At 49.8% G+C, this 139431-nt stretch overlaps 5 protein-coding genes across 11 annotated transcripts in view; 3 read left to right on the top strand and 2 right to left on the bottom strand.

Moving 5' to 3' along the window:
- MAST3 (microtubule associated serine/threonine kinase 3) overlaps positions 1-24247 on the top strand; it is a 33314-nt gene extending 9067 nt beyond the window's left edge. For 2 of the 3 annotated variants that reach the window (XM_058040684.1, XM_058040683.1), the window contains 26 exons: positions 7189-7277; positions 7511-7583; positions 7753-7773; positions 9550-9628; positions 10782-10939; positions 12887-12962; positions 13924-14133; positions 14219-14320; positions 14804-14936; positions 15432-15499; positions 15836-15921; positions 16042-16250; positions 16550-16688; positions 16895-17027; positions 17129-17294; positions 17516-17617; positions 17859-17981; positions 18265-18374; positions 18517-18662; positions 19192-19412; positions 20334-20534; positions 20619-20845; positions 20928-21050; positions 21170-21306; positions 21477-21661; positions 21769-24247. In XM_058040684.1, the coding sequence (XP_057896667.1) occupies positions 7189-7277; positions 7511-7583; positions 7753-7773; positions 9550-9628; positions 10782-10939; positions 12887-12962; positions 13924-14133; positions 14219-14320; positions 14804-14936; positions 15432-15499; positions 15836-15921; positions 16042-16250; positions 16550-16688; positions 16895-17027; positions 17129-17294; positions 17516-17617; positions 17859-17981; positions 18265-18374; positions 18517-18662; positions 19192-19412; positions 20334-20534; positions 20619-20845; positions 20928-21050; positions 21170-21306; positions 21477-21661; positions 21769-22784 (4333 nt within the window). In that variant the 3' untranslated portion in view covers positions 22785-24247. The remainder of the gene's footprint in view (positions 1-7188; positions 7278-7510; positions 7584-7752; positions 7774-9549; positions 9629-10781; positions 10940-12886; positions 12963-13923; positions 14134-14218; positions 14321-14803; positions 14937-15431; positions 15500-15835; positions 15922-16041; positions 16251-16549; positions 16689-16894; positions 17028-17128; positions 17295-17515; positions 17618-17858; positions 17982-18264; positions 18375-18516; positions 18663-19191; positions 19413-20333; positions 20535-20618; positions 20846-20927; positions 21051-21169; positions 21307-21476; positions 21662-21768) is intronic. The other variant, XM_058040685.1, reaches the window with a different exon arrangement.
- Positions 24248-25327: 1080 nt separating this feature from the next.
- Positions 25328-46694, top strand: PIK3R2 (phosphoinositide-3-kinase regulatory subunit 2). Its single transcript, XM_058040689.1, has 16 exons — positions 25328-25447; positions 32655-33378; positions 37758-37850; positions 38220-38282; positions 39271-39402; positions 39592-39793; positions 40063-40148; positions 40419-40524; positions 40611-40709; positions 40834-41014; positions 41201-41326; positions 41569-41711; positions 41915-42091; positions 42312-42383; positions 42580-42750; positions 43562-46694. The coding sequence occupies exons 2-16, from the start codon at positions 33039-33041 to the stop codon at positions 43752-43754; spliced, it is 2184 nt and encodes a 727-aa protein (XP_057896672.1). The 5' UTR covers positions 25328-25447; positions 32655-33038; the 3' UTR covers positions 43755-46694.
- A 566-nt stretch (positions 46695-47260) lies between these two features.
- On the top strand, positions 47261-50188 carry IFI30 (IFI30 lysosomal thiol reductase). Its single transcript, XM_058040707.1, has 7 exons — positions 47261-47439; positions 48027-48206; positions 48649-48723; positions 48798-48893; positions 48970-49122; positions 49922-49990; positions 50074-50188. The coding sequence occupies exons 1-7, from the start codon at positions 47296-47298 to the stop codon at positions 50137-50139; spliced, it is 783 nt and encodes a 260-aa protein (XP_057896690.1). The 5' UTR covers positions 47261-47295; the 3' UTR covers positions 50140-50188.
- A 1151-nt stretch (positions 50189-51339) lies between these two features.
- Positions 51340-55395, bottom strand: LOC131093516 (la-related protein 6-like). The gene is made up of 4 exons (XM_058040702.1): positions 55229-55395; positions 53948-54146; positions 52512-52807; positions 51340-52108 (listed from the first exon to the last, which is right to left on the bottom strand). Exons 1-4 carry the CDS (start codon positions 55393-55395, stop codon positions 51547-51549), a joined length of 1224 nt encoding a protein of 407 aa, XP_057896685.1. The 3' UTR covers positions 51340-51546.
- Positions 55396-60962: 5567 nt separating this feature from the next.
- On the bottom strand, positions 60963-137134 carry RFX2 (regulatory factor X2). 5 transcript variants are annotated; one of them, XM_058040690.1, is made up of 18 exons: positions 137077-137134; positions 94412-94524; positions 89208-89297; positions 87471-87550; positions 85463-85739; positions 80006-80080; positions 74436-74617; positions 73102-73221; positions 72545-72660; positions 71338-71456; positions 70950-71062; positions 68463-68614; positions 67295-67392; positions 65185-65334; positions 64036-64244; positions 63178-63331; positions 61665-61707; positions 60963-61115 (listed from the first exon to the last, which is right to left on the bottom strand). In XM_058040690.1, the coding sequence occupies exons 2-18, from the start codon at positions 94514-94516 to the stop codon at positions 61024-61026; spliced, it is 2175 nt and encodes a 724-aa protein (XP_057896673.1). In that variant the 5' UTR covers positions 94517-94524; positions 137077-137134; the 3' UTR covers positions 60963-61023. The 5 variants fall into 5 exon arrangements, with proteins under 5 accessions (XP_057896673.1, XP_057896676.1, XP_057896677.1 ...); XM_058040693.1 differs by having other exon boundaries at positions 74436-74611; XM_058040694.1 differs by having other exon boundaries at positions 85637-85739.
- Positions 137135-139431: the final 2297 nt, after the last annotated feature.

The following is a 139431-nucleotide window of genomic DNA, read 5'->3' as shown; positions in this document are numbered from 1 at the left end:
TGCTTTGGGGGGGTTCATGGGTCCATGGTTTCAGAGAGGGTGATCGGGGTCCATGGTTTGGGGGGGTTTCAGAGGGGGTGATCAGCGTGTGTGCTTTGGGGGGGTTCAGAGGGGCTGCACCGGGATCCATGGTTTGGGGGGTTCAGAGGGGGATGTGCTAGGGTCCGTGGTTTGGAGGATTTCAGAGGGGATGATCGGGGTCCGTGGTTTGGGGGTGTTCAGAGGGGGTGATCGGATCCATGATTCGGTGGGGGTTCAGCAGGGGATGCGCTGGGGTCCGTGGTTTGGGGGGGCTCACTGGGGGATGCACCAGGATCCGTGGTTTGGGGAGGTTCAGAGGAGGTGATTGGGTCTGTGGTTTGGGGGGATTCAGCGGGGGATGCACCAGGATCCATGGTTTGGGGGGGTTCAGAGGGGGTGATTGGGTCTGTGGTTTGGGGGGGTTCAGAGGGAGATGCACCAGGATCCATGGTTTGGGGGGGTTCAGAGGGGGTGATTGGGTCTGTGGTTTGGGGGGGTTCAGAGGGGGTGCACCAGGGGCGTGGTTTTGGGGGTGTGATTGGGCTTCGTGATTTGAGGGGCACAGGACACGCCACGGTGCATGGGGGGTGGGCACCAGTGTTCGTGACTGGGTGGGGGGGATGTGGGGATGAGTCTTTGCACACGTGGTGTGTGGGTTTGGGGGTCCCCACACGGCGGGGGCTGTGGGTTTGGGGGTCCCCACACGGGGGGTGTGTGTTTTTGGGGGATGGAGCAGAGTGTATGGTGTGGAGGAGGCCATGTGTGGGGTTTGGGTGGTGTTTTAGCACCTGGGAGGCACAATGGGGTGTGTGTTTTAGGGGGGTCTGTGTGCATTGTGGGGTGCTTGGTTTGGGAGGGGCAGCAGTTAGGGGGAGGTGGGCACCAGGTTTTGTGATATGGGGGGGGCTGTGTGGTTTTTGGGGGGCTCTCAGCACTGGGGGTTTGGTGGGGCTGTGCACCACACCTGCATCTTTTTGGGGGGTGATGAGCAGTGAGGCAACACCCTCCAGATCCCCAGTGTGGCACGGTGGGTTGGTTGGGACCCCAGTGCCACAGGGAATGTGGGGTTTAGGGTTCCAGGGCGTTAGGGGATGTTTTGGGGTGCTCTGTGCCCATCCTTTGTGTGTGTGGGTTTGGCAGGGGTGTTAGAGGGAGGACAAACCCTTGTGACCCCCTGTGCCAGGGTGGGCACTGCTGATGGGATGGATCCTGTGTGGACATGGCCCCAGCCAGGGTGAGGGGTCTGGAAGAGTGGGAAGGGTCCAGAACCCCCACCCCCTTTGTTATCAGGGCTGAGGGGTGCATTAATGGTGTGCAATGGGGCTGCCCCATCTCCCCAGCTGCAAGGCCAGGCAGGCTGATGGGACACATCCCCAAGGAGGGGGACAGGAGGTGCAGAGCACCCACAGAGCCCCCCAGGTGTGGGTGGTGGAGGCTGCGAGCTCCCCCCAGCAGGTTTGGGGTGCTGCAGGTGGCCCAGGCATCAAACCCTGGCGAGGCTTTGTGTGCTGAGGGGTTTGATGGGTGCGGGGGCAGAGCAGAGAGGTTCCCATTGTTGCTGTCTCTCAGTGTCACCGTGAGCTGGCACAAAGCAGCACGGTTGCTTAGCAAAGGTATCCATCCCATCCCATCCCATCCCATCCCAGGCTCACCTGGGCTGTGGGAATTCCTGCTCCCAGTGCATGAAGACAGCCAAAAAGGGCCTTTAATAATGAAGAAAAGACGTTGGATGGCGTTTTCCAAGCTGGGATGGCCAAGCTGGGGGGGCTCAGGGGGAGATGTGTAATTGGAAAGATGATCTAGGCAGTCATCTGTCTCCAGCTGAGCATGATGAGGCTGTAATTCTCGTGAAGGGCAGAGGATTTGCTCTTCTTTCATTGGTATTCCTAGAATCCACGGTGAGGAGCACTCTGGCCTATTTAACAGAAAGCATATGATGTTATTTAGTGGGATTAAGAGGTTTTGAGGGATCCTAATTTCCCGTGGGGGATGTGGAGATGGCCGGTGCAGGGCAGAGGATGCTGACAGGGTTCTCCTTCTCCATGGATGGCTGTTCTCACCTCAACCAGCACAGGAGCACGGCCCAGCAAAGCTAACAGGTACAATTCCCTCCCCAGCACCAGACAGAGCAGGGACGGGCAGGGATGCACCTCAAGGTGCTGGGCAGGCTCTTGAGGCTTTTTGTGCAGTGCAAAGAAATAAATAATTCTATACCTATAGGAGTGTCAGGGGTAGGATGGCTGGGATGGACAGCAGATCTCTGCAGCCAGGTCTGGAACTTGGGGTTTATTGCAAAGGGCCTGGGTGCAGGGCCCTGCTGGGAGCTGCAGCCACAGCTCAGAGTAGGCCCCAAAGAGGGAGAGAGAGATAAAGAGAGTGGTAAAGAGAGAATGAGAGAGTAAAAGAGAGGATCAGAGGGTGAGGTTCCCGTTACAATACAATAAATCTTCTTCTGGTCTTGGAATTTGAGGTTTATTGCAAAGGGCCTGGGTGCAGGGCCCTGCTGGGAGCTGCAGCCACAGCTCAGAGCAGGGCTGAGAGGAGAGAGTAAAAGGGGTAAGAGCATAGAAAAGTAAGAGAGCAAAGTTCCCGTTCCAATACAATAAATCATCTTCTGTGTTGAATATTCTGATTCTCACTAACCAATTCAGCCGGCCACACCATTGTTTTCTCATTTAGTAACTAAGGGATCTCAAAGCTTGCTTTCATTTCAATCTCGCTTTCAGTTTCCATATTCTCAAAATCTTTTGCCAGGCAATCATATTTATAAGGCTTTCCTGTTTCATCTTCCCCAACATAGACCCCACTTGTTACCCTGTGATTCCCTTTGAAGAATTAGGATTTTGCTCTTGGGTGTTGCTTGGTGCTCCAGGGTGGGTTCATGGGAGCGGCCACAGTGATTTAGGCTGGGGTGGGATGAGGGTGTGGTGGGATCTGTGCCATCCAGCATGTTCCATTTCACTGTCCAGACCCTGGTCCTCATCCCAGCCCCATTCCAGCCCTGTCCCAGCCCCATTCCTGGAGGCAGCAGAGTTCAGCACAGTCACAAGTCATGGAGGACAAATGTCATGAAGAAACTTCGGATGCAGCTGCTTGCTTCAGCGGATTTCAAAGTTAAACATGAATTTATCCCACTGGAAAGCAATTTTTTTTTCCAGGACATGGTGATCCATGGCACTTCCCACTTCCCCAGATCTCCAGCTCCACACTGGAGCTGTTGGGGGATATGGAGCCAGCAGGGAAGGGAGCTGGGAGCACAGACACGTGCACTCAGTCACGCAGCAGGAGCAGAGCCTGCTCTGCCCTTTGAGATTGTGCCTGCTCCCTTATCACCGTCAGACCCCGCCCTGCTCCCTCCACCCCGCACCCACTTTGTCCCAAACTGGTTCTTTTCTGCCTCGGATTCACCTGCCCGCAGTGTCCCCACGGCACTCAGGTGTCCTGGCAAGTTTTAGGGACAGATCCCTTGGGAAATCAGCAGGAACTGCAGCCCCTTTGTGCTTTTCCCTGCCTGGCCCTTGATGTTCCACAGCCCTGGCCCTGAGCCACCCATCCCTGCTCGCCCAGCTCCTGGCAGAGCCTGTGCCAGCTGAGTGTTGTGTGTACAGAGCATCCCAGGAGCTGCTCAGGGTCCCAGCCCCAGCTCAGGGAGTGCTTGGACAGCACTGCTTATCACCATCAGACCCCACCCTGCTCCCTCCACCCTGCACCCACTTTGTCCCAAACCGGCTCTTTTCTACCTCAGATTCCCCTGCCCGCAGTGCCCAGCAGATTTGCCCCATGGCACTCAGGTGTCCTGGCAAGTTTTAGGGACAGATCCCTCGGGAAATCAGCAGGAACTGCAGCCCCTTTGTGCTTTTCCCTGCCTCACCCTCAGTGTTACATAGCCCTGGCCACGAGCCACCCATCCCTGCTCGCCCAGATCCTGTGCCAGCTGAGTGTTGTGTGTGCGGAGCATCCCAGGAGCTGCTCAGGGTACCAACCCCAGCTCAGGGAGAGCTTGGACAGCACCCTCAGGCCCAGAGTATGTCTGTTCAGTGCCAGGAGCTGAGCTGGATGATCCTTGTGGATCTTTCCCACTTCAGGGTATTCTGGAACCCAGAGGAGCTGCCAGGTTCTGCTCCATCCCCTGCCCCTGCACATCCCGTGCCGAGGCCGGGCACTGCTGCCGTGCCAGTTCCTCCTCCTCAATGTCTGACACACGATTTTACCCCAGCCTTTGGGGTCACACAGGCTGTCACACACTTTCCACACCCATTGAAACAACTTCTGGATGGCAGCAGCAGTGCCAGGGCCAAGGCAGCCTCAGCCTGAGCGGTGCTGACAGCGATTTTCCACTCCATTTTTGGTCCCAAACGTGCGGCGAGGTGATGGAGGCAGAGCGGGCAGCAGCCCCAGCAGCTGTCTGTGCCCCGGGGCTGGTTTGTAGGCCGAGGTTTCCCGTGCTGGAGGGATGGGAAGCAGCTGGAGATGGTGTGTCAGGCGCAGGGGGGGTGACAGTGGCGCAGGATGGTTGTGGGAGCGAGGGTGGAGCGCGGAAACAGGAAACGCCGGCCGCGCTCTGTGTCACCCTGACGGGAACTGCCTCCACTAAAGGTTTGTTTTCACTTCCAAAATGAAAGCCAGGCAGGAGAGGTGAGCCCCTCACCCCCCAGGCTGTCCTCTCTGCAGTGTCAGAGCTCTTGGAGCCCTCCTGGCTCCTAAACCTCTTCCTGTGGCCCTGTGGTGCTGGGGCAGGGCTGCTCACCCTGCCTCAGTTTCCCATCCAGCACACGGGGCTGAGGCTGTGGGTTCTGGCTGAGAGTTTGCAGCTCTGCTAGGGGTTCAGGCCTGTGTTTAAGTGAGAAAATGAAACACTGAAAGCAGGAAGGAGAGCAGGGTTAGATGAGGTGTTGGGAAGGAATTGTTCTCTGGGAGGGCAGTGAGGCCCTGGCACAGGGTGCTCAGGGCAGCTGTGGCTGCCCCTGAATCCCTGGCAGTGCCCAAGGCCAGGCTGGACAGGGCTGGGAGCAGCCTGGGATGGTGGCAGGCATCCCTGCCCATGGCAGGATGAAGTGATCCCAAAGTTCCCTCCCAACCCCAACCATTCTGGGATTCTGTGATTCCAGGAAGGGGAAAATGCTTGGGGAAGGGAAGGGAAGGGAAGGGAAGGTTCTGTCTTCCCCCAATATATCAGCTCAGCCCAGGTGCTGAGAGGGAACTTCTGAGCCCTCCATGGTCACTGCAGCTCCAGGTGAGCTCAGAGCAGTCACAGGATGTGTGTCCTGGGGGACACCCAGAGACCCCTCGTGCTGGGGCAGAGGAGGGGTTTGGGGCGTCCCAAGGACCTTCCCTGGTGGCCAAGACCTTCAAAGGAGCTGGGGCTCCTGGGTTTAGCTCCACTAAAGCCAGAGCAGGAGGAGCCCTGCAGGGGAGAGATGCCGGAGGGGGGTGAGAGGTGCTGGATGTTAGGTGTGGAGCCCTGTCCATGTGTCTGGCACTCTGTCCATGTGTGTGCAGCTCTGTCCATGTGTGTGCAGCTCTGTTTATGTGTGTGCAGCTCTTTCCATGCATGTAGAGCTCTGTCCATGTGTGTGCAGCTCTGTCCATGTGTGTGCAGCTCTGTCCATGTGTGTGGAGCTCTGTCCACATGTCTGGAGTTCTGTCCATCTGTGTAGAGCTCTGTCCATGTGTCTGGAGTTTTGTCCATGTGTCTGGAGCTCTGTCCATGTGTCTGGAGCTCTGTCCATCTGTGTGGAGCTCTGTCCATCTGTGTAGAGCTCTGTCCACGTGTCTGGAGTTTTGTCCACATGTGCGGAGCTCTGTCCGTGTGTCTGGAGCTCTGTCCATCTGTGTGGACCTCTGACTATGTATCTGGAGCTCTGTCCATCTGTCTGGAGCTCTGACCATGTATCTGGAGCTCTGTCCATCTGTCTGGAGCTCTGACCATGTATCTGGAGCTCTGTCCATCTGTCTGGAGCTCTGACCACCTTGCCTGTCCATCAGTGTCCTGCACACCCACCTGTTGGTACCTGTTGTGAGTCACTGTCCTTTACACCCTGGCTGCCCCATCTGCCCCTCCCTCCTGTTTTTGGGAGGGTCCAGGGAGGATCCCCTCTGTTCCATCTCACCCCTGGCTGCTGTGACTGTTTGTGGCTGTGGGGTGATGTTAAAAGCTGCCCTTTAATCAGCAGCATCTCTGTGGGTTCCTGTTCCCAGCTGGGTGAGGAAACTCGGTGTCTTTGAGGAGTCTGCAGCCTGAGGAAGCGGAAGGAGGGGAAGGGGAGGCTCCTCCTCGTGCCTGAGCCTCTGCTCTGGGCTGTGGAGATTTGCAGTTTCCTCTTGGCAGAGTGGAGGAGAATTTAAATGAGCCCATAATGCTTTAAATGTGGGAGTGGGGTACAACAGTGGGGAGCAGCAGTGGGAATTTTAGAGGTTGAGCCACTCTTGCAAGGCAGCCTTTCCTTGGAAAGGAAAACCAGAATTCCTGTGAGGATGGAAGCCCTGTGAGCTAGGAAGGTGGGAATGGAGATGGGGATGTGAGGATCCAGCACTTGTGGATGTGGCCTTGCAGGGATGCTGGGCTGTGGTGCCAGGTTGGGATTTTTGGGGAGTTTTGGGGTGCCAGGTGCTGGTGCTGCTTTCCACCTGGTGCTGGTGCTCGTGGCTCCCTCCTGCTGCCAGACAGGGGCAAAATTCCCACAAATTCCTGGTGACCCTGGGGCTGTCCTCTCTGCTGTGACATGGGGGCCACCAAGGGCAGGGGGATTTATGGGAACTGGGGGCATTTCCATGCACTGGAGAGGTCAGGTTGTGGCTGCTGGGCATTTCCACCGCTTCCTCCTTTTACATCCCTTTTTCTATTCCTGCCTGGGGCTCTTGCCTAAGGGCCTCCTTCCTCTGCCCTCCCCAGTGAGCCAAAACCAGAAGTGGGACCTTGTTGGGACAGTTCTTTGTTAAAAAAAGCCCTGTGTGCCCATCTCCAGCAGCAGCACTGGGCCTGGGGTGGATCTTCCCTGTGGCAGGAGATCTGTAATCAGTGGGGTGACAGCAGCAGTGTTCCCTGGCACAGAAATTCATGTGCAAGCAGATATTTATTTATGTGCCTGAGCCCATCCAGCTCTGGCTGTCATGGATTCCCTAAATTTTTTTTATTCCCTAAATAAATTCCCTCTCTTTTTCCCCCAGCTGCCGAAGCAGCAACAGGAAGAGTTTAGTGGTGGGCACCCCCTCTCCGACCCTCTCACGGCCTCTCTCCCCTCTCTCCGTGCCAACAGGTAAGGGATTATCCCAGTGGATGATCCAGCATCTCCCAAAATTACCCAAATATCCTAAAACTAACAAGATGCAGGGCTTCAGCACCTTGTTGGCAGCAGTGGGCTGGCTCCAGGTGCCTTTTCCAGCGTTGGGAAGTGCTTTAAACACTTTCCCCCGAAGGAGCAGCCTGAAGCACTGTGGACATGGTTCTGGGGTGGGTTTTGGGATGAATTTTCTCCCTTTCTCCCTGCAGCAGGGAGCAGCCCCTTGGACAGCCCACGGAACTTCTCTGCCAGCACCTCCATCAACTTCCCCTTCGCTCGCAGGTGAGCTCCCAGCCCCAGAGCAGTGAATATTCACTGTAAAGGTCATTCCCCCTCCAGGGAACTGTCCTGTTGATCTCAACTGACTTGTTTTGCTTTTGTTTTTGCTTTCCTTCTGCCTGCTTTCTGGCCTGGTGCTGTTTCCTCTGCCTGGTTCCTCCCACCACCCCAGCCATGCTCCTCGGACTGACAGGCAAGTACCAGGGATGGGCATGGGCTGCATTTTGGGGTGGTGTCTGCTCCACATCATCAGGGACCTTCTTTTCTAAGTGTTCGAGGCCAAACTGGGCAGGATTTGGAGCAGTCTGGTGGAGTGGAAGGTGTTTCTGCAGATGGCAGGGAGTGGGACTGGTTCTTTGAGGCCCTTTCCAATGCAAGCCCATCTGGGACTCTGTGATTCTTTATTTGCATCCCTGTGTGGGGAATTTTGCACCAGGACTGGGCTCCCTGCAGCTCTGGGAGCAGAAATATCTCTGTTCCCATGGCTGGGTGTTCAGCCTCATCTCAAACTCCTGCTGGATTTTCAGAGAATGTCCAGGGATCTCTCATCCAGATCCCCACAGAGGCAGATCCTGCTGCATACCCTCCCCTGTTTAACTAATTAATTAATTACACATGGAGGGTGGGTGGCTGAGTTTAACCCATCGATTGTCACTGGAAACAAGCCTGAGGCTCTGCTGGTTTGCACACTTGTACCAGAGGGAGCAGCCAGGCTGTGGGGTCAGGAGTTTGCTGGAGCTGCATGTGGCTCCCTGCCAGCTCCTGCTGTCCTTGACCCCACAAGGGAAATGGCAGTGGGAGGTGAAGGGCCTTGTCCTGACCTGGATGTGTCCCCATCCCTTGGAAACCTCTCCAAGAGGAAGCATTTGCCTGCGTATGAGCAGTTCCCTTCCTGTTTATGGGCAGGCTCTGCTCCCCGGCGCCTGCTGTCTCAGGATGAGTCTTTGGGAATCCCAGTTTGTCACTGAGAAAACTCCCAGCAGGCTGAATTTTGCTCTAATTAAAAATCAGACTCTTGCAGGCTTTTATTTATTTATTTTTTCCCTGTGTGAAATGGATTCAATGGAGCCCCAGCTCTGTCTCTTCACAGTGACCCTGCCCTAACCCTGTGCCTGGGGGCCTTATCCACACTATTTGCAGCCACACGCACCCTTACCCAAAACAACATTATAAAGATCATTGCCTTCTCCACTTCAAGCCACCTAGGGTTAATAATAGTTACAATTGGACTAAATCTCCCTGAACTAGCCTTCCTTCACATCTCAACCCTCTTCAAAGCCATGCTCTTCCTATGCTCAGGCTCCATCATTCATGGCCTAAACGGTGAACAAGGTATCTGAAAAATAGGGGGACTCCAAAAGATACTACCCACAACCACTGCATGCCTTACCATGGGCAACCTTGCCCTAGTAGGAACACCATTTCTAGCAGGATTCTACTCAAAAGACTAAATCATCCTACCTAAACACCTGAGCCCTTCTAACCCTTCTAGCCACATCATTCACAGCAGTGCACACAATCTGCATGACCGTATTAGTACAGACCAGCTTCGTTCAAACTCTCAGGATGAGTCTTTGGGAATCCCAGTTTCTCACCAAGAAAACTCCCAGCAGGCTGGATTTTGCTCTAATTACAAATCAGACTCTTGCAGGCTTTCTTTTTTTTTTTGCCCTGTGTGAAATGGATTCAATGGAGCCCCAGCTCTGACCCTGCTGCCTGCCACTGTCCCTGCAATGGCTCCTCTCACCTGCAAACCCCTTATTTCACCCCATCTCAGTCCATTCAGCCCCCCTCACCTGCAAACCCCTTATTTCACCCCATTTCAGTCCAATCTGAAAAGAGATTTCAGGGCTTTTTTCCTCAAGCCACGCCTGTGTCCTGCTCCCCAGGTTTTGGCTCTGATGTTGTTGGTTTGCATTTTGATGCTGGGTTTTTTCCCTGTGGGTGATTGCTGCGTTTGCTCTGGCAGGGCTGATGGCAGAAGGTGGTCACTGGCTTCGTTACCCTCCTCTGGCTATGGGACCAACACCCCCAGCTCCACGGTCTCGGTAACATTTCCTTTCTCATGCTAGCAGATGATAAGATCCTAAACCCCTCTGATTTTTGGTGAAATGCCTCCAAAGCCCCATGGTGCTGGGTTCTAAAGGGCCATGTGCTTTAGCTGCATCCTGCTTCCCAAATGAGCTTTTGAGAAACACATAAGGCTTGGCTGTGGGCTTGCAGCAACCCTGGGGGTTATGGTGTCCCATTAGAGCATCTCTGGCTTAACTTCATCCATGGGGTTACAGCATCTCTGGGTGTTACTCTGTCCTGGGGTTACAGTGTTCCTGGGGTTACAGCATCCCAGGATATCAGAGCATCCCTGGGGTTACAGCATCCCTGGGGTTACAGCATCCCTGGGCATCAGAGTATCCCTGGGAGTTACTGTGTTCTAGGGTTACAGTGTTCCTGTGGTTACAGAATCTCTGGGTTACAGCATCCCAGGATATCAGAGCATCCTTGGGAGTTACTGTGTCCTAGGGTTACAGTGTTCCTGGGGTTACAGCATCCCTGGGAGTTACTGTGTCCTAGGGTTACAGTGTTCCTGGAGTTACAGCATCCCTGGGAGTTACAGCATGCCTGGGAATTACAGCATCCCTGGGAGTTACTGTGTCCTAGGGTTACAGTGTTCCTGGGAATTACAGCATCCCTGGGAGTTACTGTGTCCTAGGGTGACAGTGTTCCTGGGGTTACAGCATCCCTGGGAGTTACAGCATCCCTGGGCATCAGAGCATCCCTGGGCATCAGAGATCCCTGGGAGTTACAGCATCCTAGTGTTACAGTGTTCCTGGGGTTACAGCATCCCAGGATATCGGAGCAATCCTGGGAGTTGGAGCATCCCTGAGCATCAGAGCATCCCTGGGAGTTACAACATCCCTGAAAATTACAGCATCCCTGGGTGTGACAGGACTGAGCTGCCTGGGATGCTGGAGTTACATGGGATGGGGCTCAGTGGAGCTTTGAGTGGGAGAATGGAGGATTTTGGGCTGGCACTGAGCAGTGCAGACCTCCCCAGCCTGCTCCTGTCCCCATTCCACACCCCCAAACCCAACCCATTCTGCCTGTCAGTATCCCAGCCTCCTCAGAGATTTCCCTCACTGTGCCGGGAAGCGCAGCCCCATCACTGATCTCCTTCCTCCCTGTCTCCCTCTCTGTCCCCAGTCATCTTCATCCTCCCAGGAGCGCCTGCACCAGCTGCCGTACCAGCCCACCCCCGACGAGCTGCATTTCCTTTCTAAGCATTTCCGCAGTACAGAGAGCGTCACGGATGAGGAGGGCAGGCACTCGCCCTGCCTGCGCCCACGATCCCGCAGCCTCAGGTGGGACACAGCTCCCAGGGCAAGGCTGGCTTGCTTTGAAACACAGGAGTCTGTTAAGGAAGGCAGGAGCCTCCCCTGAAATGGAAAATGTAAACTGCATCCCTCTGAGTTATCATATCTGAATTGTCATATCAGATATCTGAATTATCTGTGCCCATGATCCCGCAGCCTCAGGTGGGACACAGCTCCCAGGACAAGGCTGGCTTGCTTTGAAAGCCAGGAGTCTGTTAAGCAAAGCAGGAGCCTCCCCTGAAATGGACAATGTAAACCCTGTCCCTCTGAGTTATCATATCTGAATATCTGAATTATCATATCTGAATTATCATATCTGAATTATCTGTGCCCATGATCCCGCAGCCTCAGGTAGGACACAGCTCCCAGGGCAAGGCTGGCTTGCTTTGAAACACAGGAGTCTGTTAAGGAAGGCAGGAGCCCCCCTGAAATGGAAAATGTAAACCCTGTCCCTCTGAGTTATCATATCTGAATTGTCATACCAGATATCTGAATTATCTGTACCCACGGTCCCGCAGCCTCAGGTGGGAGACAGCTCCCAGGGCAAGGCTGGCTTGCTTTGAAAACACAGGAGTCTGTTAAGCAAGGCAGGAGCCTCCCCTGAAATGGAAAATGTAAACCCTGTCCCTCTGAGTTATCATATCTGAATATCTAAATTATCATATCTGAATTATCATATCTGAATTATCATATCTGAATTATCATATCTGAATTATCTGTGCCCACGATCCCGCAGCCTCAGGTGGGAGACAGCTCTCAGGACAAGGCTGGCTTGGTTTGAAACACAGGAGTCTGTTAAGGAAGGCAGGAGCCTCCCCTGAAATGGAAAATGTAAACCCTGTCCCTCTGAGTTATTATGATTTTGAATTTTTTTTTTTGTTAAATTGTTTTTTTTTGTTAAATTTGGTTAAATCCTCTTTTCCCTCTGAAAAATCTCCCGACCCTCTTTGCTACCAGAGGCAGAGCCACAACCCTGCGTGTTGCCGGCTGAAATTTCATTAAAATCAGATTAATTATCTGACAGGGGTTTGTTGGTGGTGAGATTTTCACGCAGGAGATGCCAGTTCTGCAGTTGGCACAGCACAGGCTGGGGCAGGGCTGGGGCTGGTTTTAATCACAACATTGATTATTTTATAGTGGTTAATGAGTTGCTGGCTGTTCCTGTGACTTGCTTTGCATAACGGGATCACCAGGCAGAGCCCTGGGAGGGGCAGTGTTGGGGAAGAAGGAAAACCATGTTTAATGAAGGTTGCTGTGGCCACCATGATGTTTGGTTGGGTTTTTTGTTTGCTGGTGAGCTGCAGAAAGGGCAACGATGGCAAGAAATTGTGGGATCCAGAGGAAGGGAAAGATGAGCTCGTTCTTCAAAGCTGAGGGGATGGTGGAATATCCAGAACCTCTCAGTTCTGAATTTCCAAGTGACTTGTGTTTGGGGAGCTGGTTAAGCTTCCCTAGACCACATCCCAGGGACCTCCAGTGCCTGGGAGTGCTGGCCCAAGGCTGGTGACTCCTCTTGGATGAGTTTTCACCACTTGGAACCAGGATTTAGGAGCAGGGACCAAATTGCTCTCCAGGGGTAGTGACCATTTGCACAGATGTGAATGACCTGACCCTGGTAACGCCGCCCTTCTCCTCCCTCTGCAGCCCTGGACTGACGAGCTCTTCAAAGCTGAGGGGATGATTGAACACCCAGAACCTCTCAGTTCTGGATTTCCAAGTGATTTGTGTTTGGGGACCTGGTTAAGCTTCCCTTGACCACATCCCAGGGACCTCCAGTGTTTGGGACATTGCTGGGAGCACTGGCTCAAGGCTGGTGGCTCCACTTGGATGAGTTTTCACCACTTGGAACCAGGAGTTAGGAGCAGGGACAGTGACTATTTGCACAGATGTGAATGACCTGACCCTGGTAACGCCGCCCTTCTCCTCCCCCTGCAGCCCTGGACGGACGAGTGGAACGTTTGACAATGAGGTGGTGATGATGAACCATGTCTACAAGGAGAGGTTCCCCAAGGTAACAGCCAGGACTTGAGGGATGAGCGTGTTGGTGCCTCCACGGCATCCTGGCAGTGCCTTCTCCTCCCTGTGGGAGTGTGGAATCCATGGGTAGATCATGGGGGTGTTGGGGACACTGGAGACACAACAAACCTGGGGTTTGTTATCCACACAAGCAGGCAGAGGGCTCTGGAGACTTTGGTGGAGCTTTTGCAGTCTGTTGGAAGCTAGTTCCCAGGTGGGGGCCTTGATGTGCATGTGGATATTTGAGCTGCAGGAGGTGGTGGGATGAGATTCTGGATGGCCAAACCCTGTGCAGGAGGTGGGATGACATTCTGGATGGTCAAATCAAATGCAGGAGGTGGTAGGGTGAAATCCTGACTGATAAAACCCAGTGCAGAAGGTGATAGGTTGAGATCCTGGCTTGCCAAACATAGTCCAGGATCTAGGATGAGATCCTCTATAGTCAAATCAACTGCAGGAAGAGGTAGGGTGAGATTCTGATTGATAAAACCCAGTGCAGGAGGTGGTAGGATGAGATCCTGGATGGTCAAGTCAAATGCAGGAGGTGGTAGGATGAGATCCTGACTGATAAAATTCAGCACAGGAGGTGGTGGGTTGAGATCCTGGCTGGCCAAACACAGTCCAGGAAGTAAGATGAAATCCTGGATGGTCAAATCAAATGCAGGGGGTGATAGGATGAGATGCTGACTGATAAAAACCAGTGCATGAGGTGGTGGGATGAGATTCTGGATGGCCAAACCCAGTCCAGGAGGTAGGGTGAGATCCTGGATGGTCAAATCAAATGCAGGAGGTGGTAGGATGAGATCCTGACTGATAAAATCCGGTACAGAAGGTGGAAGGATGAGATCCTGGCTGGCCAAACCAAGTGCAGGAGGTGGTAGGATGAGATCCTGGCCAGAGCCATCATGGCATGGGGACATGTGTTCCTGGCCATCACCATCCACTCTGCCCTGCAGGCCACAGCCCAGATGGAGGAGCGCCTGCAGGACACCATCACAAACTTCTCCCCGAGCAGCACCCTGCCCCTGGCTGATGGGGTGCTGGGCTTCATCCACCACCAGATCATCGAGCTGGCCCGAGACTGCCTGGCCAAGTCCCAGGGAGCTCTCATCACCTCCCGCTACTTCATGGAGCTGCAGGAGAAGCTGGAGAAGATGCTCCGAGACGTGAGTATGGAGGGGCAGTTCCCTGCCTGGTGCCACCTCGTGAGGCCACCAAGAGACTCCTGGATTCTGTCTCCACTCCCAACAGGCTCAGGAGCGTTCTGAGAGCGAGGAGGTGAAGTTCATTGATCAGCTGGTGAGGAAGCTGCTGATCATCATCTCCCGGCCTGCCCGACTTCTGGAGTGCCTGGTAAGACATGGAGGCTCCTGTCTTGTCTTTCATGGTGTGTGCCAGCCTAGAGAGGAGGCAAAGCCTCCAGGATGCCCCTGGATCTCTGGAAGTGTCCAAGGCCAGGTTGGATGGGGCTTGGAGCAACCTGGGATGGTGGAAGGTCTCCCTGATCTTTAAGTTCCCTTCTGACCCAAACCATTCTGTGACTCTGTGGTTTTCAGGTTTTTTGGTTTTTCTTTTTGGTTGATTTGCTCAATTTCTAAAGCAGTGACCTCGTGCTGTGGTTCCTGATGAAATTTTCATCTCCCTTGGTTTTCCTTCCAAGGCCAACTCACTACAGAACTGCATTTTTTTTTTCCATCACCCATGACCTGGAGAATGACAAGGGAATGATGCATCCATGGCCTGTCCCCAGTCACAGGTGTCACCTGCAAGGCTTAGAGTGAAAATGTCACTTTGCAAAATCTCTCTTCTCAACTGTGCTTGGTTTTCCCCATCCAGGAGTTTGACCCGGAGGAGTTTTACCATCTCCTGGAAGCTGCAGAAGGACATGCCAAAGTTGGACAGGGAATAAAGACTGATATTCCCAGATACATCATCAGCCAACTGGGGCTCGTCAAGGACCCACTGGAGGGTAAGGAACCACTCTGAGGTCTGCAGGAGGATGTGGACTCCCAGTTTGTCCACTGGTGATCACAACTGAGCACTGGGGGGTGTCAGGGAGCCATGTAGGGCTGAGCTGGTGTCATGGCAGAGAGGTCACAGCAGGACCAGGACGATGGCCAAGTCCTTCTGGCCAGCCCCACATCCCTTATTATTGCTTCCAACACGTTCAGCAAAGCAGATTAAGCTCAAAAACACTTAATCCGTGGCCCTGGGGGGTGAATCATAATCCCTGGAGAACGCAGGAATGACTATCAAAAAAAAAAAAAAAGAATTATATAAATGTTTAACCTTGTGTTGAACCTCTTAACGTCATGACCTGAATTTCTCCATAGGATAGCTCAAGCAAAGCATGTGGCCAAATCCCCACGGGGTCTCCGGGTTGGGGGGGAGAGTGGTTGGGCAGGGGGTGATTTTGGTGGGTGTTGATCATGAGGAAAGTGAAAACCATCCCTGTGATCTGCAGAAATGGGGCAGCTGGATCACTTCGACAGCGGGAACACCATCACACCGGAGAATGATGACACCTGTGAGGTGAGCGTGGTCCCACTGCCTGTCCCACCTGTTGCCTCCAGCTTCCTCCCACCTCACCCCTCACCAGAGCTCCTGGCAGCTGTCCTAGGCTGGGAGCTATTCATTTTGGATTGTCCCCAGAGGTGGTTGATGTACTCAAGGGGAAGATCTCACAGTCCCTCATTTGGCTTCTTGAGTGGACAGAGCTCAGAGGGGGCTCATGATCTGCAGAGCATCTCAGGCTTCTGCTTTGGGGTTTGACACTAGGGAGGGCTCTGGCAGAAGGAAGCTTTTGGAGGTGGTACATGATGGTGCTGGGTGAATTCCTCCTTCATTAAAAACCTGTGTGTTCCTCAGAGCCAGCCTTCAATCCCTGTGCCACGGAGGAAGCCCTGTGAGGGGGACTTTGAGACCATCAAGCTGATCAGCAACGGGGCTTACGGGTGAGTTGAGGAGCTCCTACCAGTTGTTTCCATCTGTAAACAACTCCAAAGCCTTTCTTTGTCCGTGCCCCATGGTGTGGTGGCTGGAGGATTTGTGTTGAGGTCTGGATGTTCCTCCAGGGCCGTGTACCTGGTGAGGCACAGGGAGACGCGGCAGCGCTTCGCCCTGAAGAAAATCAACAAGCAGAACCTCATCCTGAGGAACCAGATCCAGCAGGTGTTCGTGGAGAGGGACATCCTCACCTTTGCTGAGAACCCCTTCGTGGTCAGCATGTTCTGCTCCTTCGAGACCAAGCGGCACCTCTGCATGGTCATGGAGTACGTGGAAGGTGAGAGCAGAGCTCGGGACTGGACGGTGCAGGGAGGAGGGGAGGATATCAAAGCCTGAGCATCAAGGACACCACCTGGACATCTCCTGCCCTGCTGTGCTCCAGGGAAGCACAAGGAGATGATTTTGTGGTCCTGATCTCCATGATGAAGGTGGTGACTGTGGTCACCTAGGGAAGCATGGTCACCTATGGGAGTATTTGTGCCCCGTGCCGGGGGATCAGCTGCTCGGAGGGGCTGGTGGGAGCCTGCTGGTCCTGCTGACCTTGCTGCATTCCCTGAGCCCCCTGTGTCCCCACAGGGGGGGACTGTGCCACGTTGCTGAAGAACATGGGCCCCCTGCCCGTGGACATGGCCAAGATGTACTTTGCTGAGACCGTTCTTGCCCTGGAGTATCTTCACAACTACGGCATCGTGCACCGGGACCTCAAACCTGACAAGTGAGCCTGTGGGGCAGCTCTGAGCAAGGATGGGGCTTTGAATGGGGAAGGGAAAGCCAAGAGGGAAGGGCAGAATGGGTTTTGTTCCCCAGAGACTGGTTCTGTGCTGTTGCATCAGGACCAGAGGCCCTGGGGTGCGGCTGGTCCATCTCAGGTCTCGCCAGAAGCAACCAGCAGCGTTGTGGGGTGTCTGTCTTCTCCTGCAGTTTGCTCATCACCTCCATGGGCCACATAAAGCTGACAGACTTTGGTCTGTCAAAGATTGGCCTGATGAACATGACCACGAACCTCTACGAAGGGCACATGGAGAAGGACACGCGGGAGTTCATGGACAAGCAGGTACGAGCTCCTGCTCCACGTGGCTGACCTGCCATCCCTGATAACCTCAGGATTTGTTGCAAAGGTCACTGCAGAGGTGTGAGCCCCTGCTTCCCACACAGGTGTGCGGCACTCCGGAGTACATTGCCCCCGAAGTCATCCTCATCCAGGGCTATGGGAAGCCCGTGGACTGGTGGGCCATGGGCATCATCCTCTACGAGTTCCTGGTGGGCTGTGTCCCCTTCTTCGGAGACACCCCCGAGGAGCTCTTCGGGCAGGTCATCAGTGGTGAGTGTCAGTGTTCCTAGCAGCCAAGGCTCCTCCTTTAACACGTGGGAAGCTCCATTCCTTCCTGTCACCCTCGCTGAGCAGTGAGGAGGCTCCTCAAGCTTTGACTCCCCATTTTGGGAGGGCCCTTCCCCTGCTGCAGCTCCTGGGAGACTTTCCTGCTGCCCAGAAGTGTCCAAACCCTTCCAGCCACCCCTTTTCATTTTCCTTTTTCCTTGCAGATGAAATTATGTGGCCAGAAGGGGACGAGGCTCTCCCTGCAGATGCCCAGGACCTGATCACACGGTTGCTGAGGCAGTGCCCCCTCGAGCGCCTGGGCACTGGTAAGCATGGCAGCCCCCTTAGGGGCACCTTGATTCCCATCAAATTTGTGTGGCTTTGAGTCCAAAGCATGTCCTGCCATGCTGAGGGTGCTCAGAGGAAGTGTCCTGCTTCACAGGGCTCCTGTGTATCTTTTTTAAGCTGTTTGCTCTGTGTGGAGGGCAGACTGTGCTGTTTGGGGTGGCAGTGGGAGCCCCCTGGATCCTGCCCCATGCCCCTGATGTGGGTTTCTCTGCCTGGCAGGAGGTGCACACGAGGTGAAGCACCATTCCTTCTTCCTCCATCTGGACTGGAATGGGCTGCTGCGGCAGAAGGCCGAGTTCATCCCCCAGCTGGAGTCAGAGGATGACACCAGCTACTTTGACAGTGAGGCCAAATCCATCCCTCTTCCACCTCTGCCAATCCATTATCCCAGCTGCACTTTGGATGCTCCTATGGGGGATGAAAATCTCCTGGGTGAAGCTGGTCGCTTTACAACCCAAATCACAAAACATATGCAATCCTCTTTGCAGGCTGCTCACCCTTACCTGCTTCCTCCCCCAAAACTCCCCTGGGATTTGGGGCTTGGCTGTCACGCTTTGGGGCCCTGCTGCAGGCAGGATGTGGGGTGCTGCAGGCAGGGTGACATCCCTTCCCCTCTTGCTTTCAGCTCGCTCCGAGAGGTATCGTCACTTGGACTCAGAGGATGAGGAAACCAACGATGAGGAATCATCAGTGGAGATTGGGCAGTTCTCCTCCTGCTCCCACCGCTTCAGCAAGGTGCTCCAGCCCCTCCTGCAGCATCCCAAATGCTGTGGCACCACAAACGGCGTGGCTGTGCTGAGCATCGCCGTCTTGGTGACACCACAGCACCCAAACTCCCAAATTTCTGCTCCTTGCTGATGGTTCCTCTCCCTCTCAGGTGTACAGCAGCTCAGAATTCCTGGCAGTCAACTCCACCCTGAGCCTCTCCTCCTCTGACCGGAGTCACTGCGATGACAAGGAGGAGCGGTGGGACCGGCACTCGGGGGATGAGGACAGGAGCAGGCCAGCGGGCACCGAGCCCCGGTGAGTGACCAGGGGGCTGCACTGCTGGGGTGGGCTCCTGACGGTGCCCAGGGCTTGTGTCAGCACCGAGGGTTTGTGCCAGCATTGGGGGTTTGTGTCAGGACCAAGGGTTTGCACCAACACTGAGGGTATGTGTCAGGATCAAGAGTGTGCACTGACACCATGGGTTTGTGATGGCACTGAAGGCTTTGCGTCAGGACCAAGGGTTTGTGTCAGCACCAAGGGTTTGTGCCAACACTGACCGTTTGTGTCAGGACCAAGGGTTTGTGTCAGCACCAAGGGTTTGTGTCAGCACCAAGGGTTTGTGCCAACACTGACCGTTTGTGTCAGGACCAAGAGTTTGTACCAACACTGAGGGTTTGTGCTGGGATCAAGGGTTTGTGCTGACACCACGGGTTTGTGATGGCACTGAAGGGTTTGGTTATTTCTGAGGGGTCAGTGGGATGTGTCCTGGGGGTGCTGCAGCGGCTCAATGCCATCTGCCTTGCCCACCTTGGCTCATCCTGATCCCTCCTTCTCTTCCCCACAGCCTGCGCTCCTGGACGTCCGGCAGCTCCAGCTCCCGGCACGAGCGGAGCCGCAGCCCCACGGCGCTGCCCAGCACCCTCAGCCTGGACACCATGCCCAAGTTTGCCTTCTCCTCGGAGGATGAGAGCCCTTGTGTGGCGTCCAAGCCAGAGAGACCCAAGTTTGTGGTGGGAGACTCGGACGCGGGGACTGGCGGCGCGGTGAAGCAGTCGGCGTTATCCGGTGAGCAGGCTGCGGGCATTGTGCGGATCTCTGGGGACAACCAGGGTCCTGCAGTATTGGGATTAAATCCCAATATTGCTGGATGGAACGTGCCTGGGCTTGTCTGACCCTTGCTGCTTGACCAAGGATGGCAGCTGTGGTGGTTTGACCTCAGAGACACCTTTGGCTAACTGGATGCTGCAGCAAAAGTGAGGGTGCCACCTCAGGGGTCTCTTCCCTGACTGATCCATCCCCAGGATGGAACTGCCTCACGTTGGGTGCCAATATATTGAAATTAAATCCCAATATAGCCAGATGGGTCGTGCCTGGGCTTGTCTGGCCCTTGCTGTTTGACCAAGGACGGCAGCTGTGGTGGTTTCACCTCAGAGACACCTTTGACTGGCTGGATGTTGCAGCTGGCACTAGAGACAAGTCCAGGCATGCAGGAACTCAGGTTTACCTCTGGCAGAAAGGCTTTAGGTGAAGTGAAGGAAAAAGAGCCTGGTTCTGCTGGAGGGTTTCAATCCAGAGCTTTTTTCCTGGCACACAGGCCTCTGAATGCAGCAACAGCTCCAACAGAACCAAGGCCACATGGTTGCTGTGTCTTTTTAACCCCAGAAAGAGGCGGAGGGAAGGGGGAGGGATCCCATCAACCAGGTATGAAAGGGGAAGTCTCAGAGGACAAATGACACCTGGATAGCCCAATGTCCCCAGGGCTGAGAGGCATCTTTTGAACTCTGCCAATCACACGATGCCCTTGATGGAATGTTAAGATTGATGGACTGCACTTAGCAGAGGCAAGGGAGGGGAAGGGAGGGGTTATTGGCACTCCTGGGTAAAGAACCGGGATACTGACATAGGCTAATGCATCACACTGCAACACTGCAGGGCACGGGGTGGCTTCTCCACATCCCCAAACCTTCCCTCCTCCCCTCCATGCAGCCGATCTGGTGAGCCTGAACCGCATCCGCCTGCGCAGCAACAGCACCGGCACCAAGAACTCGACCCCGCGGAGCCTGGAGCCCAGCGGGGGCCGTCGGCTCAGCACCCAGAAGGATGTGCCGGACAGGCAGAGAGCCTCCCTGGGCAGCCGTGTGCCCAAATCTGCCTCCGTCTCAGCCCTGTCCCTCATCATCACCTCAGGTCTGTGTGCTGGCTGATTCACCCTGCTGGATTGGCCACTGCCGCGTGGGTTTGCCGGACTGAGGTGGCTCCTTCTGCTTGCAGATGACTTTGGTGGCAGCGCCCTGATGAGCCCCATCTCCCCTCACTCCCTCTCATCCAACCCCTCTTCCCGGGACTCCTCCCCGAGCCGAGACTCCTCGCTGGCCATCGCCAGCCTGCGGCCGCCCATCATCATCCACAGCTCGGGGAAGAAGTACGGCTTCACCCTGCGCGCCATCCGCGTCTACATGGGCGACAGCGACGTCTACACCGTCCACCACATGGTCTGGGTACGTGCCCTGGGGTCTAGAGGTGCTTTAAACCCCAGGAGGGAGCTGGGATCCAAATAGAACCGCTCTGTTTGTGTTGCAGAGCGTGGAGGAGGGGAGCCCTGCGCAGGAGGCCGGGCTGAGGGCTGGAGATCTCATCACACACGTGAACGGAGAGTCCGTGCTGGGTTTGGTCCATCGGGACGTGGTGGAGCTGCTGCTGAAGGTGGGTGACCAGAGCCACTCTGCTCTCCCAGGACATGAATTCATCATTGCCTTTGCTGGCAGCTGAGGCAGGAGCTAGCTCAGATCTGTTGCTGCAAAGATTTGTTTTCCATCCCCCAGAGTGGGAATAAAGTGGCCCTGAGGACCACTGCCCTGGAAAACACCTCCATCAAAATCGGTCCTGCAAGGAAAAACAGCTCCAAGACAAGGATGGCACGGAGGAGTAAAAAGAGCAGGAAAAGGGATGGCCAAGACAGGTAGGTAAAACTGGGACAAAATGGCATTTATCCCACTGTGTGGGGTACTGGGAGAATGCTGGGGATCTGCCATACAGGGTGTCCAGTGGGGTCTGGTCCTGCTGCCACAAGGTCAGCACACTTGAGACTGACAGCTTTAAGGAGAAGCCAAATTATTCCTGTCCCCACAGCAGGAGAAAATCCCTTTTCAAGAAGATCTCCAAGCAGTCGTCGGTGCTGCACACCAGCCGCAGCTTCTCCTCTGGTCTCCACCACTCTCTGTCCTCCAGTGAGAGCCTCCCGGAGTCCCCCACGCACAGCCTGTCCCCGGGTCCCACCACGCCGTGCCGCAGCCCCGCTCCTGACCTGCCCTCAGGTACCCCAGGGGGGGATATTGGCTCGGGGCAGGGCAGGATGCTGCGTGTCCCTCGGGGAGGCCGCGTCCCTCCAGCCCTACAGTGACCTTTTCTCTTTGTACGGCAGATGCTGTGTCCCCTCAGAGCACCTCTCCCTCCTCCAGCACCCCAACGTCACCCGCCGGCCACGTGCGCCCCAGCTCCCTGCACGGGCTGGCCCCCAAACTGGGTGGGCCGCGCTACAAAGTGGGACGACGCAAATCCACCAGCAGCATCCCCCCCTCGCCCCTGGCCTGCACCCCTTCCTCGGCCCAGCGCCCGCCTTCCCCGCAGCGCTCCCCGTCTCCGCTCCACGGGTACCCCAAAACGCCCCATTCCTTCCAGGGCAAGACCCTGTCCCCCCCCACCATCGTCCGGCAGAGCTCCCGGCCCCGCAGCGCCGACTGCCCCCGCTCCCCCCTGCTCAAGCGCGTCCAGTCGGCCGAGAAGATCGTCACCATCCTGGCCGAGAAGAAAACCGGCGGCCGCAAGCTGGGCCTGGAGGTGATGTCCTCGCTGGATGGGGAGGCCATCGCCGAGGGGGACGCGCTGTCCTACCCCGGGGAGCACGGGTACCACCCCGGCAGCTCCCGGCTGGCCGAGCGGCACGAGCGGGACCAGGAGATGGTGGTGATGCGGCGGCTGAACCTGTCGGAGCGCAGGGACTCGTTCAAGAAGCAGGAGGCGGTTCAAGAAGTGAGCTTTGACGAGCAGGAGACGGCGGCAGGAGGTGAAGATGGTGGCAAGAGCGAGGAAGGGCAGGGCACGGCCGGTGCGGAGCTGCTGCCGAAGCTGAAGCCCGGCACGGTGCCGCAGATCGCGGTGCAGGGCTCGGAGAGCGACGAGCAGGAGCCGGCGGTGCCCGAGTGGGAGTGCCAGGGCTCCTACCCCATCAGCAGCACGGAGCAGCCCAGCAGCATCATCTCCTTGCCGTGGTGGGATGGGTGTGAGCACCGGGACCGTGGCTCCCAGCAGCAGCAGCAGCAGCGGAACTGTGGGCAGGGCTCACCCGGCCACTGGCAGGTGCCAGCACAGGGCCAGGAGCCAACGGGGGCTCATCTCCCGGCTCCCCGGGGCTTGTGGAGCGGGGCCAAGCACGCCTGAGCCCCATGCAGGCACCAGGGATGGCTCAGGCTCCCTGCAGCATCCCCAGCACCCCGTTCTGTGCGGCAAATCCATGAGAAAAATGTCCCCGGAGCCACTCTGGACCCTGGCCGGGCCGGCTGTGCCCCGGCTCTCCGGCCCCCTGGAAGGCTTTTTGTACTCCCTGAAAGATGCTCATATTTTTATAGAGACGCAGGAGCTTTTCCGGCAGCGGCGTTTCCCCAGCTGGGCCCCAACCTCTGTGTACAGAAAAGGACTCGATGCAAATATTCCTTAATTAATTTATTACTTTTTATAAGCTAAACGGGCAGTGCAGGACTGTCGCAGGGGCCAACCCAGCTCTGGGAGTCCCAGCCTTTCCCGTGCGTCTCCCAGCCCACTGTTTTCTAACCCACCTGCTTTTCCCTACTTTTAAACTCCAATTCTAGCTGGAAACACTCCAAATCTCCTAAGAACCCCATAACTCTAATATTTAAAATTAAAACAAAACCCCAAGTCCACAGTAACATCCCTGAAATGCTGGGATACAGAGGGGAGGATATTCTTTGCATATGGATCATCAGATGATGAGCAAATGGATCATTTTATAAGCTTATAGAAGGTATAAAAAGGGTTTAATTAGTTTATTTGGAGATTTTATAGCCTCCATTTGGCCCTTCTAGGTGGGGAAAACTGAGACATTCCCCAGATGGGAATATCAATGGGACTTTTAGGGTCAGTTTTTGCTCTTTCAAAAATCCCATGATGTTGGTGGGTCAGTGCACATACACTTACAAAATCCCAATTTAATTTATCTTTTTTTTTTTTTTTTTTTTAATTGCCCTAACCCAGTGAGCACCTGTGCTGCTTCACTTGTAATTTGGGAATTTCACCCCCTTCTTTCCCCCCTCGTTGCTCTCTATCCAACAAACAACAGCTCAACCCAGCATTTCTCCCCCGTTTCTACCGTTTCCTGGCCTATAAACGTTTCCATTTGTTGATGCATGTTCTGGCCTCCCCTCCCCTGCCGTGGGTTTGGTGACAGGGGCACATCCCTGGTTTGCCAACCCCGCTGCCATCAGGTGTCACCGTTACCCCGGTGGATTTTTGGGCTGCGTGTTGGATTCTTTTGTGCACGTGTGGTTTGTGCCAGGCTCCGTACCCCGCTTCTCCCGTTCAACTGGTGCTGTTAAACCCCCCCAAAAATGAGCAACCAGAGCTGTTCCGTGTTTCCTTTGCTTCTCCCTCCTCTCTCTGTAGGAAGGTCTTGGGAAGGCAGCGGGGTTTTGGGGAGACACCGGGCACCCCCGGTGGCATGGAGGGGCTTGGCTGCACACTGGTGGCGTGGGTAGGGTGGGAAGAGGAATTTTTTAAAGTGGGAAATGTCTTAAAAGCCGAGGGGACTGTGTGTTCCTGCCCAGTGCCCGGCTCTGTTCGTACCTTCGGGAAGTTTTATGTTGGATTAAAATCGTCCCTTGCGCTGAGTGTGGTGTCCAGTGGCACTGGAGAGTGCAGGGCAGCGAGTGCCCGCTCTGGGGGTGATGGCAGGGGGTGAACGGGGTGCCAGCACAGCTGGGAGGGGAGGGAGGGGGCCCTGCAGTGGCACTGGGAGGCTGGCACCCAGCCTGGCTCTGGTACCGGTCCTGGTGTGCTGGTGCCCGGAGCAGCGTCCCACACCCCAGTGACCTGTGCCCAGGGCAGTGCCCCGTGCTTGGTGCCACACCCCACTCCAGGTATGCCCCATTCCCAAATCCCTGCCCCATTCCCAAAGCCCTGCCCCGTTCCCAAATCCCTGCCTCATTCCTAAATCCATGCCCCACTCCCAAATCCATGCTCCATGCTTTGTCCCTGTGCCGTGCCCGATGCCCCATGCCCAGTGCAGTGCCCTGTGTCCGGTGCTGTGCCCAGTGTCCAATGCCCAGTGCAGGGCCGGTGCTGTGCCCTGTTCCTGGTTCAATCCTGGTTCAATTCCAGTACAATCCCAGTGCAATCCTGGTTCAATTCCGGTACAATCCTAGTTCAATCGTGGTTCAATTCTGGTACAATCCCGGTGCTGTGCCCCATTCCCGGGACAATCCCGGTACAACCCCTGTTCAATCCCGGTTCAATCCTGGTGCTGTGCCCTGTTCCCAGTTCAATCCCAGCTCAATTCCGGCTCAGTCCCGGTGCTGTGCCCCGTTCCCTGTTCAATGCCGGTACAATCCCGGTTCAATGCCCGTTCAATGCCGCTCCAATCCCGGTTCAATGCCGGTACAATCCCCGTTCAATCCTGGTTCAATCCCGGTTCAATGCCAGTGCTGTGCCCCGTTTCCACTTCAATCCCGGTTCAATCCCGGTGCCCGATGCGGTGCCCGCTCCATTCGCCACCAGGGGGCGCCACCGCGCCCTCCCTCCGGGCTCTCTCGGCTCCTTCCGGAGAGTCTCGCGGGAGGGGCGGGGCCCCGATAGCGATCGGGCCAGGGGAGGGGCGGGGCCGGAGCCTTCGGTCAGCTCCGTCCTCTGTCGTCTGCTCTCGGTTATTTCCGGGATAGATTCGGGCAGTTCCGTTCTCTCTCGTCGGCTGTCGGCTGTTTCCGGGGCGGGTTCGGGCCGTTCCGGCGGCGCTCGGGCCTGTCCAAGGCTCCGCCGGGCCGGAGGCAGCAGCGGGCTGGAGGCGAGCGGCGGCGGATGGGGCCAGCGGAGAGGTGCAGCGGGGCCGGGAGCGGCGGGATCGGGATCGGGGCATCGGGATCGGGGACAGCGGGCCCGGATCGGAACCAGGCCCAGGGTGGGCGTCGGGACCCCCTGATCGTGAGGCGCCCCGGGGCTTGGCTCTGTCCCTCAAGGGGCAGCCTCGAGGATGTCCCCGGACCCTTCGGGAGCTGCCGGCGCAGGGTGTCCCGCTGCCAGGACACTGCCACTGCCGTGTGGCTTCGCCGTGATGCCGGGGCTGTGCCCCGCGGTTCCCCCTAGGGCTGATCCTGTGTCCTCCCATTGACGGGGCTGGATCCCCGATCCCTCCTGATCCGTCCCTGTCCCCCCATTGTCGAGGATATGCCCCCCGGTCCGCCGCAGGGCTGTCTCTGTGTCCTCCCATTGCCGGGGCTGTGGCCCCCTATCTCCCCCACCCCGTGCTGTCCCTGTCCCCCCCATTGTCGGGACTGCACCCCCCCATTTCCCCCGAGCTGTCCCTGTCCCCCCCATTGTCGGGACTGCACCCCCCCATTTCCCCCCGAGCTGTCCCTGTCCCCCTCGCTGCCGGGGCTGTACCCCTGACCCCCCCTGAGCTGTCCCTGTCCCCCCATTGTCGAGGATATGCCCCCCGGTCCGCTCCAGGGCTGTCTCTGTGTCCTCCCATTGCCGGGGCTGTACTCCCTGAACCCCCCCCCCGAGCTGTCCCTGTCCCCCCATTTCTGGGGCTATGCCCCCCAATCCCCCTCCGAGCTGTCTCTATCCCCTCCATTGCCGGGGCTGTGCCCCCGATCCTCCCCCCCCCCACCCCCGAGCTGTCCCTGTCCCCCCCATTGTCCAGACTGTACCCCCCCTTTTTCCCCCTGAGCTGTCTCTGTCCCCCCCATTGTCGGGACTGTACCCCCCTATTTCCCCCTGAGCTGTCCCTGTCCCCCCCATCGCCGGGACTGTACCCCCCCTATTTCCCCCCGAGCTGTCCCTGTCCCCTCCATTGCTGGGACTGTACCCCCCATTTCCCCCTGAGCTGTCCCTGTTCCCCCCCATTGCCAGGGCTGTACCCCCTGTCCCCCCCATTTCCCCCCGAGCTGTCCCTGTCCCCCCCATTGCCAGGGCTGTACCCGCTGTCCCCCCCATTTCCCCCCGAGCTGTCCCTGTCCCCCCATTTCCCCCCGAGCTGTCCCTGTCCCCCCCATTTCCCCATGAGCTGTCCCTGTCCCCTCCATTGCTGGGGCCCAGATCCCTCCTGGTTGTCTGCAGCCATCACAGATCCCCTCCCTGTGCCACTGTCCCCACACTGGTGACAGTGCAGGGACCCCCCATCACTGAGGGTCCTGGGGGTCCCAGCTCTGTTCCCCCTGCCCTGGGGCAGTTCACACCCAGCAGTTCCCAGGCTGGAGCTGGTGGCCCAGGGATGTGCCAGGTTCAGCCCAAGGGTGGCTTTGCAGGGCATCCCCAAGCCCTGGCTCTGGCATGAGCCCCCCCAGTGCTTCCCAGGGAGGTTGGCCATTGCATTTCTTCCCTTCCTGGGGATGTTTCTCAGCCCCTTGAGGAGGAAGGCTCCTCAAGGTCTTGTGCCTCCTGAACTGGGGGGTCTGTGATCAATGAGGGGATAAAACCAGGGGGTAAAACTGTGGAGAAAAGTGAGCTGTGAGGAGCTGGAGCAGCCCCAGCGCTGCCTTTCAATGGAGCCGAGGCTGCCTCTCCTCCCATTAATGCAGCTTTGATTTCCCAAGCAGCTCTTGGAGCCGCTGGGGAACTGGCCCTGTGACTTTCTCTGTGAGAGCAGAGAATGGAGACAGCTGAGTAAATATAGCCTAAATCACTGCTTTCCTGGCCATTCCCCCACCCTTCCCCGACATGCCACGGGCTGCTGTGTCCCCGAGGCTGCGCTGGGCTCTGCTCTAGCCTTCCACCCTGTGGGAAAGTCCAGGGCATGGTTTGGTTTCTTTGGTGGCTCTCTTTGACGTGGGCAGCTCGCGCTTCCAGCTTCGTGGCACGGCCTCGTTCCTCCTCAAGCTGATTTCTGCCCCAAACCCCAGCATTCCCAGCTCGCTGGAACAAGGTTTTAGGCACACAGGAAAATCCTCTGTGCCTGCAGTTGGGTCTGGCTTGGACAAAGGCGCTGGGCTGGAAGGGAGAGCGCGGCTCAGCTGGAATGTGGCGAGCAGCAGAGTGGTTTGCGGAGCCAGTTTGGAGCCGTGTCAGAGCTCTGAGTGCCGGGGTGTGTTTACAATGAAAAAGAGTATTTATAATATCGAGGGCTCTTTTAATTCCTCTGGGAATCTCTGGAGCCGCAGCTCGGAGCTAAAGTAGCTGGGTAATGGAAGATGAAAAGCAGACAGAGGAAGGGATGGTGGATTTCTTCTTCTTCCTTCAAGTTGGAAGGTCTTGGCTCTCTCACCAATATCCAAATCATGCTGCTCTATTAACTTGGGTGCTTCTTACCTCGTCGGTTACTTCATGTGATTGCTGAGCTGTGCAGAGCTGCTAATAAATCATATAAATTCCAAATACCCTGGGGAATGTGATTTTAAGCAGATAAGTTAACAAGAGCAGTTGGATTTTTTTTTTTTTCATGTACTCAGGTTTTTTTTAGAACTGTAATTTTTTTGCCAAAATCCAGCTCCTGGGTTTCTATATCCCTAAAGCCAGCTCCATGAATGCTCCTAAAATGGAATTAGTGTGTTCTTGCTGCGTGGGGGATGGTGTAAAAGCAGCTTGGAGTGAGGTGCTGGGGCTGGTGATGGGTGCTGGGTCCTTCTCTGCCCACTGCCAGCAAATAAAAGTCTCTGGCCACATAAAAATGTCTTGTAGGCAGGAGAAGAATTTTTGTGAGGTGGTTAAGAAAGAACAAGCTTCAGCTGGAGCAAGGAAGTTCAGTGTCTCTGGACAGTGTGAGAAGTCTTGGAGTAGGTGTGCAGACTGAGGTGCTCTCATGCTGTCCAGCCTTTGAGCAGGAGGTCTCTGGAACCTCCAGTGGTCTCCCAAAAGTGAGGATGGTGTTGGTCATCTTGTTTTATTCAACTCCTTGAATCCCTGCTAATCATGACATTGACCTTTTCAGTGAAATATTTCAGATATTCCTTCACTTCCTCGGGCTTTGGTGAATAAAGCAAGATATTTAATGAGACTCAGGCGTGAGCAGGAGATGCTCAGTGTCCCTGGCAGAGGTTGGCTTGTGGTTGTGGGCAGGAGCTGCTGCTGGCTGGCTGGGGAAGCATTTTTGGTGAAAAGAAGAGGTGAAAACTGCCTTGGCTGTCCCATGCCTGGCTGGGGCACGGCTCAGGCATAGCTCCCCTCCTCCCCTGCAGCTTTTCCCTGTTTGGAAGGAAATACCAGCTGGCTTGGCAGCGCCGTGGCCAGCCCGGGCTCGGCTCTCCCCGCTCCGCTGGCCGCGTCCCCAGGGGCAGCTGCTGGAGCGCGTCCAGCTCCGCTTCCCGCCCGCCCCAGCTCCCTGCAGGCTCTCCCAGCTCCTTCCCCCACAGCTCCTCGTGGCACTGCTGCCTCTAGCACGGCCTGCCTCACGGCTCCAGCCTCGCCAGACCTTTCTCCAGTCGTTGTTCCTGCCTGGGAGCTCAGGGGTTTGCTGTGCTGTTTGTCCTGGTTATACATCAGGGGTCGCTGAGCTGTTGCCCTCTCTGCCACTCGGTGGGCACAGGATGACCCATGGTGTGCTTGCCATTGCCAGCTCCAGGAGCTGAGGCCATCAGAGCTGCCCTGGCTGCGTGGGTCAGAAGGATGTGATGCAGCAGCAGATGTCACCGTGGCAGGCAATTCCCTGTCCATTTTTATTCCCATCCATCGTTGCATTGTTCTGTTTTCTCTTTTTATTAAAGGAAAAGGTTGTTCTTTTTTGTCTGTAGCTTGCAGTTCAAACTCGATATGGTGTCTGTTTTGCTCACTGAGGATCTGATGTAACTTGGAAAGGTTGGAGCTGTGTATACTGGTGTGAGCATATTCTTCTTTTAAATGTTTTTATGCATTCTTTCCTCTCTCTGCAAGGAAAGTAACTCAGTCTTGCTTCAAGTCAAGCTGCACTTTGAACTTCATTTGGAACTGGGTTAAAAAGCACAGGAACCACATTTAAAATGTTAAGATGCTTTTATTTATGTGCTGGGCACAGACAAAAAGACTTGTAATGTGTTTTTTGTTTCAAACCGATGTATTAAACAAAGAAAGTATTGACAGCAGTTAATGAATCGAGGGATTGTTTCTGGGCACTGAGATAGATTTACCAAAGGTATTTAGCTGTCTGATGCATGGGATTTTCAGAGCAGCCTAAGCAAGTGCTCGCCAGCACAGACACACGAGGTTCCTCTCTGAGAGCTGAGCAGAGCTGGAGCTGGGCCCAGCAGAAATCTTTTGGCGAGGTGCTGCTCTCTCCTGCTCCGAGGTGCGCTTCCAGCCGACAGGCTCATGCGTGTCCCGGCCTCTCAGCACTGCCTTCCCTCCAAAGAGCTGTTCCAGGGCTTGGGAAGTGTGTGTTCCCAATCCCCAGACCTCTGCCAGCTGCTCTCCAAGGGTGCAGCTCAGCCAGGGAAGCCTCTGCAGGACAGAGGACAGCTGTTGCCCCGGAGAAGACGGTCCTGGCACTAGCCATGAGGATTTGGGTCTCATGGAGGGCTCCTCACTCATGTTCATGAGCACTCAGTGCCCACCTGGGCTGAGTGTGAGGAAAGCAGGTGAGGCTTCTCCAGGAATAGCCTGGCTCTGAGTTGTCTGGATTTTTTCATGTGCCCAGTGACCTGCTGGGACGTGGAGAGCATGGTGGCACAGAGCTGTGCCTGCATTCCCACCCCAGGGAAGAAGGCTGTGAAGGAGTCAGTTGGAAGAAGCTGTGGGACCTGCTCTTTGGAGACACTCGGTGCTCCAGAGTCACTCTCCTCTTCCCAGCCCTCCACGCAGATCTGCTTTTAAAAGCTACTGAACGAGTTTGCCAGGCCTGAGCGTTTTGTCCTTCCAGCCTCTTCAGCTGCACCGGCTTGTCGGAGACGCCTGCAGTCGGGGCTGGGATCCGCGGGTGGAAGCTGGGGGGAGCCTGTGGGGGAGCCTCGACCCTTGCTGCCTCTGGGTGCTCTCTGGAGTCTGTCCTCTCTGAGAGGAGCCACTCTGGGGTCCGGGAGGAGCTGGAGCTGCCCACGCCGTGCCCAGCGGCCACTCAGGCCCTTGGCATCCAGACAGTGCCCCCGGCACGGCGACTCCGCTCTGGGGGACCCTGACAGGCAGCACTCAGAGGGGCAGCCAGTCAGCCTGGTCATAAATCTCTCTTTATGCTCTGGATTATGAAGTAATATTTTCCTGGCTAGGGCTGGTTGGATTGGGGAAATGCAGGCTCTGCTGCGAGTTCCTTGCAGCCACTATCCCAGCACGATGGGAGCTTTCACAGCGGCCATGCTGGGCTGTGCTGCTTCCCCCGTGAACACCAGAAACCTCTGTAGGTTCTCTCCATGAATTCTACAGTCTGGTGTTGCTCCTGGAGCTCTGGAGAAGCTCTCCAGCAAGTTGGATCAGGCTCAATCCTGTTCCCCACCCGCCTCTGGCCGCAAGTGCCTCACCTCCCCGCGGGCAGTGCCTGTTCATTCATGGCAAAGACAGCCCGGCTGGGACGCCTGCCCGAGCTCAGGCAGGCGGTGCGGGCTCTGGCTGCTGCACAGGTTTCCTGTGCCATGGCCTCTTTGTGCCTTTTGTCCTTGTCAAGGGAAGGAGCCCTGGTGCCGAGCTGGAGAGCCTGGCTGTGAGAGGTGGGGCTGGCTCCTCTCTCGGGGGACTCACCCCCGATCCCAGACTTTGTGGCAGCACGTGCAGATGTGGTGACACGTGCAGGGGTGATATACCACGTGCAGGAGGAAAAGGGATTTGTAGCTGATATGAACTGTAAAGTATAACTGGCCCGGAAGGGTTATTTTGAAATCCTGCAGATCACCACCGTTGGTGCCTGTCACAGAGTCCAACCAGCAGTCAGAGCAGCCCTGGCTTTGTGCCATGCTTGGTTGTTCATGACCCCTCTGGGAAGGGTGTCCTGGCTCCCTTTGCCTCCTCACCTCCCTCTGCCCAGGCTCCCACAGCCCTGAGAAGCACCTTCCTGCTCGCTAATAGTTTTCAGATGAGGCTCAAGAGTTTGAGCTGGGTTTGATGTTTTCTGAGCCAAAACAGCTCCAGTCTTTAACAGGATTTTAGCAGCATTTGAGCAGGCCCAGGGTGTCCCTGGGAAGGCTGGGTTCTGGCTGCCCCGGTGCCTTGCAGGTCCGGTCCTCGGCCGCACGCCATTTCTGCGGGAAGCAGAACTCTGGGATTTGCCTGAGGGAAGTGGAAAACTGGCCTGTGCAGCCAGGAGGGGATGGGAAAAGAGGACGTGCCTGGCTGGTGGGAATGTCCCGGCTCGTACATCTCTTCAGCAACATGTTATAACCCAGGTTTATTCTTTTTGGTGGATTTCTGGGCAGGGCAGGCAGCATATTCAATTTCTCTCTGAATAGCTGAAAGGCAGTTAGGAGCTCTAAGTAGACTTGAAGGCATCTAAAGATTATTTTAACTCCTTTTGCCTCCATCTCTGCAAAGAGAACCTGTGCCTGCACTTGATGCTGCTGCTGCTTTTGAAAAGTTCAAAAATTGACTTTTTGCTCAGAGCAAAGCTTTGAAGTGCTGTTCTGTGGGAATGGCAGCGCATCTCAAAAGCCTTTTGCTGAAAGCGTGGTTAACCTACATTTGTGGGCAGCTCCCTTCAGAAGATGCCTTTGTGGGGGATTGCATGGCAAGATGTAAAGGTGAACAGTGGAATTTAATCGATTTAACAAGGGAAGGTTAAATCTGTTTGTTCTGCTCCCATTCAGGGCCTGCAGCTGGTGGGTGCAGGGTCACCCTTTTCTGTATGCAAAAGTTATCCTGCATAAAGGCTGTTTTGTCCCACTTGTTGTCTCCTTGTTTGCATAAGTGCTGCGAGGAGGGTAAGCTGAAGAAGCAGGGGTGAACCTCTTTAAGATGCAGAGCTGGTGCCTGGCTGTAGCAGAGAGGAGGCAGCGTTCCTGCCCGCAGCCCCTGGCTCCTCTCTTGCTTTTGGGAGTGTAAATCGGGATTAGCATGCCCTGCTTGGATCCAGGGCTCTGCTAGGTAGGAGAGAAACGAGTCCTGCCTCTCTCAGGTGAACCCCTGGTTTGAATGTTGGCGTGTCAGGAGGGCGTGGGGTGCCTGGCTGTGCAGTGACAATTCTTCTTCTCTTTGCAGGCACTGGGAAGGGGAACGTAGCGTGCCACGCTGTTCCAGGCTGGGAGCCTACTGTGCTTTTCCTCCCCAGACTCCAAGAGACTGGTTTTTTTGGTGAAACAGACCCTGATCTCGGGTTTCTTTGCTGCATGCCCGCTCACCAGTGCTGGATTATGTTCGTCTCCTTCTCCCTTTGCTCCATAATTTGGCTGAATCGTGGTTTCAAGCTGAGGAAAAGGGGCTGCACCTAAGCGCTCCTGGGCACCCACACCAGGCTCCTGGGGTGCTGCTTCACACAGAGACAGTTCAGAGTGCTGATGGGGCAGAGCTGCCTCTGAGGGCTCTCCTCTCCCACCTGGAACGTGCTGCCTCGCCCTTCAGAGCCCTTCTCCCCCGGCAGAGAGGATGGGCAGCACCGACGGCTTCCAGTACCGCGCGCTCTACCCCTACCGCAAGGAGCGCGAGGAGGACATTGACCTGCTGCCCGGGGACATCCTGGTCGTGAGCAAGGGGGCCCTGCAAGCCTTGGGCTTCAAGGATGGAGATGAGCAGACCCCCAATCAGATCGGGTGGATCCTGGGCGTCAACGAGCGCACCAAGCAGAAGGGGGACTTCCCTGGCACCTACGTGGAGTACGTGGGGCCGGTGAAAATCGCTGTCCCCTCACACCGGCCCCGTGTGCAGAGACCCCTGCCTGCCACACCCGGGGCCACTGGTGGCCGTCTGCCCGAGGCTCTGGAGCAAGGTAAGCCCTGCTGTGTGCCCTGTTGCTCCGGGGCACCTCCACAGTCTTGCTGTGTGACTGGCTTCATAGGACAGCAGTGAAACCCTCAGCTCAGCAGCACTGGGTTGCCCCACTAGCAGCAGTACAGTTGAGTCACAACCAAAAGCCAGCCTCTCTCAGTGCTGGCCCAGAGGAAAGCACTTTGTTCCTCCAGCTTGTCAATCTGCTCAGCAGAGCTTCCTGGGGTGAGCTTTGTCCCACTCTTACATCTCCAAGATCCTTCTCCCCCTCTGTTCTGCAACCAGCCAGGATCCCCACGGTCCCTCTCCCTGCTCCACTGAGTTTTGCCAGGCTCCCTCCCTTCAGGATAAGTCCTGACCTCTCCCAACCAGCACCTCCCCGCCCCTGCAGCGCCTGGGGCAGTGCTCCCTGCCAAGAGCTGCTCAGCCCTGCTGAGAGACACAATTACTTGTCTCTGGGCAAGAGGAGAAAAGTCAGGGTCTAAAAGAGTTCTTCTGAGAACTGGAGCTAATTGCTTGTCTGCCTGGCAGCCTGCCCACCCCGCGGGTCGCAGAGCCCTCGCTGGGGCCAGGCAGCCACCCTGGGGCTGGGCATGGGCTGTCCTGCACCTGCAGCTGCCTCCAGCCTGCCTGGCCTTGGCACAGACCCGGCCTGGGAGAGCCAACGTGCCTCAGCCCTGCCTGTGGAGCTGTGGCAGCTGCCTGCTCTCAGCCTGTTTGTTTGGCTCCCAGGCACACAAACCCCGTGGCCAGGGCTCAGCAGCCCCCAGGGTTTCCCCCTTCTACTCTTCCTTTGTGAGACCCCCACCTGCAGTGCTGAGTCTGGGTCTGGACAAGGCAAGAAAAATGTGAGCCTGTTAGAGTGAGTCCAGGGGAGGCCACAGAAATGCTCCTAGGGCTGGAGCCAGGCTGGGAGAGCTGGGGGTGTTCACCTGGAGAAGAAAAGGCTCTAGGAGACCTTACTGTGGCCTTCCAGTGCTTATGTAAAAGAGGGAGAGAGGCTTCTTATACAGACAGATAGTGATAGGACAAGGGGGAAGTTTTAAATTAAAAGAGGGAGAGATTTAGATTAGATGTTATGAAGACATTCCTGACTGTGAGGGTGGTGAGGCCCTGGCACAGGTTTCCCAGAGCAGCTGTGGCTGCCCCATCCCTGGAAGTGTTCCAGGTCAAGCTGGATGGGGCTTGGAGCAACCTGATCTAGTGGAGGATGTCTCTGCACAAGGCAGGGGGGTTTTAATGGGTGATCTTTTAAGGTCCCTTATAGTCCAAACCATTTTGTGATCCTCTGGGGGGTGACAGCCTCACTTGGCCTTCCCATGCCTGACAGATCTCGTGCTGGTGTCCATGGGAGGAGCGGGGTCAGCAGCAGGAGCTGGAGAGTGCCAGGGAACGCTCCCAGCTGGCAGTGCTGCATCCTCCCCGTCCCTCTGTGCCTGGGAGCCACGGCTACCCCAGCAGATGCTTCTGGCTGTGTGAAAACACCTCTGGGGTCTTACGAAAGCAGGCTTGTGGGGCTGGTGCAGCTCCCTGCAGCTGCCTCCCGCTCCCGGAGCCGGAGGGGCGGCCCCAGGAAACATCTCCGCAGGGTGGGAATGCGGCCGGGCCCTGCTGCGTTTGGCTTGGCAGGAGAGCCTGACCTGAGTCATCCCGCTTGCAACCTGCCTTTCCAAGAAAGCTGCTCCTCTCAGGAGCCTGGGATGTGCTCTGTGCTGCTGCTCTGTGCTGCTGGGATGTGCTCTGTGCTGCTGGGATGTGCTCTGTGCTGCCTGTGCTGCCCTTGCCTGCGTGGTGCTCCCTCGAGGGTTGGATTTCTGCCCTTCTCCTCTCTCCCCTCTTCTCAAGGGGGCTTGGTCTGAGTGGTCAAAGCTGCTGGTGGGGTCTGTGGGAGGTGAAACAAGGTGTGTGCCAAAGTTCCTGAAGCACAGCGAAGACAAATTTGGGAAGGAGAGCAAAAGCCAACCTCTCTGCATCGTGCCCAGGAATGGAGGGTGGGGTACCAGGGTACGTGAGACCAGCTTTGTCCCACTCTTACATCTCCAAGATCCTTCTCCCCCTCTGTTCTGCAACTAGCCAGGATCCCCATGGTTCCTCCCCCTGCTCCACTGAGTTTTGCCTTGTCCCTGTCCCCTGTGGGGCCATCCCCAAAGCCAACCTCCACTCAGGACATAGGCAGGGCCTGCAGGGAGGCAGTTCAAACACCCAGAGCCTGCTGGTTTGATCCCTCTATGAGCCATTCACTTAAGAGCTGGACTTGAAGATCCTTGTGGTTCCCTTCCAGCTCAGGATATTCTGTGATACTTTATTTCTGCATTCTGCTGGAGAGACACATTTTTGCAATGGAAAAACCGTATTTGAGCCAAGCCTGTGTTATTTCTTCACGGTGTGCACTTTAGGAGGTGCAGAACCATCTCCTGGCAGCTCCTTCCTTGCTTCTCAGCTCCTGCCCTGGCTGGCAGGGACCCCTGAGCCCCTCAGTGTCCCTCGTGGAGCAGGGCCAGCCCCACAGCTGTCCCGGGAGCAGCGTTGTGCCGCTGGATTTACGAGCTGCTGGTGTTTGCCTTCCGCAGAGAACACGAGCGGAAAATGCGGCTCGGGAATATTTCCGCAGCTGCCCGGGCCGTGCTGTGAGCAGCCTTGTTCACCACGGCAGCCCAGCCCGGAGGCCCGGCAGGCTCAGGAGTTGCTGCTGGCTCCCCGCTCTGTGCCTGACAAAAAAAGACAAGCTGCTGCCTGCTGAAGCAGCACATTCCCGGCCGGGCCACGTGGGCAGCACCAGTATTTACTCTCCTTTCAGTTCTTCCCAAGGGTCAGGCAGGGAGCTGCCAGCCTGGAAGTTTGCCTGCAGCTTCCCCGCACCAACACCGTGCCCAGGAGCTCGCTCCATTGTGGGATTGTCCCCCCTTCCAGCAGCACAGGCCTTTGCAGAGCTGCTGGGTGCCTGATCCCTTTCCTTTCCTTTCCTTTCCTTTCCTTTCCTTTCCTTTCCTTTCCTTTCCTTTCCTTTCCTTTCCTTTCCTTTCCTTTCCTTTCCTTTCCTTTCCTTTCCTTTCCTTTCCTTTCCTTTCCTTTCCTTTCCTTTCCTTTCCTTCCCTTCCCTTCCCTTCCCTTCCCTTCCCTTCCCTTCCCTTCCCTTCCCTTCCCTTCCCTTCCCTTCCCTTCCCTTCCCTTCCCTTCCCTTCCCTTCCCTTCCCTTCCCTTCCCTTCCCTTCCCTTCCCTTCCCTTCCCTTCCCTTCCCTTCCCTTCCCTTCCCTTCCCTTCCCTTCCCTTCCCTTCCCTTCCCTTCCCTTCCCTTCCCTTCCCTTCCCTTCCCTTCCCTTCCCTTCCCTTCCCTTCCCCTGGCTGTTGTGTCTCCCCTCGAGGCCCTGGGTGCAGGAGGCTGAGCTGGGTGCTCAGTTCCAGCTTGCTGCGCCTTGTGGTGAGACCACACCAGGCGAGCTCGGGTCAGATCCATGACAACGGAGCTGTTTCGCAACGGGGAGCAGCCTCTTGGCTCTGCCTCTGCACAGTGGAGTGTGCTGGGTGTCCTCACCCACTGCGGGCTCCCCAGGGTCTGCCAGGTGCTCTGGACCAGCCTGGAGGAAGCTCCTGCTCGGGCTGGTGCTGCTTTGGAAGGGGATGGAGCCTGGCACCGCTCATCCCTCAGCAAACCTCCTGCTGGCAGCTCCTCAGCCAGGCCTGCGTGCTCCTGCCCCGGCATGCACAGGGGAGGGGGTGCCTGCAGCCAGAACCTCAAGATTTTCTGGAAGTGGCAGTGAAACACCACCTGACACGGGGCTGCAGATCCCCCAGGAATGGGGGGATGCTGGTCCCGTGCCACGGGCTGGCTGTGCCCTGTAGCAGCTTGCACAGAGGCTGTGGGCTCACGGGGAGGGGGAGGCACAGGGCCGGTTTCCATGTTAAACGAGCAATCAAGGGCAGGAATTTGCTGACACGGCGTTCTGTCTGAATCGCTGGATTAATCACAGCTCACCACGACGAGCAGAGCGAGCTCCCTGGCCCCGCTCCCCTGCCAGCCCTACGCAGCCCCTGTGCTGGGCAGGGACCCAGCCCTGAGCTCCAGGAGCCCTGGTAACCCCTGTGCTGCCTGCCCGGGGGGGTACAGGTCCCCAGGGGGGTGGGCTCTGTCTCCAGGCCTCAGCACAGAGCAGCAGATATCTCCCTGTGCACACCCAGTCAGGGCTGGAGCTCAACAAGTGCTGGCTCCTGGGCAGGTTGCTTGCAGGCTGCGTGCTGTGTTTGCCTGGGCCACAGCCTCACAGCAGGGGCCACGGCTTTCCTTGCTCCTGTTGGGAGTTGCCTGGGTTGTGCCCTGACCCAGCTCTGCTGCTGAGGGCTGAGCTGGTGCTGAGCCCTTCTCTCCCTCCCTCTCCCCCCAGGGTCTCCTCTCCCGGACTTGCAGGAGCAGTTCAGCCCTCCCGAGATTGCTCCGCCGCTCCTGGTGAAGCTGGTGGAAGCTATTGAGAAGAAAGGTAAGGGGGTGATGCTGATACACCCCAAAACCCCACAATGAAACCTGAGCTCTGTGGGACACACAGGACACAGCTGCTCTCATCTTCCTCCCTGGGCTGAGCTGCTGAGGCCCATGAGGGTGTTTGGGTTGAACACCTACACGCACTGGGTGGGTGCTGGGGTTTGGGAAGTGTTTCCCAGATCCCAGCCTGGATCTGTGACATGGTGGAGAAATGGGGCCACTGAACCGGGTGTCCTGGGGGCCAAGGGGGCTGCAGCAGGGGGTTGGCTTGGACACCATCCAGGCCTGGCCATGCCACAACCACGGCCCAGCTGGCACCGAAACAGTGCCTGAGCTGGAGCTGACAGCAGTGTCCCCCCTTCCGCAGGGTTGGACAGCGAGATGTTGTACAGGACATCTGGCTCCGAACTGAGGCAGGCGCTGAGAACCGGTAAGAACCAGCTCGGCGCGGTGGAGGCGAATCGGCTCAGATGGAGGAGATTAGTGGATGTGACAGTGCCAGCAGTAATGCAATCCAGGCCAGGCTCGCCTGTCCCCGGCAGTTCCTGACTCCCAGCACGCTGCCTCTGGGGCTGGGCTGGCCCCATCCCAGCACGGCCTTGTCCTGCGTGGAAGGGATGGGACAGGGGGGATCCCTGGCTCCATCTGTGGGGGGCTGGCTCAGAGACTCGCAGGCAAACAGCAGAACCCCTGTGTTTGTCCCCTGCTGTCTTTGGGGTGCTCTCCTGATGGGCTGGTGGAGGTTTCTCTGGCTCTGTCATGGCACTAATAAGCAGGGGAGGATCTTTGAGCTCAGTTTGGTGGCTGGAGCTGATGTCTGTGCTCCCAGGGAGCCCTGGGAGCTGTCTGCCTCTCGGCTGGGCTGGGGCCTCATCCGGCACCACGCTGGCGACTCCCCTCCCGCAGACGTTCCTGCAAACCCCAAGCACACAGTGCTGCCAGGCTGGGCTCTTGGGACAGGCTTTTTGTGCTTCCCAAAATCCAGGCTGAGCTCTTGGGACAGGCTTTTTGTGTTTCCCAAAATCCAGGCTGGGCTCTTGGGACAGGCTTTTTGTGCTTCCCAAAATGCTGTGTTGGAGGGAGGCGTGTGGCTGCTCAGTCTGCAGCAGAGAGCAGAACTCTCACCCAAACTATACCTGCTCAGAATTCTTGTGTTGGGGTTCAGAGCAAAGGTTGTGAGTACCCAGAATGACCTCTGCCCTCTCCCAAGGGGAACTGCTGGGGTTCCCAGAGCTAGCTTATTTATGGGGTGCACATCCTCTGTCACATGAGCTGCCTGAAGGCTGCCTGAGCTCCCTCGTGGTGCTAATGAGCTCTCATGATAGCTGGCTGCTGTGTGATGGTTTCTGGGATGGGTGTTGGCAGTTGGGTGCCCAGTGCCGTGTCCACCCTCCCATGGGAAATCTGTGCCCTGACAGATTGGACCCTGGGTGACCTGGAGCCCCTGGACGTGCACTCCCTGGGCGAGGCACTGCGAGGTTACCTGCAGGACCTGCCCTCCCCCGTGGTGCCAGTGTCAGTGCACGGAGATATCCTTCGCATCCTGCAGGGTAAGGGCCTCCCTGGCTGCCTTGGGAATGGGTGCCTGGGTGGGGTGGGATATTAAAATAAGCCTGTCCCTGTGGGGCCTGGCACACGGCCCCCAGTGCTGACAGTGCCCCTGTGCTGTGACACAGCCGGAGCGTGGAGAGTGGTGCCGGCTGTCCCAGCTCTTCCCTCGTGTCTTGTTCTGTCCCCAGAGATCCCCCAGGCAGAGAATTGCCGGAAGCAGCTGCTGCTGGCCCTGGAGTCGCCTGCGGTGCCGCTCCAGAACACGCTCACCCTGCAGTTCCTGCTCCGGCATCTGGGGAAGGTATCGCAGCAGGCCGAGAGCAACAGCCTCCACCCTCGGGCCCTGGGAGAGATCTTCGGGCCCCTGCTCCTCCGGCTGCCTGGCGCCAGGTACGTCAGGCTCCTGGTCCCAGCAGTGCTCCCAGCTCCGGCCACTGGGCCTGCCAGGACAAGGAGTCCAGTCCCTGCTGGGCTGCACGTGGGATTGAACTGCTGGCAGCGCACAGAGGTGGGGCTCAGAGCTGGGACAGAGCCCTTGCTGCCCTGACAGCCTCAGGTCTGGCAGCTGGGGTGAGCCAGCTGACCCCAGGGGATGTGGGAACAGTGCCATGTTGTACCCCACAACTGCTGTTCTTAACTTGTCTCTTCTCTCCCTGCAGCCCGGAGCTGAGCCCTGACTTCTCCGTGCTGTTTCTGGAGACACTTCTGCAGACAAAGGAGCTGGAGCCAGAGCAGTTGCCTCCAGGTACTGAGATACCCCTTCCCTGGGGCCTGAGGCACTGGCATTTGTGGGTGTGGACTCTCTGCCCCCATGATTGGGTTGCTCAGGGCGTTTTGATAGCCTGGAGGCCGGCTCAAGGTGTTCAGCTGCTGGAGATGTGCCTGGAGCAGCTCTAGGAAATGTGGTGGCCAAGGGACCTTCCTGGGCCAGTCACTCCAGGGAGTGGGACTCAGGGATTGCCAGTGAGGAGCTGGGATTTGGGCTCACCCTGTTTCATCCCTCCTCCTCTCACAGCCCTGCCTCCCAAACCGCCGAAGCCGAAGCCCAGCGCAGCCAGCCTGGCCAACGGGAACAACGCGCCCTTGCAGGACGCCGAGTGGTACTGGGGGGACATCTCCAGGTAAGGCAGCTCACACCTGGGGTGCCCTGTCCATCAGCTGAGCCTTGGGGCCACCTCCCAGGCTGTGACCATCCTGTTCCTCGCAGGGAGGAGGTGAATGAGAAGCTCCGGGACACACCAGATGGGACCTTCTTGGTGCGTGATGCCTCCAGCAAGATCCAGGGGGAGTACACACTCACACTCAGGTAGGGCCTTGGGATCCCCTGGGAGCCTCGGGGATGCAGCTTGTGGGACATGTCCCTGTGCTTCCAGGGATGCTAGAGATGGCTGGGGTGGTGCTAAGTGCCCTCTGCTCTCCCCTGCATACAGGAAGGGAGGCAATAACAAGCTGATCAAGATCTTCCATCGGGAAGGCAAGTACGGCTTCTCGGAGCCGCTGACCTTTGGCTCGGTGGTGGAGCTCATCACCCACTACAGGCACGAGTCACTCGCCCAGTACAACGCCAAGCTGGACACCAGGCTGCTCTACCCCATCTCCAAGTACCAGCAGGTGAGGCCTGTGCTGCAGGGACATGGCTGGCAAGCACAGCCTGAACCAGGGGCGTTTGTTCATCCATCCCTGTCCCTTTGGGAGATGATAATGTCCCATCCCTCTCCCTGTGTGCTGGAATGTTTTGTTGTGGGGTTTTGTGGGACCAGCTGGAGTAGATCCTGACTGAGGCTGTGCTTATGGCAGGACCAGGTGGTGAAGGAGGACAGCGTGGAAGCTGTGGGGGAGCAGCTGAAGGTTTATCACCAGCAGTACCAGGACAAGAGCTGGGAGTACGACCTGCTGTATGAGGAGTACACACGTACATCCCAGGTATGTGGGCACTGCTCTGTCACCCCCTGAGTGCTGGCAGCCACCCTGCTGTGCACAGGGGAGACCAGAGATGGGGCACCTGTTGTCTCATTTGTCAGCTCATGGACAGGCACTCCTCAGAGGACGGGCTTTGAAGAGGGGGATATTTTGCCTGCAGCAAGGACAGAGCTGCTTTGGGGAAGGTGAAACATTTCTGCAAATGTGCAGAAATGTTTCTCAGCTTTTCCCTCCCTTGTCCCCAGGAGCTGCAGATGAAGAGGACGGCAATTGAGGCCTTCAATGAGACGATCAAGATCTTTGAGGAGCAGTGTCAGACACAGGAGAAGTGCAGCAAGGAGTACATCGAGCGCTTCCGGAGGGAGGGCAACGAGAAGGAGGTGCAACGGTGAGCATGGGGGTGGTGGGGGCCTGCCCTGCCTGCACAAGGGCCCCAGGGGCTGCAAGGATCCTCCTGGCTCAGCACAGAGCCGAGGCACGTGGACTCCTTGTCTCTCCAGCAGCATGCTGTGGGCTGGAGCTGGCAGGCTGCCTCCTCTGCCTCCCCCACTCTGGCTCACAGCCTAAACCACCCCCCCTTATCTCTCCCAGGATCCTCATGAACTCGGAGAAGCTCAAGTCCCGCATCACAGAGATCCACGACAGCAAGATGAAGCTGGAGCAGGACCTGAAGAAACAAGCCTCGGAGAACCGGGAGATCGACAAGCGCATGAACAGCCTCAAGCCAGACCTGATGCAGCTGCGCAAGCTGCGGGACCAGTACCTGGTGTACGTAGTGCCCCTGCGGCGCTTCCCGGGAGCCATCCGCCTGCCTCCCGCGGGGCTCCGCGGCTCGTCGGACCGGCTCGCAGCCCGCTGTGGGCTGGAGCCGCTCCCGCAGCGCGGCCTCGGGGCTCGGCGCTCCCCGGCAGCGGCGGCTGCTGCCCTCTGGTGATGGCCGCGCCCGGGGCTCGCTGCAGCCGCGCTCAGCTCTGCTCTCCTCCCCCAGGTGGCTGACGCAGAAGGGTGCCCGGCAGAAGAAGATCAACGAGTGGCTGGGTATCAAGAACGAGACAGAGGAGTGAGTGTCCTGCTCGTGTGCTGTTGGGTTTGGGGGATGTGGGAGCACAGGCTGTTCAGCTGTTTCTGCCCATGCTGTGGGCAAATCCCAGGATGTGTTCCCTGCCTGATGGGCGATGGCAGCTAGCAGTGTGGGGAGATGTGGGGGCCACACACTCAAATTTAAGGAATCTGACCCTGCCTGTGCTTGATTACAGCCAGTACTCCATGATGGATGATGAGGAGGAGCTGCCCCACCACGAGGAGAGGACGTGGTACGTGGGGAAGATCAACCGTGTGCAGGCAGAGGAGATGCTGTGTGGGAAACGGGACGGCACCTTCCTGATCCGTGAGAGCAGCCAGAAGGGGTGCTATGCCTGCTCCGTGGTGTGAGTATCCATGTGTGGGTGGGGTGGGATGGGCTGGGATCCATGGGGTGGGATGGGATCCATGGAATGGGATGGGATGGATGGGATGGGATCCATGGGACGGGATCCATGAGACGGGATCCATGGGATGGGATCCATGGGATCCATGGGATGGGATCCATGAGATGGGATCCATGGGATGGGATCCATGGGATGGGATCCATGAGATGGGATCCATGAGATGGGATGGGATGGGATCCATGGAATGGTATGGGATCCATGAGATAAAATGGTATGGGATCCATGGGATGGGATGGGATCCATGGAATGGTGTGGGATCCCTGGGATGAGATGGTATGGGATCCATGGTATGGGATTGGGATGGGATGGGATGGGATCCATGGGGTGGGATGGGATGGGATCCATGGAATGGTATGGGATCCATGGGATTAGATGGGATGGGATCCAGGGGATGAGATGGGATCCATGGGATGGGATGGGATGGGATGGGATGGGATGGGATGGGATGGGATGGGATGGGATGGGATGGGATGGGATGGGATGGGATGGGATCCATGGGATGATATGGGATCCATGGAATGGTATGGGATCCATGGGATGAGGTGGGATGGGATGGGATCAATGGGATGGGATGGGGCTGGCCCAGGTTGTGTTCCCACATTGCTCCACCCTCCCCTTGCTGGATGCTGGAGGTGACAGCTCCCATCTGCCTTGGCTTCTCCAGCCAGGGCCAGGTGTTTACACTGCTTTGGTGGCCCTGCTTGTGCTCCCTGTCCCACTGCTGACCCAGGCTCCTGTGTCTCCCTGGCAGGGTGGATGGTGACACCAAGCACTGCGTGATCTACAAGACGGCGACGGGCTATGGGTTTGCTGAACCCTACAACCTCTACGCCTCCCTCAAGGACCTGGTCTTGCACTACAAGCACACGTCCCTGGTGCAGCACAATGACTCCCTGAATGTCACGCTGGCTCACCCGGTCCTTTCCCAGCCACCAGCCAGATGAGCAGCCCATGCACAACACAACAGCTGCCTTCAGCTTCTCCCCAGGGCGCTGCTTTCTGGCTCTGGACTCTTGCACCCTGTATAGTTGAGTCTCTGTGCTCCTGCTCCTTCAGAGCCTCTGAGATGTCTGTGACCGTTTCTGATGTCCCTCTTGGTCAGTAGCTGAAACCCGTGTTGGCTGATGGGACAGAAAGGCTGGGCTGTAGATTTGCAGTGACCTCCAGCCTCTAGGAGGTGGGATCCAGTTGTGATTGAATTGCTGGGGGTGAGCACAGCCCCCTCCCCTTCCCTGACAAGCAGGTCAGATCCCCTTCTTGCTGGCAGGTCACCCCGCTGCGCATCACTGTAGAGCTTTGGTTCTTGATTCCTCGGTGCTGGGACCGAGGGGTTCCCTGCCTGGACACCCGAGGAGGCAGAGGAGGAGGAGGAGGCTCCACTGAGTGTGTGCATCCTTCACTCTCACTTCTCTGAGTGGCCTCGCAGGCTGTGATGGTGTCTGGTACGAGGGGTGCTGCTCTTGCATGCAGAGACACATTTAGGAAGGAGAAACCTCATCCTCAGTGGGGCTCCCTGGCTGAGATCTTCGCTCCGTGCTGTGCCCCACCTGGCCACCATTCCCTCTTGTCATAACCACCTCTGGAGTGTTGCTGCCTGGGCTGGGAGGATCTGCTTAGCCACAAATCTCCCACCTTAGCTGTGCCAACGAAGCTGTGAAACCCGTGTTGGTACCCGTGTTTTCCTGGCAGGATCTGTGGCACGCACAGCTCGTTGTTTCCGGCCGGTCTCGGTGACTCTGCACACGTAACCCATTGAAGCTGACTGTAGCTCTGTAAATATGGTTCTTTTTGTGACCAGCTGCTCCCCTGGTGCTGGTGTTTTCTGAGCCCCCAGTGCCACCCCCAGTGTGGGCAGCAGCTGCCAGGCTGGCACAGCCCCGGGCCCTGCAGCTGAAGCAGGAGAGGGCTGCAGTCCAACGCACACTACAAGCCCTACCTGCAATGAAGGACCTCTCTGCTGCAGGAGGACACATCTGTGGGGCCCAGGGCATGCTGAAATGTATCTGCATGATGGTGAACTATGTATGCAAAGCACTTAAATCATGGGTACTGTATGGGGCCGGGGCAGGGCTGCCCAGCACAGCTGGCTGCTGCAGGCAGGGCGCTGTGTCCGAGCTCAGAGGGCCCCAGGGCAGCCCAGGTGGGTCTGGAAGAGCTTTAAAAGCTGAGCTGAGAGTTGAAGCCATGATGGCATTTGCTTTCCTGGGTTATCTCAGCTGGCTGGCTGGAGGAGAGCATTCTTGATCCTCTTGATTTCCCAGAGTGGCTCCTTCCCTCTCTGGGGCTCCTCCTTGGGACAGGCAGGTGGATGCTGTGGAGTTTGGCACTTCTGTTTCCCTTTGCAGCTTGGGTTCTGCTGGATCCATGGGGTGCTCTGCTCATGCTGTGCCTGCATCCTGTCCTTGATGTGCCACCTGCACTGTCCCTCCCTCCCTGGCCAGCTCTGCTGCTTTGCCTTGCTCTGGGCTTGTCCCCAGATCCTTCTGGAGCTGGGGCTGCTGGAGCAAACATCCCATTCCTGTTGCTTGTGGCAGCTCTCCTCTGCCCAACTGTACAGCCCCATTCTGTGTTCTGCATGTTCTCTCCAGGCCCTGGGCCCTGGTTTTGGGTCTGGTTTGTCAGTGTTTGGTGCTCAGGTGCAGGCAGTGGGTCAGGAAAGCTGTGCTTGGCTTCGGGGATCACTTGGGAAAAGCTGCCAGGGATGAGTAAGGGAATAATTTGGACTTGGGCACGTGAGAGATGCGGGCACGTGGGCCTGGGGCAGGGAGGCTCAGTCCTCACAGCTCTATCCAGAGTTCTCCTGGGGCCTGTGGAGTGACCAGGGGGCTGCACCAACGCTCCAAAGCTTTGACAGTGTTCCACACCTTTTCAGCCTGGGGCTCTGCTGGTCCTGTGCTTGTCCCTGCACTTCCAGCACATCCCCAGATCCCAGGACAGGCTGCAGGCAGATGAGATCCTCAGCCCCTCATCCCATGGGCTCCACGTTCCACCACCACCCCTAAACGTGAGCTTGGGGCCACTCCTGCCTGGGGGATTGCTCCCTGCTCATGGCAGGACCTGCTGAGCATCTGGAACAGAGTCTCAGCTTGAAGCTGTCACCCGTCAACACTCGCTTGGTGCTCACCTGGCTTTGCTGCCCAGGGAAATTCCAGCTTCACTTTATCCTTTATGTGTTTTTCTCCTTTTGGCTGAATTTCTGTTGTTCTCCCCCTGCTGTCCCTTCCTGCTGTCCAGCCACAGCCCAACGGGGGTCACAGTCACCCCTCCTGCAGCACTGCCTTCCTTCCCTGCCTGCTGGCAGCCTGTCCTTGACAGGGCACTGCTCACAGCGTCCTGTGTACGACGAGGAGGAAGATGCCCTTCCCCAGGGCTGCCTTTCCCTGACGGTGCTTCACCCAGCTTCCCCCTGCTCTCTCTGGGCTGGGCTCCCCCAGCATTAAAAGCTCCTTGTGATTTGTCCTTTTTGCTGCTTTGGCTCGTTCTGAACCCGGCCGTGTTTTGAGGCTGTGCTTTGCTGCTTGTGACGCCCGCGTCCCCCGGCCGAGCCGCACGCCCACATCCCGTGGGTGCCACATGGCTGTCCCTGCTGCCCAGGACACAGTTTGGGGCTTGTCCCTCCGTGTCCCTGCTCTGGGGGGGCTCCCCCGTGTAACCCCCAAGGTGCCAGTGGAGGCTTTGTGCTCAGAGAGGACGTGGTGGCTGCGTGAGGTTTTAGTTTCTAGGTATATGCAATAAAGAATAACCTGCCCCCCCGAGCTGTCCGTTACCAGCAGTAGTGCTCTCTGCTCTTTCTGTTGATGTTTACTAATGTAAACCCAGTATTTGTTACTGTAAGAGGAATTTTTTTTTTTGTACGGTACTTCGAAAAAACCCACAAAAAACAACCCAAAAAAAAAAAAAAAAGGAAAGAAATAAACAAAATAAACAGAGTTAATGAAGCAGGCTGCTGGATTGCTGTGGGAGGTTGTGCGGGGGCAGGAGAGCCGTGGGGCCGTGCCCCAGTTACTGGGTTGGGTGCAGGATGTGACCCATCGCGCCAGGATTGTGCACACCGGCTGTGTAGGGCTGAGAAGGGGCCGGAAACAGCGGCTACAAACGGGGGAACCGCGAGGTTCCCGTGATCGAACTCGGGATATCTCGGGCTGCATCCCCTTCCCGCACCGGAGCGGCTCCGTCCCGCACCCACCGCGGCTGTACCGACCCCCAGCCCCGTTTGCTGCTCGGGGAGCTCCACGCGTGGCTGCTCGGGCCGGGTTTCACTGCCAGAACCCGCGGGGCACCGAGTCCCAGTTCCCTCGGGGGCAGCGGGGCCCGATCCCCGTACTCGGGGGCAGCGGGAGCGGCGGAGCCCACGTGGGGCGGCAGCGTCACGGGAGGCGGCGGCCGGGGCGGCAGGAAGGGCAGGCAGGGCCGGAGGGCGGGCGCTGCCCGGCTTTAAAAGTCCCCGCTGGGACGGGCTCATTTCCGCGTCACCCCGGCGTCCCGATGGCCCCCGCGGTGGCGCTGCCTGTGCTGCTGGCCCTGGTGGCCCTGGTGGCCCTGGTGGCGCCGGGGCTCGGCGCGGCCCCCGGCTGTGATCACCCTGCCCACCGCTGGTGCAGATCTCGGGACGCCGCTGTCGCCTGCCAGGTCAGAGCTGCTGCTGCCGGGGCTGGGGACAAGGGCAGGGTCACCGGGACGCGGGGACAGGGCTGGGGCAGCGATGCCGGGGGCTAATGCCAGCTGCGAGTGTCGCTCAGGCTGTCACATCCACGGGGATGCTCAGAGCCACACGGGCACCACGGCATTCCCCAGATCCCCGGCGAACGGCTGTGGTCCAGCAGAACCCTGCCTGCATCCCCTCCCCAGCTGCCCCTGGCACTTCAGCTTTTTAAGCCTAAAACTGCTTTTTTTGGCTTATTCTGCCCCAAACAGCCGGGTGCTGACAGCGCCCTGTGAGCCCCACGGGGCTGCAGCTTCCCCCTGTCACTGGGTGCTGGGCCATCCCCCCACCCAGGCACATCCTGCTCTAAATTTGTTTTCCCCTGAAATGTTTTGGGGAAGTTCTGGTGGAAAGCCCCAAAAACTCCCGGCCACTCTCACTTCCCTCCAGCCCTGCGCGCCCTCATCTGCCCCTTCTTCCCTGCATCCCGGAGCTTCACCCCATCCCTACAGACACTAGAACGGGGGTGCAGCACCCGTACCCCCCCGTGCACCCCGAAACCCTCTGTGTGCAGGTGGAGAGCAGCTGCCCGAGCCTCCCGCGCCCCGCGGCCGCGCCCGTGGAGCTGAGCCTGTACTACGAGAGCCTGTGCCCGGCCTGCCGCGAGTTCCTGGTGCTGAAACTCTTCCCCACCTGGCTGCTGCTGCCCGAGGAGATGCTGAACATCACCCTGGTGCCCTATGGCAATGCCCAGGTAGGAGCCTGTGACCATGTTCACAGGGCTTTTCAGATGAGGGAAGAGGTGAGGATGCTGACTCCATACTTCAGAAGGCTTGATTTACTACTTTGCGATATATATGTTACATTAAAACTATACTAAAAGAATAGAAGAAAAGTTCTCATCAGAAGGCTAGTTAAGAATAGAAAAGAAAGAATAACAAAGGTTTGTGGCTCGGACCGAGAGAGAGCCAGCTCTGCCATGATTGGCCGTTAATTCCAAACATCTACAAGAGACTAATCATGGATCTACATGCTGCATCCCACAGCAGCAGATAATAATTGTTTACATTTTGTTTCTGAGGCTTCTCAGAAGGAAAAAACCCTAAGGGAAGGATTTTTAATGAAAAGATGTCTGTGACAGGAGCCGGCGCTCTCCCTGGTGGTGCTGGCCCTGCTCATCCCTCTTGGTCCCACAGGAGAGGAACGTCAGCGGCAAGTTGGATTTCCAGTGCCAGCACGGCCCCGAGGAATGCCTGGGCAACATGATGGAGGTGACAGTGCCCGTTCCCACAGGGCTGGCATGGAGGGGTCCAGTGTCCCCTCATCGCCCGCCCTGTTCCCCCAGGCCTGTCTGATGCACGAGGCCAAGAACTTCAGCACCTACTTCCCCGTCATCTTCTGCCTGGAGTCGGGCAGCTCTGTCACCAAGAACCTGGAGGCTGTATGTCCCCTCCCCGCCCCTCACTGCCCCTCATGGGGGATGTCCCTGTCCCCCTGAGTGTCCCCTGTGCCCGCAGTGCCTGCAGATCTATGCCCCTGAGGTGGACAGCGGCCGCATCAGCGCCTGCGTGCAGGGGGACACAGGGGTGGCCCTGATGCACCACAACGCCCAGCTGACCGAGGCACTGGACCCTCCACACCAGTACGTGCCCTGGATCACCATCAATGGGGTAAGGCAGGGGGGCACGGGCTGCCAGGGACACCCTGGGGCTGTAAGCATGGCTGTTCACCCCTCTGAATACAACACTAAAATCTGACCAGACCGACAAGGAGCCCCCAATATTCACCATCCCCTCATCCACCAATAACCCCAACACACCCCCCATGACCAGCCCCACCATCACAACCAGCCCTATCCCAGTTCCCCATTCCCAACCAGCAGGTTTAGGATGGAATTTTTTCCCTGAGCACTTGTGACAAGCAATTCTCTCTGGAATTTCCCAGACCTGCTTGCCACAGCAAGAAGCCATTCCCACCTGGGATCTGGGGTGTGAAATTCACCACAAGGACAAGGAATTCCTGATCCCGAGAATTTTTCTCCCTACCTGTAGAACAACTCCTCAGTGCCAGGGCCCTGGCTGGTTGATGGGCACCAGAACCTAAACCTGCCATAACCAACAACACCCCAACTACCCCAAGCCTCTGGATAAAGATCCGCTGCCAGTGACACTGAATACACAAACACTACCAACATCCCCCCTAAATAAACCATAACAAGCACCAAAGAGATAAAAGAGACCCCCAAACTTACCAGTCAACCTCACCCTGCAACCCCTGCTACAACCAGCCCCAGCACCCCGTAGTAAGGCCACAGCCCTAAAAACAAAACAAATTCTGTCATAAATTCCTTCTCGGCCTCTCTCCAAGATTTGTGGCCTGAAAAGCCATTGTTACAGCCCCAGCCCCATAAATCTGGGACCCAGCTTTATGGCCTGAAAAGGCCCCTGACCAGCCCTTGTCCCCCCACAGAAACACACGGACGAGCTGCAGGCACAGGCCGAGGCCTCGCTGCTGGCGCTGGTTTGTCACCTCTACCAGGTGGGACAGGGCTCTGTGGGGACAGCAGGGCTTGGGGACACGTCCCTGTCCCTGCTGGGGCTCTCATGGCTGCTCTCTGGCAGGGGGAGAAGCCTGAGGCCTGCGGGGGCACCAAGGCCCCGAGGATCCCGCCTGGCTGCAGACGCTGAGGGAGCGCTGAGGGAGAGGCCAATAAAAAGGATTTTTTATGGAAAAGCAGCAGGATCTGGAGTGCTGTGCTGGGGGAGCAGGGAGGGGGTGTTGTGCCCTGGCACAGTGGGAAGGGAAAGGGGCTGGGCACTGGGATTGCCCTCCAGACCTGGGAATTACCCGCTCCAGAGGGTCACAGAGGAACCCCTTGAAGATTCCCATGGAACTCTGCTGAGCAGCAGAACATTTCCTCTCTCCAAGTCTTGGGGAGCAGTTCCTGTGTCCATCTCTCTCCTCACACTGACAGCATTAAACACAACAATGATTTCAGGAGCACTGGGGCCAAGACCATCCCAGTTCCCACCAGTCCCTCCCCATTCCCAACCAGCAGGTTTAGGATGGAATCTTTTCCCTGACAAACAAATCTCTCTGGAATTTCCCAGACCTGCTTGCCCCAGCAAGAAGCCATTCCCAGCTGGTGTCTGGGGCATGAAATTCACCACAAGGACAAGGAATTGTTAATCCAGAGAATTCTCTTCTCTACCTGTAGAACAACTCTTCAGTGCCAGGGCCCTGCCTGGGTGAGAACCAGAACCCAAACCTGCTTTGTTTTCCATCCTCCTCATCCTCAGCCAGAGGCTCCTGACTGCAGGGGCTGCTCAAAGCTCTTCTCACATGAGGTGAGACTCATCCCAGCTCTGGGCACAGCCCAAGAGCACTTGCACACCCTGACAGCCACCTGTACCTCCCTAAACCCTTTCCCAGAGGAGCTGGGGAGGCTGTGGGAGCAGGAGGGACACAAGAAACCCCCAGATTCCATCCTGAGGGATACCAGAGAGCCTTGAGCAGCCAAGAGCAAGGAAAAACCATGGCCCTGCCACCACAGCATCACTCTTGTCTCAACCTGGGCACCCCTCAGTGTCCCCACCAGCCCAAGGACAGCAAGGGAGGGAGCTGTAGGCAGGGACCCTCCTTCCATTGTCTGGCTGCAGCTCAGGCAGCAGCAAGGCCTGGAAAGATAAGGGGGAAAAAACCAAAAAAAACCCCAAAACAAAAACCCCCAAAACCCAACAAAAAACCCCAAAAAACCAACAAACCCCCCCCCCCCCCAAAAAAAAAAATCACACCATCAACCAGAGAGTGCCTGGAAACTTCATCTCTCTTTATTGTCCATTTCTCATCCAAAACCTGGACCCCAAACCCAGCTCTGGGCCCTGAGCAAGCACAGTCTCACTGGCATGAGCACAGCACAGCTCCTGCTGCTGCTCTGCCTCGAGCATCGCCCGTGCCCCAAAACTTCTGTGCCCTGGCTCAGCTGCTCTGCCACTGCCCACAGCTCGCAGGACCATAGGAAAGCCTTCCTCTCGAGAGAGAAGAAGGGGAAAAAAAGAGACAGTGAGAACCCCCAGCCCTGGATTGAAGGATTCTCAGCGCCGCAGGACGAGCTCTTCTCTCCTGAAGCTCTTGGGGCTGTGGGGCAAGGGCAGGACCCCGTCCCACAGGCTGAGGGGCTCAGACACCCCCTGAGCATCACTGAGGGAACTTTTGGGACAGAGCCCGCTGCCCCAGGGTGTCCAGGACCCTGCTGCACCCCCAGGGCAGCTCTCAGTGCCCACCCCGAGCTCAGGGAGGAACGAGCAGGGGAAGCTTCTGGAATGTCCCGTTGTGAAATCACCGCCAGGCCAGGTCGGTGCCAGCAGCTCCTGGTGCAGGAGGAAGGACAGCGACCCTGCAGCATCACCGCAGGGCAGGGACCCCTCCCTGGGGCTGCGGGGGATGCTCAGAGCCGGTGCTGGTGGCACCTTCCAAGCCGCTTTCTCCTCGCTGGATTTCTTCTTGCCTCCCTTGCCGCTCAGCCGCACCACCCTGATGCCGCTGCGCCAGTCGCACTGCCCGATGCTGTCGGCGGCGCTGCGGGCGCTCTCCAGGCTCTCGTACTCCACCAGGGCACAGCAGCGGCTCAGCAGCTCCGGGAACCTCGCCGAGTACCTGTGTTAGCGTGCAGAAACACATAATCACCGAGGGATTATATGCGGTGCTTTTTGTTAAGAGCTCTGGGTGCCAAGGGTATATTCAACCCAAATCTGACTCTGACCATACATCTGAAATGATCATGTTTTTATACTCTATCGTTATATAACTTCCATGTTAATTATTTAACTTATATTGTTCTATAATATACATGGATTTAGCCCCCCTCTGACTTTCCAACATAGCTTCTCATTATTCTTCTTATGGTTATATAAGAATTATATTTAATTACTAAACAATCCTCACATCGAACAATTATACAATTCATCATACTGCTTGCCCAGGTGCAGTTGATCTGGGAAAACACAAAGCTTAACATTTTAGACTCCATCTTTAACTTTTTCCAGGGCCCCACTCTCACCTGCGCACGTCCGAGGGCAGTTTGCGGCCCGGCCGCAGCAGGCGGATGGAGGCGATGGCTCCGAAGGGGCTGAAAATCCTGGTGATGGTGTCCAGGAAGGTCTTCTGCAGGGGCAGGTCCTGCTCCCGCGGCTGCAGCTCCCAGACCAGCAGCAGCTTGCTCGGGGGGATGCTCAGCAGGTGCTCGGGGATGGGGAGGCGCCGCCGCACTTTGGTGCCCTCCTTGTTCACCTCCAGCAGCGCCGAGAACTTGAGGGCGTAGAGGGTGAGGCGCCAGTCCCGGGTCAGGTATTTCACCTGGGCACACAGGGGGTGGAATGCCCATCACTCTGCGTCTCCTACAGGGGTAGGGAGCACCCTAAACCCCCCTCCAGCAGGCTGGGACCCCATACAATATCCCCCAGGGCACCCTAAACCCCCCTACAGGCAGGCTGGGACCCATACAATATCCCCCAGAGCACCCTAAACCCCCCTCCAGCAGGCTGGGACCCCATACAATATCCCCCAGAGCACCCTAAACCCCCTCCAGGCAGGCTGGAACCACATACAATATCCCCCAGAGCACCCTAAACCCCCTCCAGGCAGGCTGGAACCACATACAATATCCCCAGGGCACCCTAAACCCCCTCCAGGCAGGCTGGGACCCCATACAATATCCTAAATGCCCCTCCAGGCAGGCTGGAACCCCATACAATGTCCCCCAGAGCACCCTAAACCCCCTCCAGGCAGGCTGGAACCACATACAATATCCCCAGAGCACCCTAAACCCCCTCCAGGCAGGCTGGGACCCCATACAATATCCCCCAGAGCACCCTAAACCCCCCTACAGGCAGGCTGGGACCCCATACAATATCCCCCAGAGCACCCTAAACCCCCTCCAGGCAGGCTGGAACCCCATACAATATCCCCAGGGCACCCTAAACCCCCTCCAGGCAGGCTGGGACCCCATACAATATCCTAAATGCCCCTCCAGGCAGGCTGGAACCCCATACAATGTCCCCCAGAGCACCCTAAACCCCCTCCAGGCAGGCTGGGACCCCATACAATATCCCCCAGAGCACCCTAAACCCCCCTACAGGCAGGCTGGGACCCCATACAATGTCCCCCAGAGCACCCTAAACCCCCCTCCAGCAGGCTGGGACCCCATACAATATCCCCCAGAGCACCCTAAACCCCCCTCCAGGCAGGCTGGGACCCCAATGTCACAATGTCCCCCTTCTGCTGACAGCCCCAGTGTCCCCCAGGCTCTGGCAAGGAGCCACAATTTCCCCCTAAGCCACACCACCAGCATTTCCCTGGGTGGTTTTTGTTAAGGGGTGATCACTTCCATGGGTAGAAGAGGTGAATCCAGCCCTGGGGATGATTTCAGGAGCTTTCCCTGCTCCCCTGGGCACTGAGCCCCCCACACACCCCACAGGAGGCACCCCCAGGACCCACCTTCTTGAAGGATGTCAGCAGTTTGATGCTGACAAAGCCCATCTTGTTCTTCTGCACGTGTTTGAGCAGGAAGGCGTCCCTGGCCAGGTTCTCATCGGACAGGTAGAACTCCACCTGCGCCACGATCCTGCGCAGCAGCTGCGGGTCGGGGCCGGGGCAGGAGCGCTCCAGCAGCGCCACCCCCGGCTCGCAGCGGCTCCTGGCACAGAAATGGGGACACAGGGCTCGGCTGCTGCCCAGGCCACCGTGCTGGGACAGCAGAGACACCCGGGGACAGCCCCAGCCTGGCCCTGGGTATGGGGAACTGCCCAAGCCCATGCCCTGGGTACGGGGAATAACTCCAGCTCATACCCGCCAGCCTTCTCCTGGGTATGGGGAATTACTCCAGCCTTGCCCTGGGCACAGGGAACAGCCCCAGCCTGTGCCCACCAGCCTTTTCCAGGGTCCAGGGAGCCCACCAGCCTTGCCCTGGGTACAAGGAATAACTCCAGCCTGTGCCCACCAGCCTGGGAACAGCCCCAGCCTTGCCCTGGGTACAGGGAACAGCCCCAGCCCTTGCCCACCTCCCTTGCCCTGGGCACAGGGAATGACTCCAGCCTGTGCCCACCAGCCTTCCCCAAGGTCCTGGGAGACCACCAGCCTTGTCCTTGGGTACAAGGATTGACCCCAGTTTTGCCCTGGGTATGAGGAACAGCCCAAGCCTTGCCCTGGGTATAGAGAACTGTCCCAGCCCTTGCCCACCAGCCTTGCCCTGGGCACAGGGAATGACTCCAGCCTTGTCTTGGGTATGGGGAACAGCCCCAGCCTTGCCCTGGGCATCAGGAATGACTCCAACCTGTGCCCACCAGCCTTGTCCTGGGTACAATGAACAGCCCCAGCCTTGTCCTGGGTACAGGGAATAACTCCAGCCTGTACCCACCAGCCTTGCCCAGGGTACAGGGAATAACTCCAGCCCATGCCCACAGTACAGGGAACAGCCCAAGCCTTGCTCTGGGCACTTGGAACAGCCCCAACCTGTGCCCTGGGTACAGGGAATAACTCCAGCCTTGCCCTGGGTACAGGGAATAACTCCAGCCCGTACCCACCAGCCTTGCCCAGGGTACAGCGAATGACCCCAGCCTTGCCCTGGGCACAGGGAATGACCCCAGCCCGTGCCCACCAATCTTGTCTTAGCCAAAAGGAACAGCCCCAGCCCAGCGTCAGGAGCCTCCCAGGCTGTACCAAACACACCCCAGCCGTGTCCCCTGTCCCCATCCAGGCCCGGCCCAGCCCTGCCCGTACCTGGTGCCACTCTCCACGGGCTCCTCGTGGCCGAGCAGGGCGAGGGAGCAGCTCCAGGGGGCACAGAGAGGCCGAGCCAGGGGGGAACTCCTTGGTGCAGGCACCGGGGGGCTGCAGCTGGGCTGGGAATCGAGCCCCAGGGCTGCTCCAGGGCCACGGGAGGACATTGTCCCTTCACCTGGGATGGGACACAGAGGGACAATGCTGGGACAGCCCTGCCAGCCCAGCCATGGGGTGGGTGATGGTTGTGTGTCCTTACCTGCTTGCTAGCAATGGGAGGAAATTCTAAGCTCTAGCAGAACATCCCAAACACCCCGAGGCAGCAACTCCCAAATACCTCAAAAGCTCCCAAAAAAAAGGCAAAAAAAAAAAAAAAAAAAAAAAGAGAGAAAAAAAAAAAAAGAAAAATAAAGGGGAAAAAAAAAGGGAAGAGAGAGAGAAAGCCCCTGGGGTGAGGAGGGTGTGGGTTTATAAACACAGCCTGGAGGAGCTGCAGGGGTGGCTGTGGACCTGCCCCCACACTGCTGCTCCAGGTGAAACCTGTTTGTGGTTAAAGGGCCCCAGCTGAGCCCTGGGATCAGCCAGGCTCCTCCTGCCTCAGCTGCAGGGCCAGGCAGGGCTGGGCCAGCAGAACCTGTCCCCTCTGCTAGCCAGGGGGGCAGAGAACTGCAGCACGAGGCCTCTGTCCGTGCCTCAGTTTCCCTGCCTTGTGCAGGGACAGCCACAGGGAGGGGAGGGAAGCCTCTGTCCAAGGCTCCCAATCAATCCTTTGGGCTGCCAATCAATCCTTTGGGCTCCCAGTCAATCCTTTGGGCTCCCAGTCAATCCCTTGGGCTCCCAATCAATCCTTTGGGCCCCCAGTCAATCCTTTGGGCCCCTAGTCAATCCTTTGGGCCCCTAATCAATCCTTTGGGCCCCCAGTCAATCCTTTGGGCTCCCAATCAATCCTTTGGGCCTCCAGTCAATCCTTTGGGCCCCCAGTCAATCCTTTGGGCTCCCAGTCAATCCCTTGGGCTCCCAATCAATCCTTTGGGCCCCCTATCAATCCTTTGGGCTCCCAATCAATCCTTTGGGCCCCCAGTCATTCCTTTGGGCTCCCAGTCAATCCTTTGGGCTCCCAGTCAATCCTTTGGGCTCCCAGTCAATCCTTTGGGCTCCCAATCAATCCTTTGGGCTCCCAGTGCTGCCAGGGCAGCAGGGAAAGGCAGAAACATCCTGCAGGATGAAACCTCCTGCAGAAACCTCCCCAGGCCAGTGAGGGATGGAGCCCAGGGCAGGGGAAGGGTCTGGAATGAAACATCCCCATGGCCTGAGCCCTGTGCTGGGCAGCAGGGGAAGGTGAGGGTGGTGACACAGGGCAGGGGGCAGTGCCAGGGCAGGGGGCAATGCCAGGGCAGGGGTTTCTGTGGAGCTCAGTGCAAACTGGAAATTCTGATGCTGGGAGCCCCCCTGAGCCTCTCCTGGTGTCCATCAGGGCCTTGGCTGCTGTTCCTGTGCCCTGTGGCCACATGGACAGGCCAAGGGCTGCACTGGGAAGGGAAGGTGCTGTTGCAGAGGAAATGATGGGAGAAGTTGCAGGCAAACAACAGGAGGTGGCTCTGGTTCCTGTTTTCAAATCCCTATTTTTGTGTTGGTTCGTTTTGAGAACTTCTCTCATTTCCCTTCTCAAGTCCCTGTCCCAGAGGCTTCCTACACTTGGGGCTGTTCTGTGGCACTGTGGGGACAATCCAGGCCATGACCCTGAAGCCATCCCAGCCAGGGGACAATGCCCAGGGGGACAAACAGGGGGTGAATCCAGGGCTCATCCCAGCAGCCACACAGGCTGGGGCTCTCCAGGGTGTCCTGGTGGTCCCCAAAGCAGCAGCACCCCCAGGCTGGTGGCCCTGCAGTGTCCCCTGGGCTCTGCCACCCTGCCCAGCTCCAGGGTTGCCCCTCTGGGATGAGCCACAGGGCCTGGCAACGTCCAGCTGCTTCTGGAACGTTCTACCCCTCTGATTTGGTGGCATCTGCCCTTCTCCTGCCCCCTCCTGGTGCTCTCTGCTGCTTGGGGAGAGGTGGAACACAAAATCCTGGGATGCTGGAGCAGAAATCCCTGCAGGATTTGCCCATCTGGGAGGGATGGGGGGTGGAGGTGCTGACAGGAGGATTTTGAGTTGTGTTTGCTTTGTGGTTAAAGGCAGATTTTCCTCAGGGTCAGGAGGTGCTGCCCAGCTCCCCTGGGGGAAATAATCTGAGATTGCCAAAGGAAGAGGCTCTGTCTGGTGCAGAACAAATCCCAAACACCCCAAGATTGGGCTCATCTGAGGCTGAACCTTCCCAAGGGATCAGAGCAGGAATGACCCAGCCCTTGTCACATCCTCACTGCCCCCATCCTCTCAATTAGTCTGGAAGCTTAATTAGAAAATCCTCCTGTGGCCCTGTGCTCAGTCTGATCCTGTCCTCCCCTTGTCACAGACATCCTTTATGGAAAATCCTTTTCTTGGGATTTTTCCTGCTGAGAAGCTGAGAGGCCTCAGGAACAAAATGTAAACATTGATTATCTGCTGCTGTGAAATGCAACAGGTGCATCTGTGATTGGATGTGGTTGTTTCTAATTAATGGCCAATCACAGTCCAGCTGTTATTCACAAGCCTTTGTTATCATTCTTTCTTTTTCTATTCTTATCTAGCTTTCTGATGAAATCCTTTCTTCTATTCTTTTAGTACAGTTTTAATATAATATATATCATAAAATAATAAATCAAGCCTTCTGAAACATGGAGTCAGATCCTCATCTCTTCCCTCATCCTGTCAACACTGTCACATCCCCTCTGGGTTATCTGACACAGCAGCTGCTGCCCCAGGGAGAATTTGCCTCTTGCAGCCCCCAGACCCTGCCCTGAGCTGCTTCAATCCCCCTGGGCAGCTCCTGAATCCCCCAGGCTGCTGCAGTGTGACCGAGCTCACACAGGTGTGAGGATGAGGGAAGAGATGAGGATGTGACTCCATGTTTCAGAAGGCTTGATTTATTATTATATGATAGATATTACATTAAAACTATACTAAAAGAATAGAAGAAAATGTTTAATCAGAAGGCTAGATAAGAATAGAATAGCAAAGAATGATAGCAAAGGTTTGTGGCTCGGGCTCTGTGTCTGAGCCAGCTGGGCTGTGATTGGCCATTAATTAGAAACAACCAACATAAGTCAATCACAGATGCACCTGTTGCATTCCACAGCAGCAGATAATCATTGTTTACATTTGTTCCTGAGGCCTCCCAGCTTCTCAGCAGGAAAAATCCTAAGGAAAGGATTTTCCATAAAAGATGTCTGTGACACTGCAGCATCTCCTGGCACCTCTCAGGGACCTCAGAAGAAATGGGACCACGACACTCCTTGTGCAGGCCTGAGTGCTGGACACACATTTATTGCTGTTCAGCTTTAGTGGGGATTCTGTGGAGGGGTTTGGGTGCTGCTGCAGAGCTCCAGAGCATCTCCTCTGCCTGCTGGCCTCCCTCAGAGGCAGAGCTGAACTCCTGTGGCCCTCAGAGGCAGCAGGGCAGCTCAGATTGGGTTGCTCAGTTGTTGTTTTAGACTCTCTTATCTCATCAGCAGGATCCCAAGTGTGGACTCTGACCCAGGGGGGTTTTCATGGTTCTGTACAGTTAAATCTGCCTCTCTCACTTCTCTCCTGCCACTTCCATGTGAGACATTTACAGACAAACTCCACCCTGGCACGACAGCATGGCACAGAGGGAGGATGTGCCACTGCACACACTCTCATTTCAATGTATTGTTTCAATGTTTGAAAGTGGCACAGCTGCCTTAGTGCCTCTGGGAATGAGAAATCAGAGATTTGGGTAGAAGATTCTCTGCTGGGCAATGCACACGAGACCCCTGGAAAAGCTCACACCAAACACTGCAGCACCAGAAACCATAATAACAATAATAATAATAATAAAAGCTATTTATGACACGGCCTTTATTCACAGAGACATTTGCCCCAGGGCTTTGTTTTACAGATTCCCCACCTCCTCTGCCCTGTAGCCCACAGCACCCCAGTGCAGTCCACAGCATCCCAGGGCAATCCATGACCCCACAGGACATGGCAAAGGGGATAAATCCTACAGAGCTCCCCACAGGAAAAGGCAAAGGGATCCAGAGAGGGAAATGCTGGGGGTCTGTGCCAGCCCCTCCCCACCTGGGATGGGCTGTGCTGGGCCAGGCTGAGCCGTGCTGGCCCCCCTGGAGCAGGGCAATGGGGCCAAGGCCCCCCTAAGGCACTGCAGTCACCCCCTCACCCCTGCTCCAGAACCCCCTTCGAGCTCAGAACAGGACTTGAGGTGGGGATTTCACAAACCCCAGGATGTGGGGCCGGTTCCTGTGTGCCTGGGCACCGTGGAGGGTGGGGATGGACATGGGATTGCCATGGCACCATCATGGGATCATCACAGGACTGCCATGGATTGCCATGGGGTCACCATGGGATTGCCACAGATTGCCATGGGATCATCATGGGCTCATCACAGGACTGCCATGATGATGACTGCCATGGGGTCACCATGGGATCGCCATGGGATCACCACGGGATCATCATGGGATTGCCAGGGGATCACCATGGGATTGCCATGGGATCACCATGGGATCATCATGGGATTGCTATGGGATCACCACAGGATTGCCATGGGATTTGCATGGGATCATGGGATCATCATGAGATCACCAGGGAATTGCCGTGGGGTCATCATGGAATCACCATGGGATCCCCATGGGATCACCACAAGATTGCCATGGGATCACCATGGGATCATGGGATCATCATGGGATTGCTATAGGATTGCCATGGGTTCCCCATGGAATCATCACAGGACTGCCATGGGATCACCACAGGATTGCCACAGGATCACCATGGGATTGCCATGGGATCATCATGAGATCACCATGGCGTTGCTATGGAATCATCATGGAATCACCACGGGATCATCACAGGATTGCCATGGGATTGACATGGGATCACCATGGGATCATCACAGGACTGCCATGGGATTACCACGGGGTCACCATGGGATTACCATAGGATTGCCATGGGATCACCATGGGACTGCCCCAGGCCATCACGGCATGTGGGACAACGGGCACGCTCTGCCTCCAGCTGCCTCAGAGTCCTTTGGTATTTTGAGTTGGCTGGATGGCATCCCAGGAGCATTGGGGTGAAGTGCCAGGCTGGGGAGCCATGGAAGCAGGTGGGAATGCTCATCCCATAGTCCCAGAGCACGCTGTGTCCGTCGGGATGTGCAGCTGGAGCCTCTCCCAGGGGGGACAAGGGACACCAACTGCCCTGTGCTCCCTGTGCAGAGATTTGGCAATCCAGAGCCAGGACAGCTGGTCTGGAAAGGCTGCAGGAGAAGGGTCAGACATTTCTCCTTCTTCTTGGGCACTGATTGGTTCAAGTTTGTATCACAGTGAAGTCTGAGACGTGGGGAAGGAACCCAAAGCACCTTCCCTGACAGAGCCAGGACAGCTCCTCCAGCCAGGCACATCCCACCTGCTGCTGGCCACAGAGAGCAGACTCTGGAGCTTCTCCCTCCCCTCTGGAGGGACACTGGCAGCCAAAACCGCCTCAGCCCATCCTCAAACACGAGTAAACATCAAGAGAAACTAAGAGGCACTATAATAACGCAAATCCGGGGGCGCCGGGCTTGGCACGCCCCACCTGGCTCCGGATGGATGGCTCGGTGCAGCCCAGGTGTCAGATGTCCTGCAGGGTCCAGCCCAGGGCTCAGATGTCCTGCAGGGGTGGCCAGGTCCAGCCCAGGGCTCAGATGTCCTGCAGGGAGTGGCCGGGCTCGCTGCGCTCCCGTTTCACCAGAGGCTCTCCTGGATCCCCCTCCGTGCCCAGCTCGATGTCATCTGCAAAGGACAGGGCTCAGAGCAGGGCACGGGGCCACCAGGAGCTGCTTTCCAGCAGAGCAGGCTGCAAGAGGCAGCACAAGGGTCCCCAAGCCTCCCAAACCATCCCAACCCTCCCAAACCATCCCATCCTCCAACCCTCCCAAACCATCCCAACCCTCCAACCCTCCCAAACCATCCCAAACCATCCCAACCCTCCCAAACCATCCCATCCTCCAACCCTCCCAAACCATCCCAAACCACCCCAACCATCCCAAACCATCCCATCCTCCAACCCTCCCAAACCATCCCAAACCATCCCAACCATCCCAAACCATCCCAACCATCCCAAAACATCCCAACCCCAACCATCCCAAACCATCCCAACCCTCCCAAACCATCCTAACCATCCCAAATCATCCCAACCCCAACCATCCCAAACCATCCCAACCATCTCAAACCATCCCATGTCTCCAACCTGCCCAAACCATCCCACTTCCCAATCCTCCCAAACCATCCCAACCCTCCAACCCTCCCAAACCATCACTCTGCAGCAGAGAGGACAGGTACCTTTGTCCAGCAGTGTTGGGGACAGGGATGTGAGGTCACCAAACTGAAAGGAAAAGGAGTTTTGGGGTCAGTGAGGCTTTGGGGAGCTGAGGTGCCAGAGAATTTCAAGCACCAGGAGAGACTGTGAGCATTGGTGGTGGAGAGCAGAAATGAAAACCAACCACAGGTTTTGGGGAAAAAGCCTTTTGTTGCCATTTAAACCTCTGGGTGAACACCACACACAACAATCCAGGGCAGGGTTTAGCTCTGGAATTAAGGCAGAATGAAAAAGAATGGAAATTTTTCCATCTGCCAGGTGATGACCAAGTGCTGCTACAGGTAAAAGTGGTGCCTTTTCTCCAGCCCTTTCCACCTCTGGCATTTCCCCTCCCTGCAAAGCCTTTGCAGTGATGTCTGAGAGAGTTTGGCCATCCAGGATGTGGAACCAGAGAGCTCCTTGGCTCTGGAGGTGTGATGTCCCTCTCAATGACCAGATCTGAGACACCAAATTGCTGCAAACAATAATTCTGGAAAGTCATGGAAAGCTGGGCAGGAGCTGAGGAGAGTGGGAATTGCAAAGCTCAGTGGGAGTGGGAGGACACCTCATCCTTCTTTGCTGGAAAGAATCAGCCTCCTCCTGGAGAGCAGGAATATTGCAAGGGTTGAATGGAGGAAAAGCCTGAGGGATGGGAGCCAGACTCTGCCTTTCCTGTTCCTTTAATACCAATGAAGGAGGAGGTTTTGCAGGGAACAGTGGGAACTCAGCATTGCAGGGAAGAGTGGGAACTCAGCACTGCAGCTGGAGCAGAGTGGGAGGGCAGGAAAAGCAGAAACAACAGGATTTGGTGGCTTTGGTTTGCCTGGATCCCTACATGAGCTCTGTGGAAGCTTCAAGGAGCAAATGAGATCAGTTTTGAGCACGTGGGCTCAGTTCTAAACTCACAGTAGTTTCAGCATTGCTGTCACAGGTTTAGCTGGGGCTTTTAACTCTGTATTTCAGAGGGAAAAACTGGATGTGGCCTCAGCTAGGCAGGACAGGACCTCCCTGCAAGCCAGGCACCAGAATTACTGTGAACAAAAAAACCCCCAAACCCTCACAAACAGCCCAAACAACCCCATCATCCTCTTCTTCACCTCAAAAATGGAGGGAGTGGCTCACTGTGCAGGTAATGCTGGAGCTTGTAGAGGCCTGGAGAAGTTCAGTTGCTAAAAGCAACTTTTGGACCATTTTTGCTTGGTTTTGATGGACCTCCCTTGTCAGGAGTCCCAAAGTCAGGGCTGGCAGTCACAGGTGGTGCAGAGAAGGGGGGAGATCCTTTCTCTCCCTCCTCCAAGCCTCCAAATAATGCTCAACCACCCCAAACCCACCAGCTCAGGGAATATGCTCCAGGAATTCTCTCCTTATGCCAAAACAACTCAATAAATAATTTTTGTTTCAAAACAAGCCGGGAGTGCAGCGTGCTGTGTGAACCACCGGTGTCTTTTGAGGAACTGCTTCTTTTGGGTTGGTTTGTAGGGAATAAAGGGCTCTCACCTCTCCCATGACAGCAATTGGGGTCTCCCCTGTTGCCTGGGCCACACGGTGCTCCACCAGGTAGAACATGTACTCGTCGTAGAGCAGGCGGATCAGGTGGAAGGAGCCAAAGCTGGCGGCGCTGCGCAGGGTGAGGTCCCGGATCACCATCGAGCTGGGAATGGGCAAGAATCACAAATTTGGGATGAGTTTTACATCTCTGCCATGGCTGATGTGAGTTCTGGACCCTGGTGGTTCTGTGGGACCCAACAGTGTCTCTGCCTCTGACCCAAAAGTATCAAAACAGTTTAAGAAATTTGGTTTATGGAGCATCCTATCCCCGTGCTGAAGGGACACCAGAACCACAGTCAAGCAGAGTTTAATGGGAGTGAAGAACTTGGCCTTGGCTTTAAGAAATTTAATTTATGGAGCATTTTATACCAACTGGGCCTTGGCTTTAAGAAATTTAGTTTATGGAGCATCCTATCCCCATCCTGAAGGGACACCAGAACCACAGTTAAGCAGAGTTTAATGGAAGTAAAGAACTTGGTCTTGGTTTTGAGAAATTTGGTTTATGGAGCATCCTACCCCCATCCTGAAGGGATAGCAGAACCATATTTAAGTAGAGTTTCATGGGAGTAAAGAACTTGGCCTTGTGGCTTTAAGAAATTTAGTTTATGAAGTATCTTAACCCAACCTGGCCTTGGCTTTAAGAAATTTAGTTTATGGAGTATCCTATCCCCGTCTCGAAAGGTTACCAGAACCACATTGAAGCAGAGTTTAATAGGAGTAAAGATCTTGGCCTTGGCTTTTCAAGGAGTTCCTTACATGCCCCAAGGTTGATGCAGAAATACCCCCAAAGTGAGAAAGAAAATGTACCTGTAGAAGGACCACTTCAACAGGAACTGCCTGGCTGCCTTGGGGAAGCTGGGGCTGCCCTCGTGATGCTTCAGCACTTGAGTGACCACATTGTCCAGCCAGCTGGCCCACTGGTCCAGAGAGCTCTGCTGCTGCAGAGTCAGCTTGAAATCCTGCTCCAGCTTCTGCACCATGCCCTCCTCACACTGGCACACCCACGAGGCCTGCTCCTGCTCAGGAGAAAGGGCTCACAGTTACTCATGCCCTGCTCCTATTCAGGAGAAAGGGTTCATAGTTACTTATGCCCTGCTCCTGCTCAGGAGAAAGGGCTCACAGTTACTCATGCCCTGCTCCTGCTTGCCTTATCTCTCTCTTATGACCACAGTCACTCCTACCTTGGGAAGGGACATCTGCTGATAACAGCTATTGAATGTCACTGCATGGCTGATAAGAACTACAGCATCCCATTGGGAGATGTGAGCCCAGAGGGAGGAGCCAAGCATTCCTGCCTGGATATAATCTGGAGATTCTGGAACACCAGCACAGCTTCTGCACTGGATTCCCCAGAGGAACAGCAGCTGCCTCTGCCACTGGATCTTCAGAGGAAGATTCCACCCTTCTACAGGATCCCTGCTCCAGCAGAACCACCCCTGACACTGCAGGAGGGCTGCAGCCACAATTCCAATGGGACTGCTGCCAACACCCTGACCCACAGGGTGTCAGGTTGTGTTCTGACTCTGGCAGTGTTGTTCTGGTGCACTGCATTGTTTATTTTATCCTTTTACTTTCTTCCCTATTAAAGAACTGTTATTTCCTGCTCCCGTATTTTTTGCCTGAGAGCCCCTTAATTTAAAATGTATAGCAATTTGGAGGGAGCTCTGTCAGCGTTGTTTTGCTTTATTGCATTGTTTATTTCATTGTTTACTACATTACTCTGTCAATGTTGTTTTAGTTTACTGCATTGTCTATTTTATCCTTTTATTCTCTTCCCTATTAAGGAACTGTTATTCCCGCTCCCATATTTTTTCCTGAGAGCCCCTTAATTTAAAATTTACAGCAATTTGGAGTGGGGGGGCGTTACATTTTCCATTTCAGGGGAGGCTCCTGCCTTCCTTAGCAGACACCTGGTTTTGGAACTGAGGCAGTGAGGAGCAGGGGGTCTGTGGGTACCTGCACGTTGGCGAAGTCCACGCGGTTGAGGTCGCTGAGCATCTGGTTGATCTGGGACGTGTTCTGCAGCACGGCGCGCGCCGCCTGCGCCAGGTGGTTCAGGGACGTGTACCTGCGCAGGGTCTGGGCAAAGGCACTCACCACCCCCACCTGCAACACACCACAGCGGCTGCAGGGGGACACTGACATGTTTGATGGAAACCCTTTCGTTATGATTTTTCTCCTGAGAAGCTGAGGAGCTATCGCTGGCTGTGGGCTATGTACAAATCACCAACAGGACGGGACTGCTGGGAATGTGCCCTGAGCTGTTTTAATTTCCAGCATCAGTCTCATTCCATGGTTATAACAACGGGAAGATGCCAGCAGCTCACATCCCAAGAACTTAATGTTACAACTTACTTTATAAGTTTTTTGACCAATCACACAAAGCAAAAGCACATTGACAGTATTTATATCCGTAGAGTATATATTCTATATCGACACTACTTCTATCCAATCACTATGAGCACACGTACATTTGGTTAAACAATGCTTGCTTATTTCAAATACAACACCCGCTTGTAAGCCTTCAAACACAATGCACAGAGCTCCATTATTAAGCTTCAAACTTCCTAATATCTTGCTAGATAAACTTTTCTGTAGCTTAGGGAGTTATTCTAGACAAGCATTAATACACAGACCATTGTCCTGTTTGTCTTTGCTTTTCTACATTTTACATAATTTTTCTGCTGACCTATCTCATGGCTACTGCTTAGCTCTAATCAGAGTTCTGCTGTCTCTGAGGCCTCCCTTTTGTAGCTTTCCTAAAACCTTCTGAATTTATGGATTCCCACAAGAAGCCTCAGAAAAGAAATGTAAACAATAACTATCTGATGGCTGTGGAATATAATCTGGAGATGATTTACCAACAGGTACATCTTTGATTGGTCTCGTGTGGATTGTTTTTAATTAATGGCTAATCACAGTCCAGCTGTGTCAGTCACAAAATTTTATTATCATTCCTTTCTAGCTTTCTGATGTCTCTTTTCTTCTATTCTTTAGTATAGCTTTTTAGTATATCATTCTCTTTTAATACAGTATATCTCATAAAATAATAAATCAGCTTTCTGAAACATGGAGTCAAGATTCTCATCTCTTCCCTTGTCCTGGGGACCCTCAAACACCACCACAGCATGGCCAGTGCTGCAGTCACCAGCCATGGAAGGGCTCAAAAAACGTGGAGGTAGCATTTGGGAACATGTTTTAGTGGTGATCTGGGCAGTGCTGGGGTTGTGGTTGGACTTAAATCATCTTAAAGGTCATTTCCAACCTAATCCTTGTGCCAGGCACTCAGAACAACTCAGTCAATACTTGGGCACAGGGGGTTGTAAAACATGTTGAGGGCACAGTGTGGTTTGTGAATCAATGGTGTCTCTTTAGGTGCTGCTCAGTTTGGGTTGGTTTGTAGGGAATGAAGGATTCTGACCTCTCCCATTACATCTCCCTGGTTGCCTGGGCCACACAATGCTCCACCAGGCAGAACAGCAATGGAAGGACCCAGACCTCAATAATTCTATAATTCCATTATTTATTCTCTTTAATCTACCAGGTTTTCACACTCTGCCTCCAGCAGAGATCATGGTGGGAAGAGGCAGCAAGAATCCCTGGCTTTAGGAGAGCAGGAGCCTTGGGGCAATGCCACTCACTCCTGTGCTCTCCAGGCTTTTCCAGCCTCATTCCAGAACAGAGATAACAGGGAATGGTCCTGGCCCCAAGGCTGCCAGAGCTCCAGGAGGGTTTGGACACTGCTCCCGGGGATGCTCAGGGTGGGGTTGTTGGGGTGGCTGTGCAGGGCCAGGGGTTTGTGATGATCCCTGTGTGTCCCTTCCAGCTCAGGATGTTCTGTGGCACTATGATTTTCTCCCACAAAGCTTTACCTGCAATTTCAGGGCACAGGAACAGCTCCATGGACAAAGAATCATGAACTTCTGGTACAAAGGAACTTCCCCACCCATCCTCCCACTCCTGGCTGATTTTGGTTCACAATCAACCACTGCACCGTGCCAGGTGTCCAAACCCCAGCAGGAATTTCTGCAAGGTGCAGACACACCCTGGGCCCATCTCTGCTCACCTTGGTCTGCACGACCTGGGGGGGGAATTCACTCATGGCATTCATCAGCCACCCTTCCAAGCTCTTGGCAAAGTTCCGGATGGCCTGGGTCAGCGTGCCTGCAAAGAAGGCTGCAGAGTCACAAAAACTGCTCTGGGGCATTTTTGGCTACCATTTTCTGCCTTAGGACTACTGGGAAAGCCCAGCCTGTGGTCTGGTTAGCTGAGATGTCAACTCAGCATCAAGGAAATCAGCTGGGTTGGTATACCAAAATTATTCTTTGATATTATTACTCAAACTCTTATTATTCTTTTTCTTTTTAATTTTTCTTTTTAATTTTTCTTATACTTATTCTCACTCTTACTCCTATTCTTATTCTTACTCCTATTCTTATTCTTATTCTTGTTCTTATTCTTATTCTTATTCTTATTCTTATTCTTATCCTTATCTTACTCTTATGATAATTGGACTTAATGGTCTTAGAGGTCTTTTCCAACCTAAACATTTCTAAATTTTTTTCATTTTTATTTTCTTTTGTCTTATTCTTATTCTTATTCTTATTCTTATTCTTATTCTTATTCTTATTCTTATTCTTATTCTCATTCTCATTCTCATTCTTATCCTTATCCTTATTCTTATCTTTATGACAACTGGACTTAATGATCTACAGGTGTTTTTTCCAACCTAAACATTTCTATGGCTTTTAAATTATTTTTATTTTCCTGCATACTTTTCTTATTCCTGGCCCTTCTGAGCATTTTTCAAGCATTGAAATTCGCTCTTCAGAGACATCCTCATGCCCCAGCTTGTGACAGCCCTCAGAGAATCTAAATCAGAGAGAAAACTCTCAATACCCCATTCCTAATCTCAAAAAGTTGACCCCTAATTTCCAGGAGTGTCAGGAACAGGATGGTCCTATGCAAACAAAGACCTGCAAGGAGCCACATCCCAAAGTGCTCCCATATCCAAACTCCTGGCCAAAATCAGGAGATGTGAAATGCAACACACAAAATTTAAAAGGCAGGGGAATTCCCAGGGGGTATAAAACATCCCCCCAGAGCAATGCTGCACGAGGAACACTGCTGTTGCCACGATATTTTAGCCAGGATAAACACCTCCAAGTGGGATTTTACAGTGGAAATCTTTATGGGAAGTGAGACCAGGCTCAGGTGGGGCTGTGGGTACTCACTGGGCACTGGCCTGAGCACGTCAGGGATGAGGATCTCCACCAGGGCCTGGTACAGGATGTGGTCACAACTCCTCATCCACTTGAGGATGGGCTCGTACTTGCACAGGGTGATCAGTTTGTCCTTTGGGAGGGTCCCTTCGGGTTCCTCTTCACTGCAGGAGGAGGAGGAAGGAGACAGAATTAGCAGCAGGTTTGCATTCAGTGTTTTCCCTCTCCCTCTGCATTTCTAACTCCAATTTTCAGCAGAAAAAACCGTGCTTGTGTGCCTTGCAACCTCCCTGTCCTTGGGGCCAGAGCTTGGAGCAGTTTTCCCTCAAATCCACACTCTTGGTGCTCCCTTTTTACCTTCACAGCCTCTCACACCTCCTCTTCAGTGGGAGCTGAGCTCCAGCACTGCCAGCTCAGGCAGCAAAGGCTCAGCTGGATCCTCCCAAACCTTCCCTCCCCTCTGCTCTCACCCTCCTGAGCCACAGCACAGGGGACAAACACTTTGCAGCCACTGTAGGGGCAGATGAGCTGATATTGAGTAATTTTCAAGGTGTTTAACCCCTCCAAATGCTGAACATCTTCAGAAAGAAGGATACTGAATGGTTGGATGAGAACAAAATATATTGTCTGTAACTGGCTGGTGTCAATCCAGCTTGCATTATTTTCACTTTGTAGCTGTATAAAGGCACAAGATATTTGTACAAAAAAAGCAGAAAGAGCTGAAACCTGAATTCACTGCCAGAGCTGCTCACCCACACATTATACTGAGAATTGGGAATTTGGAAAGGTCTTGCCCCATGGAAAGGGTCTTTTTGCCCATCAAAATCATTAAAGCCAAGCCTTGGACGTGCTCTAAAGGGGACTTTGAGCCTCAGGCTGCAGAATTTTAATGGTGAACTCCATTTGCATAACTCCTGGAAAATCCCACATGGAGAAACAGGTCAGGAAACCTGCTGTGAGCCTGCTGTGAAGTGCATCCATGTTCTGCATCTTCTCATGCTTTCAATGTGCCACCTCCCCAATATTTGGGGTTTGTATTTATATTTATGTATTAAGAAGGGGAGGGAGTGTGTTATTCACCTCTCTGGTTAGGGGCAGAGGTGTGAGAGCCCTGCACAAAAGCTGCCTCCAGTTTTCCCCTGTGTACCTAGAAACAGCTCCTGGGGTGTTTCAATTTGCCTGGGAGCTGTTCCCTCAAAAAAAAAGAGATTTTAAACCAAGCAAACACAGCTGCAGTGACTCCTTGCAGGAAAATATCCCCTGGGCAACATCTACAGGGCCATATTTACTGATTTTTGAGGGATTTTTCCTTATTACTCAGTGTTTTACCATTTTTCTTCTGAATAGAAAACCTTCATTTTTATAGCCTCAGTAAGAGTGGACAGATTTGTGATAGAAATTTTAAGAATTTTTTCAATTTTCTCTGCTTTCACTTATTTCCATTCCCCTGGCAGCAGCTCCCAATGCATAAAGGATGAGGAAGAGGCACAGCAACGAGCCAGGCAGGAGTGAAAAGATGAAAGCAGCTTTGTTTGCAATGATCTACCTCAAAACATGAAGCACTGACAGGTCTGGGCATGCAGGCAAGGCAGAGAGTTAGTCTGGAAATCCCTAAAATTTGAGCAGGGAATCCTCAGAGAGTCCTTAAAATCTGAGCAGGGAATCATCACTGGGGAAAGCAGGAGGTGCAAGGGACATGGATGAGAGGAATTAGCCTCAAATCACCCCAGGGGAGGTTTATATGGGATATGAGGGGAAATTTCTTCACTGAAAGAGTGGTCAGGGATTGGAACAGGCTGTGGTAGAATCACCATCCATGGTAGTGTCCAAAAAAGGTGGGGATGTGGCACTTGGGGATGTGGCTGAGTGGTGACTCAAAGAATTCACAGGTTGGAAGAGACCTTAAAGATCATCAAGTGCAACCCAACCCCAACACCTCAAGACTGGTGAGGGCTGATAATTGCTATTGTGGAATCAGATGGAGGGGAAATGAGAAGCTGCTTTTGAAAGGAGCTTCTTCTGATGATCTTGGAGGGCTTTTCCAACCTCAGTGACCCCACAATTCTCTAATCAGAGCAGACCCTTCCCCACAGCTCTGAACTTTTCATTACACTATTAAACACTTCTAACTCTCTTTGTCACAGCTCTGCAGGGCAGAAAATACTCCCAAATCCTCCAAAGCACTCATTAATGCTGATTTTCTGCTGGTTTATTTTCAGATGCCAGCAGGTGCTTTGGAACAGCAAGTGCACAACCCTATAGCTTGCTTTTCTTTTTATTTGGTCTGTCTAAAAAACAAAATGACTGAACATCTCAGAGAGGATTTTCTCCCCACAATAAGTTTCACTTGAAGGGCATATATTTGTACCTGTAAGATCATCTACCTAAAATCTTGGCGTTGAAGAAGAATGAGATTTAGGCTCAAAAAGACTAAAAAATCTTCATGCATGTTAAAAAGAGATTATCTGTAAGAAGTGGAGCAGGGAAGAAGGGGAGTACCTGGAGGGCAGAGCAGTGGGGCCATCACTAGGGGGTGCCTTGGGATTCCAGAAGGATTGCCACAGCTTCTCGATGTAGTGGAACTGGAGGTGCATCACGACATCCAAAGTGGCCTGACAGCAAAGAACACCACGGGGTGAGCACTCAGCTCCAGTGCTGCCACCCACAGGAAATAATTTACATGAAAAACAACAGAATTGGCACTTTTGTAGCGATCAACTTAACATAAAACAGGTCACACAGGGGAAAAAATATCAATATTTGAGTTGTAATTGCAGGCAAATGAAGCATTCCCAGCTTTTCCTAAGAGCTGGTCACTTGAGTGATGTCCCATGTCAGTTAATAAATTAATTACAAATAATCCCCAAAGAATATTGCACACAATCACCTCACAGTGCCTCCTGTAGAGAACCTGCAGAGTTTTCACGTCGTTCAAGGTGAAACCTTCTTGTAAGAGGACATTGCCAAGATCAGGGGCTGGGAACTCAGGAAAGACGTGGGTTACATCTGGGAACAGAAATTGGGAGAGGTGGTGAGGGTCAGAAAGCTCAGAGCACAGCTGATCACAAGGTGCTGCTCTCACTCTTTCATGTTCCAGCAGGGATGAGAGAGGAAAAATGAGATAATTTACTCCTTTCCCTGATTTGTGATAAGAAAAAGCAAATAACCACAGCCCAGTGGGTTCAGTGGGGAAAGGAAAATGCTTCCTTTCTGCTTGTAATAAAAGAAATAAGAAAACATTTTCCTCATCTACCATCCATTAGAATTTCCCTGAAGCTTGGAAATGTCTCTCTGTACAATGAGGAATAGAATTGGGCAGCAGAGGTGTCAGGAGCTGGGATTTGTGGTGGAGACACAGATCCAGGACCAGCAAATCCAGAGAAGGTCAATATGGATCATCTCCACCCAAATCCCCAGTGCAGCCTTTGCAAGGAAGGGAATTGCTTCCCCACTCTGGCCAGGACCTCCAGTCCTCCATGGAATTTAAATAAATCAGATGGATTAAAAAAATACTAAAAATGAGGGACCCAACAGACCCATGGGTTTGAGGAAAAAAACTTCCTGGGGAGAGAGGAGTCAGCAGATAAACTTAGCAAGTGTGACACTACAAAAACCTATAGAACACATCCTATATATATAAAATACAGATACATAAACATAAAAAATATAGAAAATTATATATAATATATATTATGTACACACACTATAATATATATAAGTTATATAACATAAAAATTAATATTATATATATTTTATATTTACACACTATAACACATATAATTTATATATAACATTAAAATTAATATATATTTTTATCTATACACACTATAACACATAATTTATATATAACACAAAATTAATATTATGTATATTTTTATCTATACACACTATAACACATAAAATTTAAATATAACACAAAAATTAATATTATATGTTTTTATATATTTTTTTATATAACATTAAATGTTTATATATATTTTTATATATATATGCATATATACACACTGTAGAATTTTTAGATAAAGCTTTCCCCTTAAAACCCAAATCCCTGATGTGGAATAATTAAGAATTGATCACCAAAGGGGTTTCCTCACCTATGAACTGCTGGTGGTGCTGGCACTGAGCAGCCACTGACTGCTCAGGGGTGGTGTGGGGGGTGCTGTTGGATGCACTCTCTGCCATCCCATCCATCTTCTGGGCTGCTCTGTACCTGAATTCCATCAGAATTAGGATGGATTAGGATCCACACAGACAGGAGAAAACACCTCTGTGTTATTTATAACACACATCTGCGAGTCCATGGAGTGGTTGGTACATTCAAGGCAAACATGGGGAGGGCTGAGAATTTATATTGTGAAATCAGATGGAGGGGAAATGAGAAGCTCCTATTGAAAAGCTTCCCCAAGACAGAATTAAAGGGGCTAAGAAGTTTGGTGACACCAAAAAATCCAAAAAGAGAAGCAGAGCTGCAGTGGGGTCCAAGGCAGACTCTGTCTCAAGCACTGACTTTTGCACTTACTTTCTATTTAGGAGCTTAAAAAATAAATTCTGTTCCTTCTGCACTTCAGCAACAACAAGTGCCTCATGCTCTATGGACTGAGCAGATTCTCACACCTGCTGAGTGTTTTGGGCAGGGCCTGGGGACACCTACCTTTGTTTCTGGTGGATGGGCTGCTGTCTCATGGCCATGTACTGCGTGTCCTCCTGCAGGCGGTTCAGCGGCGACTCCGGCTTCAGGCGGATCCCATAGTAGTGATATTTGGAATTTCCCCTGGAAATATCAACTTAGTCACCAAAAAGGGCGTTGTGGCCCTGGCTGCTTGGACAACACACGCCATTTCAGGCAGCACATGGCTGCCAAGCACTGTTTGAGTGGCTGAAGGGATGAACTTGGTGCCTCAGGTTTGAGTTTTTATATTTTTCAGATTCTGTGCTGCTTTAGTGGGTGGGTCTGGGTTCACATTGAGGGGATGGTGAGCTCTGTGCACAGAGCAGGGAGACAAAACAATTCCTGCTCCAGCTGGGTACCAAGGACAAAGGATCCAAATCTCAGGCCCAAGAGCACAAACTATGTGGGCTGAAGAGAGAAAAACAAGCAGGATGGGACTGCATGGGCTAAAGCTGTAACTAGACACTTAACTCCAATATGCAAATGGAGCAGAACTTATAAAATTGTGAGAGATCCTGTGATCTGTTGTCGATTTTTGTGACCATTTTGGTTCATCTTGGGCTCAGCCCTGGCTGGGCTCTTGTGCTGCCCAAGATGGATCCATTAAAGCCTCCTAATAAATCCCTACTTTATTAATTAACTCTCTCTATTCTCTGTTCTAGCTCAGCCTTCACAAGGCATCAAACCAATGAAATGCCATCATCCCCTGGAAAATTTAAACCCACATGTGGCCAAGTGCAGTGGCATTTATTCCCGTAGATCCCAGAAAAGAAACACCTGAACCTCCTAAAGATCCTCAGCAGCTTCTGAGTGCACCAGAGATGCTGCAGGAGAGCTGCTTTTTATTTCTTGTCCTAGGTTGATATGGAAGTGAGTTTTTGGGAGGTTGTGGTCAAACCAATCAGTGCTCAGATTTGAATATTGGCAGGTGGTGTGGCCACTGAAGACATGGATACGCCTCTGAGGGACTCCTCTCCCCTTGATGAACTGAGAATTGATTATCTGAGGGCTGGTGATGAACTAAGAGTTGATTATCTGAGGGGTGGTAACTAGATTGAGAATCTAAGGTTTTATTTTGTGCTGTAGTGGAAATTGGGGAGGAGGAATGTTTTGGAAGATTTTCATTCTATGTGTTTTCCTTTTGACATATTGTAAGTTAATAAAGTCTTTTTTTCCTTTATTCCTAAGCTGGAGCCTGCTTTGCTCTATTCCTGGTCACATCTCACAGCAGGCACTGGGGAGAACACATTTTCATGGGGGCACTGGCATTGTGCCAGCATCAAACCACGACAGATTAACTGCAGATTGGCACCAACCTGGTGCCCAGGCGCCGTGTCCTCAGCCCCATGAAGACAGAGCGGATGAGCTTCCCGAAGGAGGCGGCGTTGACGGGGTCCAGTTTGTGCTCCTGGCAGTGCCTCAGGTAATGGTTGTACAGGGAGCTCCGGGGCAGGCTCACACCCTCTGCTGTCTCATAGTTATCCAGCAGCCACTGCAGCTTCAGGCAGGGAAAAATAAAAAAAACATGCAAGTCTGAAGAGAGCTGAGAAGTCAGGCAGGGTCGATGTTTAAATGTCCAGATGCTGAAGTTCAAGAGAACTGAGTAATTAATTTATATGTGTTAATTAACATAAATTATAATTTATATAACTTTATGGTAGTTTATAGGATAGCAAAACCCAGTTTATAGGATGGCAAAATCCCCCAGCACAAACAAAACCAGTCAGATTTTTCATTAAACCACAATCCTGCTGCCACCTCAGTGTCCACCTCGGGTTCGGATGAATTCCTGCAGAGCCAAAATAAAGCTGTAAAAATTCACATTTTCCAAGGAAAAGAGATCTTGAGATACTGCCTAAGAGAAATAAATTTTAGGGGAAGCAAATTGATGCAAAGTCTTTATTAATTGGAAGATTGGCATGTCTGCAACTACTCCCTTAACAATAAAATTAATGGTTGCCAAAGCAACCTTCAAAATCTGAGGGAATCCATCTACTTTGCAAAATTTACTGTCTGAACTTCTGACATGGCTGTTGATTAAAATTTGCAATTAATATAAATTATTTATACTGAGATAGTCTGAAAGGGCAGGTCCAGCACATGGTGTCAGCACAGGAATTCAAATGCAAAGCCCCCAATCTCCTTTAATTAACTAAATGACTTCAGCATCAATAAAATGAGAGTTGTAATAATTGATTTTTGGGAGGAATTGGATGTACACATGGACTAATATCAACAGGGTGGGTAAGAGCCCTTTCAGTGTCATGAGGGGTGTCTGGGATGAACATTTTGCAGGCTACCCTTCCCTCCAGACCTCCATCCCTGCACCAGAACCAGCTGCATTCCCACCAGAACAGGGCAAAACAGATTTGGGCTGTGAAATCCAAATATCAGCCACAGCACCTCCAAACAACTGAGAGTCCAAGCAATTATAGGAACTGAGCATGGATTTAGTCTAAAAATCAGTGGGATTTGCCAAAGCCCACGGAGCTGCACCCAAACCCTCCCCACTCCCATGCCCCTCTCTCTTCTCCCATTTTCTCTTGGTGACACTCCAAGGTCCCAGTTCACCCCAAGGCTGGAGTTTTACATCAATAATTCTCTGAAAGACAACCTGAGCTGTGTGATGACATCTCTGGAACCTCCACTGAGCTGTTCCTGTGTCCCACCCTGCTGTCACACAGAGCCCTGCAGCCCCCTCAGGGTGTGCTCTGTGGGTCTCCTTCACACACCCACACTGAAACTGCTGCACAAAGTCAGCTGCATCCAAAATTGTAATTAAAATTATTCCATTCAGTCTGGAGAGGAGAAGGCTCCAGGGACACCTCAGAGCCTGGGCCTGAAGGGGTTCCAGGAGAGCTGAAGATGGACTGGGGACAAGGCCTGGAAGGGACAGGACACAGGGAATGGCCTCCCACTGGAAAAGTGACATTTAGATGGGAAAAAATCCCATTTAGATGGGATATTGGGAAGGAATTGTTCCCTGGCACAGCTGGGCATGCTCACCTGGACAAGAGAAGGCTCCAGGGACACCTCAGGGCCTAAAGGGCTCCAGGAGAGATGGAGAGGGACTGGGGACAAGGTCTGCAGGGACAGGACACAGGGAATGGCTCCTACTGGAATAGGGGAGGTTTTTGTGGGACATTGGGCAGGAATTGTTCCCTGGCAGGGTGAGCAGGCCCTGGCACAGGGTGCCCAGAGCAGCTGGAGCTGCCCCTGGATCCCTGGCAGTGCCCAAGGCCAGGCTGGGCAGGGCTTGGAGCAGCCTGGGACAATGGAAGGTGTCCCTGCCATGGCAGGGGTGGCACTGGATGGGCTCTGAGGTCCCTTCCAACCCAAACCATCCCAAGATTTGTCAGCTGGAGCTGATCCAAATCCAACCACCAATTCCCATGGCTGCACCCATGAGCTTTGGTGGACTTTGGAGCTGGAAGGAAGAAAAACCTCCCGGCCATTTGTCCCTCTGTCCTGCTCTTCAGGAGCCTCCTGTCCCCCTCCCACCTTCCCCCAGCTCCACTCCACCCAGAGCACTCTCTGAGGGGATCCCTTCTCCAAACCCCACAGTTCCAATAAATGTTTTTTTAATGATCCATAATGACCTCTCCTGCTCCCACCTGCAGCACAGACACCCCAGGAAGCCCCAAAAAGTCTTTTTGTGGCCCTGAGCCTCCCCCAGCCATTCAGTGCCCTCTAACAAAAATAGACCCCAGTGGTTTTGCCATAAAACACCAGCAGGAGTTCAGTTTTTAAGCTGTCCACATCTATGTTAATTTGGCCCATCCCCTATGTTTAAGAGATTATTGCTTAAGATCCTTTCAAATTTTTAAAGCAGGTATTTTATTTATCCTATGGAAGGTACTGAATGTGCATCAGCTATTTATCCCCTAAATCTTAATCCTTAAGCCTTAAAAAAAAATATATATAAAAGTTGTGTATTGCTACGGAAAATCCAGATACAGATAAACCTTCTCATTTAAATTTGATCCTGGGCATTTTTTATTCTAATCTCTGATATTTCTAGAAGATTCCCTTCATCTCCCAGCTTCCTTTTCCTGCAAATGTCTTTTTATATTCCCTCAAACACTGCAGAGTTTCACAATATGAACTCCCACTATTGAATTAGAAATTTATTATGAAGAACACAAAAGAGCTTAAAACAGAGATCTGTCAGAATATAAACAATTTTCCAATTGTGATTTTTGTTCTTCCTGCACAACTAATAACACATTGGGCACTTAAAATGAGAAAATTAAAAACTCTTTCCCTCTGATTCTTTTCTTTCTGTTTGCTTTCTGAATTTTGCTCTGTTGTGACAATCAGATATTTCTGATTATTTCCCCAGCTTATTTCTGTTTATGCCATGATCAGGTTCAATAAAATCACTCCACAGCCATATGCTGCTGTTATTGGCACTACAGGGGAACATTTAATTTTCATTTCTACCTTAACTTTATTTCTATCTGACTGTTTGAAAAAAAAAAAACAACACTGACAAAAACTTTATCCTGGTTTGATCCAAGGGTGGAAAAAGCCACTCATGGGGCTAATGGAGAAAATAATTTTATTTTTTTAGAGGTGGAGGTTTGGAGACATTTTCTTGTGGTTACTTCTATGAAATACAAAAAAGAAACAATTTGTGGGTCATATTTAAGGTGTTTTTAGCTGGAACCATGAGCAGCAGAGCAACCAAGGCTGGGTGGGACAGAGCTCTGAGCATCCCTGCAGTATCCAAGGCTGGGCTGGACAGAGCTCTGAGCATCCCTGGAGTCTCCAAGGCAGGGTTGGACAGAGCTCTGAGCATCCCTGGAGTATCCAAGGCTGGGTTGGACAGAGCTCTGAGCATCCCTGGAGCATCCAAGGCTGGGTGGGACAGAGCTCTGAGCATCCCTGGAGGATCCAAGGCTGGGTTGGACAGAGCTCTGAGCATCTCTGGAGTATCCAAGGCTGGGCTGGACAGAGCTCTGAGCATCCCTGGAGGATCCAAGGCTGGGCTGGACAGAGCTCTGAGCACCCAAAGCTGGGTTGGACAGAGCTCTGAGCATCCCTGGAGCATCCAAGGCTGGGTTGGACAGAGCTCTGAGCATCCCTGGAGCATCCAAGGCTGGGTTGGACAGAGCTCTGAGCACCCTGCTCTGGTGGAAGGTGTCCCTGCCCATGGTAGGAGGTTGGAATTAAGTAAGAATGAGCTTTAAGGTCCTTTCCAACCCAAACCATCCTGGTCCAGCTTCCTGCTCCCATCAGGGTGCCCTTCCATGGGCTCAGGTCTCTCACTACAGTCCAGTGCCTCACTCAGAGGAGCCCTAAAAGAACCTCCCTGGGCAATGGCACTGCAGCTCCTCCAGCTCTGGAGCTGCCTCATCTGCTTCCCCAGTGTGGTGTCCCCTCCAAGCACTGCTCATCCCCCTTTTTATTCCCACATGTCCCCAGACACCTCCCTGAGCAGGGACATTGGGGACAGCAAGGACCTGGAGGGTTCCTCAGCCCAGGAGCTGCACCTTCAGAGGGACCAGCTGGGGCTGGATGTGTTATTCATGCTCAGGAAGGAGTTTGTTTGTACCCACACATGCTCAGGAAGGAGTTTGTTTGCTCCAGAGGTTGCACTTAAACCTTTGGCCAGACTATGAACCAGGCCTAGAACCAGGGACATCAAGGACCCAGAAGAAGCAGGGACACCAAATTCTTCACTTCTACCCTGCAATACCAGGGCAGGGAAGGTCTGATCAGGGGCTGGATGAGGTCCCCCCTCCATCCTGTACAGCTTGTGGTCAGTAAAATCTCTTTTCTACCTTTTGCTCTCTTTCCTCTGCCCTTTTCCTGATTTTATTTCAAACTTTGTCCTCGATGAACAAGAAAAGTCCTGCAGAGCAACAAAGTCTTTGTGCAGCACTTAAGGAGTGCCCAGCCTGGGGTGGGAGGGATGCTCAGAACAGAAACTGCCTGATCCTGCAGGTTTTTTCCCCAGCTACAACCAGAAACCTTCACTTTCCACCAGCTGAAATAAAGTTTGAGCTCCCTCAGGAGCCCAGGCCTGGAATTTGAAGTCAGAATAAATAATCAGACTGGTTTAAAGTTCCTTTTGTTGTCTCAGGGTGAAGAAGCCAAAGGTTTTTATTTTTCGCCCTAAGAATGACAACAAACCAGCCCCCAAACCCAGAGAAAACCTGTTAGAGCAGAGAAACACCACTTTGTGCATGGAATTTATGGGTGCAGGACATGCTTGAGCTTCATCCAAACACAGGGAAAACAAAGTCCAGGGACCCCAACATGACCTGGATCAACCCAAATCTCACCCAAGCAGGTGCTCAACCCTCAGTGTTCCTGCATGGGAGCCACAAACCAGGATGCAAAGGCCCAGCAGAACAGTGGGAATATCACACAAAGCAGGGAAATCCTTGGCACAGTGAGAGAGAGGCCCAGCACATGGATTTAGCACAGCATTGTGACAGGAATGGGCTTCCTGAGGCACAGAGAGAGGGGAAAAAAGGCATTCAGAGGCTTTTGGTTGAGGGGTATCTGTCACAATTCACACCAAGTCATGCCTCTGCATTTACAAGTAATTTTCCAGCCACGTTTCTGTTCCAATAAAAGGAAAAGAACTTCCTCCAATGTGTTTATCTGATTGCCAGCAATTTCCATTGCAAGGCAGATGAAATAAATAAACACATTTATATTTATTATGAATATATAACAGACTCCTGAGCATCTCAGCAGCAAACATTATCATATAGCACTTTTTGCAGCCTATTTTTCCTTGGGAATGGGCTGCTTTGGGCAGCACAGCTCAATCACAGGCTGCTTTTGAGTGCCTCATGCTGTTGAATACACCAAAGAAATAATTCTCCTTCCAAAGCAGGGGAAAAGGTTGTAAATTCTGATTGCAACTTACATGGCTGTTGAGCAAACTGCTTTTGTGTGATGTTATCCCTTCATTTTTTTGTAGGTTTTCAATCGCCATTTCAAGCTAAAGAAAAACGTGCACAGGAGAGAGAGAGAGAGAAAACAAAAAAAAAAAAAGGAAAAAGAAAGGAAATCAGATAGTTAGCAACAGCCAGGATTATTGTTTCTTTATTAATATTTGAATGATTAATGCTTTATATCAACAAGCTGGTGGAAAAAGAGGCAAACAGATGTGGATGGAGCTGCAGAGGCGTTACTGGGACATGCAAATGGAAACACAGCAGGGATCCCCTCAGGGGTGACAAAGCAAGGCCAGGGGGGGTTCATCTTCCACTAAAAGCACTGCCTATTTATATAAAAAATGCAATTTTCCTCCTCTTTTTCCCTTCCTGCTGAGAGCAAACCATCACCAGGCAGATGCACTGCAGAGATTGGCTGCAGAGCAGGACCCAGGCTTTCCAAGGAGAGCTGGCAGTAATGACTTGGTCACCTCTCCATATTTTGTCAAAAAAATCCTAAAAATTAACTAAAATTGGGATGCAAGAAGAATGCATGAACTGGAATGGTCAGAGATTGGTTGCAGAGTTGGACCCAGGCTTTCCAAGGAAAGCTGGCAATAATGACTTTGTTACTTGTCACTGCTTCATATTTTGTCAAAAATCCTAAAAATTAACTAAAACTGGGGTGCAAGGAGGCTGCATGAACTGGAATGGTCAGAGATTGGCTGCAGTGCTGTACCCAGGCTTTTCAAAGACAGTTGGCAATAATTACTTGGTCACCTCTTAATATTTTGTCAAAAAAATCTAAAAAATTAACTAAAATTGGGGTGCAAGGAGAGTGCATGAACTGGAATGGTCAGAGAGTGGCTGCAGAGTTGGACCCAGGGCTTCCAAGTAGAGCTGGCAATAATGACTTGGTTACCTCTTCATATTTTGTCAAAAACCCTAAAAATTAAATAAAGCTGGGGTGCAAGGAGAGTGCATGAACAGGAATGGGTGAGGGCTCTCTGCTGCTGAGAGCTGCAAAGGGAAGAAGGCAGAGCCAGATTTCACTCGGGTGATTTCTCCCCCAGAAGCCAGGCTGGAACATTTGGTGCTGCCTGTTCTGGTGTCTGTTGATCTCAGAGCAGCCAAGGTGAGATTTCCTGGCTCCTGAGGAACCCCTCACCCCCTGGCTGCCTCTTGCTCCCCTTCAGCCCAGCTGTGGCTGCTGCCTTGTGCCTCAAGCCTCTCCTGAACCCTTCTTGTCTTCTCCATTCTGCTGCTGGAGCAGAACCTGGGCTCCTTGAGCAGATGGCTGCTGGTCCCAAAACTCCAGTGCTCCTCTATGGGGAAAAACAGTCCTCAAACCTCCCCAAACCCCACATTAGAGCCTGGCAAGAACAGAACCTGTTTGTTTCCAGCAGATGTTTCCTCTTTGAGGCGTCCCAAACCATGTTGGCTGTGCCCAGGCAGGACAAAGACACAGAACCTGCAGCCAGAGCTCTGCTCCGTCCTCATTTAACACTTTGTGGGCACACCCACAAAACATCTGCAGATGATGTGTCCATGGCCTCCTGCCTGCCCTGACTCAGCCCACAGTGGAGATCAGGGCTGAGATAAACCCAAAACCCAGCCCTGCACAAAGCCAGGCTCTGTCACAGCAGGGTGGCAGAGCAGAGATCAGACCCAGCTTCTGAGGTGACATCCAGCAACCACATCCAGGTCTGAAGGGGGCATCACCTCCAGCAAAGTCCCTTGGTTCCCACCCCAAAGTGGAACTACTTCTGGAGGGGTTCTCCCTAAATTCAGGCTCAGATTAGTGGGGTTTCACTGCCCCACACCTCACCCCATTCAGGCCCAGATTAGTGGGGTTTCATTGCCTCACCCCATTCAGGCTCAGATTAGTGGGGTTTTACTGCCTCACACCTTACTCAATTCAGGCTCAGATTAGTGGGGTTTCATTGCCTCAAACTTCATCCAATTCAGGCTCAGATTAGTGGGGTTTCATTGCCTCAAACCTCATCCAATTCAGGCTCAGATTAGTGGGGTTTCACTGCCCCACACATCCCCCAATTCAGGCTCAGATTAGTGGGGTTTCACTGATTCATTTCTCCCCCAATTCAGGCTCAGATTAGTGGGGTTTCATTGCCTCAAACCTCACCCAATTCAGGCTCAGATTAGTGGGGTTTCCCTGCCCCACACCTCCCTTAATTCAGGCTCAGATTAGGGGGGTCTCACTGCCTCACATCCCACCCAATTCAGGCTCAGATTAGTGGGGTCTCACTGCCTCACCCCATTCAGGCTCAGATTAGTGGGGTTTCACTGCCTCACTTCTCCCCCAATTCAGGCTCAGATTATTGGGGTTTCACTACCCCACACCATGATGTACCACGAGCAAGCACAGCCTGAGTGCTGACACAGCCTTCAGGAAATGACTCAGAGGCAGAGGGAGACCCAATTTCCTTCCTTTGCCTGCTCAGGGGTTGTTTGGGCAGCAGCTCTGAGGCAAGCCCAGAAATGCTGCCTGGCTGTTACTGTTGGCAAATGTCCCATCCAAAAGGACACCTTGCATCTGCAATAAAAACTGTCACAGGGGAAAAACCAAAAACTCTTGAGCAGCTCTGCAGGAAGGTGAAGAGCTCTGAGGCCCCACTTGTGAGAGGTCTCAAGGATTTCCTCTCTTAGTCCAGACTAATTTAGGTGAAGATGCAGTGTTGGCACAGATATTGAATGTTCCCTGTGCTGTTTGAGCAGAACATTGGTGTTCCAGCACAGAGGGAAGGTTTCCTAAGAGGTTTCTTCAAGTATCTCAAGATTTTTCTTTAGTGCACACACAGACTTTACCAAACATCTCTCAGCCTGCTGAGGACCACTGCTAATCCTGAAGTATTCCAATGTTTCAATTTTTCTCTGGAGGTGCCTCCTTGCCCTCAACACCTCCAATCCCTCTCTTTCCCCATCCCTGACCACTCTGATGTCCATCTCCAAGGCCAGGGCAAACCCTTTGGCTTCCCTGGCTCTGCTTTCCTTTCCTCCCACAGAACTCCCAATCCTGCCCCAATCTGGCCTCTTTGTCATCAATACACTTTCAATTAACCTTCCTCTATATTTCCTAGTATCAAAAACAACAACCAACTGTCATCATCACTCCACTACCACTCCCAAACAGACATGGAATTAACCCCAGAACTAAGCCCCCCCCCAAAAACCAATAAAAAATACAAAGCAGCCTTTCCCAGTCTCTCTTTAGGCTGGACATTAAAACAGAAAATAAAGTTCAAATGGATTTGGTTCAGTTCCTGCTGTCCTTAAGCCACCCATCCCTCCTGGTGGTGCCCCTGGATCCCTGGCAGTGCCCAAGGCCAGGCTGGACAGGGCTTGGAGCACCTGGGATGGTGAAGGTATCTCTGCCATGGCAGGGGTGGCACTGGATGGGCTCTAAAATCCCAAACCAAATTATTCCAGCATTAATTCCAAGCAGTCCAGGCTCTGCTCCAGCCCCTTGTGACCCTGGTCTGAGCTGGAAGGACAGACAGCCACACACAGACACAGCTCTGGATTACCTGCCAGGCTCTTTCCCACCTTTTCCACCCCTTCCTCAGCTATTTTGTGTTAAAATACCTTCAGAAAGCTCATCTGTACATGCAACAGAGTGGATTTATCTCAGATGTATTTCCATAAAGGTCACTTTCTAAATCTCTTTTTTTTTTTGTTTTGTTTTGCTGAACAGCCTTATCTCATGTAATAACATCAACTAAATCCATTCATAGGATATTTCTACTGACATATTTTCCACTTGGGATTTTATATCATGCTCATCACCATGGAAATTACAAAACTTCAAACAACAACATAAAAAAAATCCCCCAAAAATCCAAGAGTAAAGTTGTGCAGTTTTGTAAGATGCAGTCCCACACAGGTGATGCTTCCAAATAATAACTTTGAGTAAAAAGCAAATGGTCCAGTGCTAATTTTTAACTATGAACAGTTAAAATACACACACAGACAATTCTCACTCAAGAAAAGAATCTCAATATCTGTCATTTTCTCTTCCCCCCAAACCAAGGACTTTTCCCCTATGCCTACCCAAGGCAGAGCACAGGATCAAAGCAACCTTTCAAGGCACAAAGATTCAAAAACCATAAAATCTATATTCAAAAACTCAGTGGGAAATAAAGCACAACTTAACAGGCCAGATTTACATGAGTTCTCAGTAGCAACAGCTCCTGTTTTTCTCCCTAGTGATGCTGCTCACATTTGAAATTCTGGCTACATACCCTGAATTACACCTACATTAGTATTTATATTTATATTTGAATGCATAAACACACAGAAGTCTGCAGAGAGAGGTGAGCAGTGTCAGGAAATGAGCTGCAAACACTCCTGGCAGCTGCTCAGGGCTGGGAGATTCCCAAATCAAAGCCCTTACAGCAAAAAGGCTGTTTTGGGTGAAGAGCTGTAAACCCTCAGTCCCACACAGATGTGCTCCAGCACCTGCCACCTCAGCTGGCAGCTGGAGAGACACACTCCAAAGAAAGAAATCAGGACTTTAAACCATTTCTGTTTGATCAATATCACCCCTAAAAGACATTTTCTAAACATATGGCAAGGGCAGAATACACAATGGTGTAGGAGATGTATACACAAAGGGTTTTTGATCACTGTGCACTCAGCATGATCAGCTTCAACATAAGTTATGTTCACATCTTCATCATTCCTCAACTGTCTCTTAATCCAACATAGACTAAAGAGCAAGACCAAATTAACCTCTTGTTAATTTGTTAATTAATCCCATTTTCTCCATTTCCAAATGAAATTAATAATAATAATTATCCAATGGGTTAAGGAAGCTTGTTTCAGGTCTCTTCACAATTGAAGACATATTCCAATATTTTGGGTAAGCATGCAAGATGTTTGACTTATAGAAAATGTAAATAGAGACAAATTTACAGTAGAAAACAGGGCCAAATCTTTGAAAAACAAAATGTAAATAGAGACAAATTTACAGTAGAAAACAGGGGCCCAATCATTAAAACCCAAAACATAAATAGAGACAAATTTACAGTAGAAAACAAGGCCAAATCTTTAAAAACCAAAATGCAAATAGAGATAAATTTACAGTAGAAAACAGAGGCCAAATCTTTAAAAAACAAAATATTTTGTTCGGGAGGGAAAAAACCCAAACCAAATGCAATGTTTTATTAATATTTGACTGATTAAGCTTTATTAATATTTGAATCATTAATGCTTTCTCTTCTCTAATGCTGCTGATCATTTCAGCGATCTGAGCGTGAGGGACAATCCAAACTGAAAAATAAATGTATTACACCAGTGTCTATTCTCCCCCTTGCACTCATAGACATAAACAACGATAATGGCAGGTCAGATAAATTTTCTGAAGGCTTTTCAGATCCCTTTGGAATCATTGCTGGCCCCCTTGCTGAGGTGCCTGCAGGGCTACATACCGTTGCTGGAGAGGAGCGTGAGGTGTGAGACAGAGAATGTCTAGAGTTCTCCAGCCCCCCATGAATGAGATAGGCTCCCGAGCCGGAGAGGATCTGACTTCCCCCAATGTCCATGGTGATGCCCACCATGTTGTGAGAGGGAATGGCTGTAGGAGAGGATGTCGCTGTAGTCACCTGAGCTCCTCCTCCTCCTCCTCCTCCCTGCGCTTCGAAATAGGGCGTGGCGCTGGCGGGGGCGTAAATCTGCGCCTCGCTGCTGTACGAGTAGGCAGCTCGTCTGTGCAGGGGACAAAAGAGAGGAAATCTGTGCTGGAGAGCTTCAGAAAGCTGGATAGGTGTCAGAAAACCCCTGGTGTTAAAGGTTAGCCCTTGAGTTCGCCACTGAGATTATTCTTGTTCACAACCACGTAGGTATGATAAGGTGGGAACAAGAAATATACCACACCTCTATCAACCCTCAGTTGTCTCTTAATCCAGCAGAGAATAAAGAGCAAGAACAAATTAACCTCTGTAATCCCATTTTGGACATTTCCAAAAAAAATTTTTCCTGTAAGATTATATCCCTGTTGTGGGTGGCAACCCCATAAGCATGGTAAGGTGGGAACAAGAAAACCATACCACATCTCCATTAGGCGAGACTAAAGAGCAAAACCAAATTAACCTCTTGTTAATTTGTTAATTAATCACATTTTGTCCATTTCCAAATGACATTTTTTCTGTTCCCACTGTAAGATTATTCTTGTTGTTCACAACCCCATAGGCATGGCAAGGTGGGAACAAGAATTATACCACACCTCCATCATTCCTCAGTCATTTCTTAATCCAACAAAGACTAAAGAGCAAGACTGAATTAATCTCTGCAATCCCATTTTGTCCATTTCCAAATAAAATTTTTCCTGTTCCCACTGTGAGATTATATCCCTGTTGTGGGTGGCAACCCCATAGGCATGGTAAAGTGGGAACTAGAAATATACCACACCTCTATCATCCTTTAACTGTCTCTTAATCCAACAGGGACTAAAGAGCAAGACCAAATTAACCTCTGTAATCCCATTTTGTCCATTTCCAAATAAAATTTTTCCTGTTCCCACTGTCCTTGCCCACATCAACAAATGCTGGTAAAAATTATTTTCATTCATTTTTTTGAGAAGGGTAAATTATTCGAATCAAAACCGAGTTAATTGTTTGAGCCAAATGACTTAGAGAAAAGGAGAGGAGGGTTTGTTATAGATAAATGATGTCATAGTTGGCTCTCACAATAAAGAGATTGATATTTTGTAGATGAGCCACGTGGCTGGCAGTCACAGGGACTCCCATTGCTGAAAACATTTTCCTTATTCAAAAAGTTATTTACAAAATTATGTTAAAAATTTATTAAATTCCTTATTTTAAAAATTTCTTTGTTGCAATTTTTGTTAGGGTTTAATAAACCTTTGAAATTGTAAAAGTGAGCAGTTGTTTCTGACAGTGGGAATGGGATCAGTCGGCCCCACAGCACAAGCTCTTGGTGAGGGCAGCTCCTCGTGAGGACCTGGGGTGGGGAAAGCCAAAAAGAGACACAAAATAGGGCACAGCTGGCAGGAGGAAGAGGAAATTCTAAGAATGGAGAGGCCCTGGCACAGCTGTGGCTGCTCCATCCCTTCAATGTCCAAGGCCAGGTTGGACAAGGCTTGGAGCAGCCTGGGATGGTGGAAGGTGTTGGGGAGTTGGAAGGAGATGGGCTTGAAGGTCTTTTCCAACCCAAGCAATTCTAGGATTCCTTAAGTCTATAAAATCTTCCAACAGCCCCTTTTTCCTCTGGGAGTTCCACTCCTAAAGCTGCTCATGGCACCACACAAAGTTCTCAGACAAATTTCATGACCAGGATTCCCTGGAGAACAATCCCTCCATGAGGAGAACACCGCCAGGGCTGGAAACCACCCTCACACCCACCACAGCACCTGAAACTGCTCCTCCTCTTCCTCCTCCCATGGAAGGAGGCAGGGGGACAGCTCAGGGAGGTTCTTACATGGTTCCATTGGTGTAAACAGCTTCTCCTCCTTCCACATACTGCACCTGGGCTGGATAAACGTGCTGCACAGACTGCACCTGCAACAGGCACCAAGAGGTCAGGGGTTGCTCAAAAAGTGCTGGTTAAAATGCACAGCTCCAACCTTACAATGACATTCAGGCTTTCTTAAAAAAAAAAAAAAAAACAAAAAAAAAAAACAAAAACAAACCCCAAAAAAAACCCAACCCCCCACCAAAAAAAAAAAAAAAAAAAAAAATCCAAAAACCAACAACAAAAAAAAAAAAAAAACCCACAACAAACACCAAAACAAAAAAAAACCAAACAACAAAAAACCAAAACAGAATTTAAAAAAACACAAAAAAACAAAAAAAACCCCCAAAACCCACCCACCCAACCCACAAAAAAAAAAAAAAACCCAAAACAACAACAAAAAAAACCCACAAAAAAACCCCCAAAACAAACAAAAAACCTACCAAAAAACCCACCAAACCAAACAAAAAACCCCCCAAAAATAAAGCCAAAAAACCCCCCAAAAAACCACCAAAAACCACCAAACAAAACAAAAAAACCCCAAAAACCAAAAACCCCCCAAAAACACCCAAAATCCCTCAAAAAACCCCCCAAAACAACAACAAAAAAGAACCCTAAAAAACCCCAAAACAAAAAAACCCAAACAATAAACAAGAACAACAAAACAAACCCCAAACTCCCCCCAAAAAAAAAAAAAACCCAACAAACCCAGAAAACCCCCCCCCAAAACAGAACAAAACAAACACTAAAACAAGAACAACAACAACAACAAGACAAACCCAAAAAACAAACAAAAAACCATCCTGCCTGCCCTTCCTCCCCTCCATGCTTAGGAATGCCAAAGTAAAGGAGATTTTTATTTTCAAAGGTCAAGTTAAAATAGATAAATAAGTGGTTGCTCCATGAGCAGTGGAAACAATGGAGCTGGGTTTGCTCTGCACACGTGTCTGGGGCTGACTAACAGGGCTGAGCTCATTCTGCAGTTTTTCTTTCAGAGGGGAGCCTGACAATGTCCAGCTGCACTCCAGCCCCTTTTTTGTTACTCTAGGGGGAAGGATTTGCCCCCCTGAAATGGAGAAATCAAATAAAAAATCACTAAAGAAAAAAAATTATGAGGGTCAGAATTTTTTTCCCCCATGAAATGGAGAAATCAAATTAAAAATCACTAAAGAAAAAAAATTACTAAAGAAAATCACTAAAGAAAAAAAGAGGGTCAGACTTGCTGTTCACATGGAGCAGCACCACACATCCCTGGTTTCTTAGGAAACAAGCCCTGGAAAAGGCAAAGTTCAAATAAATAAAAATACTTGCATGGCTCTCTGGCACCAAATCTTCCTATGGAGTCACATGCAGGCAGTAAATTTGTTTAATTAAAAAAAACCCCAAACATTTTGCCTCTAAAAAACATCTTTACCAAAGGATTTAATTTTAATTTAACTTTGATTTAATAAATGCTTTTAAATTCAAGTTGAAAGCATCCATCAAATCTTCAAATACATGAAAGACAACTACTACAGCAAAGGTTTTTCCTAAACTTCAAATATCTTGAGAGTTTCTTTTGTCATCAAGAAAGGAGGAGAGAGCTGGAGAAAGTGATGCCAGCTCTGTGAGTGCCCACAAGTCTTTAATTAGGATTTTTCTAGATGTGGCAGAGTTTCAGAAGTGGCACTGGGGACCTGTCTGGGTGTCCCCAGGGTTCATTACCTGCTGTGGAACCTGCTGGACTCTGGGAACAGAGATTTGCTGCATCTGTGCTCCTTTGGGAGCAGAGCCTGTGGCCTGGACCAAAACCCTCTGCAAGGAAAAGATACAGGAAAAGACAATTTCAGTCCATAACACAGCTGAGCCAGGTGTTCCCTCCCCAGATTTCATGGCCAGCTTGCCTCTGACACCAACAGCAGCAGTGACATCCTGTGATTTGTGTCCCCACGGTCCCCACCCTCCCGTGGGGTGCATCAGCCTGAGCTCAGCCCCTGAATTTGGGCAAATTTCTGCCAGGAATCATCTCAATTCATTTATAAGTTCAGCCCCCTGAATTTGGCCAAATTTCTGCCAGGAATCATCTCAGTTCATTTATAAGTTCAGCCCCCTGAATTTGGCCAAATTTCTGCCAGGAATCATCTCCAAATCTACAGGAAAGGATGTAGCATTCATTGACAAGCTCAGCTTGTCATTCAACTGCTGAATTTGGGCAAATTTCTGCCAGGAATCATCTTCAAACCTCCAGGAAAGGAAGCAGCAGTTCATTGATAAACTCAACCCCCTGAATTTGGGGAAATTTCTGCCAGGAATTATCTCAGTCCATCGATAAGCTCAACCCCCTGAATTTGGGCAAATTTTTGCCAGGAATCATCTCCAAACCTCCATGGAAGGATGTAGCAGTTCATTAATGAGCACAGCCCCCTGAATTTGGGCAAATTTATGCCAGGAATCATCTCCAAACATCCAGGAAAGGAAACAGCAGTTCATTGACAAGCTCAGCTTGTCATTCAACTGCTGAATTTGGGCAAATTTCTGCCAGGAATTATCTCAGTTCATTGATAAGCTCAACCCCCTGAATTTGGGCAAATTTCTGCCAGGAAAGGAAGCAACAGTTCATTTATAAGCTCAGCCCCGTGAATTTGGCCAAATTTCTGCCAGGAATCATCTCCAAACCTCCATGGAAGGAAGCAGCAGTTCATTGACAAGCTCAGCCACATCTGAACAAGGATCTCTCCTCACACATCCACATTTGGCTGCAAAGTTCCTTCTCTCAGAGCTGCTAAACCCAACCAAACTCTGCCTCCTGCAGCAAGAAATCCCCCCCAGCTCCTGCCAGCACCAAACTCAGGGGTTTCTGCTTCTCCCTGCTCTGCCACCAAGGGCACAGGGACATTTTGTGGTGCTGGTGGCTCTGTCACCTCCAGCATCCCCTCTCTTACACTCCATTTTCAGCCTGGGGTTGTCAGCACATCTCAGAGTGCTCAGCACCTTCAGATGCAGCAAAAAACAAACCGTGGGGATGTGGTGATGGAGAGAAAGGATTCAGTGGGAGCACAGCCAAGCATCTCCATGGCCTCTTAAACCTTCTCCAAGGAGATAATTCCTTTAAAAACACCCAGGAGATTGGGCCTGGGCTGGAAAAAATCCCAGGGAAAATCCTGGGAGAGAGAATTCTGTCTCTCTTTGTTCTGAGAATGCAAATACCACACGGGCCAACAGAACAAAGAGCCAGAAAACAATCCCAAAAATAACCTTGAGAATTACTGGCTACCTGGATATTTATGGTGGATAAATAACTTCCATGGATAACTACCATGGATATTTATGATGGATAACCATCATAAATAACTTCCATGGATAGCTACCATGTATATTTATGATTTTTAGCCCTCTCAGCATATCTATGTAACAACCAGAAATCCAGTTCTAGCAGAATCCCAGGTTTATGACAATTGCTCAGATATCCAGGCAGCTGCTCCAGGCTGCATTCCCTGGAGATCCTGCACCTATTTCAGCCATCTCCTGGTCTGTTTTCCCTCACCAGTGGAGGATGGGGACATCACAAACCCTTTTTGAAATCAGACCTTGGCAGTGCCACCTACATCAAAGACTCTTTCCTTTCTCTGTCATAGCCATATTTTATGAAAAATCCTGTTGTTAGGATTTTTTCTCCTGAGCATCTGAGAGGCCTCAGGAACAAAATGTAAACAATGATTATCTGCTGCTGTGGAATGCAACAGGTGCATCTGTGATTGGTCTCATGTGGTTGTTTTTAATTAATGGCAAGTCACAGTCAGCTGTATCAGACTTTCTGGTCAGTCACAAGATTTTATTATCATTCCATTCCTTGCTGATGAAATCCTTTCTTCTATTCTTTAGTATAGTTTTAATATATAATTTTCTTTTAATATAATATATATCATAAAATAATCAATCAGCCTTCTGAAACATGGAGTCAGATCCTCATCTCTTCCCTCACCCTGGCACCCCTGTGAACACCACCACAATTGGTGACCCCGAGCGAGGAACATTCCTTTTCCCTTTTCCCTAGTCCAGCTGTCTCAGACCCTCTGGCCAGTCACAAGATTTTATTCCATTCCATTCCATTCCATTCCATTCCATTCCATTCCATTCCATTCCATTCCATTCCATTCCATTCCTTTTTAGCCTTCTGATGAAATCCTTTCTTCTACTCTTTTAGAGTACTTTTAATATATCATTTTCTTTTCATATATGATATATCATAAAATAATCAATCAGCCTTCTGCAACATGGAGTCAAGATTCTCATCTCTTCCTGTGAACACCACCACATTTCTCCTCCTTTTTGCCCATTTTCTGGCACTGCTTTTGCCAGATGCCACAGCTCACTGCTCACTGCCTGTGCTGTGCTCTGCTATCACCTTCCAGCCAAGATAAGGAATCATCCCCACCTGGAAGGTGAGGCCATCCTGCTCAAACCCAAAGGGGCCCCAGTGCTCCACAAGGGTTCCAGCCTCACACCATTCCTGCTGCCAGCAGCTCATCCCCAGTGTTTCTTTGTCCTGCTGGCGAGAAGGAAGGCTCTGGATGCTCCTCCTCTTCAGCAGTCTTCACTATCCCCTGGGTTTTCCTTAATCCAAGCAGTTCCATTCCAGAGGCTGGATGGGTGATTTCATCATCCAAAGGTTTTCCAACCTTTGTTCGCAGCCAAATCCACGCTGTGATCCTGGGGACACCTGGCACTGCTGTCCCCAGCCCTGCCACACCAGCAAGGATGGGAGGTGACAGCAGCACTCTGCATCACCCCATGACTCCTGGAAAGTCAAATATTCCTTCAATTCCCAATCTTTAATTGTTCCTTTCCATCAGCATCCAATGGCAGCTGCTGCTCACTTGGGAGTTGGAGAAGGATGAAGCTGAGTTACACCCACCCATCCTCTCATCCCTCCAGCCTCCTGAGGCAGAAATTTCTTTTGCAAGTTCCCCAAAAGGCAGAAAAAGGAACAAAAATGAAGCAGTTTCACTTAACCCTTCCCATTTTGCACTGGGTGGTTCCTGTTCATCCTGTTGGGCCTCCCAAATGCAGCATTTTCATGGGCATTAATCACAAATCCCCCTCTGCAAAATGAAATGTTGGGGTCTGCCTACCCAAGGAAGAGACCATGGGATGGTTTGGGTTGGGAGAGATCTCAAACCACACCTTGTAAAGCTTGGCAGAGCTCAAACCCACAGGACATCACCTTTATCAACAGGTTGTCCCCACTACCTCAATGAGATGATTAAAATCCCTCTCCCCACTATGAAAACCTGGGGTTAAAATCAACTGGCACAGAGTGACCACCTTAGAAACCTAAATTAAACCCCAAAACTCACCTTGCAAAGCTTGCATGTGGATTGGGAGTGCTCAAACCCACAGGACATCACCTTTATCAACAGGATGAACCCAGTGCCTCAAAGAGTTGATTGAAAACCTTCTCCCCACTATCAAAACCTGGGATTAAGATCAGCTGGCACAAAGTGACCCCCTTGGGGACTTAAACCCCAAACCCCACATTTTAAAGCTTGTACAGGGATTGGCAGCACTCAAACCCACAGGACAACACTTTTACCAACAGGCTGTCCCCTCTACCTGAGGAGCTGATTAAAAACCTTCTCCCCACTATCAAAACCTGGGATTAAAATCAAATGGCACAAAGTGACTCCATTGGCAACCTAAATTAAACCCCAAACCTTTTAAAGCTTGTACAGGGATTGGCAGCACTCAAACTCACAGGACAACACTTTTACCAACAGGTTGTCCCCACTACTTCAAGGATTTGATTAAAAACCTTCTCCCCACTATCAAAACCTGGGATTAAAGTCAACTGGCACAAAGTGACTCCCTTGGGCACCTAAATTAAATCCCAAAGCTTGTACATGGATTGGGAGTGTTCAAACCCACAGGACATCACCTTTACCAACAGGTTCTCCCCTCTACCTCAAGGAACTGATTAAAAACCTTCTCCCCACTATCAAACCTGGGGTTAAAATCATCTGGACCAAAGTGACCCCCTTGGGGACCTAAATTAAACCCCAGAACTCACCTTGTAAAGTCTGCATGTGCATTGGGAGCACTCAAACCCAAAGGACATCACTTTTAGCAACAGGTTGTCCCCACTACCTCAAAAAACTGATTTAAAACCTTCTCCCCAGTATCAAAAAGTGGGATTAAAATCCCTGGCACAAAGTGACTCCCTTGGGAACCTAAATTAAACCCCAAACCTTTTAAAGCTTGGCAGAGCTCAAACTCACAGGGCATCACCTTTATCAACAGATTGTCTCCACTACCTCAAGGAGCTGATGAAAAACCTTCTCCCAACTATCAAAAACTGAGATTAAAATCAGCTGGCATAAAGTGACTCCCTTGGGCACCTAAATTAAACCACAAATACCCCCTTTTAAAGCTTGAATGTGGATTGTACATCAAACCCACAGGACATCACTTTTATCAACAGGTTGTCCCCTCTACCTCAAGGAGCTGATTAAAAACCTTCTCCCCACTACCAAAAAGTGGGATTAAAATCAGCTGGCACAAAGTGACCTCCTTAGAAACCTAAATTAAACTCCAAACCTTTTAAAGCTTGGCAGAGCTCAAACTCACAGGGCATCACCTTTATCAACAGATTGTCCCCACTACTTCAAGGAGCTGATGAAAAACCTTCTCCCCACAAAGTGACCTCCCTGGGCACCTAAATTAAACCCCAAACCCCACCTTTTAAAGCCTGCATGCGGATTGGCAATGCTCAAACCCACAGGACAACACCTTATCAACAGGTTGTCCTCACTACCTCAAGGAACTGATTAAAAACCTTCTCCCCACTACCAAAACCTGTGATTTAAATGCATCTGCCAGGGAAATGAGGGCTTTTCTCCATGGTAACAGCATCCCCAGCTGTGATGCCTTACCTGCTGTGAGGCTGGCACTGCCTGCACCACTGGTGCCTGCGCTGAGCCCGACGGGTGAAGAGCCACAGAAGCTGCTGAGTCTGATCCACCCTCTGGACTCTGCATGCTCCCTGCTGGGGACAGCACAGGGACATCAGAGGGGACAGCACAGCACAGCCACACACCCCCAACCCATTGAGAACAGGGCTGAAAATCCCAGGGGAATATCCAGAGGGAAAGGAGGCAGCTCTCGTCCTACACACGGGGCTGGTTTTAGTCCCCGGAGCTCATTTTAATGCAGAATTATGTGAAGGAAAAAGAAAGTTGCACAATTGTTTCACAGAGAGAAGGAAGGAACAGAAAATGCACTTCTATATTTAACTGAAAAGTGGTGTTGGAAAATTATTGTGTCACAGTGAGCATCACATATGATTGGGAAGAGTAGGGGAATATTTTTAAAAATAATGCTTTCTCCCCCTCTGCCTTATCACGTTTAACCAGTGCCAAAAAAAGCTTTTAATCAAACCTAAATTTTAGTGGGAAAATGGGGTGGCCAGTTGGGTTTATAACAAAAAAAACCTCAAGGATGAAGAGCACAAGAACAGCAATTCAGCATCATTTTGGACCCTTTGAACGATCATCTCCACCCTTCCAAAGCAGCATTTCCACCCTCTCAAAAGCAGCATCTCCACTTTCCCATCACCCCAAAATCCCACCAAGGTCCCCAAACAGCCCCAGCATCACCCTCCAGTGTCACACAGCCCTGAAGGTGTCCTCAGCATCCTCAAATCCTCAATGCCAGCCCTGGGGACACCAGGGGATGCCTTATCACATGAAACTACTGCCTTATCACATTAAACTAGTGCCAAAAAGAGCTTCTAATCAAACCTAAATTTCAGTGGGAAAATGGGGTGGGCAGCTTGGGTTTATAACCAGAAAAAATCAAGGATGAAGAGCACAAGAACAAAAGTTCACCATCATTTTGGACCCCCTGAAGCAGCATCTCCATCATCCCAAAAGCAGCATCTCCACCCTCTCAAAAATCAGCATTTCCACCCTCCCATCCCTGTCCTTGCCCCAAAACCCCACCAAGGTCCCCAAACAGCCCCAGCATCACCCTGCAGTGCCACACAGCCCTGATGGTGCCCTCAGCATCCTCAAATCCTCAGTGCCACCTCTCCCTCCTGGCACTGTCCCAGCCCTGGGGACACCAGGGGATGCTGAGACAGCACACAATGGCATTTTGAGGGGTTTTTTTGAGGTGGGGGAGCCTTTTTTCCTCATTTTCTTGTGAAACTTCCTGCTTAATAAACTATTTTAGGAGGGTTTCTGCTGTCACTTCAAAATCAAAAGGTTAAAAGCATCCAGATTTTGGGCAGTGCCATTTCTGCTTTCTCAGCCTTGACTCCAAACAAGATTATTATGGCTTTTATTTCCCTTCTTCTGCCATTATTTAAATTTTTTTCCTCACATTTGTGCAAGTTAAGAAGAAAAAGGAAAACTGAGAAACTAAAGGACATTGGAATTGCTCATTTGTGTTCAAAAGAAATGCAAGGGAGGTGTGAAATTACAGAATCTACCTGTTTATTCATTCAGCCACAGGCAAACCCCCCCCAAATATTAAAATTCTCCAAAAAACAGCTTTTTAAGGTTTTTTTTTCCCCAATACTTCATACTCCCATTAGCAAATTACAATTACTCTCCCAATCTTCCCAAAATCCCAGAGCTTGCAAATCATTTTTCTCACATCTGGGAGAAAAAACAGATACAGAACTCAAAGTCAGAGCTACCAGATTAATCCAACAAGGCAGAGAGAAGGGAAATTAAATCAATATTTATTCCTGTGTCCCCCCAGCTGCCCTCAGCACCCCCATCCCTGCAGCTCTGCTATAAAAAGGCAGCACCTGCCTCTCCCCATCACTGCCTCTGCCTGGGTTGCAGCCAAAACCTCCCTGGGAGAAGATTCCAGTTTGCAACAGCACCGTGGGATCAGGAAAATAAAAATTCTCCCAGTAAATTCCAGCTCTTTCCTGCTCCAGCCATGAATTATTTGTAATTAAACACTGGGGAAGCATTGCTGAGTTTGGAATATTCAGGTGGAGATGCTCAGGCAGGAGAGGGGGCACTTTTACCACATTTAACTTTTCCAAAAGTGTTTCTTTTCTGTCCCTAACTTTTCCAAAAGTGTTTATTTTGTGTCCCCAATTTTTCCAAAAATGTTTCTTTTCTCTCCCTAATTTTTCCAAAAGTGTTTCTTTTCTGTCCCTTGTGCCCTGGGTTTGGTTTGCAGCTCTCCAGCGTTTTCTGAGTAATGGTGAGGTTACAGAATAAAAGTGGGTGAGTTGTCAAAGATATTTTAATTATCTATTAATCGTTCTGGCAGGGTCAGCTCTTGGCATTTTACGTCTACACAAGGTCTCCTTTGAAGTGTGGCTATAATCAGAAAAGAACACTTAGAAAAGATGGAATTGGACTTTGATGATCCTTTTAAGTCCCTGCCAAGCCAGAATAATTCCTGATTCTCTGATTCAAATCACCAACAACTCATCTTTGCTGGCACATTTTGTCTCCTGCTTTCCCTCGGTGGCCAGGAGGGAGCAGAGAGATGTGGGCAGGGTGGAAGGTGAATTGTTTGCTGCCAGAATAAATCCCAGAGTGATTTTCAGGTTTGTGATGACAGCCAGACACAAAGGCTCCCAGGAAATCTGCAGATGGCACTTCCAGACAAGGCAGACAGACAGACAAGTCCTGGATTGCCAAACCACGAGTAACAGGACTTGTTATTATTTTATTTATCACCGCGACATCCTGGAGAAGGAATAATTCACTTCTCATTAAACCACCCTGCACTTCCTGAGAACTGCACTCAGATCTGTGTGTGCCATCTGCTCTGGGCAATTTGTGCTGATGAAAAGCTGACAGCACCCACAGAATTCCTGTGCTCCCAGAAACCAGCACGAGGTGCTGCAGAGCTCTGCTGCTGCCCTGGCACCACAGCTGGCACCTCCAGAGGGTGCAGAAAGGGTTCAGGGAGGAGAGGAAATGTGGCACCCAAAGCCTTGATCCTTCCCCTTCACTTTATTATTTATACTTTATTATTTATACTTTATTATTTATACTTTATTATTTATACTTTATTATTGATACTTTATCATTTATATACATAAATACTTTATATCTTTATTATATAAAGTATAACTGTATATTTTTACATATAATTATATATAAATATATAATTATACTTTATATAATAAATATAGATAATGTATAATGTATATATTATATAAATATATATTATATAAAGTATAAGTATATATTTATATATATAAGTTCATAATTAAAGTATATATATTATAATACACTTTATATATATATAGAGTATATAGTATATATAATATACTTTATATATAATATTCATATATAAAGTATATTATATATTTATTATTTACATATAAATACGCTATATATTTATTATATAAAGTATAATTATATATTTATATATATCATTATATAAAATAGATAATTATACTTTATACAATAAATAAATATAATGTATAATAGATATTATATATTATAATATATATTATATAGATATATTATATATGATATAAAGTATATTTATATATTTATATATATAATTGTATATAATATATATTATATATACTTATATTATTACAGTATATAATAATATAAGTACATATATAAAGTATATATATTATATACTTTATATATAGAGAGTAAATAATATATATAATATACTTTATATATAATATTTATATATAAAGTATATTATATATTTATTATTTATATATAAATAATTTATATATTTATTATAAATATAAATACTTTATTATTTATACTTTCTTATTTTTATTTGTTAAGAACAGGTCACATGAATCAGAGGTGGGACTGGCATGGTTGGTTCTCAGGGGGTATTTACAGAATCACAGAATTCCAGAATAACTGGGTTGGACGAGATCTTCAAGATCATTGAATCCAACCCAGTCCCAACACCTCAACTGAACCCTGGCACCCAGTGCCACATCCAGGCTTTGTTAAACACACCCAGGGATGGGGACTCCAGGCAGATGATCCTCCCCAGGCAGAACATTCCAGAACTTTATCACTCTTTCTGTGAAAAACTGAAAGAATGATAAATTTTTCCTAAAATCCAACCTATATTTTTTTCCTGATATCCAACCTGTATTTCCCTTGGTGCAGCTCGAGGCTGTGTGCTCTGGTTCTGTCAGTTCCTGCAGACAGAGCCCAGCCCCAGCTGAGCACAGGCACCTTTCAGGAGCTGCAGAGAGAGATTTAGGTCTTGTATTTCCATCATAGATTGGTTTGGGTTGGAAAGGAGCTTAAAAATCATCCCATCCCACCCCTGCCATGGCAGGGACACCTCCCACTGTCCCAGGCTGCTCCCAGCCCCAGTGTCCAGCCTGGCCTTGGGCACTGCCAGGGATCCAGGGGCAGCCCCAGCTGCTCTGGGCACCTGTGCCAGGGCCTGCCCACCCTCACAACCAGCAATTCCTTTTTAATTTCAAATTTCTCATCTAACTCTCCCCTCCTTCACCTTCAAGACATTTCCCTTGTCCTGTCCCTGCATGGCTTTATCCAAAGCCCCTCTCCAGCTCTTTCATTGGCACTTTTGGACACTAAAAGCTGCTCCAAGGTCTCCTTACACTGGATTTATTCAGCACCCAGGGCCAGCTGTGCCATCATACCCCTCCTTCCCCAGGCTCTTTTGGGGTGCAGGAGATGCTGCTCCATCCCCTCCTCAGCACCTCAAGTGATCATGGTTGGCCTCAATGATCTTAAAATTCTTTTCCAACTGAAATTATTCTATAAATACATCCTTCAGGCATGCAAATTCTGATTTAATGTTTCCTCTACCTCTAGGCAGTCATTTTGCTGTTGGATTTTATGCCTCACATTTAAATCCCCTTTGAGAAGAACTTGTTAAGCCCATTTATGAATGGCAAGGACAGCAGTGGATTTCTTACCCATGGAGGCAATAACACCCACCAAGCTTTATTGGGAAGCTTAAATATAAGTAGCTATAAAATAAAACAACTTTATCCCAGAGGTGAAATAATTGATTGTTCTTAAAACTAACAAAAAACTGACTGAGGATCTTTTCCTTTCCCTCATTTCTATCCCAGTATTATATTCCATTTTATAAGTCCTGACAGAAATAAAAGGATGTAATAAAGGAATTTTATCCTTGAAGGATCTCCTCCTTTCCCCCCACTCCCCCTGCAAATTTGAACATAGAAAATATTTTGAAATGCTCCTCTTATCTCTGTTTCCCCAGCGTTTTGGAGCTGCTTTGGGCAGGAGAGATGAACAAAGGCAAGGCCATTTACATGGAGGCAGGGCTGCCTTATGAATGAAACATGGTTCATTTTGTTTCCATGCTCACCAGAAACTGTTCAAAGCAGGCATGGAAGAAGAAAAAATTGCTCTTTTTTTTTCATAGCTTGCTCTAGCCAGCTTAAATGGAGAATTCCATCAACCAACAGGGGCAAAATCCATCCTAACCCCTAAGGAAAGTCTCATCTGTGAGAGATGAGATTCAAAAAAAAAAATCAAAATTTTTTGTGAAAATCAAAATTTTGTTGTGAAAATCAAAAACCTGTGACAGAGCCAGAATTCCACCTCATTTATTTTGATTTAATCCCCCATGCCTTTTCACTTAGCAATTTTCTTTTTGCCATTAGCTACCCCTCTGCCCTAGATTTGGCTCCTCTCTTTAATTTCTGCTTCCTTATCCCCCCATGCCAGGATTATGGGATGGATGAAACGTTCATATCCCTGAATTCCCTGCACAGACAGAGACAGGAGCATCCCCCTGACCCCAAGGAGTGTCCAGGTGCTTGCTCTAGTCAGTTTAAATGGAGAATTCCATCAGCCAACAAGGACAAAATCCATCCTAACCCCTAAGGCAAGTCTCATCTGTGAGAGAGATGAGATTCAAAAAAAATATCAAAAATTTTGTGAAAATCAAAATTTTTTGTGAAAATCAAAATCTGTGACATGGCCAGAATCCCACCCCATTTATTTTGATTTAATCCCATGCCATTTCACTTAGCAGTTTTCTTTTTGTCATTAGCTTCCCTTCTGCCCTAATTTGAATTCTCTTTTTTTCTACCTTTAATTTCTGCTTCCTCATCCCCCATCCCAGGATTATGGGATGGATGAAAGGTTCACATCCCTGAATTCCCATCCCCCTGACCCCAAGGACTGTCCAGGTGCTCTGTGTGCTCACAGTGATATTTTCACACTGAAAACCTGAATTTTTATCAGCCCTCAAGGCTTCTCCTGCTCCTCTTTTCCTTCTAAAAACCCCTGACAGCTCTCAGAGCTCACTTCTTGAAACCCACCTTGCCTAGGGGAGGATTTGTGGCTTTTTTTAGGAGTGGGAGAATTGCAGCACAGGGAAAAAGGAACCATCCTGCTCAAGGTCACGGAGCGAGCTGGTGGCAGCAACCAGAAATAGCACCCACAAGTTATTAAGGTTTATTTATTATTTTTTTTTCCCCCCTGAATTTCCCTTTCCTGTCCCTGCTGTTTGCTTGGATACCCAGCTGGCTGTGTGTAAACAGAAGGTTTCCAGCAGCCCTCCTTATCTGCCTGATTCACCCAGTGATGATGCAACCTGGAATCCAGATGTCCCCGATGCCTTCCAGGGCCCTGGTGGCTCCTCTGACATCATCAGCAACTTAAAAAACTTGTCTGAAATGCCAATGTGCTGAATAAATCCACTGCAAGGAGAACCTGGAACGGCTTTTTAGTGTCCAAAACTGCCCATGAAAGAGCTGAAAAGGGATTTTTTACAAAGCCATGCAGTGACAGGACACAGGGGAATGGCTGTAAGGTGGAGGGAAATTGAGGAATTTAAAATTTAAAATTTGAAATTGAAAAATTGGAAATTTGAAATTGAAATGGAGAATTTGAAATTTGAAATTGAGAATTTAAGAAATTTGAAATGAAAAGAATTTGGAATTGAGAAATTTGAAATGAAAAGAATTTGAAATTGAGAAATTTGCAATGAAAAAGGAATTGGTGGCTTTGAAGGCAGTGAGGCCCTGGCACAGGTGCCCAGAGCAGCCCCTGCATCCCTGGCAGTGCCCAAGGCCAGGCAGGATCAGTTTGGAGCACCCTGGGACAGTGGAAATGTCCCTGCCATGGGCATTGGAACAAGATTTTTAAGGTCCCTTCCCACCCAAACCATTCAGGGATTCTCACCAGGATTTTATTCCTTCTGCCCCATCTGCTCTCTCTGTAGAGATTTCAGCTGCAGATTAATTTTCAATTCTCACCGAGGCAGGAATTTCCTCCCTACAGAACCATACATTTCTATTAGTGCTGCTTTCAAAACATTAAAACGTTGCTGTTCCAGTGATTCACTTGCTCATTTGAAGTTGCTGTTCCAGTGATTCACTTGCTCATTTGAAGACAAAACAGATCATGAACTATTTGATTTAATTTGGATTTCAAAGCTTACTTGGTTGGTCATCCTTTGATCTTATTTAAACTTTTCAAATTCCTTTATTACATCCTTTTATTTCTATTTAAAATGGAATACAATACTAGGATATAAATGAGGGAAAGGAAAAGATCCTCAGTCAGTTTTTTGTTAGTTTTAAGAACAATCAATTATTTCACCTCTGGGATAAAGTTTTTGGGGTTTTTTTTATAGCTCCTTATATTTAAGCTTCCCAATAAAGCTTGGTGGGTGTTATTACCTCCATGGGTAAGAAATCCACTGCTGTCCTTGCCATTCATAAATGGGCTTAACAAGTTCTTCTCAAAGGGGATTTAAATGTGGGGCATAAAAATCCAACAGCAAAATGACTGCCTAGAGGTAGAGGAAACATTAAATCAGATTTTGGATGCCTGAAGGATGTATTTATAGAATAATTTCAGTTGGAAAAGACTTTTAAAATCATTGAATCCAACCATCATCACTGCCAAGTCCACAAAATTCCACAGCCTTTAGTTCAAATTAAGACCTAAAAGGTGGGAAAAGTTGATTTTTCCAGGTGAAGCTGCTCTAATGAGGATTTTTATTTCTGGTTTTCTTCAAGCAGAGAACAAAAGTCCAAAGCTTTGGCTCTCCAGGTAAACCCAGGCACCTTGAATTTCTAAAATTCACCTGTGCAGGTTGTACATTAAAATTGTACATTTTAAACTATTTCTAATTCACAACACTAACCTGCAAGGATCCAAATTGAAATTGTTTTTTCCTTGTTTTTTGGTTGATTTTGTGCCTTTTTTTTTGCATGCTTTGAAAGGAAGGCTTACATTTAAAACTAATTATTTGGTTATTGGAATTTTTATTCAGGTTTAGTTGGCCTGGGGCTTAGATAAATGAGAAAACCAGAACAGCAGTAATGGAATGCAGGAGAAATAAAAATGCTATTTAACCATCATGTTCTAGATGGGCTCTAAATGGTATTTGCTCCCCCGACTGCAGAAAAAGGAACCAGGGAATTTACATTTAATGGTTTCACTACTGAGAATTCTCAACACTCTCAAAACAGACTGGAAAATAATAAAAGCAACGCAAGGAATGGCTGATTTTGATTATTTTCTAGCAGATGCAAGCATCCATCTACTTCATCCAGCACACTCTAGGCCACAGTTATTTTCCTAAAGAAAACTTCCTTAAATATTTTCCGTTTCATTCAATATTTCTGGCTCAGTGTCCATGCAATAACTTGCCCTGAAAAGGCATTGGTTGTGCTTGAAGCAGGGCACAGAAAGGAAGTGTTTCATTCTTTGGAAGGAGGAACTGCTTTATTTGATGTGAATGAAAATGGATCCAGTGACTTCTCCCTCCTCTGAGGCAAATATTTGTGTTAAACCCAGCCTGGCTCCTGCCTCACACCCATCCTTCATCCCTGCTGCTCATGAGACCTCCAAGGAATAACAGGCTGTGTCATAATTTAAAAATTAACACCTATTTTTTCCTCTTGTAAAGAAATCTTCTTGTAAAGAAATTTTCCTTTCCCTTTCCCTTTCCCTTTCCTTTCTTCCTTTCCTTTCCTTTCCTTTCCTTTCCTTTCCTTTCCTTTCCTTTTCCTTTCCTTTCCTTTCCTTTCCTTTCCCTTTCCTTTCCTTTCCTTTCCTTTCCTTTCCTTTCCTTTCCTTTCCTTTCCTTTCCTTTCCTTTCCTTTCCTTTCCTTTCCTTTCCTTTCCTTTCCTTTCCTTTCCCTTTCCTTTCCTTTCCTTCCCTTCCCTTCCCTTCCTTCCCTTCCCTTCCCTTCCCTTCCCTTCCCTTCCCCTTCCCTTCCCTTCCCTTCCCTTCCCTTCCCTTCCCTTCCCTTCCTTCCCTTCCCTTCCCTTCCCTTCCCTTCCCTTCCCTTCCCTTCCCTTCCTTCCCTATAGTTTTAATATATAATTTTCTTTTAATATAATATATTTCATAAAATACTAAATCAGCCTTCTGAACCACATCATAACTTTGCCCCTTCCCTGAGTCCTGGTAAGAGGAGGGGAATGGAAATGGGAAGCAAACATGCCAAGCAACTTGAAGAGAAGCTTTCTGAAGACACCACTCATTCCACTGCTTCAAAATTTTATAAACAAGAGAAGGCACCAGACCCTGCCACTGATTAAGTTAAATTAATTTAAAACAGAAGCAAACACTGCTTGTCAACGAGCTCCAGTTACCTGGAAACACAGATAAACCCAAAACACACTTTTCAAGGGCAGCAGGCACTATAGTTGGGGTGGTTTTTTTTTTTTCCAGAAACCTGGTCCTCATGGAAAAATACAAATCTGGAAATGGCTTTTATTAGCAAGTTAATAATACACTGAAATACAAATATACACCCAGTCTTTAATTAGATTTCACAGAATTAAGTCAAGTAATATATATACACGCACATAACTGTTGTGTAACAGCCATTCTCTAATCTCTGCTGTTTCTTTCAAAGTAACTTTGAGGACAGAAAAGTCAGGAATGGATCTGTAATTTGGAGTTTCCTTAAGAGCCAGATGAAATTGAAGAGCAGAAGCCACAATAGTTTAGGGGTTGCTGGCAAAATCTAAATCCCATGTACAGGAATCTCAGACATGAACAGGACAAAGCATTGTAGAGAAAATCCTTCCCAAACACAAACCTGGCCTGTTTTCTTTTGGGTTAATAACCTGGATGTAGGGTCATATTTACAGGAAAATGGACATAAACCAGCCTAAGAACTAAAGAACTGGGTCATCTTTGTAATAAAGCTGCATTCTTCTTTGCAGATAAAAAGCTGATGTTGCAAGAAGAAAGAAGCAGCAGCAAAGCTGCTGACAGTGGGCAGTGCCCAGCACCCCTCTCCCTGAGCTCCATGCCAAGCCCTGACACAGCTCCAGCCCCTCCTGGGGTTCTCACAGACTCACCCACACCACTCACAGCTGTTTGTTGGTCAGAAAAGCCAAAGAAATTCCAGATTTCTAGTGTAGCACAACCCTGTCAACAAGTGGAACTCCTTATTTCGTTCGTATGCGCCACCCAAACCTTGACTTGAGAGAAGTTTTGCTGCAATGATGGTAAATGTTAGCTAAGAAACAACATCTGGGTGTCTGCTGAGCAGTGAGGATGATTTCACATCTGGAAGGAGGAATTAAAATCACACTCCAGCGCTCTCCATGCCCAGGCTGTAACAAACACATTGGTGCTACCTGATGGAAACAAGCACAAGTTCTGGGCTTGAATGAATTGTTTCCCATTTATTTTAACATGTGCACTGTAGGGGGCTGCCCAGGACTGTGATTCAATGGGGGAAATACAATTTCTGAAAGTAAAAATAGTCTGAAACAGAATCCCAGCATGGTTTTGAGTTGGAAGGATCTTAAAGCCCATCCACTGCCATGGCAGGGACACCTCCCACTGTCCCAGGCTGCTCCCAGCCCTGCCCAGCCTGGCCTTGGGCACTGCCAGGGATCCAGGGGCAGCCACAGCTGCTCTGGGAAATCCATTCCAGGGATGGATTCCACAATTCCTGCCCAATATCCCACCCAGCCCTGCCCTGTGGCAGTGGGAGCCATTCCCTGTGTCCTGTTCCTCCTGTCCCTGTGAGAAAACTGTGTCCGGGAAAAACCTGGCACAAAAGCATTGCCAAGGTTCCTTTCCAGGATTATCTCAAAGTTTCCATCATCAGGCAAACCAAAGTCTCTGGTTCCTTGTCCCTGGTTCCTTGTCCCCTGCAGGCTGTGGGACAATCCCAGGTACAGCTCAACCTCCTCTGCCTCAATTGGGCTCATTTTGGAGCAAGGAGCTGCAAACCTTGCTGCTGTTTTTTATAGCCTGTCCTATGGCTTTTATAGCTTGTCTGACGTCAGGGCGCTATGGAATGTGTCACTCACTGGAAATGAATTCCCTGAGATCAGTTTAACTCACACCTGTAACTCACCAGCCCTCGTTTTTCACTCACTTGCACCAAACAACCCTGCAGTGCTTTAGGACCAAGCAGCTTTTGAGAATTTCAGTGGGAGCAGGATATTTGCTGCAGTATTGCATGGGGATTGCTGCATTATTCCATGGAGAACTGGCTGCAGGAATCCATGGAGAATTCCTGCAAGATTCCATGGGGAATTGCTGCAGTATTGCATGGGGAATTGCTGCAGTGTTCCATGGAGACTTGCTGCAGTATTCCATGGAAAATTGATGCAGTATTCCATGGGGATTTGCTGCAGTATTCCACGGGGAATTGCTGCAGTATTCCATGGAGACTTGCTGCAGGATCCTATGGAGAATTCCTGCACTTTTCCATGGGGATTTGCTGCAGGATTTAATGGAGAATTCCTGCAGTATTCCATTAATATTGGCTGCAGTATTCCACAGAGAATTGCTGCAGGATTGCATGGGGAATTGCTGCAGGATTGCATGGAGAATTGCTGCAGTATTCCATTAATATTGGCTGCAGTATTCCACAGAGAATTGCTGCAGGATTGCATGGAGAATTGCTGCAGTATTGCATGGAGTATTGCTGCAGTAATCCATGAGGATTTGCTGCAGTATTGCATGGAGACTGGCTGCACTATTCCATGGGGATTTGCTGCAGTATTGCATGGGGATTGGCTGCATTATTACATAGGGATTGACTGCAGTGTTCCATGGGGAATTGCTGCAGTATTGCATGGAGAATTGCAGCACTATTCCATGGGGACTGGCTGCAATATTCCATGGGGATTTGATGCAATATTCCATGGAGAATTCCTGCACTATTCCATGGGGACTGGCTGCAGTGTTCCATGGAGAATTCCTGCACTATTCCATGGAGACTGGCTGCACTATTCCATGGGGATTTGCTGCAGGATTGCATGGGGATTGGCTGCACTATTCCATGGAGAATTGCAGCACTATTCCATGGGGACTGGCTGCAATATTCCGTGGGGATTTGATGCAATATTCCATGGAGAATTCCTGCACTATTCCATGGGGACTGGCTGCAGTGTTCCATGGGGATGTGGGGTGGCTGCAGCAGCTGTTTCCAGCCAGCACAGCAGGAACTGTTGCCAGCACAGGCCTGGGTGTTGCTGTTTATTTACACAGGAGCCTTGTGGTGCCTCACAAAGTGAAGCAGAAGCAGCAACAAACACAAACTGGGGCTGTTTGGAGAAGAGATGACTTTGTCTCAGATTTTACAGCATCAGTGGATCTGGATCTCCAGAGGATCCCACCACAGGATGAACTGGGAGTTTGTACTTTGGGAGGCAGAAGAGGAGGAGGAAAAGGAGGAAGAAGAAAAGAAGGAAGAGGAGGTTCCAGGTTGTCCCAGCTCAGCACAACACAGGGAGGATTGCCCTGACCAGGAACTGGTGTAACTGGGAGCAACCACCAGGAAAATCTGAGCTCTGCTCCTGCACTGCACAGAAAATGCAGTCAGGGAGAAGAGACCTGGAGAATGCTTTGGACAAGGCCTTGAGGGACAGGACAAGGGGAATGGCTTCCACTGCCAGAGGGCAGGGTGAAATGGGGTACTGTGAAGGAATTCTTCCCTGGGAGGGTGAGGTGGAGCTGGAGAAGCTGTGGCTGCCCCTGGATCCCTGGAAGTGTCCAAGCACTGGGTTTGGGGCAGCCTGGGACAGTGGAAGGAGTCTCTGCTCTGGCAGGGGTGGCACTGGATGGGCTGTGAGGACCTTTCCAGCCCAAACTATTCCATGATTCTGTCATCTCCAGCCACTCCTCAGCCACATGGGGTGGCCCAAAATTAAACTCCCAGCAGTTCTCCAGCACTCCATGGCTGTGTCCAGTGCATATTTCAGCAAGGGACATCAGCAATTGCTTCCCCACCACTGTGAGGACAGGGAAGGATTTTTCTGTGGGAATTTAAAGTTCAGAAAGCTGCTGGTGACTGGCACAGATTCCAGGACTAAACAAAACCCCAAATAGAAGATAGAAACTATCTAGAGACAGGCAATTCTCCTTGGAAAGGCAAAGAGAAGGCTGCTGTAGGTGTCCTAGAAACGCAGTTTGGGAATATGGATTTGAGTATTCTGCACTTGGAGAACAGCACTGGTGGATTTTTGGTGAGGACAGCAGGAAGACAAACTGTATCCTACAGGAATGGGAGGAGATAAAGGCTTCAACAGCTCCACACTGCTCCAGCAGCTCCCACTGGCCCAAAGAAAGAGAATTGGCTGCTACAGAACTGGAATTATCTGAGCAAGATCATTTATCCAGGCAATAAATTCCTGTGGGCAGAGTTTCTGGCCTGCAGAACGAGTGGGGCTTTGTGACAGGCAGCTCATCCCAGTGACCTTTCTGTCTCTGCTGTGGCTGGACAGGGACTCTGACGACCCCAAAACCCAGCTCATCCCACTGTCCCCAAACCTCACCTCACCCCACCATCTCCAAACTCACCTCATCCCAAACCTCATCTAAGCCAACCATCCTCAAACCCCACCTCATCCCACCATCTCCAAACCCACCTCATCCCACCATCTCCAAACTCACCTCATCCCACCATCCCCAAACCCACCTCATCCCACCATCCCCAAACCCACCTTTTCCCAAACCTGACCTCATCCCACCATCCTCAAACCTCACCTCATCTGAAACCTCATCTGATCCCACCATCCCTAACCCACCTGATCCCAAATCTCACCTCATCCCATCTCCAAACCTACCTCATCCCATCATCCTCAAACCCACCTCATCCCCAAACCCCACCTCATCCCAAACCCACCTCATCCCACCATCCCCAAACCCTCATCCCAACTGATCCCAAGCCCACCTCATCCCATGATCCCTAAAACCCCTCAGGCCACCATCCCCAAACCCACCTGATCCCAAACCCACCTGATCCCAAAACTCACCTCATCCTACCATCTCCAAATCCCACCTCATCTCAAACTCAACTCATCCCACCATTCCCAAACCGACCTCATCCCATCATCCTCAAACCCCACCTCTTCCCACCAGCCCTAAAACCACCTCATCCATGATCCCCAAACCCACCTCATCCCAAACCTCACGTGACCCCACCATCTCTAAACCCCACCTCATCCCAAATCCACCCGATCCCACCATCCCCAGACCCCACCTGATTCCAAACCCACCTCATCCCACCATCTCCAAACCTACCTCATCCCAAACCTCATCTGATCCCACCATCCCCAAACCCCTCAGGCCACCATCCCCAACCCCACCTTATCCCAAACACACTGCATCCCACCAGCCCTAAAATCACCTCATCCCATGATCCCCAAACCCACCTCATCGCAAACCCACCTGATCCCACCATCTCTAAATCCCACCTGATCCCAAACCCACCTCATCCCACCATCTCTAAATCCCACCTCATTCCATTATCTCCCAACCCCACCTCGTCCCACCATCCCCAAACTTCACATCATCCCAAACTCACCTCATCCTGAACCTCATCTAATCCCACCACCCCCAAACCCCTCAGGCCACCTGATCCCAAACCCACCTCATCCCAAACCCCACCTGATCCAAAACCTCATCTGATCCCACCATCTTGAAACCCCTCATCCCCTCATCCCAAACTCATCTGATCCCAAACCCCACCTGATCCCAAACCCCACCTGATCCCACCATCCCCAGACCCCTCATCCCCTCATCCCAAACCCCACCATCCCCAGACCCCACCTGATCCAAAACCTCATCTGATCCCACCATCCCCAGACCCCACCTGATCCAAAACCTCATCTGATCCCACCATCCCCAAACCCCTCATCCCCTCATCCCAAACCCCACCTGATCCCACCATCTCTAAACCCCATCTAATCTTGCCATCCCCATCCCCACCTCACCCCAAACTCTCATCCCATCATCCCCAAACCCACCTCATCCCAAACCCTCCTCATCCCAAACCTCACGTGATCCCACCATCTCTAAACCCCACCTCATCCCAAACCCACGTGATCCCACCATCCCCAGACCCCACCTGATTCCAAACCCACCTCATCCCACCATCTCCAAACCTACCTCATCCCAAACCTCATCTGATCCCACCATCCTGAAACCCCTAATCCCCTCATCTCAAACCCACCTTATCCCAAACCTCATCTGATCCCACCATCCCCAGACCCTACCTCACCCCTCATCCCACCATCCCCAGACCCCATCTGATCCCATCACCTCTAAACCCCATCTAATCTTGCCATCCCCATCCCCACCTCACCCCAAACCCTCATCCCCCATCCCCACCATGAGCTGCCTCATCCCAGAAGCTCCTGATGCGCCAGCACGAGCGGGGAACCCTCAAACCCTTGTGAACCCCAAACTGTGCAGGTTCAAGGAAGGTGAAAATCTCCTTTAGCAGCCCCGATCCCCCCCGAGGATCCCCGGGTGCCCCGCCCGGAGCCGCGGCCGGCGGGAGGAGGATGCGGGGGAGGAAGGAGGGAGGGAGGCCGCGATGTTTGGGGACCAACAGCGGTTGCCAGGGGTGACGCGGTCCCCTCCCGCTCTCCTCCCGTTGCCAGGCAACGCGGGCAGCGTTTCCCAAACCAAACATCCCCATCCCAAATATGTCAGAGGGTATTTCAGGAGGCGGGAGGGACAAACAACGCGGCTGCCATGGCAACTGCGAGGGGGGGGGGCCCGCACCGCCGCCGCTTTGTTTTGGTTTGCGTTTGTTTGATTGAATTGTTATTTCAGAATAAACGGATTAGCGGGGATGGGGGAGAGCTGGGCAAGGCAGATGATCCGGAGGGAAAGAGTTTTGTGCTTTCTGTTCAGTTTTTTTTTTTTTTTTTAAGTAATATTAAGGAATATATTAAGCTAATTAATATATTAAAGAATAAAAGTATTAAAGAAAATATTATTTAAAAATAATAAATATAATAAATATAATAAAATTAAAAATATAATAAATATAATAAATATAATAAATATTAATAAATATTAATAAATATTAAAGAATGTAATGTATTAAAGATCATATTAAGATTTTTTGGACATGGGTATAGATGCTCAGGAGGGAAAGAGTTTTGTGCGTTCTGTTCAGTTGTTTTTTTTTTAAAGTAATATTAAGGAATATATTAAGCTAATTAATATATTAAAGAATAAAAATATTTAAGAAAATATTTTTAAATAATAAATATAATAAATATTAAAGAATTTAATATATTAAATATCATGTTAAGATTTTTTGGACATGGGTATAGATGCTCAGGAGGGAAAGAGTTTTGTGCTTTCTGTTCAGTTGTTTTTTTTTTTAAGTAATATTAAGGAATATATTAAGCTAATTAGTATATTAAAGAATAAAAGTATCAAAGAAAATATTATTTAAAAAATAATAAATATAATAAATATTAAAGATTTAATATATTAAATATCATATTAAGATTTTTTGGAAATGGGTATAGATGCTCAGGAGGGAAAGAGTTTTGTTCTTTTTCTGTTCAGTTGGATTTTTTTTTAAAGTAATATTAAAGACTATATCAATTAATATATTAAAAATAAAAATATTAAAGAATAAATATTCTTTTAAAAGAATAAATAGAATAAAAGGAATAAAGATTAAAGAATATATTAAAGCTGATATTAAGCTTTTTTGGACATGGGTATAGATGCTCAGCAGAGAAATAGTTTTGTTCTTTTTGTGTTCAGTTGGGGTTTTTTTAAAAGTAAAATTAAGGAATATATTAAGTTAGTTAATATATTAAAGAATAAATAGAATAAAAATAATAAATATTAATAAATATTAAATAATTTAACATATTAAAGCTCATATTAAGATTTTTTGGACATGGGTATAGATGCTCAGAAGAGAAACAGTTTTGTTCTTTTTGTTTGGTTGGAGTTTTTTTAAAAAGTAATATTATGGACTATACTAAGTTAATATATTAAAGAATAAAAAGAATAAAAAGAATAAAAAGAATGAAAAGAAAAATATTATTTTTAAAAGAGTAAATATTCTTTACAGAATAAATAGAATAAAAAGAATAAATATTGATAAATATTAAAGAATTTAACATATTAAAGAATATATTAAAGCTAACATTAAGCTTTTTTGGAGCTGGGAGTAGATGCTCAGGAGAGAAATAGTTTTGTTCATTTGGGTTTTTTTAAAATAATGTTAAGGAATTTGGGTTTTTTGGAGCTGGGTGTAGATGCTCAGGAGAGAAATTTTTTTGTTCATTTGGGTTATTTTTAAAAATAATATTAAGGAATTTAGCTTTTTTGGAGCTGGGTTTAAACTACCCACAGTGATTCTGCACCCCCAAACACACCCAAGTCCCTCAGCAAGTTCTCTTCCAACTTATTATTTTTTTCTCATCTATTTGTAGATCCCTCTAAGTTTTCCAGCAGATTTAGATCCCTCTCAGCCAGGGTTTAGCTGACTTAAACCAGGTTTGCTTTTCTTGGTGGTGGCTGTGACTCCAGGCTGGAAATGACATTTTGGGAGAGGGGCTGTGTGGTTTTGGAGTGTCCTCTGATTTGATAAAGAGGAGAAATTAATCAAAAGTACGTTTCCTTTTAGTGCCATGAACATGGAAAGCTAATTTAAATTCTCCACGTCGATTTTTTCACAGTAGAATTTGAGGCAATTAATCATAAGCAAAAAAAATGTAGAGACACTTGGAGGATTTTAAGGGAGAGCTCTCTCTGGGGAAATAAAGATTAGAGAAAAGCTTTTGTTGGGCTGGTGGGAACATCATTGTCCTGGGTGCTGTGGTCTGATCTAACACACAAAGGTTCTGCTGTGCTTGCTGATCATCACTGGCTGCTGGCACAGCTTCCAGACATGGGGAACAATTTATATTTTCAGCTTTTAAATCTGAGTTTGGGCGGTGGCATCACTTCACTTCACCTTGGCAGTGATCAATAAAAGCTCCTCACTGGTGGTTTCCAGCTCTGGGTGCTTTCAGGGCTTCCTTTGGTGTTTCTCCAGGTGTTTTACCACTGATTATAGAATGACAAAGTTTGGAAAAGACCTTCAGGATAAAGCCAAGCCTTGGATGGAATGCACAGTCTGAGACATTCACCTCTCTGGCACATGTCATAAAAAGCTGGATTCATTCATCCACTGGATGAAAATACAAAGTCACAATCTTGAGCACAAGTCTTCCAAAATTTTGGTTCTTTAAGGATTTGGATTTTTAATCCTTAAAGATTTGAATGAGGCATTCCCTTCTCTGAGATACATGTCATAAAATCCTGGAATTACTCATCCACTGGATGAAAAACAAAAGTCACAATCCTGAGCACGTTTTAAATCAAGTCTTCCAAAATTTAGGTCTAAAAATCCTTAAAGATTTTAAAGTTCTTTTGGATCTTCAAGGATTTTTTTCCCCTCAGCTGTTGCTGACCCAGCCCCCAAACTACTCCTTGATCTTTTAGCATTTATTTCCCTCTCAGGAGGGAGAAGAGTAAACCCAGAAATATTTCCTGCACAAGAAGAGCAAACCTAGAAATATTCTGAAGGAGGTAAATAATCTTATTTATTGTTCAGATAAATGTTCAGAGATGTTCAGAGCAACATTCAACAGCATTTATTTCCCTCTCAGGAGGAAGAAGAGTAAACCCAGAAATATTCCCTGCATGAGAAGAGTTAACCCAGAAATATTCTGAAGGAAGTAAATAATCTTTTGGAGATGTTCAGAGCAGCATTCAACAGAGAGCAGCCACTTATGGAAGACAAGAACAACTTAAAAACGACAACTGGAAATTATAAAATCATAATTTGAAGACTCTGCCTGGATAAGGGATAACACAGACAGCACCTCTGAGGTGGTCTGAGAGCATTTCAACTCATTAATGAAAAAAATCAATCAAACCAAGCTCATTCAACCCCCTGCCCATCCCACCGCTGCTTTAAGGCCAACTTCAGCACTGCAGCCTCCAAAAGGTGCGAAAATGGTGAAAATCTGCTTTGGCACTATGACATTTGGCCAAGTGAAGGACTTCAAAAGAGAATTCTGGCCATAACAGCAGAAGCAGCAGAGGTGGACGTGACCAAGCTCCTGAGAACTCTGCTCTCACTCAAAGCCAGCCTGTAAACCCAGCCTAAACTTAAACTCCCTGTCTAGACCCCCTTGCAGCAGAATTCCTGCAGGATATCTCTGCTGGCACTGACCCAAGAGCCATCAGCTCCTCTCAGAGTGTAAAAGAGCCCAGCTGCCCTCACAGAGCCACTTTATTTATTCCAAATTCAATCCAAGATGCTTCTCACTTCATTCCTTTCTCCTAAGTGCCCTTTTCCTCTGCTTTAATATGCTAAAAATTACTGCTGCGATGAGGAAAACACATTAAAATGGAGAGTTCACACCTCTCAAGTGTGGATGGCAGGGGAGGTTTTTAGGATTCCAGTTGCTGGAGTCCTGTAACTCCCACAAGTGCCTGACAAGGAAAAGGGTTTCCAGCTTTCCAACTTTTACTGAAAGAAAAAAAAAAAAAAGAAGTCAAGAGAAGAAACATGAATTCAGAAAATCACTATTTAAACTGTCAGCCTTCCTTATTTTTATCTCCTAGTGGGGTTTAAACCCAGCTTTATACTTTGGGGAATTTCTGGTCTCATGGGGAAGGAGTTTATTTGCACTCACAGAGCAGCTCAAACCTCCTCTCCTTCTTTTTTTTTTTCCAAAGTTTCTTTCTGCTTTTGCTTTTCAGAAGATGAAATGAACTTTTTGCAGGAAGGAGAGCAATGTGAGGAGTGTTAAGTGTGACTGCAGGAGCTATTTCCAGTCTCCACAGCATTTACTGAGCAGTACATTGAAGAGGCCATGAAATGCTAATGATCTCCAGACTGCCAGAGATACTGTCCTAAAAAGAAGGAAAAAATCTCTTTGAGAGATATTTTTTCTTTTTTTTTTTTTTTTTTTTTTTTTTTTTGCCTATTCCATCTCCAGAAAAACCACACAAAACTTTAACACCTCCCTTTGGCTAAAACTCTCCAAGTTACACTTGAAGAAAACCAAAAAGGAAAAACCAGATGGGGGTGGGGGAGTGCATAGAGATGATCCAGAGCTAAAATATCCATTAGTGGTAAATTCCCTCCCAAAAAAAAAAAACCCCAACTGGGCTGCATGGGTCAGATTCCACCCTCAGACCCAGGAACCAGCTCCAAATTCACATTCACTCAGCCCTTTTTATTCTCCTGCTTGTCTAAGTGGCTGCTAGGCAACCCCAGCAGCATTGCTGCTCATATGCATTAAGTATTAACTATTATTTCATTCCTTCCCCCCTTTTTTTTCCACAAAAAGGCAGCAAATTCGTGGCAGATCATTCTTTTTCCCAAAAGGGAATGCTGGCTGAAAATGGAGCTGTGGAAAGGGTGGATATTACCAGTTTAGTTCCAGGCTGGGATGCATCCTGCACAACCCACCTGGAGCTCTCCTTAGGGGATAAAAATCTCATTTTTGGTACATCAGGAGATGCAGCTGCTCCAAGAGAAGCTCTGGAGAGAATTGCAGTGCTGCCCACGCAGAGAGCCAAAAATTCTGGTGTCAGTTTGGTGAAGCAGCAGCCACCCCCACTGCTGCAGCCCTTGTGTCCATGTGGAGGAGGGAACTCTCCACGTTCCAGATGTGGGAATTCCACATTCCAGATGTGGGAATTCTCCTGATGGACAGCAGAAAGGATGATGCTGCTGCTGCCCTGCCCAAGGCGGGGTTTGAGCCACAATTCAAAGATTTCTGCTCCTCTCCCTATGAGGAGCAGTTGTGGGAGCAGCATCCCCATCCCTGCCAAAGGCAGCTCTTAAACTCCAGTGAAGAAATAAAACATCAAAATTGGATGGGGCAGCAGAAAGCAGAAGCTGGTGGCGTTTACAGATGGTTGGGATAGTTCAGCTCAGCACAGAAATTCAGTGATGCTGAATTCAGCCTGGTCCCTAACTTTGGTGACACTCCAGGACAATCATTACAACAGAGGAGCAAGGTGCTGCTCAGCACAACAAAACCTCAGAAAAATGAATTTTTCACCTCCAGGAAGACTCCAAGAAGACCCCATCCCTGCCAAAGGCACCTCTTCCAGCCACCCAAGTGAAGAAATAAACATCAAAATTGGGATGGGACAGCAGAAAGCAGAAGCTGGTGGTGTTTAATAATTATTGGGATAGTTCAGCTCAGCACAGAAATTCAGTGATGCTGAATTCAGCCTGGTCCCTAATGTTGGTGACAATCATTACAACAGAGAGCAAGGTGCTGCTCAGCACAACAAAACCTCAGAAATATGAATTTTTCACCTCCAGGAAGACTCCAAGAAGACCCCATCCCTGCCAAAGGCACCTCTTCCAGCCACCCAAGTGAAGAAATAAACATCAAAATTGGGATGGGACAGCAGAAAGCAGAAGCTGGTGGTGTTTAGAAATTATTGGGATAGTTCAGCTCAGCACAGAAATTCCATGATGCTGAATTCAGCCTGGTCCCTAATGTTGGTGACAATCATTACAACAGAGAGCAAAGTGCTGCTCAGCACAACAAAACCTCAGAAATATGAATTTTTCACCTGCAGGAAGACTCAAAGAAGGGAGAGGGAAGATGCTGACAAGCAGAGCCCAGCACTCTTCCAGCCCAATGACATTTCTGAGTAATTACAAACCCTTAGGATCCATTATAATGTTAATTTACAGCCAGTTGTTGTGGAGAAGTGTGATTAGATGTTGTGTAGCTACGATGCAGACTGGAAGGAATGCTAAGAATGCCTCCAGCAGTATTGGACTAAACCCTTTTCTGACCCAGAGATGGGGCAACTGAGAGATGTTTTATAAACTTCTATTCCATTTTCAGTCTCATTTGAAGGGTGAGATAATACAGGTGTAACAATTAATGCTATCACAATCAGAAGCCAACTATTCCCTAATTACAATACACTATAAGCTAGGTTTCTATAGGATATATAGAATTGTTTGTTTTGCAAATTGAGTTTTTTCATATTTTCCAAATTATTTCAAATCATGAAACTCAAAATATGAGTTACTTATATTCTAAACAATGTTATGTTCTTCTATTTCCTATATTTCTTATATTCTAACCAATATCAGTTGAGGATGAAAATGTTTGATTTTCAATTTATGAGACATTTCTTATGTTTTAACCAATGCTATGTTCTTATGTTTCTTTTATTCTAACCAATGCTATGTTCTTATGTTTCTTATATTCTAACCAATATCAGTTGAGGATGAAAATGTTTGGTTTTCAAATTATGAGATTTTTCAAATTATTTCAAATTATGAAACTCAAAATATGAGTTTATGTTCTAACCAATGTTATGTTCTTATGTTTTTTATATTCTAACCAATATCAGTTAAGTATGAAAATGTTTGTTTTGCAAAGTATGAGAGTTTCCTTATATTTTAACCAATGCTATGTTCTTATGTTTCTTTTATTCTAACCAATGTTATGTTCTTATGTTTCTTATGTTCCAACCAGTATCAGTTAGGGTTGAAAATGTTTGTTTTGCAAATTGAGTTTTTTCATATTTTCCAAATTATTTCAAATCATGAAACTCAAAATATGAGTTTCTTATATTCTAAACAATGTTATGTTCTTATGTTTCTTATATTGTAACCAATGCTATGTTCTTATGTTTCTTATATTCTAACCAATATCAGTTGAGGATGAAAATGTTTGGTTTTCAAATTATGAGATATTTCAAATTATGAAACTCAAAATATGAGTTTATGTTCTAACCAATGTTATGTTCTTATGTTTTTTATATTCTGACCAATATCAGTTAAGGATGAAAATGTTTGTTTTGCAAAGTACGAGAGGTTCCTTATGTTCTAACCAATGCTATGTTCTTATATTTCCTATATTTCTTATATTCTAACCAATATCAGTTGAGGATGAAAATGTTTGTTTTGCAAATTATAAGATATTTCTTATGTTCTAACCCATGTTCTTCTGTTTCTTATGTTCTAACCAATATCAGTTGAGGATGACAAAAACTTTTAAAAAGGTTTTAAAACATGACAAAACCTGCTAAAAAGGTTAAAAAACTGAAACAAATCTCTTTACACACAATACACAATCTCTATATACAATGCCTGCCCATTTTGCAATGAAGAGAAGCAAAACTAGTAATTTGAATTTTTTTTTTAACACTAATGTCACAGCACATTTAGAAGCAGAATCAGGCATAATTTCATTTCTGCAACCTACCCATTAAAAGGGCTGCCAGATTTGCTATAAATTTTCCTCTACAAAACAAATTGATTAAATGCAGACTGAACTGGAGTCCCTAAAGCTTTGTCACAGCAAACTTCACGCAGCACTTTTGTCATTTGCAGGTGGAAACACATCAGAACATTCATTTTCAGCCTCATTTTCAGCACCTCGTTACTCTGCAAAGTAATATTTTGAAGCTATGAATAGGATCTAAATTATTCAGGGATGGAAAAAACAAATCCATCTCCTCTGGAAAGGAAAGCAGCAGCTGCTGAGAGCAGAGCAACTCTTCTCCCAAGGCCAAATCATCAGCAATGCAAATACCAGTGGGGAAATGCAGCAAAGAAAAGGTTTTCTAGGAATATTCTTGCAGGGAAAAAGGGTTTTGGAACATTTAGGGTGGAAGAGACCTCCCAGAGCATTGAGTCCAAGCTGGGACTGATCTCCAGAGTGATCAATTTAAATTAATTTAAAATAAAATTTTAAAGTTCAAATAATTTAATTTAAAAATTTTAAATGTCATTATAATTAAATTAATTCAACATTAAGTTAAAATTAATTTTAAAATAATTAATTAAATTTTAATAAAAATAATTAAAATTATAATCCTAAATAATTAAATTAATATAAATTTTTTTATTTAATTAATTTAAAATCTGCAGTGTTTACCTATAAATATACAAGACCACATATCAGGTTTTAAGGATTTTTTACAAATCCATTTCTCACATCAAATGAGCAAAAAAGGCAGAGGGAGAAGGAATCTCCTCAGCATCACCTGAGGTTCTGACCCAGTCACACCTGGAGCTGCTTTTTCCATGGATATTTCAAATACCAGGCTCAGGGAGAGTTTAAATGAGGACAGGGAAAGAAGGGGAATGGGCAAAATTTGCACAGATTTAATTCTCTGAGCACATGGAGGAGGAAATTTGCAGATTTAATTCTCTGAGCATACAAAGGAAGAAATTTGCAGCATTCTTGCCAAAAAGAAAAAGGAAAAAAGTCCTGTAGGAAGGGCAGAGAGGACAGAGCATAAAACTCCACTTTATTTTGTTATTGAGGTGTTGGAATTGGAGTTTCTGTATCAACTCTCCTGCCTGAATTGCAGAACTTCAATAGGATCAGAGGAATCAGCATTCAGGTTTTTCACTGCACTAAGGATTTACTCTATTTTCCTTCTGAAATTATGAGTGTTTCTTTATTTCCTTTTGAAAATATGAATTGTTTGTTTATCACCCCATTATTGCTCTCTTAACTTTGCCTTATGACTGAATTGCATAAAGTTGTATTTTAAAAGGTATAACCTAACTAAGCTGACATTATTATTAATTAATTATCACCCTATGCCATTCCATAGGGTAAATCCCTTCTTTGCAGCATTCTTCCCAAACAGAAAAAGGAAAAAAGTCCCGTAGGAAGGGCAGAGAGGACAGAGCATGAAACTCCACTTTATTTTATTATTGAAGTTTTGGGATTGGGGTTTTTTCACCATCCACTCTCCTGCCTGAATTGCAGAACTTCAAATAGATCAGAGGAATCAGCATTCAGGTTTTTCACTGCACTAAGGATTTACTCTATTTTCCTTTTAAATTATGAGTGTTTCTTTATTTCCTTTTGAAATTATGAATTGTTTGTTTATCACCCCATTATTGGTCTCTTAACTTTGCTTTGTCCTGATTGCATAAAGCTGTATTTTAAAAGGTACAACCTAACACTAAGCTGACATTATTATTAATTAATTACCACCCTTTGACATTCCATAGGGTAAATCCCTTCTTTGCAGCATTCTTCCCAAACAGAAAAAGGAAAAAAGTCCTGTAGGAAGGGCAGAGAGGACAGAGCATAAAACTCCACTTTATTCTGTTTTTGAGGTATTGAGATTGAGGTTTCTACACCATCCATTCTCCTGCCTGAATTGCAGAACTTCAAAAGGAGCAGAGGAATCAGCATTCAGGTTTTTCACTGCACTAAGGATTTACTCTATTTTCCTTTTGAAATTATGAATTGTTTATCATCCCATTATGCTCTTATTGCTCTCATAACTTTGCTTTCACTAAATTGCATAAAGTTGTATTTTAAAAGGTACAAGCTAACATTAATATGACATTATTATTAATCTTACCCTATGACATTCCATAGGGTAAATCCCTTCTTTGCAGCATTCTTCCCAAACAGAAGAAAGAAAAAAGTCCTGTAGGAAGGGCAGAGAGGACAGAGCATGAAACTCCACTTTATTTTGTTATTGAGGTGTTGGGATTGGGGTTTCTCTATCAACTCTCGTCCCTGAGTTGTAGAACTTCAAAAGGATCAGAGGAATCAGCATTCAGATTTTCCACTGCTCTAAAGGTTTTAATCTATTTTCCTTTTGAAATTATGAATTGTTTATCACCCCATTATTGCCTTGTGACTGAATTGCATAAAATTGTATTTTAAAAGGTTCAACCTAACACTAATTTGACATTCCATAGGATAAATCTTTGCAGCATTCTTCCCAAAGAAGGAAAAGAGAAAAGTAGGAAGGGCAGAGAGGACAGGGCATGAAAGTCCACTTAATTTTGTTATTGAGGTGTTGGGATTGGGGTTTTTTCACCATCCACACTCACCCTTCCCTCCTCTGTGACTCACAGCTCTCTATGGGCCAGGAGCTGTGGGTATTTATGAGCCAAACGTGTTCCAACAGCTCAGAGAATTTTAGAAACAGCTTCCAGCAGCTCTGGAGAGCCTCAGAGCAGCAGGTAGCCAGGAAAGACCACGGTGCTGCCAATTTTAACAGCAGAATGATTTGTTCTCTTAAAAAAAAAAAAACCCTTCACTTTTCATTGGCTCCTTTATTTACCAAGGAGAGATTTGGGTGGGGAATAGAGGGAAGAGTTTCTTCTGTGCAGCCAGATGGAATTCCAAACCCAGTTATTTAGGCAGGGAGTTAAGGGGAAGATGTCAAAATATGTTTTCCATTAAGGTAACAGCGGAAAACACGAGGTTTAAAATACAGCATACAAACAATTCCTGCTCTGCTACCAGAACTTTTGCCAACAGGAGGGATTTGATCACCAGAGTTAGCTTAAACCAACAGCAACAGAGTTGTAAGGCAGAAATTTGGTATTTTATTCTGAAACATTTGCTTGGGGTGCTGCTTGCCATCAGACTTCAGTCAAAATAAGCCTTAGCAAATGATATGTTAAACAATCTCATCTGCCTGTTTCAAAGGCAAAAAAAGCCAAGTAGATTTTGTTAATCCTGAATTTCCAGTTCAGCCTTCCAACAGAGAAGGGACATTTTTTGCTCTTATTCACCATGTGAGAGCAGCAATCAATACATTGACAGCAAATTTTAACAATCAATAGAACACTGAATTTTTTTTAATTTTTTTTTACTGGATAAGTTTTACTTTCTGCAGATGGAAGGGAGAAGAAAAAAGAGCACCATCAGCTTCCCTGCTTCTGCATTTAGGTGCTGTGGCAGAAAGAACTCCAGAGGGAATAATTCTCATTTTTCTGCACTCCAGCAAAGAGGGGTTTGGAGGAGTCACAGGGAAAGAGGCAGTGACAGCTGAGAGGAGGGGAAAGGGAGAAAAAGGGGAAAAGGAAGAAAGAGGAGAGGGGGCAAGGGAGAAGAAGAGAAGAGAAGAGAAGAGAAGAGAAGAGAAGAGAAGAGAAGAGAAGAGAAGAGAAGAGAAGAGAAGAGAAGAGAAGAGAAGAGAAGAGAAGAGAAGAGAAGAGAAGAGAAGAGAAGAGAAGAGATTTAATGAAATGGTGTTTGCAGCCTGGCTCTCCAGTCTCTAAGGGCCAAAGCTGAGGCTGGACAAGGGAACAGATTTTTAATATTAAAATCCTGTGTTTTTACATTATTGGACCTTATTACTGCCCATATCCTCTAACCAACCTGCTCCTGTTTGGGGGGAAATCATTCTTCCAGGGAACAGACAGTAGCTCAACTCTTATATTCGCTTTCTGATATAGGGAAAATTAGTAAAATTTTTATAAACCTGAGCAAGAAAAAGGTATAAAAATCACTGCAGAGTGGCCACAGGCTGTCAGTTGTCACCAACTTCCATTCACTGCTGTGCTATGATGGTTATAAACCTGAAGTGTAAAGTGGAAATCCATCCACAGACAATTTACTTTTCCCCAGCAGAATACTGCATGATGTTCTGGCTAATCACATAATTCAATCCTCATGTATTCAGAGATCACTCAGAAATCAGGAGAATGCATTCAAAACCTTCACTGTGTGGAACATTTCATTGCCCAAACATCACAATATAAATTCAAGCAAGTAGCTGCCAAAAGAAAAAGTCAGAACAGAAATTCCTTAATGATTGACTAAGGAGAGACTCATCACCAAGGAATTAAGTAATTCTTAGGGGAAAGTGAATTAAAATTGCAGTGTATGATGTATTAATTATTTGGTGGCAGTTGAAGAAAAAAGCTTGGGTTTTAAGGACACAGCTGGAGGGATTTAACCCATGATATAAATTGACTTTTTAAACATGCAAAAAGGGAAATCTGAGTTTCACTGGGTCCTGCAAGCAGAGCAATGTGGAACAGAAAGTTTTACTCATCTGCAGTTCATTTTTGTTCCAAAATTCCCTTTTTAGAGCATTCTAGCTGTGTGTTGATCTGGATTGTAAAACAACCTGAAGAGTGATTCTGGAATCACTTCAGCAAGAAATGCCCCAACCACTATTTCCCCCAAATTTCTGTAACTAAACCATTTCTCCAGGGGTTTGTTGGCTGTTCTCTGAATTTTTTCAGCACTAAAACACAGCTCTGAGCATCATCTCTGCATCTCCAGCAGCTCAAGCCCTGCAGGATCCCTGCCCCCAGCAGGAAATTTTTAAATAGGAAAATAAGAAAATCCTCTGGAGAGGGGTTTTTCCTGAGGAATCATTTTAAGGGAGCAGAAAGAAGCCAGGATGTCTCTTCCAACCAAACCATTCTGGGATTGTCTAAGTGCCACTGCATGAAATATTCCAGGAGGGCACAAAACAGAAAAATAGTGGCACCATCCCAAAAAAGAAGAAAAAAAAAAAGGAAGCAGAGCAATAATGACACCATCCCCCAAAAATGTGTGTCTTGTTTTGATCAGTGAGTAAAGCTAGAAGCACCTGAGGCTTTCAAAGCACTTTAGAAATATTAATCCTTTAGGAGTTTGCCCATCTTAACTTTCTGGGTTCTAGGGGAAAGCAACAACAACAACACAAAAAAAAACCCACAAAAAACCAAACCAAACAAACAAAAAAATCCCAAACAAACAAAAAGAAGAAAAAAAAAAAAAGAAAAAAAATCAAAACAACAGGGATTGAATTATTCCCTACTGGAAAATGGAAATGAAAGCACACAGCAAATAAAGCAGAATTTCCCAAACACACTCTGAAGTGCCAAAGGATGTGGATTGTGGATCAGAGGAATATGGGGCTGGCTAGATCAGAGATTAATTTGTGCCTCAGGGGACTCCTGACACAGGGGAGTCTAAGGTGGCACAAAAACCCCAGTGAGGATGGAGTCCAGAGGCAAAGAGATGAATCAGAAATGTGGAATAAACACCCTTGGAACTGCACTTGATCACAATTTACTCTTAGAAATACATAATGTGTCTGTACATGTATGTATACAGGTATATTTTATATATCATTGTGCATAAATATCTAGGAAATAACCCAAATCCCACAGACACTGGTACAGCTGCAGCCCCAGGGCCTGAAAAGCCAGAGATTTTCTTGTGACAGTCACACCCTCAGATGTTTTGATATGAAAATGTCTCCTTTCAGTCCCCAGCAAACAAGTGGTGATTTTGATATTCACAACCACAGAGCCTGCAAGGAACCTGTGGGGCTGAAGGCAAAGCACATTTCCCCACAGGGCAGCAGTCAGGGACTGCAAAATCCTGAGCATGATGAGGGGGATCAGGTTTGTATGGCAGATTTTACCTATGAAAAGGGGCTGAAAAGGACAAAGTGGTGCACAGAGAGACTCACTGCAATCCATTCTCTGTTGTGATCACAGAATCGTGGTGATGCCTCAGGTTTGAGCTTTTGTATTTTTCAGATTCTGTGCTGCTTTATGTGTGGGTCTGGGATTCACATGAGGGGATGGTGAGCTCTGTGCACAGAGCAGGGAGACAAAACAATTCCTGCTCCAGCTGGGTACCAAGGACAAATGATCCAAATCTCAGCCCAAGAGCACAAACAACGTGGGCTGGACACAAGAAGGATGGGACTGCATGGATTAATTGGATAATTAACTCCAATATGCAAATGGAGCAGAACTTACAGAAGTGAGAGACCCTGTGATCAGTTGTGTATTTTGTGACCATTTGGGTTCACCTTGGGTGCAGCCCTGGCTGGGCTCTTGTGCTGCCCAAGGTGCATCCATTGAGGCCTCTTAATAAATCCCTGCTTTATTCTGTAACTCAGTCTAGTCTCCTTTCTAGCTCAGCCCTCACAAGGCATCGACAGAATGGTTTGGGTGGGAAGAACCTTGGAGAACATCTGGCCATGGCAGGGACACCTTCCACTGTCCAGCCTGGCCTTGGGCACTGCCAGGGATCCAGGGGCAGCCACAGCTGCTCTGGGAATTCCATCCCACCCCCTCTCCACCTTCACAGGGAACAATTCCTTCCAAATACCCCACAAAAATCTCCTCTTTTCCAGTGGGAGCCATTCCCTGTGTGCTGTCCCTCCAGGCCTTGTCCCCAGTCCCTCTGCAGCTTTCCTGGAGCCCCTTCAGGCCCTGCACGTGGCTCTGAGCTCTCCCTGGAACCTTCTCCTCTCCTGCCAGGGAACATTTCCTGCCCAATATCCCATCTAAATGGCATTTTTTTTCCCACCTAAATGTCACTTTTCCAGTGGGAAGTTGTTCCCTTTTCTGACCCTCCATCCATTGTCCCCAGTCCCTCTCCTGGAGCCCCTTTAGGGCCTTCAAGGGGATCTGAGCTCTCCTTGGAGCCTTCTCCTTTCCTGCCAGGAAACAATTCCTGCCAAATATCCCATCCAAATGTGGGGGTTTTTTCCCATCTAAATGAGTTTTTTTCCATCTAAATGGTATTTTTCCCATCTAAATTTCACTTTTCCAGTGGGAGCCATTCCCTGTGTCCTGTCCCTGCAGGCCTTGTCCCCAGTCCCTCTCCTGGAGCCCCTTCAGGCCCTGCCAGAGACTCTGAGCTCTCCCTGGCTCCATGGGGTTTATCCCTAATTAATAGGGTAATTAACAGGGTTATTAACTCAAACAGCCCCGAGGTTCCTGCCTCAAGAGGAGCAGAGCCCATCCCAGCAGCCTGGGTGACGCAGCTGTGCTGGAATGTCCTGGCACAGAATAATTAAATAATTAACCCTCCTTCCTCGGTGTGAGAGGATCTCTACTAATTTAAATTAAATTCTCTATTAATTTACTAAATTTATTTTAATTACTAAATTTAAATGAAATTGCTAAATTTAAATTACCAAATTTAAATTAAATTACTAAATTTACTAAAATTACTAAATTTAAATTAAAACTCTCTACTAATTTAAAATTTATCAACTATACAAACTCTAAAATAAGAATTTAATGCTATATTACTTAATAATTTATAAAAACTTAATAATTAATAAATAGATGTAATAATATTAAATATTTAATTAATAAATTAATAATAAAATCTGTCCACTATTACAAACTCTAAAATAACAATTCACTGCTATAATACTTAAAAATTATATAATTTAATATATATTAATTATGTATATAATCTAATTAATTCCTAAGTATTATCAATTTCTTTGATAATTATTATTATAATAAATTTATTTGATAATTATTATCATCAATTTCTTTGATAATAAATTTCTTTCTTGTCACTACATACATTATTTTTACTCTAATGTTTCCTCATAACAAAAAATATTAATAGTAACAACTCATGTCATAAACATGGACCCCAACAGATCTCTGAGTTACACCAGGAGTAGCAACAACTTTGCTTCTGCAAGCCCAACTCAGCTCAGAGGGGTGCAGGACAATGTGGCAGAGGATGTGCCTAAAATATGAGGGTGAACTTTGCATTTCTGGTTTGAGGGGTGCTGTTTCTTCTATATTTTTCATATAGAAAAATTTACATTCTGCATGCAAGCAGCTGTGAGAGCTGGGCAGGCAAGCCCCAGGTTCTTTAAGGGGTTTAAAGAAATATTCTGTGGAGGATATTTCACCTTCCTGGCAGGTGGAAGTCTTCTAACAGTGGTTCACATCTGTCACATTAAGGAGAATAAATATTTGCTAGGAAGAAGGAAGCTCTGAAGACCAGCCTGGTGACCAGGAGCCATTATTTCTCTTCTTATTTGTACCTATTAAAGAAAAATTTCCTCCCATGATTGGTCATTTAAGGTCGTGAATATTTGAAAAGATCTGTGTTTCATCTCCTTTGGGGGGAAGGGTGGGGGTTTGAGCAGCACAAGAAATTGTTTAAATGCAGGACAAATTAAGCAGAACCAATCCATGTGCACTTAATCCACATGTCACAGCCCAGAGGTGAATTTTGAGTTGTTTTTTAGACTGGACCATCCCAGACAGCTCAGGGAAGGAGGACAAAAATATCCTTGCACAGAGCAGCGAGGTGACAGCACTGACAACAGCAGCTCCAGCACACCCAGAGCCTGGGCTTATCTCCCAACTGCTTCCTCCCAGCTTATCAGAGGCTGCACAACCTCCCTGCACTGCCAAACAAGAGCCTGGCTAACAGAAAATATGAGAGTGTTGGTGAGAAAGGCCCCAGAGCTGCTGGAATATCCAGCTCTGTGCAGGATCCATCCTTGTTTCCCATGAGCTGCACAGAGAAGGGTGTGCACACTTCATTGTCCACCTCAGCACACACCTCCAGGAGCCTCCTGCTCCAGCCTGGGCTCACAGAATTCCAGAAAATCCTGAGCTGGATCCCACAGGGATCATCAGTGCAGCTCCTGGACCTGCACAGGATTCATCACTTCATCCTCGTGCTTCCAAATGAGTGGGGCACTTCCAAAAGAAAGAGCCCAAACCTCACCCTGAGGGCTCTGTCAGTGAGGGGCTGGGAACACAAACCCTGTGAGGAACAGCTGAGGGAGCTGGGGGTGCTCAGCCTGGAGAAAAGGAGACTCAGGGGTGCCCTTATCACCCTCTACATCCCCCTGAAAGGTGCCTGTGCTCAGCTGGGGCTGGGCTCTGTCTGCAGCAGCACTGACAGAACCAGAGCACACAGCCTCAAGCTGCACCAAGGGAAATACAGGTTGGATATCAGGAAAAAAAAATGTAGTTTGGGTATTAGGAAGTTGGTGAGATCCTATCCTATAGGTAGGACATTAGGAAAAACCTAATTAGCATATTAGGAAAAAATCAGCTCAGCTCAGGATCAGATCTTGGAGAAAATCAAGAAGGGAACAGAAAAAGAATCCCAGAATGGTTTGGGTTGGAAAGGACCTTAAAGCTCCTCCTGTTCTGCCTCCTGCCACCTTCTCACCACCCATCCAGGAACACTTCCAGGAAGCCTCGGCTTCTCTGGGCAATCTGTGCCACAACCTCATCACCAACAAAGGGAAAATTCCTTCCTGACATTTCATCTAAACCTGCCCTCCCTTCAGTTTAAGCCATGTCCTTTCACATGAGTTGATGCTCTAATCCAACAGCACCTAAAACATGAGAAACCCTGTGTGCAAAAGCATCATCAGATGCTCAGGTGCTCCAGAAGTCAATCATCCATCATAAATAACCTTCACAAATCAGGGGAACACAATAACTTCCACCAGCACTTCACTGAGGCCATCACTATTGCTGTGTAGCACTGCTGGATGTCTCTATATGATAATAAAAATAAAAATAAAAATAAAAATAAAAATAAAAATAAAAATAAAAATAATAATTCAGTGCAAAAGGGCAGGGGCAGTGCAGGGTTTTACCTGTCAGTGTGAGGCTGCTTTATCTAAAACCTCCAGGACTCTCAGACACCAGAGGTCAGAAGAACAAGAATAACTGATATCATTCCCCGGGCAGGGTGAATGTTTAATCAGCTGTGTGTTAAGCCAGAAATTCTCCAGAACAGTTCCAGGGTTGTCATGGTGGCAATGGGATCTTAAGCTGATACAAGGAACAGTCTGACAATGACTAACCAGGTGGTTGTTAAGGAAATTGCTAATTCTGCTGAGGTTGTTTGCCTATAATCATTCCACCCCCACTTTTCCCCCTTCTCTCCTCTTTCCCCTGATGTTTCTTGTCATTCTTAACTAGTGACACCTCCAGAAGAGGCATCCTTAATTACAGGCTCCATTCAGCAGGACCCTTTGCCTCGTGTTAACCTCAAAGAACCACCAGCCACGTAATCCCAGACAAATTCCTGAATTCCTGGTGTTTCACCCCAAACATCACTTCATCCTCGTGCTTCCAAATGAATGAGGCACTTCCCAAACTCAGCCATGGAGACAGAACCATCTCTCTTCACACCTGGATTTGCTCCTGATGTGTGGAGCCCACAAGGACTCCCTCATCCCCAGCATGGCTGCAAAAGGGATGTTTGTGAGTTTGGAGAAGGGTTTGGTTCCTGATTGTAAAGGGAAAATTTGCACTCCAAAGATCATTGGGAGAGAAGTGAATCCAGCCAGACTACTTTTCTCTAGAAGAGATGGAGGAAATTTAATTTTATGTGCCAAAGAGCAATATCAACCCTAAATTTCCTCTTTTTCAGTTTCAACCCATTCGCCCTTGTCCTGCCACTCCTGATTCAGACATGCTGAACACAAACAGCAATTGCTGGGATTTGAACTGCTCTGAAAGGCCTGGAAGGTGAGCCCTGGATTTGACAGGGAGCCAGGAAATCTCACAGAATCATGGAATTATTTGGGTTGGAAAGGTCCTTAAAGCTCAGCCCATCCACCCCTGCCATGGCAGGGACACATTCCACCATCCCAGGTGCTCCAAGCCCTGTCCAGCCTGGCCTTGGGCACTGCCAGGGATGAGGCAGGCACATCTCTGGAAAACCTTTGGCTCACCCTCCTGATAGTGAAGAATTTCTTTGGTTATCAACCCTAAATTTCCTCTCTTTCACTTTCAACCCATCCTCCTTGTCCTGCCAGTGCTGATTCAGGGATGCTGAACACGGAGCCATCCCCTGGAGCTCTGCTTTGTTCCTGCTCATGTTCCACCTTTACTTTGCCAGGATGAGACTTTGTAAAGATCAGAGATGCCCTGAAGAAGTCAGAGCATGGAGTCATCCTGATGCCTCAGGTTTGAGCTTTTGTATTTTTCAGATTCTCTCCTGCTTTAGTGGGTGGGTCTGGGTTCACATGAGGGGATGGTGAGCTCTGTGCACAGAGCAAGGAGACAAAACAATTCCTGCTCCAGCTGGGCACCAAGGACAAATGATCCAAATCTCAGGCCCAAGAGCACAAACAACGTGGAATGAAGAGAGAAAAACAAGAAGGATCGGACTGAATGGGCTAATTGGATAATTAACTCCAATATGCAAATGGAGCAGAATTGATAAAAATGAGAGACCCTGTGACCAGTTGTGCATTTTGTGACCATTTGTGCTGCCCAAGGTGCATCCATTGAGGCCTCTTAACAAATCCCTGCTTTATTCTGTAACTCTGTGTAATCTCTGTTCTAGGTGAGCCTTCACAAGGATGGAATGGTTTGGGTGGGGAGGAACCTTTGAGAACATCTGGCCATGGCAGGGACACCTTCCACTGTCCAGCCTGGCCTTGGGCACTGCCAGGGATCCAGGGGCAGCCCCAGCTGCTCTGGGAAATCCATCCCAGCTCCTCCCCACCCTCCCAGGGAACAATTCCTTCCAAATATCCCACAGAAATCTCCCCTTTTCCAGTGGGAGCCATTCCCTGTGTCCTGTCCCTCCAAGCCTTGTCCCCAGTCCCTCTCCTGGAGCCCCTTTAGGGCCCTCAGGGGGCTCTGAGGTGTCCCTGGAGCCTTCTCGCCTGCCAGGGAGCAATTCCTGCCCAATATCCCATCTAAATATGATTTTTTCCCATCTAAATGGGATTTTTTCCCATCTAAATTTCAATTTTTCCAGTGGAAGCCATTCCCTGGGTCCTGTCCCTCCAGGCCTTGTCCCCAGTCCCTCTCCTGGAGCCCCTTCAGGCCCTGCCAGAGACTCTGAGCTCTCCCTGGAGCCTTCTCTTGTCCAGGTGAGCACCCCCAGCTGTGCCAGGGAACAATTCCTTCCCAATATTCCATCTAAATGGGATTTTTTTCCATCTAAATCTCAGTGAGAAGCCATTCCCTGTTTTAGGTCAGCCTTCACAAGGCACCAGCCCTGCCAGGGGATTCAGGGACGTGTCTCAAGCTCCTCAGAGCCTGCATGAGGTACCTGCTGCTGTTTGTCCTCACACACATCCACACATCCTGCACATGAAGCCAAAGAAAAACTCCCTCACACAGGAGAAAAAAATAAAAAACTGTGGAACCTGGATGGTGGGAATATGCACCAGTGAGCTCATCAGGGAGGAACAGCTCTACAGTCAATGTAATTATTATTTCTGTCAGCTTCTTGCTGAGGATTTCTTTCAGATTTGGGACAAGAAAACAAAGCATTTGATTTTTGTTTGCATATTCTTTACATGAAAGTCATTATTGGTGCAGCATTGTGTGACCTGTTCCTTTCACTGCAATGTTCTGTCATTAACCTCTTGCAAAGTTTCCTCCCACGACACATTTGTACAACTCTGAGACTTCTCTGCCATTTATTAAACTCAGAAAAAGAAATTTCCAATAGAAATCTAACTCAGGAATAAACCAAACTTATGAATTGTCTTTAAATGAGTTTTTAAATGCCTTCATTTGGGATTTCTACAGCTCTTCACTCCTGAGGACATCAGGAAATAGCCATGAAATTGTGGCTGGGTGTTGGGATGGATCTCAGGGAAAGGTTCTTCTGTGATTTTATGACCAGATCAAGGAACCAAAACAGTTTCTAAAGCTCTGTTTGGGAAACTTCTTGCTCCTGTTGCAATTTAAAGTACACCTTTTAACTTTATTGCAGGGCAGACACTGCCTAACCCCTGCAGTGACATAAGTGAGCAGGAATACTGTGGGAAGAGGAAGAGTTTCTCATTCACTGGCATGAAATCACATGTCTAGACATAACCACCTATTGTTTTAACAACTCAGCTGAATTAACAACATCTAAACTTCTCTAGAAATCACCATCTTTCATAAAACATCACCCAAAGCTGAAAGTAAGCTTGTTTTTTTCTCTTTCCCCCCAATCTGTAAATAATTTGTGTATTAACACGTCCTGAAATAATTTCTGAAATACAAACATTGCCATCCCTTATAAAACATCACCAAAAGCTGAAAGTGGGTTTGTTTTTTCTGCTTTCCCCCCAAATAAAAATAATTTGTGTGTTAATATGACCATTAAATAATTTCCTCTCTGTGCTTTGTGTGCTAAGAAAAGGGACTGTAGGAAGTGCCCTGTACAAATGGATTCCTCTTTGCTCAGGGATTAAAGGTTTGTGAAGGAAGGTTTGATGAATTTATGGATGATTATTCCATGAACTGCTTGGATTCCTCTGTTTAGAGGTTCACAGTTTGTGCTGAAAGAAGATTTTGTCATCTATTTATGAATTTATGGATAGTTATTCCATGAACTGCTTGGAGTCCTCTGTTTAGAGGTCCATTGTTTGTGCTGAAGGAAGATTTCATCATCTATTTATGAATTTATGGATAATTATTCCATAAACTGCTTGGATTCCTCTGTTTAGGGTTCCACAGCTTGTGCTGAAGGAAGGTTTTGTCACTTATTTATCAATTCATGGATAATTATTCCATGAGCATCTTGGATTCTTGTGTTAACGAGTCCAGGGTTTGTGCTGAAGGAAGATTTTGTCACCTATTTATGAATTTATTGATAATTATTCCATGAACTGCTTGGATTCCTGTGTTAAGGGGTCCATAGCTTGTGCTGAAGCAAGGTTTTATCATCTATTTATGAATTTTTGGAGAATTATCCCTAAGCTGCTGGACAGACGTGGGAAGGCCGGCACGTTCCCAGACAATCAGCTGGATTTGTGTGTTTGAACAAAGGAATAAAGACTTGCCAGCCCAAATAAGACAAAACAACGAGCCTGAAAGGGCAGATTGCAGACAGAAACTTCCCCTTTGGGCGGGTCCAATATCGGCACCGCAAGCCTGGATCCAAATGGATCCCAAACCAGGTCCCAATGGATCCCAGCCCGGATCCCGACGAATCCCAGACTGGGTCCTGATGGATCCAGGCCAAGATCCTGATGGATGCCAGCCTGGGTCCTGATGGATCCCAGTCTGGATCCCAATGGATCCTAACCCCAATCCCAATGGATCCCAGTGCAGACCCTGATGGATCCCAACCCGGGTCCCGATGGATCCTGATGGATCCCAATGGATCCCATCCTGGATCCTGATGGATCCCAGCCTGGACCCTGATGGATCCCAGCCCTGATCCTGATGGATCCCAATGGATTCCCAACCTGGATCCCGATGGATCCCACCCCGGATCCCGATGGATTCCCAACCCTGATCCCGATGGATTCCCAACCCTGATCCTGATGGATCCTGATGTAACCCAGCCCCGATCCCAATGGATCTTAACCCAGCTCCCAATGGATCCCAGCCCTGATCCCAATGAATCCCAGCCCAGATCCCAATAGATCCCAGCCCCAATGCCGATGGATCCCAGCCCTGATCCCAATGAATCCCAGCCCCAATCCCGATGGATCCCAGCCTGGATCCTGATGGATCCCAGCCCTGATCCTGATGGATCCCAACCCGGATCCCAATGGATCCCAACCCCGATCCTGATGGATCCCAACCCCGATCCCGATGGATCCCAGCCCCAATCCCGATGGATCCCAGCCCTGATCCCAATAGATCCCAGCCCCAATCCCGATGGATCCCAGCCCTGATCCCAATGGATCCCAATCCCCGGGGCCGGGCGGGCACGCTGTGCTCCCGCTGGCCCGCATCCAGCCCTGCACCGCTCTGGCATTTGTTCCGAGGGAGGCAGCCAGCGAGGGAGATGCGGGGTTAAAAATAACTCGGCACTTCCAGCAGAGACTGCCGAGAGCGGGCGGGCCCCGCCTGTTGAATCAGCACCGAGCCCGGGCTCCGCTTTTAGCTCGGCTCCAGCGGGGGAAATGGGCTGGGATCCGCCAAAGCCGCTCTGTGTACGGCCCTCCATGGGCAGGGAAAAGATGTTGTGATGAAACGTGGCAGCTGTCGGTGCTCCGAGGTGTTACAAGCACGGGGTTATTTAAAGACAATGAGTGGCGCCGGCTGTTCTGCAGCACTGAAGTTATTTTGGGGCAGAAAGTGGCTTTTAGTGGCAGGGAATACTCTCAGCTGGAGGATTTCCCCCAAAAGGCAGGAGAAATGATGTCATCTCGATAGTTACAGAATTCCAGGATAGTTTGGGATGGAAGGGAGCCTAAATCCCACCTTGCTCCACCCTGTCCCATGGGCAGGGACACCTTCTATAAGCCCAGGGTGCTCCAAGCCCCATCCAGCCTGGCCTTGGGCACTGCCAGGGATGGGTCTGAGGGTGTTTACACACACAAAATGACACAGAAAGTGTATTTCTGATGTACCTTCCCATACCTGACACACAATTCAACACCAACTCTCTCTAGACCACACTCAGCCTTAAATCCTGGGATGGGTGACCCCATCCCTCCCTCCCAGCCCGGCTGCAGGGGCTCAGTGTGGACCCAAGTCCCTTGATGCAGGAGATGCCTCCATTTATAGGCCAAATCTACAGATTTATATAGTAATCCTACAAATTTATATGGTAATCCTACAAATTTATATGGTAACCCTACAAATTTATAAGGTGGTCCTACAAGTTTATATGGCAATCCTACAAATTCATATGGTAATCCTACAAATTTATAAGGTGGTCCTACAAATTTATAAGGTGGTCCTACAAGTTTATAAGGCAATCCTACAAATTTATATGGTGGTCCTACAAATTTATAAGGTGGTCCTACAAGTTTACAAGGCAATCCTACAAATTTATATGGTGGTCCTACAAGTTTACAAGGCAATCCTACAAATGTATATGGTGGTCCTACAAGTTTACAAGGCAATCCTACAAATTTATATGGTGGTCCTACAAGTTTACAAGGCAATCCTACAAATTTATATGGTGGTCCTACAAGTTTATATGGCAATCCTACAAATTTATACGGTAATCCTACAAGTTTACAAGGCAATCCTACAAATTTATATGGTGGTCCTACAAGTTTATATGGCAATCCTGCAAATTTATATGGTGGTCCTACAAATTTATAAGGTGGTCCTACAAATTTATAAGGTGGTCCTACAAGTTTACAAGGCAATCCTACAAATTTATATGGTGGTCCTACAAGTTTATATGGCAATCCTGCAAATTTATATGGTGGTCCTACAAATTTATAAGGTGGTCCTACAAATTTATAAGGAGGTCCTACAAATTTATATGGCAATCCTGCAAATTTATATGGTGGTCCTACAAATTTATAAGGTGGTCCTACAAGTTTATAAGGCAATCCTACAAATTTTTACGGTAATCCTACAAGTTTATATGGCAATCCTACAAAACACTCTTTGAGAGGGCTAAAGGAAAGACCCCAGTGTCAGCCCCTCTCCAGGTGCTGCAGATTTCTCACAGGAGCAGAGCTGGCTCTTGGGGGCTTTGCTCCTGAGAGAGGAATTCATGAGATGCAAATGGCTCAGCAGGGAGATGCAAAGCAGGGGTGGCTGTGAGGGACCCGATTCTGCCTTTCCTCTGTGGCACTGGATGCTCCCATCCCCATCCCCACTGGGATCATTCCTGTTCTGCAAGAAGCACGCAGGGACAAAGAAATTCCAGCTGTCAACCCCTTCTGTCTGCACTTCCAGCCTTCAGGCCAAGATCCTGTTGTTACCTGAGAACTCAGATTCTGATTAAAAAAGATGAGCAGTTCCAAAGCTCGTGGTTATGGGAACAGCTCTGACAACACCAACTCCAAACAACAAACCCCCGGAGCCTGCCCACAGCTGTGTAACCCCAAGGCAAATGAAACACATCTCACAGAATTCCAATCCATCTCCCCTCCTTTGGGGCAGCAAAACTGAGAGGTAAAGACACAGCTGGATGTGTTGGGTTTCTTAAAAAAAAATTTAAAATGAGATTTTCATGTATCCAACACCTCTGTAGTCCTACAAGGTCCTGCTTTGGGGGTTTGCCTCAGCAGCCACCCAGAAATCAAATTGTTCATCCCAAACTCTCTCAGCAGACACAGTCAGACGTTGATTCAGCCCATTTTGAACGAGGTAACCACGACAGAGCCTCCCAAAATGCCTCTCCTTTTACTAAATGTGCCACTTTAAAATAAAACCTGAGACTGAACTGATCCTGCACTGGCTGAGGCAAACTCAGACTGAAAAGTGAAACAACAGAGGCAAAGAGGGAAGCCCAGGAGCTTAAGATTGGTATTTAGAGACTGATTTTTTTCTTCTCTCTAAGCCAGGCGTTACTTTCTATTCTCAAATAATTTGTAAACAAGATAAACTTGAAAAGTTTGGGCCGAAGCAGATGAAAAAAGCCTCGAGTAAATGATTCCAAAGCTGAGCTCTCAGTTTAATCTACCAGTTAAAGCCTCAGTTTAAGGACATTCCAAATGCAAAAAGGTAAAGTAGATTTTAAAATATTTAATAAAATTATTAATTAATTCTGCTTTTTAATTAGTAAGTCTCGTCTCTTTCAACTGCAAAGCCAAAATAAAGGCTCGGAGTGCTATCTAAGCAAAAAGAATGGAAACATTTAATCAGGCAGCGGGAACTCACGCTTGAAACAGGCACGTCCACAAAATCCCACTCTAACAGGAGATGAATCTTGTTTCACAACACACTTTATTCAAAACCAACAGCAGAAACCACATCAAGAACAGACGGCGGATGCTTGCAAACAGCTCTCGCTGCGATTTCCCCTCGTCTCTAAGCCCGGCTCGAGAAAGCGAGCGCCGGGATCTCCCGGCTCTGGCAAACTCCAGGGACGAGTTGGAGCTGAAATCACCTCCCTCCACCCCCAAAGAGGAGGAGGAGGAGGAGCGCAAGGGGGGGACGGGGACAGCTCGGAGAGGGGGACGGGACAGGGGGACAGCATGGAGAGGGGGACAGCGGGAAAAAAAAAAGAACAGGGACAGCATGGAGAGAGGGACGGGGACAACATGGAGAGGGGGAGAGAAGGAAGAGAAGGACGGGGACAGAAGGAGAGGCACGGGGACAGCATGGAGAGGGGGAGAGAAGGAAGAGAGGCAAGGGGACAGCGGGAAGAGAGAGATGGGGACAGAAGGAAGAGAAGGACGGGGAGAGCAGGAAGAGAGAGACGGGGCCAGAGGGAAGAGAAGGACCGGAACAGCATGGAGAGAGGGACGGGGACAGCATGGGGAGAGGGACAGAAGGAAGAGAAGGACGGGGATAACAGGAAGAGAGGGACTGGAACAGCGGGAAGAGAAGGACGGGGACAGCACGGAGAGGGGGAAAGAAGGAAGAGAAGGACTTGGACAGAATGGAGAGAGGGAGAGCACGGGTACAGAGCTGAGCGGTACCGACTACAACCCCATCGGGCCCCCTCCCGACCCTGAGCGGACACTTTGGGGCTCGCGGACCGGCTGGGACCCCCCGGCAGCGCCGCGTCCCCGCCGGGGCCGGGATTGCGGAGTTCCGAGCAGCCCCACGGGGGAACCGGGAGCGCGGAGTTCGGGCAGCCCCGCGGAGCCGGGAGCGGCGGATCGCGGGCCCGCGGCCCCCCCGCCGGCCGGGCGGTGTCGGTTCCCGTGGCCGGGCGGGGCCGCGCTGCGGGCGGTGCCCCGGGGCAGCGGCCCCGGCCCGGGGAGGGGGAGCCCGGGGCGGTTCAGCGGCGCCGCCTCCGCCGCTCCCCCGCTCCCAACTTTCCGAGGGCGGCGCGACCGGCGCCCCCCGCCCCGGCGCGCAGCGGGACCGCGCATCCCGCGCCGGGACAAGCCGGCTCCGCGCCGCCGGCTCCGCGCCGCCGGCCCCGCGGAGGACGCGGAGACCGCGCACATCCCTGCACCCCCCCCCCCCGGCCGCGGTCCCACTTCCAGCCCGTCACGGGGCGGCCCCGCTCACCTGCCGTCGCCGCCGGGTGCCGCGGGCTGCGCTGGGCTCCGGCCGCCGGGGCCGCGCGTTGCCGCCGTTGGCAAGTAACAGTCTCCAGGGCTACGGTCACTATGGCGCCGGGCGCCGGGTCTCGAGGCAACTGTTGCTACCCCGGCCCCGCGCGTCACCGCCCGGCCCCGCCCTGAAGAGGCGTTCCCGGCGTTTCTCCGCTTCCTATTGGTGTAGCGCCTGCCTGTCACGCAAAGGGGCGGGACTCGAGGAGGGAAAACCAATGGCGTGGCGGAGGGGGCGTGGCCGGCGGTTGGCGCGCGGTTTGGCGCCTCGGCGCGGGGCGGGGCCGGGCGCATGACGCGCGCGCGCGCGGGCGCGGGGAGGCTGTAAGGGGGGGAGGGGGCGGGGCCTGCGCGATGATTTCACCTCAATAAATCACCCAAAAAAAAAGAAAAAAAATTTTAAAAAGTTTATTTTCCCGCTGTTAAACATTCCAAAGGGGCGGGTTGCCCATGGGGTTGTTGTGGGGTATTTTTTCTCACCAACTCCACGTGACATCAAGCCGTCGTCATGGCGACGGGGCGTGACGTCACCGACAACAACGGGTGGGAGCGGGCGGGGTTTGGGGCGAATTGGGGGAATTTCGGTGAAATGCTGCTGCCCCCCGAACTGGGGGAATATCCGGGAAATGCTGCTCCCTCCGGGGCTCGGGGGGATGCGGGGGCGTTGCGAGGAGAAGCCTTGGGACAGAAAATCGTCCTGCACTGACAGACGGACAGACGGACAGAGCCCCGCGCCGGGACTGCGGCACCAGGACCTGGAACTGCCGGAAAACTCCAGAGAGAGCCACGGGGGTGCTCCGGGCTGGGGGTGCTCACATGGGGGCTCCAGGGAGAGCTCAGAGCCCCTTGAGGGACCTAAAGGGGCTCCAAGAGAGGGACTGGGGACAAGGCATGGAGGGACAGGACACAGGGAATGGCTTTAAACTGAAAAAGTGAAATCTAGATGGGAAAAAAATCCCATTTAGATGGGATATTGGGCAGGAATTTTTCCGTGTCAGGACAGGAGAAGGCTCCAGGGTGAGCCCAGAGCCCCCTGAGGGCCTTGAAGGGGCTCCAGGAGAGGGCCTGGGGACAGGGCACAAAGAATGGCTTCCCCCTGAAATAGTGACGTTTAGTTTGGAAAAAATCACGTTTAGATGGTGAAGAATCGTAGTTAGATGGGATATGGGACAAGAATTGTTCCCTGGCAGGAGAGGAGAAGGCTCCAGGGACACCTCAGAACTCTTGCAGGGCCCTAAAGGGGCTCCAGGAGAGGGACTGGGGACAAGGCCTGGAGGGACAGGACACAGGGAATGACTTCCACTGAAATTTAGATGGGAAAAAATCCCATTTAGATGGGAAAAAAATCCCATTTAGATGAGCTATTGGGCAGGAATTATTTCCTCTTGGAGAGAAGAAAGCTTCAGGGCCACCTCAGAACCCCATTATGGGGCCCAAAGCAGCTCCAGGAGAGCTGGAGAGGGACTGGGAACAGGGCCTGGAGGGACAGGACACAGGGAATGGCTTCCACTGAAATTTGGATGGGAAAAAATCCCATTTAGGTGGGGGAAAATCCCGTTTAGATGGGACATTGGGCAGGAATTGTTCCCTGGATCCCTGGCAGTGCCCAAGGCCAGGCTGGGTGGTTCCTCACTCCCCACATCCCATCCTGTTTTATTTTGTCACTGAAACCCAGCCCAGGCTCTAAGTCGCTCTCATATTTTTTGAATGCAGGTGCTGCCAAGTAAAGCAGCGTTTTTAATAAAGCTTTACGAAATATCTCTGTTTGTGGGGTTTTTTTGGGGGTTTTCCCCTACAGTTAAATTCAGCAGAATCCCCAGCACTTGCTCTGAAAAATCCCCATCAGGTATTTCACCATTTCCAGGATTGCTTTCCTGACATGCAATAAAAAAAAAAAAAAAAAAAAAGCTTTTATGATGTATTTTTTCTGCAACGTTTTCTGAAAAGTATGTCCCAGCCTCAGCCAAGGAAGTGTGTGGAATTTGTACCCATGGAGACTCCAATAACACAGTCTGCTCCAAACACCACAGGATTATTATTTTTCTTACCTAACCCTTCTGGAAAGGAGTTACTGGAAAAGGAAGTGACTGAGTGAGGCAATTTAAATTTTAGACACTGGTTAGAGAGCAGATTTGGGGTTGCTGTTCCCGCTTTTGGGAGATTACCACCAGAATTACGCTGGAAAAATTCATGGAGTTGTGTGTCTGACCACTGTAGACACACTGAGTGAGCTTTGGAGAAGCTCCTCTGAAAAGTAATTTTTATTCTGAGTAAGCTTTGGAGAAGCTCCTGAGAAAAATAATTTTTATGC

Source organism: Melospiza georgiana, chromosome 26 (genome assembly GCF_028018845.1).
Source record: "Melospiza georgiana isolate bMelGeo1 chromosome 26, bMelGeo1.pri, whole genome shotgun sequence".
NCBI lineage: Eukaryota > Metazoa > Chordata > Aves > Passeriformes > Passerellidae > Melospiza > Melospiza georgiana.
This window is presented reverse-complemented; position numbering and strand designations above follow the sequence as displayed.

Bases quoted from the DNA above. Each gene is read 5' to 3' on its own strand.
- PIK3R2 (XM_058040689.1), top strand. From the start codon at position 33,039: ATGGGCAGCACCGACGGCTTCCAGTACCGCGCGCTCTACCCCTACCGC. The intron at 33,379-37,757 runs GTAAGCCCTGCT...CTCTCCCCCCAG, and splicing joins GCCCGAGGCTCTGGAGCAAG to GGTCTCCTCTCCCGGACTTG. The intron at 41,015-41,200 runs GTGAGGCCTGTG...TGCTTATGGCAG, and splicing joins CCATCTCCAAGTACCAGCAG to GACCAGGTGGTGAAGGAGGA.
- IFI30 (XM_058040707.1), top strand. From the start codon at position 47,296: ATGGCCCCCGCGGTGGCGCTGCCTGTGCTGCTGGCCCTGGTGGCCCTG. The intron at 47,440-48,026 runs GTCAGAGCTGCT...CTCTGTGTGCAG, and splicing joins ACGCCGCTGTCGCCTGCCAG to GTGGAGAGCAGCTGCCCGAG. The intron at 49,991-50,073 runs GTGGGACAGGGC...GCTCTCTGGCAG, and splicing joins TGGTTTGTCACCTCTACCAG to GGGGAGAAGCCTGAGGCCTG.
- LOC131093516 (XM_058040702.1), bottom strand. From the start codon at position 55,395: ATGTCCTCCCGTGGCCCTGGAGCAGCCCTGGGGCTCGATTCCCAGCCC. The intron at 54,147-55,228 runs GTACGGGCAGGG...TTTCTGTGCCAG, and splicing joins CCCGTGGAGAGTGGCACCAG to GAGCCGCTGCGAGCCGGGGG. The intron at 52,109-52,511 runs GTGAGAGTGGGG...ACGCTAACACAG, and splicing joins CTGCCCTCGGACGTGCGCAG to GTACTCGGCGAGGTTCCCGG.
- RFX2 (XM_058040690.1), bottom strand. From the start codon at position 94,516: ATGCAGAGTCCAGAGGGTGGATCAGACTCAGCAGCTTCTGTGGCTCTT. The intron at 85,740-87,470 runs GTAAGAACCTCC...TCCCCTGCACAG, and splicing joins GTTTACACCAATGGAACCAT to ACGAGCTGCCTACTCGTACA. The intron at 73,222-74,435 runs GTTGGTGCCAAT...TGATATTTCCAG, and splicing joins ACACGGCGCCTGGGCACCAG to GGGAAATTCCAAATATCACT.